Below are 144179 nucleotides of genomic sequence, written 5' to 3' on the forward strand. Positions count from 1 at the left end.
TAGCACTGCTGCCTCACAGCACCAAGGGCCCGGGTTCAATTCCTGTCTTGAGTCAGTGCCTATGCAGAGCCTTCACATTCTCCCTGTGTCTGCATGGGTTTCCGCCAGGTGTTCCACTTTCCTCCCACAGTCCAAAGAAGTGCAGGTTAGATTGATTAGCTATGCTAAATTACACCTTAGTGTCAGGGGAACTGACAGGGTAAATATGTGGGGTTACAGGAATAGAGGCTGGATGGGATTGTGGTTGGTGCAGACACAATAGGCTGAATGACCTCCCTTTGTACTGTAGGGAATCTATGGATTCTATCTACTGGAGACATTTTAATTCTCTTTTTCCCTCTACAGATGCTACCAGACCTATTCAGCTTTTCCAGCATTATTTTTATTTCAGATTTTTAGCATCCACAGTATTTTTCTCTATTAAGGTGATATTCACGGGAATTCTACTGCCTCACTGCCATGGAATTGGAGCAGACAGAGGGCGAACAATGGCAATGTCCATTGACCTTGGGCGGGAATTTCTGGTTTAGTTTGAGCGAGACCATAAAATCCCATCCATCAGATTAGCAAAACTTTGGTCAAAGGAGTAAGTTTTGAGAAATGTCTTAAAATAGGAACATGAGAAAGACTGGCAGAAAGCCATAGGGAGTGAAGTCCAGAGCTTGGCACTGGCTCATATTCAAGACTGTTGTCCCATATCCCAGGCTGCATGCTACATTCTACATGACTACTGCATACAAGTGCAGTATACATGCTAAACACACTCTAGTACTGGTATCCTCCTTACAGATTACACAGCAAACCCCCACCCATTACCCCACCTCACCTGAACAAATCCCCATAGCAAAATGTCATTTTGCTTTTGAGTACCCCGCCCCAAGAGTTTGTCACCCTGCTTGCCTAAGCAACTGAAGGCACGGCCACCAATTGTGGAACAGTTAAAAGCACGGATGCGCTGAACGAATTAGTATCCTAACCCCACAGGGCTTGCATGGGGAAATCACTGATTGACCACCCTGTAGGAATCGAACAGTATGAGCTCGCTGGTGATTGGCAGTTACCTTACCAGGTGGAGCTTGTATACCAAGCAGTTTATAAAGCAGGCCCATGAGTGGGTCCATTGTTGTACTATCCCAGATGGGACTTCTCTTCACTACAGGCTTATGGTTTTGCTTCACATTATTTTGTGCAATAAGGCACAGTTCCTTTACCTCTGACTCCTGGAGTTATTGTAATTATAATGTCAAAAGCTGAGACTATTTGATATATATTCAGCAAATTGTGCAAACTTCTGTTCTTAACAGATAAACCTTAGGGAAAACCCATAGTCTTGAAGTAAGCGATAAGACTATTCTTCCATACCATGATTATTAATAGCATTGTCCTTCACAATTTGAAATTGGAAACACAACAATCATTTAAAAAATCTAATTTCAGGCTGATTTTATTTGAAGGACTGATACAGCAGCGTAAACAGTATTTTTCATTCCTTTATTTTAGCTGTTAGTTTTATACACAACTATCTTATCATGCCCTATTGCAAATCAGTATAGTTTTGCCATGTAAAGGAGAAGAGGTATGAGAAATGCTTCTATGTATGTGGCAGATAAACACACAAAATAGAATGCATTTTTACACAATTCAAAACGGTACAGCAGTGATGAAACTAAGAATATATATATTGTAGATATACACATGATAAATGGTTCACAGAGATAGCAAGTAAATAATGTAATTGGTTTCTGGAATAACCAAATCTAGAGAAAAAGAGATCGTGACCACTATTGAGAATGTGACAAAACTATCCGACTCAACAGACAAAAAAAGATGTATGGACTTTACAAAGACATAAACTCCTAACTAAGAAATGGAACATTATTCCTCTTCCACATCTTCTCCAAAGTACACGGTGAGCTTTTGGTCCTTTGGGACATATTTTAAATTCTCAACTTCACCGCCATGATTACTTGGCTTCTGGAAATGGATCTCCAACTTGTCCTGTAATTCTTCCTCTTCCAGTACATCCTTGATGCCCGTTAGCAGCACAGTTCGCTTGCAAATTGCATTAAATGTCTGAAAGAAAGTTGGAAGAATGCAACGGATAACGCAGTTTATTACATTGGTTGTGGCTTTCCAGCTCTTTCCATTGGCGGGATCTTCTGGTCCCACCAATGATGATTTCCCGCCGCCCCACCCACCCCCCCCCACACACAATGGGTTACCTGGCGGCATGGCCAGCAAGCAATGCAAATAGCCACTGGCTTTGGCAGGATTGAAGGATCTTGCCAGTGGCCAATGACGAACCATCTCCACTGCTGGAAAATCAGTGTGGAGGTGGGGGTGGCATGGCAGGGACGGGAGATGGGGGCAAGGGGAGTAAGACATAAAATCCCAGTCATTAATTTATTTAAAAGTATTAGAAACTTTTAAGAAATGGCAATGTTGTTACAAATCAGAGCGTGAATCAATCCTGTATTTTCAGCTACCATTTTAGGTAAATGAAAGCCACACATTGTTCTTATAACACAATGGGTAAATGCAATGGCATAGTATAGAATGGTAGTGGCAAATTCCTATTTTTGATCCCAATTCCACATCTAGATAAGCTTCTAATCTCATAATCATGCCATCAATAAGAATGCCTCCTTCAATCTCTGTTACATCTCTATTCTCACCCTATCACTACTCATTCACTGCTAAAACCCTCATTCATGCTTGTGCCACCTTTAGTTTTGACAACTTCCCACTGGCCAGCCACATTCTACCCTCCTTCAGATTGTCCAAAGCTCTGCTGTCTTCTATTTAAATTGAAATCCTTGGTACAACACTTAGTTGAAACTAAAACTTCCCTTAACTCAGCCAGCTTTCACTCAAAAAGACCCATTCTCGTTTTCTTTTTAAACGTTCCAAACTGATGCTGTGGTATGTACGCTGTGCCTGAAGGCAGTTCCTTGGCATATTTTCTGCTGATGCATCATCCTGAGCTGTCTTCTTGACAGCTTTTTGTCAGCGCTGCTTTGTCATTGCCCTCCTCTCTCTGGGTCAGGTTGAGGTGGCAGGCCCAAGTCTACCTCAGCTGGAATGGAAATGTGCTACACTGAAGCACATTCCAGCCAACTGAGCTAACCACTGCCTCCCTCCCACTTCCTTCCTAAGATAGAATCAATCCCTACAGTGTGGAAGGAGGCCATTCGGCCCACCAAGTCTGCAGCGGCTCCCTGACAGAGTATCTTACCCAGGCTCTTTCCTCAACCCTATCCCATTAACCCCACACATTCCCTATGGCTAATCCAGCTAAACTCTACATTTTGGAACACTAAGGGGCAATTTAGCATGGCCAATTCACCTAACCCGCATATCTTTGGAACGTGGGAGAAAACCGGAGCACTTGGAGAAACCCCACACTGACACAAGGAGAATGCGCAAACTCCACACAATCACCCAAGGCCAGAATTGAACCCAGGTCCCTGGCGCTGAGAGGCAGCAATGCTAACCACTGTGCCACCTAAGCTGATAGTTACCCAATAATGCATAAGATATTAGATAAGTATTTTGATTTAAATTTGGACCCATACCCCAGCACTTGCCCAGATACTAGTGAATTGACATGTGATGTCAGAAGCTAAATTGAGTTTGAGAGATTAAAAAAGGGCTCAAAATGGGGTGCTGGGAGCATCCATATAGGTCCACACGTTGGCAAAGTTGAGAAAGTATTCAGACTAATTTGTCAGAGCAAACTAATATTATGGGAAGGAGAAATATATCTTAATAAGAATGGGGAATTTACATATACATCTTGCCACATTTACGGAGTCACAATAGACTTCTTAGAATCATAGAATCCTACAGTGCAGAAGGAGCCTATTCGGCCCATTGGGTCAGCACGGACTCTCTCACAGAGAATCTCACCCAGGCCCTATCCCCACAACTTCATGTATTTACCCCATTAATCCCTCTAAACTGCACTCCTTGGATCACTGAAGGGCAATTTTGCGTGGCCATTCCACCGAACCCGCGCATTTTTGGACTGTGGGAGGAAACCAGAGCACCTGGAGGAAACCTTGGGCTAATTCTTAGGTCCAATTGGCTGAAATTCAAAACTGTCCCCCATCAGTCCAAATTTCTTTTATTCCATTCACGTATTTACAAACCTCCTTTACTACTTTGAAAACTGACCTTAAGTAGAGAACAAATCTAATTTACAAAATAATGCAGGGACATTTAAAAATGTGAATTGGTTGTAAGTGTCGGAATGTTAAGACGTCTTAGACAATCATGACTGTTACATTTAAGATAACTTATAATTCCTTCCCTCAGAGCTGTGTTACAGTCATTAAATGTGGTCAGCTACTGAACTTGACTGCATTCCAATCTCACACTGACACTGAAGTAACTAGACTCCGAGCAAACTGTTTACGTAACGTTTTATCTTTGTAGCCTTAAATAGATCCAGCTTTACTTTAACGACGGCATAATATATTCTGCATCATGACAACCTGCATTTATATGGTGCCTTTAGTAGAATAAAATGTCCCACAGTGCATAATGGGTGTCTTATCAGATAATATTTGACACCAAATTGCATAAGATGATACTAGGGTAAATTCACAAGGTGGGAGGGTGTCCAAGACACTATTGGAATAATTGAGTTTGAAGATACCAAAAGTGTGAATGAGAGTTTCAACTGCAGATGAGTTGAGGCAGAAGGATAGGTGATGGTGAGGATAGAGAGCCTGAAACTCAGTCCAGGGTCCACTGGGACACCAACGTTGTGAAAAATGTGGTTCAGATAGTGGTAATGATATGATGTAGCATTCAAGGTGCAACACTCCTTCTAAAGCAGTGGTTCACCCAATTTGCAATGAACAACATCGCAGGATCATTGTAGAGCAAAGTATGACACCGAGCCATGTAAGGAGATATTAGGTCAGATGATTTAAATCCTGATCAAAGCAGATGGTTTTGAGGAGTGTTTTAAAACAGAAACAAGAGGCGGAAAGACATTGCGACGGAATTCCAAAACCTGGGGCTTAGGCAACTGAAGGCAGACCAAGTGGTGGAACAATGCACTAGAGAGGTCAACGTGTAGATAGCTCTATGAGGGGGTCGTGGGGCTGCAGGAATTACAGAGGTTGGGAGGCCATAAGATATGTGAAAACAAGGATTTTAAAATCATAGATTATAAAATCACTACAGTGCAGGAGGCCGCCATTTGGCCCATCAAGTCTGCACTGACCACAATCCCACAAAGGACCACAACCCTACCTCTATAACCCTATTTAATTGCCCTGCTAACTCCCTGGCACTAAGGAGCATATTACCACAGCCAATCAACCTAACCCACAGTGCTAACCACTGTACCAGACGGATGAATTTTAGTTGGAATTAAATCACAGCTTGAGATCCTGTACCAGAAAGCATGTATGTGGTGTCACTATGCACCAATGAACAGCCTACCATCCTGGGTTACTGGATCTTGTGCTTCCCTTGTATTATTTGATGGAGTTTGTGGGAATATGTTTGTTAATCAAACTAATCACCATCTTGCTGTACAAAAACAAGAGAGCCGAATCGTGTGCTCATGGGGAAATGCAAGTCAGCCCTGCGTCTGGAATAGGACTTGGATCAAGCATTAACATATCATGTATATTAAAGAGATTATTTTACAATGAATGTACAGTTCAACAGTTACGTATTATTAAACTGCCACGCAAAATTGGTAACCAGTGTAGTTCAGTGAGCATAGAGGTGAAGGGGGAATGGTATTTGTTGTAATTCTAGACAACGTACTGAGATGACGTAACATGCAGCATGCTCACCTGAAACTTCTTCACAGAATACTGCTTTACAGGTTCTACTGTCACCAAACAACTTGTTTCCTCCGTTAAGAGGATTTTGTATTTCTTCTGCTCTGCAACACGCTGAGCAACTAAAAGAAAGAAGATGAGAAATTCTTCATCAGTAACGTATGATACCAGTGTGACTGGAATCACGCAACCCTTCGTAACATACTGGCAACTGAAGGATCTCCTACAGCTTCCAACACTAAAGAAAAAGCCGATATTCAGTTTGAGCTCTCTTCCCATCGACAATAAATCCACGTGGATGGAGAAAAGAATTGACTGAGGTATTGAGAACAGCTGCGATTTTATGGGGTCATGCTTCATGGGACCAGAAATTTGAGACTATTTCTGGAAGTCCCATCAGGATTTTACATCCACCAAGCAATTAACTGCATAGCACTGCGGCTCCCTTCCCTTTAAACGGGTGAGAGGTCACTTCAAAGGGCTGCTAGCCAATCAGTGGGCTAGTAACTCTTCAGTTCTGACAGCGCCACTGGGAGTAATGGCCACTGCTGGGACTACACCCAGGATACAGCAGAACCAAGCTAAAATGGGGCCAAGTCACCAAGGCAAGTCAGACAGGCCCTGGTGAGGTGTGGGATGGGCAGTGGGGGGAGGGGGGAGATGGTTGGTGAGGACAGTGGGGAGTTGTTGCCGCAGGTTGAATCCTCCATGGGTCCCCATCTTCCCCCTCCCCCAATCAATGAGCTTTGCCCATTCTGATTGTTGGGGACTGGCACAATCAACAGCGGCTGAATGGCCTGCTCCCGTGATGTTTCTACAGTGCCCTCCAAAGATGCCCAACTATGGCCTTCTACCAATGACCTGGCCCCATTTTAGCTTGGTTCTGCTGCATCCTGGGTGTAGTCCCAGCAGTGGCCATTACTCCCAGTGGCGCTGTCAGAACTGAAGAGTTACTAGCCCACTGATTGGCTAGCAGACCTTCGAAGTGACCTCTCACCCGTTTAAAAGGGAAGGGAGCCGCAGTGCTATGCAGTTAATTGCTTGGCTGGCTGCCAAGCAAAAAAAAAGCATCTAAATGATGATAATGAATTCCTGCCTTAACTTCTGCAGGATTTTCTGGCCTCTGCCCTGACTGGGTTCTGCAGCTGCTCTGGCCTGCATCCATTCACTTCATTCCCTGAAAATATCAGCATCATTAACTCCAGTTACTTTCTCCACTTTTTGCTGCTGTTGTTACTTCAGGTATCCAATAGCTGCAATATCTTCCCTCACTTTGGTTCTGCTGCTTCCTGGGTGTGTTCCCAGCAGTGGCCATTACTCCCAGTGGCGCTGTTGGAACTAAGAGTTACTGGCCCACTGATTGGCTGGCAGCCCTTGGAAGTGACCTCTCACCCCCTTAAAGGGGAGAGAGCCGCAGTGCTGTGTAGTTAATTGCCTGATGGACGTAAAATCCGGATGGGAGGCTACCCACTTTTCTTGTTACCTCTGAGGGGTAAAACAATAGAAGACAAAAGAATGCGAGTTTAACTGGAGCATTATGCATATTTTTAGTTTGTTTGTTTGTGAAGAAGATTACTGTACAGAGTGTTAAATAATTGGTTCATTCCAGAACTATAGGAGCTTAGTAAAATGTGTTATAAACATCCGGAACAAACGCTTAGCAACGGTGGTGAAATAAAGATCGAGAAGTGGGATTTTCGAGCCCCTTCTGTCGATGGGGTCTTCCAGTCTTGCCAAAGTCGACCCCTTGTGGCGGGTTCCCCAGCAGCAAGGTGGGTGAGTCACCCGGCAGCTCATAGTTTGAATTCCTAATAATCATAAATTGTGCTGCTTTAGGTCCCTCCCTCTCCCTTTCATGCACTTAACTGACAGTTACAGCAAAGGGGAAAGTATTTCACTTACCCGCCTTCTCCACAAATGTGACCAGAGCAGTTCCAGAAGACCTATCATATTCAATGTGTTCCACTTCCCCTCCGCCTAAACTAGGCTTTGAAAAACTTATTTCCAACTTGTCTCTCATCTGTTCTTCCGGAAGACTGTCTGAAATTTGGTAAACCTTGACCGTCTTGCGGCAGATGTCAACATGCACCTGAAAAAGAGTTCATATAAAAACATTCCAACCTAAACTGCAAGAGTAGTGGTGGATACGTTAGTATAATTAGTCATAATGCATGACAAATCAATGCAAGTGTGTCAGACGTAATTGACTTTGTCCATTATATATGAGCCGGCCTTATACAAAGAGACTAGTTCAAGCTTTCAAATGTGACACAAAAGCCCTTAATGCCCAGAAACCTTCATTTCAATACATTCTGTAATGGTCTGATGCTGATTTCATGCATTTACCTCAAACTTCCTTGCTGAATCCAGTTTGACAGGCTGAACTTTCACGTCTATTTTCCCAGGATCCAGGTTTATGTGATGTTTGGGCACTTTTAGAATTGTATTCGCAACTTCAAGAAAAAGACAAGAAAAAAATTGGAGGGAGTTCAATAAGAAGGTATCATTTGGCAGCTGTAACAAGTAGTTCAGAGGTGAGGACTCAGCCGGGATCTGTGGCAGGAAGTAGATTTTCAGGCTGAGATATTTCCGTTCAGCATTCCTTTCCCACGCTGGAAGCAAACATGAGGGAATCGCACATCTGCACCTTGTGATTTCCTCACCATTCAAATTCAAAATTGGACACTGGAGTAGGGACTACCTAGTACTCCAAGCCAAAACGCATCCTGGTTCCCAGTTCGTCAGCCTCCAAGCTTGGAAGCTGTAATGCCCAGTAACACGAGACGAACCAGTATTCTTAAAGGCAAAAATGGAACTTTCTGGAAAAGAGGAACTGGTGGTGGCGTTTCCCGTCTGTATGACATACTGAATGTCCAAGTTGGAGCATCAAAGCCAGTCTCACACAAATAAAGTGCCTTCCCCATTAACCAACATGCCCTGATGAGGTGAGCACTGGTGGGCATTGAGCAGGCAGGATGCCAACATGACTGCTGGGATCATTTTGGGCCTTACACATTTTCATAGAATCCCCACAGTGCAGAAGGAGGCCATTCAGCCCATCAAGTCTACATTGGCTCTCCAACAGAGCACCTTATCCAGGTCCATCGCCCGCCCTTGTCCCCGAAACCCCACACATTTACTCCATTAATCCCCCTAACCTATCCATCTTGGAAACTCAAGGGGAATTTAGCATGGTCAATCAATCCAACCTGCACATCTTTGGACTGCGGAAGGAAACTGGAGCAGCTGGAGGAAACCCACACAGACACGGGGAGAACAGCCAGTAACCCAAAGCTGGAATTGAAGCCAGCGCCCAGGCGCTGTGAGACGGCAGTGCTAACCACTGTGGCTATATTCATAATGACAGAAGGTGGCCAAGGAAAAGAGCAAATACAGAAAGCAAAGCCATGTAAATAATTACAAATAAATTGTGCCAAATTATACCAAAAATGCAGGGGTCAGTTCTAATAGCAATTATACCTACAAAGAACTGTCACCATATCGCCACTGATCCTAGGGGACATACTGCAGCCAGTGGAGGTTTCCTCATTTGGATACCATTTCACGGTGCCCTTGACATTAAGGACAGAACTAGGCAACCCGGCCACTGAAGAGGCTAAAAAGGATAGTGGAGGATCAAAGGATTAGAACAGTGTAGTTCTCAATCCTATTCCCTGAATGAATGCTGGCATTGTCCCTTGGGTCTCTTTGCAGGAGAGGAAGTGCTCCAAATTTTTTAAAACTCTGTTTTGTCCTTGAGGGATCCAGGCCACAATCACACCATAGATCCCACAGTGTTTGCTGGTCAGCATTGTTAAGTCTCTGCTAACTACACAATAGATCACTCAGAAGGACCAGGGACATCATATCTGATAACATAGGAAGCTGTTGCCACAGATCTGCCCCGTCCTTCAAGGATGGTTGTACCTGGAGATATGCAAAGACTGTAGTCTCCAGAAGTCCAATGTTGGTTCCAATGCAAGACTGAAACTTGGCGCATCCAGGCCCAGTCCCAGATGCCACCCAATTCAGATGACTTCTGAAAGGTTGACACAGTAGGGATGCCAGAACAGCTGTGAATTTTCAGGCAAAAATATGTCAAGTGTGAATTTGGGGATCCCAACAGGGAATGGGCATAGTAACATAGTGGTTAGCAGTGATGCCTCACTAGGGACCTGATTTCAATCACTGTCTGTGCAGAGTCTGCACATTCTCCCCGTGTCTGCATGGGTTTCCCCCAGCTGCTCTGGATTCCTCACACAGTCCAAAACACATGCTGATTAGGTGCATTGACCATGCTAAATTCTCCCTCAGTGTACCCGAACAGGCACCAGAGTGTGGTGACTAAGGAGTTTTCACAATAACTTCATTGCAGTGTTAATATAAGCCTATTTGTGACACTAATAAAATAAACTAACCTTTTTCTTCAGGAGTGTGGTTACATTCTTCAACAGAATTTTTTTAATGTTTGTTTTAATTTTAAGTCAGCTTTTGAAAAAATTGGAAGAAATTAGAGGCTAGAATAGGGAAAATATATTAGAATGACACAAGCTCAAAAATGCCAATAAGCAGCAATTAGAAAACACCAAAGAAACACAGGAAGGTAAGTTTGTATCTGATCTTGCCACAAGGCTGTTGTAGAGGGTTGTTTTTCAAACTGGCGACCTGTGAACAGCGGTGTGCGGCAGGGATCGATACTGGGTCCACTGTTATTTGTCATTTATATTAATGATTTAGATGAGAATATAGGAGGCGTGGTTAGTAAGTTTGCAGATGACACCAAGATTGGTCGCACAGTGGGCAGTGAAGAAGGTTATCTCAGTTAGCAACGAATCTTGATCAATTGGGCCTGTGGGCTGACGAATGGCAGATGCAGTTTTATTTAGATAAATGCGAGGTGATGCGTTTTGGTAAATTGAACCGGGGCATGAATTACTCAGTTAATGGTAGGACATTGGGGAGAGTTATTGAACAAAGAGATCTAGGAGTACAGGTTCGTAGCTCCTTGAAAGTGGAGTCACAGATGGACAAGGTGGTGAAGACGGCATTCAGCATGCTTGGTTTCATTGATCAGAACACTGAATACAGGAGTTGATGTTGTACAAGACATTGGTAAGGCCAAAGTCGGAATACTGTGTACAGTTCTGCTCTCTCTATTATAGAAAGGATATTATTAAACTAGAAAGACTGCAGAAGAGATTGGGACTGGGATGCTACCAGGACTTGATGGTTTGAGTTATAAGGAGAGGCTGGATAAACTCGAACTTTTTTCTCTGGAGCGTAGGAGGCTGAGAGGTGACCTTATAGAGGTCTATAAAAAAAATGAGGGGTACAGATCAGCTAGATAGTCAATATCTTTTCCCAAAGGTAGTGGAGTCTAAAACTAGAGGGCATAGGTGAGAGGGGAGAGATACAAAAGGGCCCAGATGGGCAATTTTTTCACACAGAGGGCAGTAAGTGTCTGGAACAAGCTGGCAGAGGCAGTATTAGAGGCGGGTACAATTTCTTCCTTTAAAAAGCACTTACATGGGTATAGAGGGATATGGGCTAAATACGAGCAATTGGGACTAGCTTAGGGATTTAAAAGCAGAGCGGCATGGACAAGTTGGGCCAAAGGGCTTGTTTCCATTGCTGTTAACCTCTATGACTCTATAACTCTAATCCTAATACAAAATGATTCACACTTCCCCATACAAAATAGGGACCATGCCTTTTCAGAATGAGGTGACCTACCAGATTGGCAAACAGTATCTGTGCAACTGAAGATTTCCAGAGACTTCTGCCCTGTGGGGAGGCAGTGGCATAGTGGTAGTGTTGCTGGGCTAGTAATCCAGGAACCCAGGGTAGTACTCTAGGGATCTGGGTTCAAATCCCACCACCACAGATGGTGAAATTTGAATTCCATAAAAATCTGGATGACCATGAAACTATGGCCGATTGACACAAAACCTATCTGGTTCACTAATTTCCTTTAGGGAAGGAACTCTGCCACCCTTACCTGGTCTGGCCTACATGTGACTCTAGATCCACAGCAATGTAGTTGACCCTCAACTACCAATAGAGATGGACAGTAAATGCTGGCCTAACCAGCCATGTCCAAATCCCATGCACAAATAAAAAAAATTAAAAGTATTACCATGCTCATCTTCGAAAGTGATCAAAGCCTCTCCGTTCTGAAGAACAAATGGAACTTTGGGCAAGATTTGATAACAGCACTTTATCTTCAGGAACTCTTCGTCCTCCTGATCGTTCGGCACAATTCCTTCGAGTTTGATAAATTTAATATTCTTCTCAGGCATCACTGCCTTAACCTGTATGCGACAAAGACTATGTTGAAAAGCGAGAGTCTGAACCGAAAAGCTTCCAAGTTCAAATTGTTTCGTGATCATTAACAAACAGAAATATTTACATCTCCGGATATGTGCCAGTTATTTTACCCTTGCTCGTTAGATCCCGCCAGGGCCCAATGGAAAATGCCGTTCTGTGAGGTGGTAAAATTCCGGCCATGGGGGGCAGAAATTTGTACCCATTTAATGGACGTAAAATGGCCTCCAAAACAGCGCAATGGTGTCACAATTTCAAGGACAAACACTGGACCCCAAATTAGTTCCTGTTATCTTGTTGGTGGCTGCCCAAGCTGGGAACTAGGCCCTGTGCGTATGCCAATGAGGGCCCTAGTTTTGGGGCTTCTGCATTGACTGGAGCAGATGTGGGGCCTCAGGTGTACATGTGGCCACAAAAAGAAGATTTGTGACATTTTGTTTTTATTTACACAAATCTAGCAGGAGCAGGAATCACAATTACCAGTGGTGTGCACTTCAGTCAGGCAATAGAGGAGAGGAGAAGGAGGATGGGCAAGAATGAAGATGTTCCAGAGGTTCTCTCTTTATGAAAGCTCCTTTTTTCACCCCTGTTTCAACAGATTAGAAAAGGATTCTAACAGGGATAAGTAGGAAGCTTCACTGAAATGAAAAGTAACGAGGTTATGCTAAACTTGTACTAGACCATGGTCACACCACACTTGGGAGTACTGCATACAATTCTGGTCACCATATTATACAGAAATACAGGCAATATTTCTTTTCTCTTGAAAAAAAATGGCTGGGTGGTGACATAATAAAGGCTTTTAAAATTAAGAAAGGTGTTGATGGAATAGATAGAGTGAATTTTTACACATATAAAGAAAAGCAAAACTGGAAACCATGAGTTCCATATGGTCAATAAGGAACTAAATAAGGAACTCAGAAAAAAATGCTTTAGACCCAGAGATTAGTGAGTATGTAGAACTCAATATCATAGGGAATGGTTGAAATCAATGGTATGGGTAAGAAGACTTCAAACATATCTGGGTTATGTTGATTGGCCATACTAAATTGCCCCTTATTGGCAAGGGGATTGGCACCATATTATGTGGGGTTATCGGGATAGGGCCTGCATTGGGATTGTTGTCAGGACAGGCTCAGTGGGCTGAATGGCCTCCTTCTGCATTGTAGGGATTCTCTGATTCTAAGCACCTAAGCTGGAAGGGAATAGCAAGTTATACTAGATGGAAAAAACAGGAGATGGCTCAAATGGAGCATAAATGGAATGATTAGACTGAATGGCCTGTTTCTGTTTTGGATATCTTATGTAACCCTCGTAACTACGGGAGCCATAATCCCATCACTCTTAGACCACAAGGCACTGAATACCAGATGGCTAACTATAAGGTGCATTTAGATTTAACTAAACAGTGTTTATTAAAGAACAAGAATACGATTTGCCTCATTGCACAATAGTTACCTTGAATTTAGACCGCAGTCGGTCACAATCGTTTTGGTTACGTTGGAGCTCATGTTGAAGTTGAAGCAACTGTTCTTTTAGTTTTTCGCCTTCAGCCTGCTTATCAGACAGCCTTGCCTATTGAAAAAGAAAGGGCCTTAAGTAATTGTATATGAATTGCAAGTAAATCAAATACCTCAATAAAACAGTGAGAAGTTGCCGGCGTTTTCCTATCTTTCTCGGCAGCCTGGCAAGAGCAGAGAATCCAGTGGCAGTCGGAAAACTGCCATCGTAAAAGTGCTTCTAGGATTTTGCCGAAGGCAGTTTAACAGTGGGTCGATCATCCCACTGCCTAGTGGTGTGAACAGCCATTTGCACTTCTTACCATCTCATGAATGTTCATTGAAACGGCTACTCACTGGAACCTCATGTCTTCCAATCTTGCCTCACGCCAGCAGAAAATTATATCAGCCTGAAAGCTGTTTGAAAAGGAGTGGCGTGCGCTGTGTTTGAACCTCTGTTCACTCATGACTTCAAGGTGAGTGCCATGTCCATCGCCTACTTCCTTTGGCGCTGTGCCACTCTTGTTGCGCTGAAATTCACAATGCTGAACCGCTCTTCACAGATAATGTCCTGAAGTGGGTTCGCGAGCTGATGGTGATGCCGCCGAGTTTCTTAAGCTTTCTGTTCTTGGTGTGCGTGTAGGTGGCATAGTTTCATTGTCTTGACTGCTTGGCAGCGTCTTGCAGCTGGTCTGCTGTGTTCTGAGCACAAGTTGAGAATATGGACTCTATCTTGGACGCAGGTTGCAGCGTCAGCTGTAGAACTGGTGTATGAGGTGATTGAGGAGAATGAGAGAGGTGCGACGGCAAAGTCTCTCAGCATCGTCTGTATTGTAGGTCTCTCAAACTCACCTGATGAAGGAGCAGTGTTCCAAAAGCTCAAGATTCCAAATAAACCTGCTGGACTTTAACCTGGTGTTGCGAGACTTTTTCCATTGTCCAGAAGGACACCACTGTGCTGTGGCACTCACTCGGGTCTCCACTTTCAGACACTGAGCTGTAACTGCAGTCAGGGTTGAGAAATGCAAAGGTCTTCTGCTCCCAGTGGCTGACACCCGTTCCACTGTGCAGTGATACTCAAGCAGAATTCCACACTCAGAAGGGACCATTTTGACCAGGGCAGATTCCTATGCATAAAATCATAACACCTTCAGTTGATAAAAACATTCACAAAACCAGGAAATGTACTCACAAAAGTGCAATTTATGGAAGAGTGGTAGCACACCCATGACCCAAAGGTGAGTTCAAAATTTCTTAACTTTCTGAACCCTACCTTTACCCCACTGGTCAGTCCTGATATCCACAGCAGAGTGGAGGTAGCCTGCTGACTGCTGTATCCTGGCCATCCTCTGGTGGCCTGAGATCTGGAGGGCCTCAGACTGATAAGGGCCCCCTTTTCCAGTGGAGGTGTATGCTTGGTGGCCTGAGCCATTTGAGTCAATAAGGTTACAGGCAGAGGGGACTGTGAATGGCTGTACACCCTCGGAGTGTCCTGAGAGAACACCCCCGAGGCGTCCAGCTGACCATCCTACTCCCCATGAGTGCCCGAGGGCCCCTGCCCTGACTCTTTGAGGAGGTGGTGACTCATCCCCATATTTCCGCCATCTTAATGGTGCTTTCGAGACACAGCCACTGACAGAAAGCGAACGACTCCTCCATCTTTCGCTCTAGTTTTGCTGAGTGATTAACAGATCTCTGCCTGATGTTCCATCATGATGTGGATGTGTCGGCGTTGGACTGGGGTAAACACAGTAAAAAGTCTGACAACACCAGGTTTTAGTCCAACCGATTTATTTGATAGTAAACTCACAAGCTTTCGAGGGGACTCCCTCTTACTCTCCATTCACCTGACGAAGAGGGAGTCCCCTCGAAAGCTTGTGAGTTTACTATCAAATAAATCGGTTGGACTAAAACCTGGTGTTGTCAGACTTTTTACCGATGTTCCATCACCCATCGTTGCATCTCCAGCATTGAATTGGCAGCTGCTTCCAGAAGCTGATCTCCTGACTGGGTCTGAGTGGGTGGCTGTTCTCCAGCAGGCACCCCCCCACCGAGTGCCGGACAGCTAAGCTATCCCTGCCTCTGACTGCTGTGGTAACCTGTCGGTGAGGTGTTCTCCAGAAAGTGAGCTGGAGCCTAATCGGAAGCAAGCCCCACCCAGGTGTATGTCTCTGCATGGTGGAGGTTGAGCATTATGAATAGTCTTCCTGTGGTCTGGGGGCTTAGACTGACACTGGGCTACACTGTGGGTCTCAATCTGCTGCTGCCTGGAAAATGGAGAGAAGAGTTTCAGTTGATGAGGCTGAGGACTCAGTGCGATTGTCAGGACGTGAAGTTATGGAGTTGTCCTCCATCCCAGGTTGTTGGTTCAGACCCATCTCACGTTCCTTATAATCTCTGCCCTTCCCAGCCAGCTCAGCTGAAGTCTCCTCGAACACAAAGATGATATTGGTTGTCCCTCTCCCTAGTCTGAACTCTTTCCCCCTGTTGCGTGCCAGCTCCGCCTCACCGACAGGTTCCCGCAGCAGTCAGAGGCAGGGATAGCTTAGCTGTCCGGCACTCGGTGGGGGGGTGCCTGCTGGAGAACAGCCACCCACTCAGACCCAGTCAGGAGATCAGCTTCTGGAAGCAGCTGCCAATTCAATGCTGGAGATGCAACAACGGAACGTCAGGCAGAGATCTGTTAATCACTCAGCAGACTAGAGCGAAAGATGGAGGAGTCGTTCACATTCTGTCTGTGGCTGTGACTCGAGAGCACCGTTAAGATGGCGGAAACATGGGGGCAAGTGAAAATGAAGGAAAAGCTTGTGACGAGGTGGGATGGAGCAGAGACTGTGTCAGGTGAATGTCCCCCGTGTCTGGTGAGCCTTCCCCAGGAGGATCAGAGGATGCAGAATGTGCAACACTCTAGACAGGATGCTGGAGATGTGAAAGTTTCTGTGAGGCAATCATGGGTCCCCCTACTAATGATTGCCTGAAATCCCTGGAGAGAGAAGCCATTCAGCACATGATGCCATGACAGGAGTTTGACATTGGAGGGAGTTGAAGGATGACTTACCCTGGTGGAACAAGTGAGATCATTCACCCCTTTCCTGCACTGTATGGTGTTTGGACACGGTTGCCAGCTGCTCTTGTGCAATGGTCCACCAGGTTGACGAGGTGAGGCTGGTGTGCTTTTTGGAGACATTCCTGGAATACAGGACATCCCTGTGCACCCGCACTCCTTTGATCAAGAACTGAGGGAGCCTAGTGGATGAAAAGGGATGCTGCCTTTATCTTGAGGCTTATAGCTTTCTTTGTGTGGCTGGAAGACATCTGTAAAAGTTTCCTGGATGTGGAGATGCCGGCGTTGGATTGGGGTTAGCACAGTAAGAAGTCTCACGACACCAGGTTAAAGTCCAACAGGTTTATTTGGCACTGCAAACTGCCGGCTCCAAGTGGTAGTTAATGCTTTCTTGTACACCCACGGTGTTGCTCGGGAGGGAGTTTGTGTCTGGCATTTTCTGACCATTCACACCCCGCTGCCGCTGAAAGCAAGGACAGAAAATTTGGTGCTCAGCCAAATATCCTCTGTTCACTGCAGCAGTATGCTGGCACAATGGTTAGCACTGCTGCCTCACAGCGCCAGGGACCCAGGTTCGATTCCCAGATTGGATTACTGTCTGTGTGGAGTTTGCATGTTCTCCCCATGTCTGCATGAGTTTCCTCCAGATGCTCCAGTTTCCTCCCAAAGATGTGCGGGTTAGGTACACTGGCCAAACTAAATTGTCCATTAGTGTCAGGGGGCTTAGCAGAGTAAATATATGGGATTACAGGAATGAGGCCTGGATGGGATCGTTGTTGGTGCAAGATCGATGGGCCGAATGGCCTCCTTCTACATTGTAGGGATTCTATGATACCAGAAAATCCTGCTGCCATGAATGGCCAGAAAATTCCTCCCCAGGTCTTTGACCCAGTGACATCGAAGGAATGGTGACATTGGCCACAATTCTCTGATGTTGTTCGCCGTGCTGCCGCTGCCAGCCGGAACAAGGAATGTGGAGCTCAACCAAATCTCCATTCACAGCAACGGGACCGGAGAATCCCAGCCCCGCAGGTGAGATCAGAGAATCCCAGCCATAGTGTCAAGTCAGGATAATGTGCAGCTTGGAATGAAACTTGCAGGTTGTTCCCATGCCTTATCCTTCTAAGTGCCAGAGGTTGTGGGTTTGGAAGGTGCTGTCAGGGCAGTTGTGCCGCACTGCATTTTGTAGATGGCAAACACTGCTGCCACTGTGCGTCAGTGATGGAGGATGCGAATGTTGAATATGGTGTATGGGGTGCCAGTCAAGCGGGCTGCTTCTCTGATATTGAGCTTCTTGACTGTTGGTGGAGCTGCACTCATCCAGGCAGGTATAGAGTATTCCAACACACTCCTTGCAGATGGCGGACTTCTTGTACTGGCAGAGGCTGGTTTCTTTTCAATTTTGATCAACTGAATGCTCGACACGCACAGAAGGTCAGTAAGGTCATTTAATCAACTCTTACTGAGAGATCTACATACACAGCTTCTGCTGGTGCAATATAAACTGCATGTGCTCCTCCCCATTTTACACAGAAAGTCATCAGTGCTTCGACACAAATGATAAAAATTAAAGTTTAAGAATTTCAAAACATACAAGACAATGCCACTGGAGTTTAACCAAGTAATTGTGCATAGCCTACCAGCACAAAGCACTGTGGAGCCATGGACCAAGTGCTGGAAATCAGGAATAGAATAAATAGGTGCTTGAAAGTTGGCACAGACACAAAGCGCCGAAGGGTGTAAAAGTCTGTCGCACAGCACCAGGGACCCAGATTTGATTCTGGCCTTGGGACTGTCTGTGTGGAGTTTGCACGTTCTGCCCGTGTCTGCATGGGTTTCCTCCAGGTTTCCTCCCACACTCCAAAGATGTGTAAGCAAGGTGGATTGACCGTGCTAAATTGCCACTTAATGTCCATGCTTAGCCAAGGTAAATGTGTGGGTTTACAGAGACAGGATGAAGGGGAGGGCCCAAATGGGATGCTCTTTCGGAGAGCCAGTGCAGACTAAATGGGCCGAATGACCTCTTTCTACACTATAGGGATTCTATGATTCTATGACTCCATGAGGTGGTGATGAGCTGCCTTCTTGAACCACCTCAGTCCATGTGGTGTAGGTACATCTACAGTGCTGTTTGGGAGGGAGTTCCAGGAATTTGACCCAATTACTGCATCAGGCAATAAAAGGCAGCTATAGACTCGCTCTTGGTGATCCTGTGGGATTCCACCCTGCAGAACCAGTGACTCACAACCCAGGACAATGACTTAGGCATAGAAGGTTCCAGTCTCACTCTGAATTTCCTCTAGTGACTAATCCGTCCAAAAGACATTTCTGGCCTTGGTATGTGTATACGCTCTTTTGATGCAGACCCCAGATTAAACACACACAAATGCATAGTACAATGATTAAAATATGCATATGTGAAATTTAACAGATTCTTTTAGTTTTAATGTTGTGTTGAAGAAACAGTAAAAAGAGTCACTTTTACCTTGAAGGATTTCTCTGCCTTTTGAAACTCTATCTGCAAATGCTCCTGTTCCTTATTCAGCTGGGTAAGTTCTTGTAAAGCTTGCTTCTTCTTTTCATCCACATCCAGTTTTTCACAGATTAAATCTGATTTTTCCTTATCCAATTTGTCTAATTTACTCTGTTCAAAAACACAAGGCATGACTGTAACTCCTGGGCAACAGAGTAAAACTCCGACATTTTTTAAAAGTGCATCCTGAAACTATTTTTCAAAGAACTTCTACGATTAATTATCCACTAAATGATGGAAACTAACTTTTGTACCCAACCGTTTCCTAAAATTATTAACAGGAGAATATTTCCACTCATGTAGCCTGGATGAAGTGAGTGGATGCTTATTTTCATTGGGATCAATGTCCAAAGGGCTAATAACCAAGGTTTACAGAAGACAGCACAGTAGCACAATGGTTAACAATGCTGCCACACAGCGCCAGGGACCCGGGTTCAACTCCAGCCTCAGGTCAGTATCTGTATGGAGTCTGCACATTCTCCCCATGTCTTCATGGGTTTCCTCCAGATGCTCTGGTTTCCTCCACAGTTCAAAGATGTGCTGGTTAGGTTGACTGGCTATGCTAAGTTGGACCTAATTCAGGGGAATTTGCTAACCACTCTGCCACCATGCTGCCTTGTGTAAACTTAGTCTTTTATCCAACTGCTGTTACTAAAGTAATATGCATGCAAAATGTGCTGATTGTACGCAATTGGCCAGACTTTTACTGGCACGCCTGCCCAAGGCTCATAAGATGGTGCCCGAGGCCAACAGAGAATGCCACTCTGCGAGCCTCACCCACTCTGACTTCTTGGCGGACCTACCAGTAAAATCAGGGCCAGTGACTGAGAGTCGCGCCCTGTGTCTGTTCAAAGTGCTGCTATGGTTCAACCAGCATGCTCTGCAAGTTCTAGCTATGCAACAGAGTTACCCTATCTGGGGAGTTTTTTTTAATTGAATTATGAGATATGAACGTCACTGACTGGCCAACATTTACTGCCCGTCCCTAGTTGCTCTTGAGAAGGTGGTGGTGAGCTGCCTTCTTGAATTGCTGCAATTCCTGAGATATAGCTGCACCCACTTAGGGTGGGTTAGGGAGGGTGTTGCAGGATTTGTGATGACAAGATCACGACAAATGGTTAAAATCAGTTAAAGTTATTTAACCTTCATTCAAGAGAGCCCCAAAGCTATGAATTTGACTTCAAAACCCAATTTCCCCTTCCAGCTATGAATTTTGTGCCAATGGTTCATATAAATTCATTCTTGTGATTGCAGGGAGTTGATCTAAAACAACAGAAAGATAACGCCAGTTGGTAAAGTCACAGAGAGGATGCTGTCAGATATTTGTACCTGCCACAATTTTAGTTCTTCTTTTGCTGCTTCAAGATTTTCTGAAAGATTCATAGTGTTCTCACTGTTGTCTGGAATAACTTCAAAATCCTGGAAAAACAGCCAGAGAAAGATCAGTGAGATAAAAGCGAAATTCTGCAGATACTGGAAATCTGAAATAAACCACTGGACAGCATCTGACAGCATCTGTGGTGAAAAACAGTTAACATTTTGAACAAAGAACAGCACACGGACTAGCCCTTCAGCCCTCCAAGCCTGTGCAGATCACATTTACCTACCTCGATCAACCTCAATTTATATCCCTCTATTCCCTGTCTATTCATGTGTCTATCCAGATAAGTCTTAAATGTCGCTGACATATCTGTCTGAACCACCTCACTTGGCAGCGCATTCCAGGCCCCCGCCATTTTGGATCTAAATAATCATCCTACGGATTAGTGAGGAATAGTTTATAGGGCAGTACATTGGTTAGCACCGCTGCCTCACAGTGCCAGGAACCCAGGTTCAATTCCCAGGTTGGGTCACTGTCTGTGGAGTTTGCATGTTCTTCTGGTGTCTGCAGTTTTCTCCCACACCGGGTGCTCCAGTTTTCTCCCACATTCCAAAGATGTGCGAGTTAGATGAATTGGCCATGCTAAATTGCTCTTTAGTGTCAGGGGGACGAGCCAGGGTAAATGTGTGGGGTTACAGGAAAAGAGCCTGGGTGGGATTGTAGTCGATAGAGACTCAATGGGCCGAATGGCCTCCTTCTGCACTGTGGGGATTCTATGAAAAGAACTGTATTCAGTAATTTAGATTTTTTTGGTATTGATCGACCTATACTTTTTGGTTATGTTTTAAATATGAATGGAACCAATTATAACTGTAAGTAGGAAAAAATCCTTACTGAAACTTTAATGCCAATCATGACTGAACAGTTAGAGATAATTGTCCAAGTCTTTGAATGATTTCCAGTTGAAGGCTATGTTATGTGTAATGAGTTTCAGAACTCTCATTCATTCAGCAGTAATCTTTATCAAAGCTGTGATTGTTGGCCCACTTATACCAAAGGTGTGTCAATTCCACAATAGATATATGCAGTGTACTGTCAAGCTAATATTCTAACCACTGAGATGGAAATCTAAGTGGAATTTTACACAGCTTCTTCTTCCCCATCTGAAGCTACTTGCCAGGTTCATCACACAGATACCAGTAAATCCACCAACTCCATAAGTGGGCCTTCTTCGTGTATGAATTAACATTGAGTCAAAAACACACAAAAACATTTTCCCGCAAGACTTTGCTAACTAATGATCCATAGCAGGAATTGACACTAATTTCTTTGGCCCCAAAATACCAAGGTCCAAAGTGGCACATCACAGCATAGAAATGTCAATTACTAGGGGCATAGTGTGGAGATGCCAGCGTTGAATTGGGATGGGCACAGTGAGAAATCTCACAACACCAGGTTAAAGTCCAACAGGTTTATTTGGAATCATGAGCTTTTGGAGCACTGCTCCTTTATCGGGCAAGTGCCTCACCCGATGAAGGAGCACTCACCTGATGAAGGAGCAGTGCTCCGAAAGCTCATGATTCCAAATAAATCTGTTGGACTTTAACCTGATGTTGTGAGACTTCTTACTAAGGGACACAGGTTTAAGGTAAGAGGGGGAAGTTTAAAGGAGGCAAATTTATTTACACAGAGGGTGGTAAGTGCCTGGAATGCACTGCCTGAGGGGGTGGTAGAAGCAGATACAATAGCAACATTTAAGAGGCATGTTGAGAGATAGACAAATAGAGGAATATGGACCATGTAGAGCCAAAAGATCTTTTACTTTAGAAGAACATCATGTGTCGGCACAGGTTTAGTGGGCCAAAGGGCCTGTCCTGTGCTGTACTGTTCTTCGTTCTATCTGCTGCTCTATCTGCAAACTAACTCAGTATTAATCCAAAATAGGACCCAAGACCTTCTGGTCTATATGGCATTGTACTACATCGGCTGGTCTCTTTATTCCCTAGATCACCCAGTGAAGTCATACAGTGTTACAGAGGTTAGCACTGCTGCTTCACAGCTCCAGGGACCTGGGTTCAATTCCTGGCTCGGGTCACTGTCTGTGTGGAGTTTGCACATTCTCCTTGTGTCTGCGTGGGTTTCCTCTGGATACTCCGGTTTCCTCCCACAGTCCAAAGATGTGCAGGTTAGGTTGATTGGCCATGCTAAGAAATTGTCCCTTAGTGTCCAGGGATACATAGGTTAGAGGGATTAGTGGATATAATATGTAGGGATATGGGCGTAGGGCCTGGGTGGGATTGTATTCAGTGCAGACTCGATGGGCCGAAGGACCTCTTTCTGCACTGTAGGATTCTTTGATAATCTGGACTTAAAAGATAAAAGAAAGTGACATAGTTTTAAAATGTTTTAGACGGTAACACTGCTCCTGATCATTTAAAAAAAAAGAGACAGTGTTTTACTCAAATGTTTTGTGTTTAAAAAGGATAATTCTATCTTTGACCCCGTATCCAATTGTGTTCAATCAAAATACATTCTCAACTCTGAATTAGAAGATTGTCAATTCATGCCTCACTACACAACACATAATCTGGGCTGACACTTCAGTGTGGCACGGGGTGGCATAGTAGCACAGTTGTTAGCACTGCTGCCTCACAACACCAAGGACCCGAATTTGATTCCAACCTAAGGTGACTGTGTTGCGTTTGCACATTCTCTTCATGTCTACGTGGGTTTCCTCCGGGTGCTCTGGCTTCCTCCCACACTCCAAAGGTGAGCAGATCAGATTGATTGCCCATGCTAAATTGTTCCTTAATGTCCCAACTTATGTAGGTTTGGGGGAATAGCGGGGAAAATACATGGAGTTACATGGGGATAGGACCTGGGTAAGATGCTGTGTCAGAGAGTCGGTGCAGGCTTAATGGATCAAATGGCTGCACTGTAGGGATTCTATGAAGAATTGCTGCATTTTTGGAGGTTCTACCTACCCCTTAGGGCAGATTTTAAATCAAGGTTTTGTCTTTGTGTTCAGTGAGCAGTAAAGCTCCCAGATCATTGTGTGAAGCAGTGCAATGATTTTTTTCAATGTCATTTAGTGTTACAGGAAAATAGGCGAGTGTCAGTTAGCAATAAATATGGTAACCTACTCTCCAAACCAGGCAGCATCCTGGTAAATCTCCTCTGCACTTTCTCCATGCTTCCACATCCTTCTTATAGTGAGGTGACCAGAACTGAACACAATATTCCAAATGTGGTCTCACCAAGGGCCTGCATAGTTGCAGCATAATCCCACGGCTCTTAAACTCAAACCCCCTGTTAATAAATGCTAACACACTATAGGCCTTTCTTCTATCCACTTGAGTGGCAACCTTCTGACATCGGTGAATATGAACCCCAGGATCTCTCTGTTCCTCCACATTCCTCAGAACCCTGCTGTTGACCCTGTAATCTGCATTCAAATTTGTCCTACCAAAATGAATCATCTCGCACTTATCAGGGTTAAACTCCATCTGTCATTTTTCGGCCCAGCTCTGCATCCTATCAATGTCTCTTTGCAGCCTACAAGAGCCCTCCACCTCATCCACTACTCCACCAATCCTGGTGTCATCAGCAAATTTACTAACCCACCCTTCAGCCTCCTCTTCCAAGTCATTGATAAAAATCACAAATAGCAGAGGACCCAGCACTGATCCCCGTGGTATACCACTAGTAACTTGCCTCCAGTCTGAAAACTTTCCCTCCACCACCACCCTTTGTCTTCTGTGAGGTAGCCAGTCACCCATGATAACTACCCTGTGACCTCCACACCTAACCTTTGCCATTTCCTGCTCCACATCTCTATTACTATTTGGGGACCTATAGAAAACTCCTAACAATGTGACTGCTCCTTTCCTATTTCTAACTTCAGCCCATAATATCTCAGCAGGCAGATCACCCTCAAAATGCTTTCCAGCAGCCGTTAAGCTATCCTTGATTAACAATGCTACTCCTCCACCTCTTTTACCACCTTCCCTACTCTTACTGAAACATCTATACCCCAGAACTACCAACAACCATTCCTGTCCCTGTTCTAACCACGTCTCCGTAATGGCCACAACATCGTAGTCCCAAGTACGAATCCATGCTCCAAGTTTACCTACCTTATTCCGGATGCTCCTTGCATTGAAGTAGATACACTTCAACCCACCATCCTATCTGCTTGTACACTCCTGCAACCTTGATACCTTCCTCACTACCTCCAACACTGGCTTCTGGACTACAGCTCGTTTTCCCATCCCCCTGACAAATTAGTTTAAAGCCCCCTGAAGAGCCGTAGCAAATTTCCCTCCCAGGATATTGGTGCCCCTCTGGTTCAGGTGCAAACTGTCCTGTTGGTACAGGTCCCACCTTCCCCAGAATGTGCTCCAATTATCCACGTAAATGAAACCCTCTCTCCTGCATCATCCCTGCAGCCACATGTTTATTTGCACTCTCTCCCTGTTCCTCAACTCGCTAGCATGTAGCACCGGCAACAAACCAGAGATGACAACATGCTTTGTCCTGGCTCTCAATTTCCATCCTAGTTCCCTAAATTCCTGTTTTAAATCCCTGTCCCTCCACCTACCTATGTTGTTGGCATTGATGTGTACCACAACCTGCGACTGATCCCCCTCCCCCTTAAGGATTCTGAAAACACGGTCCGAGATGTCACGTACCCTGACACTCGGGAGGCAACATACCATCCGTGAGTCTCTTTTGCTGCCGCAGAATCTCCTATCTGTCCCTCTAATTTAGATTTGACACAACACATTTTTGGGTGACACACTTACAGAATGTGAGTTACCGTAATCTGCAGATAGAGACTTGGATTCGTCACGCTGATCCATACACCTATTCATCAAAGAAAAATATCAAAATTAATTTATATAAATATTCTAAATTTCATATATACAGCAAGTGTGGTGTGATGTGATATGACAAATATGCTCCCAAGTATGAAATCTGTTAATGGAATTAGTTAGACAATGAGCTTTGGCATTTTGAGTTCAAGTCTACTTGTCCTTGTGGAACTGGTTTGTACACCAACCGGTGATAATATTTGATCTCTGGTGGGATCAAAGTGAGAGTTAGGCCAGGACAGTACTTAGTTGTAAGGTCATAGAGTCACAGAGTAATACAGCATGGAAACAGAATTTTCGGTCCAACCGGTCCGTGTCGGCCTTGTTGCCCTTCCAACTAGTCTCAGTTGCCTGCATTTGGCCCATATCCCTCTGATCCTTTCCCATACATGTATTTATCCAAGTGCTTTTTAAGTGTTGCCATTATACCTGCTTCAACCACTTTCTCTGGCAGCTCATTCCACATAAGCACTGTGTGAAGAAGTTGCCCCCTCAGATCCCTTTTAAATCTTTCTCCTCTCACCTTAATGCTATACCCTTTAGTTTTCAATTCCCCTTCCCTGGGAAAAAGATTATGGCCCTGATTTTACCAGCACACCCGGCTCAGAATCAGGGCAGGCGAGACTCGCAGAACGGCATTCTCCGTTGGCCTCGGGTGCGATCTAACCAGGGGTCAGGTGGACACGCCAGTAAAGTTCTGCCCAATGTCCTATCTAGGCCCCTCACAATTTTATACATCTCAATAAGGTCACCCCTCCTTTGTTCCAAGGAATATTATTCTTGCCTGGCCACCCTCTTTCCATAACTCAGGCCCACTAGTCCTGGCAACATTCTAGTCAATCTTCTTTGCACCCCTTCAAGTTCATCAATGTCTTTCCTGAAGTCATCAAAGCTCACATATGCTAATAGCTACCTCAGCATGCCAAAGGTGGATTGGTAACACCGGGAAGGGTGAGAGCCCAAATCTTCTGCTTGTCAAGAGGGAGTGAAATATTTTAATACTTCTTAGGAGGTCGATCAAGCCTTTGACACAAGGAAACCACCCGCAACTGCCAAAATGCCGCCACATACAATGCCGAGAAACACTTTAAAACCGAAAGTAACTCAAGTTACGTTTTAAATAGGAAGTCAAGACTTCAAATTATCTTAAAATGTCAACACCGCAAAGACATGGCAATCTCATGCCACTCTGAATGCTGAGCGCTGTGTACACTGAGCCAACAAGCGCTGTCTGAATGAGGGGCTTTCATTACCTTTGTAATTCCCAGCGCTGTACGATTGGGACCGCTCTATAACCGAGCGGCCAAGGGCAATTCTGAGCAGACCTGTCTCCTGCCACTTCCGCTCGTTCCCCTGAACTCGCTCCGCTGTTTACTCGCGATTTTTACTTTCAGTTTCCAGAATGCCGCCTTACTGGAAATCATCTGACTTGACTGCATCCGTGTGTTTAGTTTCTTGTAAAACAAAAGGAAGCAGATATTTGCACAATTTCCCTGTCGAGTCCAAACTTTGACCGCACCCCGTCCAGTGACTTTATTTGTAAATGTATTTAAAGGTGAGATTAAATAATGAAGCTGTCGATTTCAGTTTGGCCGCAGCCCCAATAGTGTTTAAGTAATGATACTCAGGCATTTGTTCCCGCTGAGGTTTCACACAGCCTTTTTGGAAGGAATTGTGATCCGTGGATAGCAATCACAGGGTAAATCCGAAAGCAGTTTGTGGTGTTGGCAGCAGCTGCAGGTCAAACACGGAAATGCACAGGTCGCTCGCCAGACATAGCCCCTTACTCCTCCACACAGTGAGCTAGTACTGTCTGCACAGAGATCACCACACTGTCTTGGCTTGTTACTCAGTGGCTCGCTATTCTAACAATTGCAAGTTTGCCCAATCGAGTTTATGAACCATAGAACCCCACAGTGCAGAAACAGGCCCTTCGGCCCATCCAGTCTGCACTGCCAACAATCCCACCCAGGCCCTACCCCCATATCCCTACACATTTACCCACTAATCCCTCTAACCTACACATCCCAGGACACCAAGGGGCAATTTTAGCATGGCCAATCAACCTAACCTGCACATCTTTGGACTGTGGGAGGAAACCAGAGCACCCGGAGGAAACCCATGCAGACACGAGGAGAATGTGCAAACTCCACACAGACAGTGACCCAAGCTGGGAATGGAACCCAGGTCCCTGGAGCTGTAAAGCAGCAGTGCTAACCACTGTGCTACCGTGCTGCCCTATGTAGTGTAGTTAGTGACAATTAAGGCCGAACAACCTCTCTGGCCCGCACCGCTTATTTTAACAAGCATGTCTGGTGGGCCCAATCTTCTGATCGCCAGATCACCACTTGCAGTTTGGCGCAACTAATGGGTGGCACAGTGGCTAACACTGCTGCCTCACAGCGCCAAGGATCTGGGTTCAATTCCCAGCTCGCCTCACCGTCTGTGTGGAGTCTGTATGTTCTCCCCATATCTATGTGGGTTTCCTCCAGGTGCTCTGGTTTCCTCCCACATGCTGAAAGATGTACTGGTTAGGTGTGTTGGCCATGCTAAATTCTCCCTCAGTGTATCCAAACAGGCACCGGAATGTGGCAACTAGGGGATTTTCACAGAAATTTCATTGCAGTGTTAATGTAAGCCTACATGTGAAACTAATAAATAAGTGTTAAAACATTGTAAGGCATGGAAATATCCATTCACCTGCTCTACATTGGAAGGAGGTCTTGTTCCAGGAGGCTGCAGATGTCAGTAGTGATCTGTCATGAGAACTTGTTCTCTGCTTATCAGTTTCACTGTATTCATTCTACCTGATGTGCACAGTGAGCCTATGACAGACATAGCATGGAAGGTGTTTTTCTTGGTAAAGAAGAATGAAGGTTTAATAGCCATTAGGATGACCATAGCTAGGACTGATATGTTGAAGTATATTTGACATTTTGAAATGATAGAAGGTGATTGGTGCCTCAACTATTTATGTGTGCATTGTGATTGAAGATAGCAGGACAGGTTGAGAGAGTGATCAACAGTGTATAGAGCATCCTAGGCTTTATTAATAGAGATATAGAGTAAAGCAAGGAGATTATGTTAAACTTGATTGAAATACTGGTTCAGCCTCAACGAATGATCCTGAAGGGTCTTGACAAAGTGGATGTGAAGAGCGTGGGTGGGGTTATCTGACTCTGCCATTCTGAGAAATGCTGCAGGGGATAAGGTGGCCCAGCCAAAAAAGCATGGACTTTCAGCAGGACAGAACAATCCCGGCAGTGGATGGGGCCAGAAAATCCCGCCCAGTGTTTCCTTCTATGGAAGAATCTAGATGTAGGGTCACCATTTAAAAATAATGGGTCACCCATGTAGGATAGTGATGCAGAGTGGAACTCTACCTCCTTGCCCACCACAGAATTGGTGCGGGCGAGAGTCCGACAATGGAAATCTCAGTTGATCTTGGGCGGGAATTTCTGGTCTTGCTTGAGCGAGGCGTAAAATCCCACCCAAAGAGTTCTGTGCATTGGGATAGTGTACAACCTCAAAAGGATACAAACAAGTTGATGGAATGGGCAAAAAAGTGCAAATGAAATTAAATGTAGAAAAATGATTCATTTTGGTGTGAAGAACACAGAGCGATAAGAGAGAAGATAAGGCACAGTTCTATAGGGAATGCAGGAGTAGAGCGGAGGGACCTGTGTGTATCTGTGCATAATGTGGAGATGCCGGTGTTGGACTGGAATGGGCAGTCTAAGAAGTCTCACAACACCAAACAGCCCAACAGGTTTATCTAGAATGACAAGCTTTCACAGCACTGCTGCTTCATCAGGTGAGTTCACCTGATGAGGAGCAGTGCTCCAAAAGCTCATAATATCAAATAAACCTGTTGGACTTTAACCGGGTGTTGTGAGACTTCTTACTGTAACTATGCATAAGTCATTGAAGGTGACAAGACAGATTGAGAGACTGGTTAATAGAAAGATGTGAAGGCATTAGAGAGAATGCAAAATAGATGCATGAAAATAGTTCCAGTTGTGAGGAAGTTCAGTCAGATAGATTGGAGAAAAGAAGATTTGATATTCAAAATCGTGAGGGGTCTGAACAGATAGTTGGGGAAAAACTATTCCCACTTCTGGAGCAATTGAAAATGAAAGCTTTAAAATAGTTGGAAAAGAAACAATGAAGATATGAAACACTTTTACATAGTGAGTGAAGTTTTGATTCTTACATGGAACTTGGCTGTCACTGGCTGGTCTCTTTGACTGAGTGGCTTGCAAGGCCACTTAAGTGTCAAGCACATTGCTGTGGGCTCTGGAGGCATATGTAGACCAGAACAGTTTTTTTTCTGAAACTAATTAATGATAATTTCAAGGGTCACCCTGACTTCTAATTCCAGATTTCTATTTAATTCAAATTTAATTCATCTGCCATGGCAACTTACCAAGGCTTCTTTAACAGCATCATCTAAATGCTGAAACTCTACCGTCTCAAAAAACAAGGGCAGCAAATGCACGGGAACACCATCACCTACAAATTCCCCTTCAAACCGCAAACCATTCTGACTTGGAACGATATCACTTTTCCTTCATTGTTGTTGGGTCAAAATCCTGGTATTCGAACAACGCTGTGGGTGTACATCTGCATTATGGACTGAAGCAATTCAACTGGTTCATCATTACATTCTCAAGGGCAATTAGGGATGAGCAACCAATTCTGGCCTTGCCATTGATGCTCACCTCCTATAAGAATTGTTTTTTATTGTGCATGAGGTGAACTACAAAAGCAATTCATTTGTCACTGAAAACAAAATACAGGCTAATGGATCCAACTTGTGCAGCAAGTGGGTAAATGAACTAAGTGATCAGTGAAGGGCACATTATTGGGTCAGAGCAAATAATCTAATTTTAACCAAATCATAACTTCAATTACCTAAGGCACAATATGGACTGGAGATACTTAGTCTGCTGTGGATAAATCTGCTGAGTATTCAATGGTACGAATGTAGCACAAGGAAATGTGCAGGCTTGATGGACCGAATGGCATCCTTCTGCACTGTAGGAATTCTGTGACAATTGTTTTTGAACTTGTCTTGGGCCATAATTCTCTATTTAAATTAATTGTGTAATTTTGAGTAACACAACACATTTTGTCAGGAGGCCTGTTGTGAATTAGGATTCATGCTGATATCCAGAGATAGCAAGCTATGTTAATCAAGCTTATAAATGACTTTCTGCATATTCGTATTTAGAATTCTGATTATTGCTGAACAGAGAGACATGTTGCCGAAACTTTTCATCTTGCATCTGCTGTGGGGCTGCTGGTGTTCAGCTTGTTACAGACTTTGTTCCCTTCAAGTAACCAAACAAATAACTTCAGAGTTTAAAATCAGCTGTTTATTTATTAGCTATAGCAAGGGATCCAGGTGATGGTGCACTTCAGAGCTCTGGATATAGAATCACCCAAATGATATACTTCCAGATTCAATTACAAGTAATTAGCATATATTGAGTAGGCATTATTTATGTCCATTCACAACTATTGTTTAGGTTTACACCATGCATAAAATACAAATGTTATTAACCAATCACAATATAAGCATGTCTACTTGATTATAATATCCAATCAGTTTAAAGATTTGAATATGCAAGCTGATCTGATTTATTAACAGCTACAAGTTGCCCTTAACGTAACAAATATCTAGCTTGTGGATATCAATTTTCTTCCAAATCCAAGACTTCTGTTTTTAATGAGTGTTCTCAGGCTACGAAGGCTGTGATAACAAACCCTGTGCTCAAGCCATGAAGCATGTTGCCTCCCTGATCATTCTCTGGTGAGAGGGTGGGGAGAGAGGAGGAGGTGAGTCAGATGTACCTCTGGGGGAGGGGAGGAAGGCCAGATCATTCTCTGGTTTTGGGGGGGGGGAGGCGTGGGGAGAGGAGGGAGGCCAGATTGTTGTCTGGTTGGGGGGGGTTTAGGGAGGCAGGTAAGATGTATCTCTGGTGGGGGGTGGGGGGGGGGGGGGGGTGGAGTCCCGATCACTCACTGGTTGGGGGTGGGGGAGGCCAGATGGATCTCTGGTGGCTGGGGCATGGGGAGTCCACTGCCACTCTGTGGGCGATCAGTGAGGGGGAAGGAGGCAGGGGGTCACAATCGATCTGGGTAGCAGGTAGGTAGATATTGGGGACAGTGATGTCTGTGGGGGCCATCGCTGCTGCTTTTTGCTCCTGGGCCGCTTTCTGCGCGCTTTTTCAATTTTTTTCTAACTGCGCATGCGCAGTTCAGAGCTCTGATCATTTCAGGAGCACTAAGCCGTGCCTACAGCGTGATTCAGACCCGCAAGTTTTTTTCCAGGCTAATGGGTGCCGGGAAGCAGATTTCCAAATCGGATCTGAATTGCACCCAGATTCAGCAATCAGAATGAAAATGGTAAAATCAGGCCTTACAGTCTTTCAACTTTTAAAAACAATGTTCGGCAGTTAACTATCAGTTACTATCAACTGGAGCATTCTTCAAGGCACCAACTCTGCCAGTCAGTGAGTGCTCTCTTCTCATACACATTTGTTGACTTCTCTTACATTGTATTGACGTGACTGTTCTGATGATTACAAGATAAAAAGCTTCAACAAAAAATGTTTCTTTTTCTCAGCAATGCTCTTCTGCATGACTAAACAACTATAAGTGCAACTGGTTGAGTTAGGCCTATACTCTATGTATTACATAAAAACCAAAGAATATACTGTTTGATTGGACCATCCAATTATTCGGATATTTGGCCTTTGTATCCTGCATCACACTGGCTTTGAAATTCATTCACAGCGTTGTTAGGGGTGTCTATTGTTCACTTTTGCTTTCTCTATAGCAAATCTCAGCAAATCATGGTTAACTTGCCAACTAATCAGCACCCTTTTCTCCTGTATAAAAACTGTTGAGCCCAACTGAAGAAATTGAACGGAGGGGGTCATTGATACAGTTTACTTGGAAATACATTTTCACCGTTCAACTCCTCATTCTACATCCTAGATGACAATGCCTCATGGTTAAGAAGCAAGACACAGCTTTTGTGTCCTCTAAGGTTGTGCTGCTTCACCTCAGATTGGAAGTAGTGTCCATTGGCAGCCTATTGCTTGAAAACATTCCTGAGCAGATCATCAAAGATTGCAATGTGTAAGAATGCTAGAGTTATGCTGGGGAATATGAAAGAAATTTGAACAGGTTGCAACTGGGATAAAGCTGTTTCTGACTCAAGCAATCCTGGTTTTGAAGGTTATTAAATATTCTGGATAAGCTCCGTCATCACAAAAAATAACAAAAATAGAAGGCTTTGTTACATCATCCACTGCACAGTCACAAAGGTCAGCTGGATCAATCTGTGCATTTACTGGCTCCGGTTCCAGCATATCCTGTTGTCCTCCGCACTTCTTTGCAGTAATCACTCGTGCCTGATAGATGTATTTGCATCCATCAGCATCAGGGCTGGAATATATGCTATCACATGAGTACCAGGCATTCAAAGCAAAGTAAGTTCCTTTTCCATAGGCAGTGGCTGAAACATGTGAAAAATATATTAAATTATATTATCAGATGTTAGTTGAAGTTATTGCTTGACCTGGACCACTACTAAAATACTATGCAAATTCTCAGAGACACAATGAATAGAAAATACAAACTTCCGCATGACCTGAAAATTCTAGCTCAATTTTGGCCATTTTTCTGCTGATAGATTCAGTTTGAGTTTTGATTGGAGGATATCAACACTGGTGGGCCAGTTCTCAGTGGCTCCCTCAACAGCTATAGTTATTGAATTTTTCATGAGCACTGGAGCCTAGCTCTGGCATCGGGAAGTTGGGTTTAGCAATGTGAACAAGGGGAAGATGAAGAATGGAAGTCCATTGTCTAGAGTTGGGGTGGAGCATGATCAGGGTGTTCAACAAGTCTACTTTTAAATACATGTTGCAGTCTTTCTGATTCTGCTGTTGATTATTTTCAATCCAGAAGTAATTTTCCTGGGCAAGTTTATGCATGCAACATTAATCTACAATGGCATGGTGCATGTCGAAATCATGCAGAGTTTTTTAAAAATTCATTCATAGCATGTGGTGCCTGTCCCTAAATACCCTTGAACTGAGAGGCTTGCTAGGCCATTTCAGAGGGCATTTGATAGCCAACCACTCTGAATCTGGACATGTAGGCCTGACCAGGTAAGGATATTAGTGAACCAGTTGGGGCTTTCCGACAATCATTTCATGGTCATCATTGGACTTTCAATTCCAGACTTTCTTTTTATCTGCCCTAACAAGATTTAAATTTGGATCTCCTGAGCTCAGAGGGCATTACCTTGGATCTTCGGATCTCTAGTACATGACCACTAAGACATTGCCTTCCCTCATTCCAAACAGTATATCTCCGTCCATTGCAAATTTGAAATTCCTTTTTAAAGGGCACCCTGATCTCACATTCTGAGGGAGGTCCCACTCCCCCAATATTGGAATTGGCGACCACTCCACTGACAGGATGGGCACAATAACCTCTCAGCAAAAAGGGGCTCAGAAAAGGGGTGCACTACCCCCTGCACTGACACTCTGGCCTGGCATCTTGAATCTTGAAGGGAGGGACAAGTAAAGAAAAGAGGAATTGAAAGCACTTAGTGCTTTGAAGCTCCACAGCTATCAATCAGAACAGGAATGTTTATATTGTGGTTACGAACATTGGGGGGGTACTTCAGATGCATCTAACCATGAAGGACAAGATAGATAAACAAAGCTGACTGCATGCTGAGTAAAAATCATTAAGCTGTTAATCAAAGGCTAGTTAAAGGAATTGGACTGTGAAATTGAGTGAACACAAAATTTTTTCAAAAGATTTGAAAGGTTCACAAAGGATTTGAAGGGATTTGAAAGTCTTCGCATCTTCTAAGAAGACTCAAAGACTTGAAGTAAATACTGTGTTAAAAGAATGAGGCTGAGTGAGCAGCTGTAGAGAAGTGAATCTCCCCCTGGTGAAAGTGACTGACTTCTGTCAGTCAGAGTACTTGAAAGGGGTCTTAAAAGCCTGCAGCAGAGAGAAAGGGGAATTCCTGCTACAAAGTGGAATAAGAAGCCTGCTAGGTGGGCATGGTGGTGAAAGTGACCAGGCCACCTCAAAGTTTTCACAGTTGACAGACAGGGATGAAGATTTTGATTGGATAAGTGCCTGAAATCATGCCAACTGTTATCTTCAGGTTTTCCTGGGCTAGAAGGGGCAGTCCAGACACAAGTTTCCCATCCTGGGTGAGAATCCTGAGGTCAACCTGTTGACCTCACTCAACCCCCAGGGCCTTCTTGGGACCCTCCATCTGCAACCGGGTAATGGCAAATGGGCACAGGACACACCTTCTTGACCGTCTTTGGGTTCAAACACCAGGTCAATGCTGGTCATGACCAGCAGCAAAACCCATGCATTTCCCACTGGGATAGGTTTGGGGGGGGTGGGGGTAGTGCATTGCAGCAAGGGTTTCAATCGGGTTTTAAGCCTACTAATGAGATGTTAAATAAGGGCTTCGAATTTTACTTGGGTTCCCGCCTGCTGTGAAGGGGACCAGATTGGGGTCAGGAGGGCAAACCAGGTGAATCGGGGTGGGTTTGCCACTGGATGGAAATCCCGACTTTGACCGACACCCGATTAGTGGATTGTTGGGATTCCCACCAGAGATGAATGAAGTTGGTGATCCCTTCAAGTGTTTCACTATGTTTTATCACTTTATACCTCAGGTGGCAATACAATGGCTGTGAAGTTTCTGTTGCTATGCCACCAGAAATACAAAAGTAACCCTGTTTATGAGATTTCCTGCTGCCTTACCATTAAGCAGGGAGTCAGTTAGCTCAGTTGGCTGGAGAGCTGGTCTGTGATAGATGAGTGACACCAACAGCACAGGTTCAATTCTCGCACTGGCTGATGTTATTCATGAAGGCCTGCTTTCTCAATCTTACCCCTCACCTGAGGTGTGGTGATCCTCAGGTTAAATCACCACCAGTCAGCTCTCCCCCTCAAAGGGAAGAGCAGCCTATGGTCATCTGGGACTATGGCAACTTTATCATGAAGTTGGTACTTAATGAAAGAGGGCTGAAATCCACCTTCATTTGTGTTTTATTTTCCAAACAACTTCTTTAGTTTTAACACAGGATTTACCAGGCTGATTCTGGGAATGGCACGACTGATGTATGAGGAGAAATTGACTAGGCTAGGATTGTTTTCACTGGAGTTCAGGTGATTGAGGGGGGATCTCATAGAGACTTATAAAATTCTAACAGAACCAGACAGGGTAGATGCAGGGAGGGTGTTCCCAATGGTGGGGGAGTCCAGAAATAGAGGTCACAGTCTGAGGATTCGGGATAGACCATTTAGGAAGGAGGTAAGGAGATATTTCTTCACCCAAAAAGTAGTGAGCCTGTGGATTTCATTACCACAGGAAGTAGCTGATGCCAAAACATTGAATGTATTCAAGAGGCAACTAATATCGCACTTGGGGCCAATGGGATCAAAGATTATGGGGGGAAAAGCAGGATCAGGCTGTTGAGTTGAACGATCAGCCATGATCGTGATGAATGGTGGAGAAGGCTCGAAGGGCCGAAAGGCGTCCTTCTGCTCCGATCTTCTATGTTACCATCCTTGCACATTCATTCAGCTGGATATAATGGGCCTTCCTTGTATACAAATGATAAATGGTATTGACAAAGTAAACGTGGAGAGGATGTTTCCTCTTTTGGGGCAATCTAGAACAAGAGGTCATAGAATGAGGAGTAGCAGATTTAAAACAGAGACGAGAAGAAATTGCTTCTCTCAAAGGGTGGTGTCGTGGATGCTAAGAATTTGAATAAATTTGAGGAGATCAACGGATTTTTGATTAGTAAGGGTCTGAAGAGCTATGGTGAATGGGCAGGCAAATGAAATGGAAGCTGAGAGATGATTGTATTAAATGGCAGAGCAGGCTCGAGGGACTGAACTGCCTACTCCTGCTCCTCGTTCTTATGTTCTTTCTCTCTGTTGTAAAGGTCAGTGATGGGCCTGCCCACTATCCCTCTAGCTATTTAATGCTGGGGGACAGTGTTAATTACTTCAAGGTGAGACCTTTGCTTCTATGTCGGGCAGATGTCCTGCCTGAAGGGCAGTTGGCCAAATGGATGGTTGGGAGCACTGTCATCCCAGCAGTGCCAGGTAGGAGCGGTGGCCACTATTGGACCTTCAGGCTGTACTGACAAAGGAATGATGTGGAGATGCCGGCGTTGGACTGGGGTAAGCACAGTAAGAAGTCTCACAACACCAGGTTAAAGTCCAACAGGTTTATTTGGCAGCTTTGGTTTTCGGAGCCTCAAGCTCCTTCTCAAGTCCTCACTCCGAAACCTTGTCAAGAACTTGTCAAGCCCTCACTCACCTGAAGAAGGAGCTTGAGGCTCCGAAAGCTAGCGCTGCCAAATAAACCTGTTGGACTTTAACCTGGTGTTGTGAGATTTCTTACTGACTAAGGAATGCAGAGCCCAGAACTTTGGTCGAATTATTCTTGCACTTTCTCAGGTTCTTACCATTTCTCCCGCAAAAGCTTCGGTTGAAGCCAGTTTTGTTTACTTTGTCGGATATTTCCTTTGTTGTCCCGTGATAAAGGATCTGCTCCACATTTACTCCAGGATTCTTTCTTTCTGCAGTTTCTTTCCTGACAGAATAACTTTGCCAAAGTTTACGATTCTGAATCCTATCGATCTAGATGAGAAATTTATAAGTTGTCAGCTTTTAAAGTTAAAATAAAGAGATTGGCAGTCGTGACTTAAATTATTTCCACAAAATCCGGTTGAAGTATTACAGCATCGTACTGGATCTGGGAGGCAATGGTGGAAAGGGTAGGGGTAACAGCTATGACTGGGCTAAGGGTGAGGTTGGTAGTCCTCTGGGAGGTGGGGGAGAGAGGGGCACCATCAGTTTGCCCGATAACAGTCTAATATCAGATCAGTGAATGTAAAACCAGGGAACAAGTGGAAAAAATCGCTGTTCATTAAAATTCTTTCACTGGGTGTGGTCATCGCTGGCTGGGTCTTTTTCCCGATAACAGCTTAACAAACAGATCAGTGAATGTCAAACCAGGGGACAAGTGGAAAAAAGGGCTGTTTCTTAAAATTCTTTCATTGGGTGTGGCCATCGTTGGCTAGGTCTTTTTCCATTGCCCATCCCTATTTACCCATGGGAAGATGGTAGTTAGCTGATTTTTTGAACTGCTGAAGTCTGTGGGGTGTAGGTACACCAGCTGTGTTGGTTGAAAGAGAATTTGACCCAGAAACAGTGAAGGAAAGGCGACATAGTTCCACATCAGGGTGACATATGGCTTGTAGGGACAGTGGCAGGTAGTGGTCTTCCCATTTATCTGCTGCTCTTGTCCATCTAGTTGGTAGAGGCTGCAGGTTTGCAAGGTGCTGCAGTGCATTGTGTAGTTGGTTCATGCCACTGTGCGTCAATGATGGAGAGAGTGAAAGTTTGTGGATCCAGTGGGCTACTTTGTCCTGGATATTTCTTTGTTTTTTCAATGGGATGTGGATGTCAATGGCCAGCATTTAGCCCATTCCTAATTGCCCTTGAGCCGAAAAGCCTGGTAGGCCATTTCAGAGGGCACATAAGAATCAATCAGTTTAATGCAGATCTGGATTCACAGGTAGGCCAGACCAGGTAAGGGGCAGTTAAGGGATGAGGGTAGATGGTGATTGGAATGAGATGGCTAGGGATGTGGGGGTTTTCAGAGGTCTTATGGGGTGGGGAATTAGAGGTAGAATGAAAGGGTTGGGTGAGGGGATGCTTCCAATCATAGAGGAGTTGTCCATGTGGACATGGTGAATCCAGGAGGTAAGTGGAAAGGCACTAAACCCCTGGTCCAGACATCCCTTTCCTCAATTTAACCAGCAAGTTTCTTGAGACTCAAAGCTGAGGAATTGAACATATAAAACTTGAGATGCTTTTGTGTTACCATTGGTAGGAGGGTTTAAATACAGGAAATGCTTGCTGAGGTAAGATTTCTAAAATATACTACAAATAGGGAAACAAATGGGTATCAGATAAGTATTGTATCTGTTCCACAAACCTTATCAATCACCTTTAGTTTCATCTTCACATACATCATTAATTGAGATTGTAACAATCTACTGCACGGGATAATGTTAAATAAAAAGCAAAAACATACACAATCACATTTTATTGACCATGCGTACCTTGACTATGTCAACAATTATCTTCTCACAAGAGTTCCTGAACTTCTGTGCTACATCTTTGTATTCTGTGGTACTTGACTGAAGGGGAATTATTAAAACCTCCTGATTATTCATGTTCGTCCAATTTGTTGGAAGTTCAAACACAGCTGGAATGTAAAATAGAAGCAAACCCAGTAAGAAGGCACATTTCAACTCATGATCTATCTTTGCAAATCAGTTTAATTTAGATGCCTGCTTCACTCTCATCTTCAAACATTAACTAAAATGAAACTCTAGAAGTGATTCAGTCTGAACTCCGCTTGCTGCAATGAAAACATTTGGGACATTACTTATAAAGGAACATAGGATAAGAGCAAAAGTAAGCAATTCAGCCCTTCGAGCCTGCTCCACCATTCAATCAGATCATGGCTGATCTCTTCCTGGTCTCAAATTCACTTCCTTACCTGTTCCCCATATTACTTTAACTCATTTTTTTAATCAGTAATATATCTACTTCAATAGACATGTATGTATCTAAGCAAGCTGAAATTTCCTTTTGGCTACTGAAAATAATTGAAAAACTCCCAGATATCAGTCCGATGTCGCAGTCTATTATTGAAGCCTGACTGCTTGAATTCCACTGAGTTCAAAGCTCCTAACATGGCAGCACCACAGGGCTTTCTACCATTTCCCCATCAGTACAGAATCTCAGGCTTCTGTGCTGATCTTAAGTACATGGTTATGAAGTTAGTTTGGGATTCCAAGTAGGGTAGTGAAAGAGAAGAAAACACTGCTGTGTGGTTGAAGGGAAATACTTACAGGTGGCACAGTGGTTAGCACTGCTGCCTCACAGTGCCAGGAACCTGGGTTCCATTCCTGGCTTGGGTCACTGTCTGTGCGGAGTCTGCACATTCCCCCCATGTCTGTATGGGTTTCCTCCAAGTGCTCTGGTTTCCTCCCACAGTCCGAAAGACATACATGTTAGATGCATTGGCCATGCTAAATTTTCCCTCACAGGCACTGGAATGTGACAACTAGAGGATTTTCATAGTAACTTTATTGCAGAGTTGCTATAAGCCTACTTGTGATACTAAGAGGTGGTGGAGTGGGGTGGGGGGTTGGCGGTGGTAGGAAGGGTGCAACTTAGTCGGAAACGAGGATATTAATCTGGAAGAAGAAACTGAGAGTCAAATAACGAAATTCTAAGTGAGCTCAATGGCCGACATTGCTTTATCTTTTGTGTGAATCACAGCTTCTGAATATTGGTTTGACTATTTTGAGCTTATGCCCATTTCGCTGACTTTCATAACTAATCTTCAAATATTTTGTGGTGGATTTCTGTTTGCTATTCAGGTTCAGTATTTTATATCCCACTTCAGGATATCAAAGTTTATTTATTAGTTTCACAAGTAGACTTACATGAAGTTACTGTGAAAATCCCCTAGTTGCCACACTCCGGCACCTGTTCGGGTACATTGAGGGAGAATTTAGCACGGCCAAAGCTTCTAATTGGCACCATCTTTTGGACTATGGAAGGAAATTGGAGCACCTGGAGAAAACCCACTCAGACATGAGAAAAACGTACAGATTCTGCACAAACAGTGACCCAAGTAGGGAATCGAACCCGGATTCATGGTGCTGTGAGGCAGTGCTAACCACTGTGCCACCATGCCACCCTCTTGGATTTCCGGTTTCAAGCGACTAGATTTGTTCAAATCTATCCCATTTAGCAAGGTAAAAATGTCACACAATGCGATAGCGGGTATCCTCAATGTGATATGCACTGATCACTCCTGCCGATGCATCTGCCATGGGTAGATGTGTGAGGGCAAGGTCAGTAGGATTTTCCCTCATGTTGGTTCCCTCACCATCGGTTGCGGATGCAGTCTAGCAGCTATGTCCTTCAGGATTTGGCCAGTTTGGTCATTAGTTGTGCTATCGAGCCATACTTGGTGATAAGACATCACCAAGTACCTTTCCCCCCATCTCCCCCCCAAAGTAAATTTTCTGCCCCTGCTACCCTCAGCGCTTTCTCCAAGTGGTCCGCAATATGGAGGGTTACTGTTTCACCAGGTGAATCTTGAAAAATCAGCACAATCAGTTACCTGCACCCCCACCCCCCTCCTTGGTACCAATCCTCATCATACTTCTCTTAATTTGTTCCTTCTCTTACTAAGATGTTGACTGAAGCAAGGATACAATTCCACAAGGTCAAGCAGATCTCCATTACCTTCTCCTAATCTTCTTCAGTAAACTCAACTTACAGTGTATCTGCAAATCATTCAATACTATAGCCAAACCTAATCCAATCCACACCCAAAATTCAGTGTGTCATCACTTTCCATCGAGGATCACTTGACAGAGATCAGGGAAGACTCGCCAAACTAACCTCTGTTCTTATATGCAACTAACCCTGTCCTCAGAATTTGGATGGGTCTTTGTTGGAGAAAACTGTTGGCCCTATCACACTTACAGCAGTGCTGTTATTAATAAAATCCAAACCTTACCCTTGTTCAAAGAGAGCTAGGAAATTTCTATTATTCACAAAGCAATCCAGATGAAAATTAATGAAGAAGCTAAAATGATTGAAGAACCTTCAAAATGATATATGCACGGGTTCCTATAATATCTTCTTAAAAAGATAACTATTTGTTTTAACGTACATGCTTCAAGACGTCTTCTCTTGATTTCCACTACGTTTCCTGTTGAATCCATTTCTTGCAACTTGTCAAAGTCAAAAGTGCACAACTCCCCATTTTTTATGTAAGCTAAGGTTTTCTTTTTATCCTGGTAAGCTTTCTCAAGGGCGAAGTTTAAGGACTGGTCGTAAGACTGAGCTGTTTCGTCGTTCACAAACTCCCACTGGACAGATTTCATCAACTGAGTTTCTTCCTCTCTTCCTCTGGCGGCCTGGAGCATAGAATTCACTGCTACAATGGATTCCAGAATATCAGCATTATGCCCATCTATTGTTATTTTCGTTTCCTCAATTTCAACTTTCAATTGATGTTTGTTGCAGAGATCTTCGATTTGTTGTCTTTCATCGTCTGAGAGGTAGGCTGCATATTCACTGCTTATTACCGTGCTTCCACAGTTCTCTTTAATTAATTCTTCAATATCCTTCTGCGTCTCACCAATGGCATTCTTTGTTATGCCATATATCTCAACTACTCCAATCAAATGCTTTGCTGCTCTCAGAATGATTGGATAAACAGGCAGGATTGCATGAACAGGTTTCAGTGGAAGAACTGTTTGTGCTGAAAAAAAAACAAAATTTATATTACATTCATAAAGGTATATCTAAAATAACATAGGTGCGCACTTCCTGGCAAATTCTTCCATTGTGGAATAAGGAATCCATACTGGAAATAAGAAATAAGAACATAAGAAATAGGAGCAGGAGTAGGCCATCTAGCCCCTCGAGCCTGCCCCGCCATTCAATAAGATCATGGCTGATCTGTCGTGGCTCAGTTCCACATTCCCACCCTCTCCCCATAACCCTTAATCCCCTTGCTTATCAAAAACCCATCAACCCACATCTTAAAAATATTGAGCGAGGCAGCCTCCACCACTTCAACGGGCAGAGAATTCCAGAGATTCACCACCCTTTGAGTGAAGAAGTTCCTCCTCAACTCCGTTCTAAACCGCCCCCCCCTTTATCCTGAGGCTGTGCCCTCTAGTCCTACTGTCCTTTCTGAGCGGGAAGAGCCTCTCCACCTCTATCCTATCCATCCCATTCAACATCTTATACGTCTCAATGAGATCTCCCCTCATTCTTCTAAACTCTAACGAGTACAAGCCTAGTTTATTCAGCCTCTCCTCATAGCTCAACCCCCTCAACTCCGGAATCAGCCTAGTAAACCTCCTCTGCACTCCCTCCAAGGCCAAAATGTCCTTGCGTAAGTGCGGCGGCCAAAACTGCACACAGTACTCCAGCTGCGGCCTCACCAGTGCCCTATACAGCTGCAGCAAGACCTCCCTACTTTTATATTCAATCCCCCTCGCTATGAAGGCCAGATTTAAAAAAGTTAACAAAAATATCTGGAAATATGGAAAATATTGGCCTGAATTCTCCCCCAAAAATTCAATCTGGGAATAATTTTATACTAAGGGCACCCTGCTCCCTAATTCCTCATATCAAGTATTGCTACTTTATCTAGCCTCCTGGGAATGCTGAATTTCCACATTGACTGTCCCTGTCGAATACCAAAATCTTGGCACAAGGGTTACAGAAACTCTGGGAAAAATAACCCAAATCTCATTTGCAACATCTTTCTGCCATCTCAGTGGCTCTTCAGTTGAAGCTTCGGCCAATGAGTGGGAGTGGCAGTGTTGAAGTTCACCAGCTAAGAGCTCCAGTTAAGCAATGATTCTAAAACTCTTAACCTTGTTTTCAAATCTGTCCCTGACCTCTCTCTTTCCTACCTCTGTAATCTCCTTCAGCCCTGCAACCATACAATTCTGACCTCTTGGGCACCCGAGATTTTAATTGCTCTATCATTGGCTGCCTTTCCAAGGTCTCTTCTGCTTCCCCACCTCTTTCCTTAACTCCACAAAATCTACTTCCCTGAGTAAGCCTTTCATCATTTGCCCTAATATCTCTCTCTGTGGCTCAGTGTCAAATTTTGCTTGATAATGCTCCAGTGAAGTATCTTAGAATGTTTTACAATGTTCAAAGTGCTATATAAATAGAAGTCATTCTTGTGGTAACAAGACTGGTCAATTGAGCAAATCAGCATTTCACACAGGTCCCATCATTGCTCCTCTGAGATTATGGCCCCCGATGGGAGTTGGAGTGGATGAAGCTGACTTGGAACAGCTTGATGCCAACAGTGCAAAGTAAGGGTAATTACTGAACTGGGTTTCACGATTATAGATGACACTTGCAGGAGTATTGTGCTGAAATAGTTCCTTACCCGCAGGTTGTGCAGTTCTGAAGCGCTGCTCCATACATTGATGAAATGGATCCATCAACATCGGATTGAACAAAATAATCCGAATCACAGAAAGTGAGGGTCGTTGAAAGTCAACCACGTAATCACTTATTGCATCCAGTAGCGCATTCGCAACATCAATAGGATTCAGTTTTCCTTCTCCTAAACAGAAAGATTTGTGCAGTTAGAGGGTAATGAGAAAGTTCAATGAAAGAAAGGCTGTAAGATAAGAAAACTAACACTATCATCAACTGCTTTGCTATTAATTATTTATGTTACATTTTTATTTTCAATTCTTCCTTTAATTATTCCTTTCAGTTTAAAATATTGCCTCTTTACTGGGGTATAATTCCACTGACAGTAGTTAACCTGAGGTTGTTTTGCTCAAGTGACCATTCATTGCAGGAAAGAGAGTGAGCAATTTGATCATGATTGGATGGGATTTGGGAGACTGCTATCACATAGGGCCGTGGCTCAGTTAGTCACATACTTGCCTCTAAGTCGGTGCAAATCTTACTCGAGGACTTGAACACAAAAATTAAGACAAGCATTCAAATGCTATGTCAAAATGTGCTACCCTAATAGGGGCACCATCTCTCAAATGGGATGTTATACCAACGTGACACTATTGTGATGAAGATTAGGGGAAATATCCCCAGAGTCTAGCTTATAGTATTCCTTTGATCGACATCCTAAAACAAGTTATTTAGTCCTTATCACATAGTAAGAGATTGCTGTAAGAAAACTGGCTACACCTTACAAGTTCTTCATTGGTTGTAAAGCACTTTGGGACATAATATGGTTGTGCAGTGAACTACACAAATACAAGTTGTTCTTAACGTGCCAGACATCAAACTTAAAGAAACTTTACACAGGTCTTATTATGTCTATTTCCAGATATTGGACCATGTGACCATGGGGGTGGGGTGGAAGGAAAGAGGGGGATTTGCTGGAGGGCATGAGTGTCCACCAGGGGAATTGGTACTATAGGAAAGGGGAGGGGGTGGGGGCTGGAGATCGGGATAGTCCAGGCCAGGGGTGGGGGGGGCAGCGATCGGACCTTGGAGGCGTTGGGAGGCAACACTTCGGGGGTCCCAGGCTGGCCAGCAGTTGAGCTGGCCAGCAAACTGGAAACTAACAGTCTGGGGCTACTGCACAAGCACAGAGGCCTGCTGATTTCCGCCTGCCAAGAGGGAATAAGCTCCATCCCCTGACATCTAAGGGATCTTCACGCCGGTGGCCTCTGCATTGCACAGAGCGTGGGAGATTCTAGTATGAAGTCCAACTGAAAAAATTAGTGTGAATTACTCTAGTTTTCCAGCGGATTCAACACTTAGAATTTTTGGGGGTGAATTCAGCCCAATATTTTCCATATTTCCAGATATTTTTGTTAACTTTTTTAAAAAGTAGAAGGGAAAATCTTTGGGTCCCACCTGCTACAAGAATCTTGCTGGTGGGGTGGGAGGGTAGGGAATCTGATGGACCATTTGGGTGGATGTGATTGCAGGGTTATGTTATAAATGACTTTTGGAATTTGCAGCTGAGGAAAACAAACTCAGAATCAATAAGAATCTTGAATGTATTTATCAGCAAAAATTGTCATTCAAACTTGTATTTTGCCGGGGTATGTAACAATCTGACTCTATAGTTGTTGGACCTTCTTATACTATGGCCATAACTTTCTGGCTGTTCATGCCAGCAGGGTCTTCTGGTCCCGCCAATGGTACACCCCTGCTAAAGGTTTTCCAGCACTGAGAAACGTGCCATGGGGAGGCCAGTGAGCCTCCCCTATATGTTTCTTATAATACATAAGATACTCAATATACCACATACATATTTACTAAATTTTACCTGTTCCTAGTGCCGGGAAAGAAACTGAACTTATTCTTAGCTTTTCACATTCCTTCAGAACTTTGCCAACAGATCCCTTTGTGTTTTTCGTTTTCATCCAGCCAGCCAAATGTAGAATGTATTTTACTTTAAGACTTCCTGCTTTTGTGCTTGTAACACTATCACTGCTTTGGACTCCTGTGGTAAAATAAAGGGAAGTCTGTGTGAAATGATCTGTTTATTCATACTCGCTGCTTTTTAACCTGTCAATCAATTCTCAATCAATACTGGTGTATTTTCCCCAATCCCATGTCCTCCAATTTTATTTACTAACCTCCTGCTGAAAATCCAAGTACGCTACATCCACTGATTCTGCTTTATCAATGTTGCAAGTAATAGCCTCAAAAAAACTTCATCAAGTTAGTCAAACATGATTTCCCTTTCATGAACCCATGTTGATTCTGCCCAATTTTACCATTCTTTTCCAAATGCCCAGTTATTACATTTTTTGTAATAGATTCCAACAATTCCCTACTACTTACATCAAACTAACAGATTTGTAATTCTACATTCCCCTTCCTAATTAATGGGGTCACATTTGCTACATTCTAGTCCATGAAACCCCTTCCAGAATCAATGGATTTTCAAGAGAAGCATTATATTTCTGTCCACTTTCTTCAACACTCTGAGATGAAGCTCATTTGATCCAGGGGATTTATTAACCCTCAATCCAGTTAACTTTTCAAGTATTGCCCCTTTACTGATGCTAATTTCTTTTAGTTCCTCTGTTCCACAAGTTCTTTGGTTACCTTGTATTTCTGGGAGATTTTCTGTACTCCTTCTCCGAAGGTAAGTGCGAAGTAACTGTTTCTCTACTATTTTCCTGTTCTCCACTATAAATTCTCTTATTCCCACCTGTAATGAGCTCTTTTTTGTCCTAGCTAACCTTTTCCTTTTCATATACGTAAAGAAGCTTTTACAATCTGCCTTTATGTTCTTCCTTAGTCTCCATGTGTCTTGTCTTTTCCCTTAATCTGTTTCTTGCTAATCATTTAGAACATAGAACATAGCACACTACAGCACAAACAGGCCCTTCGGCCCACGAGCTGCGCCGATCTACACCAATTGTGCATTGGTCACACATGTTCAGCAGAGAAACCCCAAGATTCTGGGATCTCTTGCACATGCATCCTTAGATATTTCACCATAATTAATGGAGCACATGCCTTGTCGTTTTTCCCTCCCACGTGTGATAATGTTCATCAAATGTCATCCATCATTGTTTGGTCCATATAAAAATTTCAAATGGAAAATGCTCCATTAAAGCAAACAAAAAAATTACACAGGAAAGATGTCCGTCACTGTTCCTGCTTCAGAATAGCTTTAGCTGCTGTTATTAAACTTACTAACTTTCATTTCAAATAATGTTTGAAGTACCAACCTATATTACATCAATACTTTTAATTTTACCCAAGCTTTCTGTATTTGAAGGAACAATTATTATGTTGATTACAGCTCATCTTAAAATAATTTAAGAATATCTTCCTGTACTTTCTAAACTTTGAGCTGGTTATAATTTAACTTTGCATCCATTATCTTCTGACAAGTGACGACCACAGCTATTGTTGTTTCGCAAAGCTTGTATTCTGAGCTTGCATTTGTCCACATGTAGGGTTACTCACCCAGTTGATTGCACTCATCCACAACTGACTGGCCAGCAGCTTTCAGAATAGCGCCAGAAACCCCTGCAAAGTAGAGAAGTTAGTTACTGATATGGAAAGGCAACTCCCAATTTTACAAAGAACTGAATATTTGGACTGAAGATCTGTAAATTTCAGCAGCTCCTTAAGACTGGATAATGTACCTGAATACTGCCAAGCTGTTTTATCACGTCAGTTATGCTGTGTTGATATAACGGGCAGAATTTTCCCATCCTGCCCGTCACAGGAATGGTGGTGGGCGGGACACAGACCATACAAAAGGTTTCTTGATCTGGGCCATGAGTTTCCCGTCTTGGAGCGAGTGTGGCTGGAAAATCCCAGCGAGCATTTTTTAAAATCTCATGGCACATCAGTTTCAAATGAGGGCATGCATCCAGTTGTTTTGCTGGAATACCTGCTAGATGTGTGCTTGTGAGAACATCGGGTGAGGACAGCTGCGAAGCCTTCATGGTGTAATAGCTTGCCAACAATCGTGAAAGTTCAGCCATCATCTTGCTGAATGGTGGAGAAAACTGGAAAGACTCCAGATCCACTGCTATTCCTAATTGTTACTATATCCTGTGAAGTACTTTGGGATGATTTAAGGGTTATTAACAATGCAAGTAGTTGTTAGAGAATTAATGAGTAAACAAACATTAGCACTCACCCATGTCTCGGTTAAGGTTGGTGTTTGTGAGGTTTACAATTGCGTCAGTCTGTTCATCTGTGATGTCACCTTGCACAGCTATCACCTTTACTTTGCCAATCTTTAATTCTATGGAGTTCACTAGCTGAAAATAAAGATAGAACATAGAACACTACAGCACAAACAGGACCTTCGGCCCACAAGTTGCGCCAATCACATCTATACCTACCAAGCCATAGAACTATCTGTAACTCCTAATGCCATTAGATCCCATATACTCATCCACAAGCCTTTTAAAAGATCCCAGCGAGTTCGCCTCTACCACCACCGACGGCAGCCGATTCCACTCACTCACCACCCTCTGAGTGAAAAACTTTCCCCTAACATCTCCTCTGTACTTGCTTCCCAGCACCTTAAACCTGTGGTAACCATTTCAGCCCTGGGTGAAGATGTTGAGCATTAAGAATTTTAGGATTCTTTTCTTTCCACATGCACTTTGTTCTGGCCAAGGGACTAAGCACTCAGTCTATTCCTGGGTTTCCACTCATAGAAGCACACAACTCAATTTTAACTCACTGATAGCAAAGTGAACAACTGTTCCATCAGGAAGTGGTGGATCTAATTGGCTAGGCCTCATTAACCTTCTGACTTCCTGACCAATATCAGGTGGTATGATGCTGTCACTGAGGGCCCCAGGGGAACTATTGCTGTCACAAGGAATCTCCACTTTGAAAGGAAACAAGGGGAGAATCAAAGTTTCCTTGTAACCCAGAGAAACACTTATGATTCTCTTAACCTATGAAGGAATTGAAAAATCTGTTAAAAATATATCTTCCTAGAAAAATATTTTTCTGACCCTGGCTCCTATTCCCAGATGCTTTGGCGTGATAAATGAAGCCATTGAATAACCACTGAAGCCTGACCTTAAAATAGAAGGTTGGGTCCAAATGACCCATCTAGGCTGGGGCAGATAGTCTTGCCAATTAAGGGGCAGGAAAGGAATATGTAAGTTTCCCAAACTTCATTTTAAATGGCCCTCTGCCCGGTTCCATTATAGTGCTGTGAAATGGTGTGGCCCCTCCTACCTGTTGTGATTTTCGTTGGAAGACATCAAGAAAAACATTGTACACTTTGCATTCAAAGACAACAATGTAAATGTGTCTAATAACCGATGGTTTGTTTTGTGATAAATGATTTCCGAATCCAGTCAACATGCTTTCAATGGCGTCCTGTGGTTTCATTCCTCCCACACCTGCAAAAGAAAATGAAACCAGGAGAGGATCTAATTCACTGTTAGAAATAGCTTTGCTCAAATTATTGACCTTTATTGCTGGTATCACATTCAATGGAATACCAATTTGTAGGCTCATTTGTCCATTTATTATTATGATTTGCAAACAGTTGCATTTGATTTCTTAACCGTAACTTACTGCGGTCATTATTTACTGATTGAATCTATATATAAGCCTGAGGTCATTTGTCAAACTGTGATTTGTACTATATGGATTTGTGTGAGATGTGCAGCTCTGCTAACAAGTTAAGGTGGGATCTTTTGGTCAGACTTCATTGCTCGAGGATTCAGGAGCTGATGAGGTTGCTGTCTCCAGAAAAAAAATGAGGTTGCGATTTGAAATTTGCGATCTTCTCCAGAGTTCAAAACCTCTGTTGAAAGTTCCTACTGCTGCAAAGTTAGTTGCTGGGGCGGGGAGGCGGGAACAGGGGACAGGGGGGCAATGGGGATGGGGGGTGGGGGGCGATGGGGATGGGGGGAGTGGGGGTGGGGTGGGGTGGGAAGGGTGAGGGGAGGGAGGGGGGAAGAGAGAGGATGGGGGTGGGGGGAAGAGGATGGGGAGGGAAGGGTGCCTTTGCCACTGGGAGCAAGCAGACAGCTCCTGTTTCCTGGAATCATTTGATATTGAGCTTGCATCTTGTCAAAATAGAGCATTCAGAATTATGAACAGCTTTGCATGAGTGATGCAACAGTAGAACAGGAGCAGCACCTGGTATTTATCTGGGTGTTGGGTTCCCTAACCTACTTTGAAAATCTGGCCCTATAAACCAATAGTTGTGGAAGTCAAATCCACGTGATCTCACAGTGTCACATTCAATGAACCAGTAATTTGGAACATTTTCTAACCATTCATTAATGAGCATTGAGTTGTGAATACTAGGCAAGGAGCTTATAACATGCGTTGTGTTAACATTCTGCACTTTATATAATGTGGTAAAATAAATAGGTTCTAGCTTAAGATAATGAGGATTTTTGATTCTGATTTGTTTTAATATTGTCACATGTATTGACATACAGTGAAAAGTATTGTTTTTTGCGTGCTATACAGCCAAAGCATACCATTCATAGAGAAGGAAACAAGAGAGTGCAGAATATAGTGTTACAGTCATAGCTAGGGTGTAGAGAAAGATCAACTTAACGTAAGGTAAGTCCATTCAAAAGTCTAACAGCAGTAGGGAAGAAGTTGTTCTTGAGTCGGTTGGTACGTGACCTCAAACATCTGTATCTTTTTCCCGGAGAAAGAAGGTGGAAGAGAGAATGTCCGGGATGCCTGGTGTCCTTAATTATGCTGGTTGTTTTGCCGAGGCAGTGGGAAGTGTAGACAGAGTCAATGGATAGGAGGTTGGTTTGCATGATGGATTGGGCTACATTCAGGACCTTTTGTAGTTCCGTGCATTCTTGGGCAGAGCAGGAGCCATACCAAGTTGTGATACAACCAGAAAGAGTGCCTTTTATGGTGCATCTATGGTGTATTAGAAGCTATCTTAGGTAATCAGACTCTAACAAGGATTGTGCCACATAGACGTGCTGGCCTCCACGTTCATTTCTTGTCTCTGTTCAGTTAGTTAATCAATTGAGGATGTGAAAATTGGTCTGCTCTTGAGTTCTCTTTTTGCATAACTTTTGGTAATTTTACTGTAACCAAAAAATCCAATTCAAATTGAATCCAATTCATGGTCCCCTCACGAGAAACAATCAAGCTCCAAGCTGACAGGATGAGGCATTGCACCCCATCCTGGGCTTGATCCAATGCTTCATCTTGGCCACAAGGCTGAGATGGTTTTGAAAAATGGCATCAGATAAAGTCTTGATTTAACTTTGTTGGCTATTCTGATCTTTTACTCTACCCTAGCCTGGGCAATCCACTATCACAGGTGCCAGCACACCCCAAGTGCAATAGGCAAGCCTTGTCACCTGCCTGATCATGGTTTCACCTCAGCGTGGTGAAAATATGTCCTAGTTTTTGACACATAATCGGTATTTACAACAGATGCTGTAAGTGCGCATGTGTTGGACAAGAAACAAATTGGCTAGAATTTTGCTGTCCTGCCACCATGGGAATTGGAACAGGCAGGGGGTGAACCATGGAAATATCCATTGACCATTGATCCATTGATTTTACAGTTTCGGAATGAGTGAGGTTGTAAAATCCCACTCATTATATCTGACCAGATGATTATTTTAACTCATTCTTGGGATATGGATGTTGCTGACTAGGCCAGCATTTATTGCCTATCCACAATTGCTCTTGAGAAGGTGGTGGCGAGCTGCCATCTCATTCCACTGCAGGGTCCATGTGGTGGAGATACACCCACTGTGCTGTTAGGGAAGAAGTTCCAGGATTTTGACCTAGTGACAGTGAAGGAACGATGATATACTTCCATGTCAGGATGCTGTGTGATTTGGAGGGGAACTTCAGATGGGTGTATTCCCTGTGGAACCACGGTCCAAAGAAACTCCTTTTGTGAGGCAAAATTCTACAACTCTATGAGATAAAGTCCTGCTACTCCGACAGCAGTTACCTGTTCCTAAGGCAGGGAATGATACTGTGGTAATCTGATTTTTTTCACATTCCTGCAGTGTTTTTTCTACCGAGGCTGTTAACAGAGCAGGATTATTTTGACCGACCATATGAATGATGTAATTGCAGGAGAGGTTCCCACTTCCGGTAACTACAACACCATCACTAGGCTGAGAACCTAAAGAGATCAGAGATACAAAGTTAAATAAAAGTTATATTTACCTTCTCTCCCTATGAAAGTTTAATAATATAAATGCATTTAAACATCTTTTACAATTGCAAGCTCGGAAAATAATTATTATACACTTAGCTTTGCTTCAAGTATGTAAAAATAAATGAAGTCACCAAACAGATCCAAATGCTAGGTTCAATTACGTTCTATATGGTGACACCATTGTATATGGAGTTCACGCTGCTGTAAAAAACTGGGATTATTTGATACAAATTATTTGCATGAAACTATCCCCCACTTACTGCATTTTTCTGAATAAATCAATCTGCCTTTATCCAGTTCATGATGTGGATATGCTGGCGTTGGACTGGAGTAAACACAGTAAAAAGTCTGACAACACCAGGTTTTAGTCCAACCGGTTTATTTGATAGTAAACTCACAAGCTTTCGGGTTAGCCCCTTCGTCAGGTGAATGGAGGGTTCTGGCCTCAGGCAGAGCATATAAAGCACAGACAGTTTAGAGATTACTGATTAGAATGCGAATCCTTACACCTAACCTGCTGTTCAAGACCTGAAGTGGCTGACAATGTGAGTGGAAGGAGCACTGATCACAGGTTAAAGAGATGCGTATTGTCTCCAGACAGTACAGTAAGTGAGGTTTTGCAAACCCAGGCAAGTCACGGGAGTTACAGATAGTGCGACATGAACCCAAGATCCCTGTTGAGACCGTCCTCATGTGTGTGGAACTTAGCTATCAGTCTCTGTTCAGCGACTCTGCGCTGTCGTGTGTCGTGAAGGCCGCCTTGGAGAATGCTTACCCAAAGGTCAGAGGCTGAGTGCCCGTGACCACTGAAGTGTTCGCCAACAGGAAGGGAACAGTCTTGCCTGATGATTGTCGAGTGATGTTCATTCATCCGTTGTCGTAGCGTCTGCATGGTCTCCCCGATGTACCATGCTACCTTCCACACACATTGTCAGCCACTTCAGGACTTGAACAGCAGGTTAGGTGTAAAGATTCACATTCTAATCAGTAATCTCTAAACTGTCTGTGCTTTATATGCTCTGTCTGAGGCCAGAACTCTCCATTCACCTGACGAAGGGGCTAACCCGAAAGCTTGTGAGTTTACTATCAAATAAATCGGTTGGACTAAAACCTGGTGTTGTCAGACTTTTTACCGTGTTTATCCAGTTCAGTCATGAATTATGGGCATTAGAAACAAGACCTGCATTTACACAGCACTTTTTATAGTTCAGGATGTCACAAAAGCAGTATTCTCATTTCTACATTTATAACATGCTATGGTCCCTGACAGACCACATGATCAGGCTGGAACCTATGGAATGGCAGCACGGGAAGCTGGACCAATCGGGAGTGAAGGTGCATGTCTTGGATGCCAACAAGAGCAGACCTGTGTGATATTTCTGTCAGATCCTTACATTGTACATAACTATTCCTTGTGAATAAACCCCCTGTTGGAGTCACATTGAGTCGCCTGCAGTTATTGAACATGCCAAATAGTGACAAATTTGGTCCATGGACAAAAGTGATTTCGTAGATCAGAATTTCTACTTGATTCCAGAGAGTCTTGGCAAGATCATGAAACCGCTTGGAAAAAACCCTCCCCTTCTCACAAAGGCTGTTTTGAAAGACCTGCAAAAGAAATTGCATTTAAAGGATGACATCTCATCTCCCTGGTTTTCAATTTATACGCTTTCGTTTTGATTCAAAGCTGCTCTTCGCGTGAATGAATAAATAAATCTCAACAATATGGGCGGTACAATGGTAAGCACTGCTGTGTCACAGCGGCATGGACCCGGGTTCAATTCCAGGCTTGGGTACTGTCTGTGTGGAGTATGTACATCCTCCCCCGTATCTGCGTGGGTTTCCTCTGGGTACTCCGGTTTCCTCCCACAGTCCAAAGACATGTTGGTTAGGCGCATTGGCCATGCTAAATTCTCCCTCAGTGTACCCAAACAGGTGCTGGAGTGTGGCGACAAGGGGTTTTTCACAGTAACTTCAGTAACATGATAAGTGCATACTTTTAATTTAGGGAGGCGTCGTGATCAGCACAGGCTTGGACGGCCGAAGGGCCTGTTCTTGGGCTGTATTATTCTTTGTTCAATGCAGTGTTAATGTAAGCCTACTCGTGACACTGATAGATTATGATAGACACTGTATTATACTTTGTTCAATGCAATGTTAATGTAAGCTTTATGTGTGACTAACAAATAAACTTTAACTCTGGTTGTGGGCTAACCAGCATTTTATACAGTTCCATCATTACATCCCTGCTTTTGTATTCAATACCTCAACCATGCTTTCTTGACCACCCTATTCAACCATCTTACCACCTTCAAGGACCTGTGGGCATGCAGTCCAAGGTCTCTCACTTCCTCAGCCTGTTTCAATATCTTCCCACTTATTGAGAGTTCCCTTGTTTGCATCCTCAGAACCAAATTTTTTGTGATTGAATTCCATTTGTCACTTTCCCACGCACTCAACGAAACCAATGATGTCATTCTGGAAGCAACATCTATTTTCAACTGCACGGCCAGTTTTTGTGCCATCTGTAAATTTCCCAATCATAGCTCCAACATTTAAGTCTAAATCATTAATATAAACAACAAACAGCAAAAGCCCCATTACCGAGCCATGCGGAACACTAGTGGAAATTGTTTTCCAATCACAAAAACAGCCATCATGACACTGAGCCAATTTTGGATCAAAGCTGCCACCTTTCTTTGTATCTCATTGGATCTCACTTTTCTGACCAATCTGCCATTTTAGACCCGGTTACGTGCCTTACTGAAATCCATGTAGACACTATTCACTGTACTACCTTCATCAATCCTCCTTGTTATTCAAAAAAAATGCTTCAACTAGCAAGACTTAATGAATGGGATTTTATGGCCTCATTTGTCCCGAAAATGGGACATCCTGCCCAAGGTCAACAGACTGTCCCCTTGATCACTCTTCACCCTCTCTGATTCCCATGGCAGGTGGAGCAGTAAAATTCCAACCAGAATTCCCCTAACACAATCATTCCTGATCACTCCATGCCTTTCTAATTGACAATTCGTCCTACCTTTCAGAATTGTTTCCAATAATCTTCCCACCACCAAAGTAGACTAACTGATCTATAATTTTCTGCCTATTTCTCCCACCTTTTTAAAATAATAATACAATATTTGCAGCCCTCCAATCCCTTGAGTCCTTCCCTCTTATCTAGTGAAGATTGGAAAATGATCCTCAGAGCATCCAGTATTTCCTCCCTGACACTGGTTCACAGTGTGAGATACAATCCATCTAGCCCTGGTGATTTTTTCCATCTTAAAGGATGGCAGTTCCTCCAGTATTTCCTCTCCTCATGCTTATGGTATCCAATATTTCATACTTCTTTGAAACTCGAATGTCTGAATTATCCCTCTTCCTGGTGAAGACAGAAAAGTATTAACTGAAAATCCTGTCCACATCTTCTGCAGCAACCCACAAGTTACTATGTACATCACTTGATAGACCCTATCTTTTCCTGAGTTATGCTTTTGCCCTTAATGTGCTGATAAAATATCCTAGGATTTTCTTTGATTTTACCTGCCAATTTTTTTTACATTCTCTCTTTGCTTTCCTAATGCCTTTTTTACTTCACCCTGTACTTTCTATACTCCTCTAGATTTCTACAGTATCAAATCTTCCTGTTTCTGCTTTATCTTGGCCTGTATGCTTCTAGATAGCCAGGCGGCTGTAGTTTTGGCAGTACCACTTTTTCTCTTTGTGGGGACACACCTACATTGTGCCTGTAGAATCACACCTTTGAATAACAAGATTTGCTGGGAATGGATTCTTTTCCTTAGCTCTGACAATAGCTGCCACCAGCTAGTTACTTTTAAGTACGCTGTTACTTAACTTTTAGGACAGATATAAACTTGTTATGTAGCAATCTATCTGTCACACTACACAACTGAGTGAGAACCAAGACATTAGCCTTGAAATCCCAGTGGAAGTTCTGCCCTCAGTGATTATGCCATAATGTCATTAATCTTGTCCCAAAGCCAGGGGCATTTGAATATCTGAAGTGGGCATTTGTGTTTGCAGTTGTGTTTCAGGGACACTTGCCCTTATGGATCCAGCATAATCTCAGGGCTGTCCTCCACAGTAGGGGACCAAGACAAATACAAAGATGCCAAATTTTCAAGTAAATGCTCTCTGGTGATGTGACGGCGCTTGGCCTGAGGGCACTCAATGTCATCAACTATCCAAACTCAGCAGACCTGGGTACCACTTGGTTAATCTGAGGGGGACAATAGCCCAGGATGACAACCCATTACTCAGGCAGTATCCCAAACTGCTGGCAGGATGTTGGGGTAGAAATAGCCACCCAACTTCTCCCTTCCCATCTGTTCAGTGCCATTCTACTGAATGAGCTTCAGTGTTAAACACCTTCACTTTGACAGTAACTAATATAAAGTTTTGATATTTGTCCAGTAATATAGATCCAACAAATTGGTACGTGCTTCAGCAATTCTCTCACTTCCTTCAAAGGTTTCTGATGAACTGATCGTTTCGACTTTAAGCTGCCCCTTTAATCTTTCTTGCCCCTTTTAGGTGACTCCCCCCTCCCCTCCCCCCGCCTCGATTGTTATGTACCATGAGACTGGCTGTTAGAGAATTGGAGTTACTTTCTCAAACATACTTTCTAGAAAAACACAACTCTGATTGAGAGTTACCAGTACCTAGGGCCTTGCACTCATCCTTCACAGAACTGCCAGCAGCCTTTAGTATGGCACCAGATACACCTACAGGTAAAATAAAACAAAAACAAATCAGATGTTAAGGGGGGAAAAAAAATCTTTGTTATATGATGAGAGATTCATAAATTATAGACCGATTCTTTTTGTGAAATTTGGGGACAATGTTAACATTGGGATGTAAAACAGTCAGTGGTGAATTAACAGTCTATCACTGATTAACTTTCCATGGGGGCTTGTGATGAGGTGGTTAAGCCGAGGCCTGAATGTTAATTGTGGCTTTCAGATGAACATCACTGCTTCTGCTTCCTCACAAGTGAAGTCAGCAAAGAGGTGCACACCTTAGATTCATGGGGGTTCCTGTGGCCCCAGTTGCCTTGTGTGACAGCCTCACACACAAAAGCTTCCTCATTCAGGCCAATGGTTAAAATAACACTTGGGCCTTGATGATACCATAGATGCCCAATTTAGTTATTGAGGAAGGAGGATCCCGCCAGTTCCTGATACATGTCCTGTTCAGTAGAACAGGTCAAAATGGCCCACCCAGTTTCTGCTAAGGCTAAGTGTCTCCCATGTAGTGGACAGTTTATCTTTTAGCTTGCTATTAACATTTAGGTCTATTCTCTCCTATACTTACCAGAAGTTAAGTCCAACGTGACGTTGGTAGAATTTACTATGGCCCCTGTGATTTCTTGGGTGATATCACCTTTTTTCAGTTTTATTGTTACACCACCTATTAGTATCGTTGGGTCTGTTGATGCTGGTTTTGACACTGCAGAGAGAGACCAAAGTTACTCTGAATAAAAATAATATACGGTTCACGTTATATAGTTAAATTTGGGAGACAAAAGCTAAGTGATGGTAGTCAATTATATTTTATCCATGACATGCATAATTGTTTAAAAATTACATTGTTTCATAAATGCCACCCTCATCAAGGGCTGGATTTCATGTGCCCCCATTGACTGTGTTTTCAGTGGTGGTAGACAGGGGGGAGAGGAGACATGGGAACATTAAGAATTAGGAGCAGAAGTAAGCAAATTCTGCCCTTCAATCAGATCATGGCTGATCTCTATCTGATCTCAAAGCCAGCTCCCCATCTGTTCCCCATATCCATGTAAAATAGGGCAAGTGCCAACTCCACCACCTTTCTGAGCTCACTCCCATAACATGGTGTGTGGGCACCAAAATCAGCAGCCCGTCTGCTATATTTAAATTAAAAAAAAACAAGGGCCAATTGAGCTTGTCAACAGGACAATTTTTTAACAATTCATTTCATGGGATGGGCATCATAGGCTAAACCAGCATTTACTGCCCTTCCCCAATTGCCCTCAAAGGTGGTAGTGAGCCACCTTTTTGAACTGCTGCAGTCACTGAGGTATTGGTACACCCACAGTGCTGTTTAGGGAGGGAATTCCAGGATTTAACCCAGCAACATTGAAGGAATGGTGATATATTTCTAAGTCAGGACGGTGAGTGGCTTGGAGGGGAGCCTCCAGGTGGTGGTGTTCCCATGTATCTGTTGCTCTTTACTATTGGAATGGTAGTGGTCATGGGTTTGGAATTTGTTGCCTAAGGAACTTTGGTAAGTTCCTGCAGTGCATCTTCTAGATGGTGCATATGGCTGACACCATAGGAGACTTAGTTTGTGTAGGCAATCAGGTGGGAGTGTGCATGCTGTCCTCAAAAATTTTTAAAGGGCAGGAACAAATGAGGTATAATCTTTGGGGATCCTCTCTACACATAAGGGCAGCTCCCCCCAACCACAATGGAATCCTTTCTTCCTACCCATCTGTTTGTTACTACCCACAACGCCCCCCCCCCCCCAACCAACCCACAACCCTCTCTAAATTGACTGTACCTTCCCCACCCAATACCACCGACTTGGCTTGCTCTGGGATCCACTGGGCCACCAACATGCAGTCCTGACAAAATCTGCCAAAGCTCTCTTGGCACTGCCTGGATTGCTGGAGCTGTTGGTCATTTGGATTAGCAATCATCACCCAAGAATGGCAGTTAGTCCTCAGTGAGAGCTGAAGTCCTACTGGCAGGGACTTCAGCTCACCCACAGCACCTTATGGCTTGGGTTGGCGTGTTGAGGTGTTTCCTAGTAGAGCGAGCCATCACCCAGCCTTCCTTTCTGACCCAGAGTTGCATCTGTATCTCTACCAATTTACTAGGGCTCGGTTATGTTCACTTCAAAGAAGCCAGTTACAAAGGACACAGGCAGATGTTAGTTATACACTCCTGAAGGTTGCGCAATATATTTTAACCAAGTAAGGGAAGAGTAAAAAGGATGATGGGTGGAATTTTCCATTCTCTGTGCAGAGTGCTGGCTGAGGCTGAGAAAACCAGCGTGGTGCTCACAAGCTGCACAGCTGCTTTCTCTGTGCAGATAATCCAGCACTTTGTGCAGAACAGAAATGGAGGCGTGGACCCACTGTCAAGCTGGATGGTGAAACAGCAGGGAATCCCGAGATTGGGCAATCTCTGGTAGAAACAGTAGAAGCCCCCACCCTGCCACATGCACACGGAGACCCCTCCACCCCCACACTCCTCACGGACACAAGAAACCCTCCATTAAACAGACAAGGGGAACCCTCCCTCCCCTGCAACCAATAAGGAGAACTGCTGCCAGTGGAGTGCCAGAGTGCTGGGGGCAGTGCCAGGGTACTGCCCAGGCATGTCCCTTTCCATCCAGAGGTTATACTTGCCTGTGAACATAAGAACATAAGAAATAGGAGCAGGAGTAGGCCATCTAGCCCTTCGAGCCTGCCCCCCCATTCAATAAGATCATGGCTGATCTGAAGTGGATCAGTTCCACTTTCCCGCTTTCTCCCCATAACCCTTAATTCCCCTGTGCACCCTTGGTGGATTCTCTTCATCTGGTTCTAGTGGGTTCCCCACTGCCCTCCCCCGCAAGCATCAGGTGCACATCCCTCCCTGTATCCGGTTTCCTTCCGACTCATGAGTCATTCGGACTTCCTGATACTGCATCTGCCCAAAGCCAAAGGATTGTCCTGGGGCTTGTAATCTCTGACCCCAGCTCACCAACTCAATGTTCTGGGACCTGGCTCTCAAAATGTTCAGGCCTTCAGGATAATGGCTAATCGGTCAACACATTCTAGCCACCAAGCAAATGATGCCAACTTGCCAGTGGATAGGAGGAATGATGCCCTGTGGTCTCCCTCTGTGTTAAGAAAACTGAAACACAAATCATACAATTACACACCAGATGGACCTTTGCACACACTGCACAAAGGGTTCTTAGGATAATTAGTACAATGAGTCAGGTACCTAGAATTTGCAAAATAATTATTTCAATCAGGCTGTGGCAAAGATTGGCTTGGGCTCATAAAACATCATTAGAATTACATCAGCAGACGCATGCTTTTTAGAAACCACAGTTGTGCCCTGTGTACTTTGTTTAATTTGTCAATTCTACCGTCCCATTTTAAAATTGTACTCATATTCTCTTACCTTGAGATGACCTGGAGACTTGTTGTCTAATAACCTAAGCAGCAAAAGAAAATTGTTCAGAAGCAGACAGATCTGAATCTTGTATGAACAATGCTTTATTTCTGCTTTAGGGTACCAGAGCAGAAACCTCAAAGTATGTTAAGAAATCCAACTAGACCCCAACAGTTTTTTTTCCTATTTAAGCATTAGTGTGAGAGTAATGTATTTCACTTCAGGTGTGATTCTGTTGACATACTAGGGAGCTTTTATCAAAGCAAGCTTTATTTAACAATACAGTTTAACTATAACAAAAGAATCAGCTTAACTTATACCAATTGAAAGACTTAAATAAAAAAAACACTTAAACGCTAACCTATCTCTATTAGTTCCAATTCAAGCAATATTCCTCTTACAGACTGAAACTCCTCTTCAAAATCAGTAAGCACCACACAGGCTGGTACATGGGCTGCCAGTCCTCAAGTACCTTTTGAGAGAGAGATCTATTTTTACAAGCAGGTCCCAAGCAGGTCCAGAGAGAGAGAGATAGAGACACCTCTTGCTTCTCTCAGAGCCAGGCAAAAACAGCTTGTTTTTCCTTGTAAGCTTTGCTCCTCCCATTAGCATGTGACTCTGTCTCTTGTCAAGCAACCTAACCAAACCCTACTCTGAAACCCCAGGAAAAAACCTGAATAAACAAAAATGCATGAACTCAGATCAAAACAAACACTCCAATATCTAAAACCAATTATTCTCCTGCATTCTCAGCGTGGCGTTGACTGGTTTGCAGACAAATTGGCACCGTATGGACCACAGCTGAATTTTAAACATACCCCACACAAGAAACATGATATAAGTACATTTCTTAAAAGCATAGTATCGGTTTAATTGTATTATTAAATAAAGCTCTGTTCTGATAAAATCCTCCTAACGTGTCAATAGAATCACACTTGGAGTGAAGCACTAATGCCAGCATCATAGGTGCCAATTATCAGCCAATTTGATTAATTTCACTGTAACGGTGATGCATCATGTGCAACGTGAACTACTTCTCTTTAATTTCATTGGTTGGACTTCTTTAAGAGGACTTTTCATGAGTAAAGGCACTGATTTTAAAATGGCTACAGGAGTCACCTGACCTACCAAATGAAAGCACTGCTGCCTCACAGCGCCAAGGATTCCCGGCTTAGATCACTATCCATGTGGAGTTTGCACGTTCTCCCTGTGACTGTGTGGGTTTCCTCCAGGTGCTCCGGTTTTCTCCCACAGTCCGAAAAACATGCTGGTTAGGTGGATTGGCTACGCTAAATCTTTCCTCGGTGTACTCGAACAGTGCTGGAGTGTGGTGACTGGGGATTTTCACAGTAACTTCATTGCAGTGTTAATGTAAACCTACTTGTGACTAATAAATTAAACTTCAAAAGAACTTTAAACTTTAATTCTGGAAGCTTCTGAACATGGAGTTGCCAGGATGCATGGCTATAGGAGTTCACCTGATGGATTTCATGACTGCCATTTTCGGAACTCTCTACAAATCTAAGGACAATGAGTCATTGGACTTTCTATCTATAGAAACCACCAAGAACAGGGGTAAATTTTAGGAATAACTTAATTTAAGGACTAATTTCAAGTTAAATCTGAAGTCCAGTTTGCTCTTTAATTTAGTAATTAACTAAATGTTGCTCTTTTGATTGGGCGAAGTTTAATTGCAGCTTTAAAACAGGAGTTTAGCAGCTCTCAGCTGAAGCTAGTTAATCCCCCCCACCACCCCTAACCCCTGGTCCCCAACCCCGTTGGTTTAATCCAATTTCAGAAGCATTGAATAAGGGGCCTCATGAGGAGGACACCTTTTGTGCTGATTTCTTGCATTAGAGTGCAGTTGGAGCTTGGTAAAACAGGGAATTTGATGAAAGAGGGAGGAGGTTATCCGTCCCTCAAGAGCTCAAAGCTCTGGACCTTATTTCAAGGGAGTTGGAGTATAAGAGTTAGGGAAGTCTTGCTGTAACTGTACAAGGCACTTGTGAGGCCACGTGTGGACAGTATTGGTCCATGTAATTAAGGAGATACATTGGAGGCAGTTCAGAGAAGGTTCACTGGGATGATCCTGGGTATGGAGAGATTGTCTTATGAGCAAATGTTAAATAGCTTGGGACTCTAATCATTGGAATTTAGATGAATGAGAGATGTGGAGAGTCTGCAGAAAGATCTAGATAGGCTGGGCGAATGGACCAGGAAATGGCAAATGGAATTTAATGTTGGCAAGTGTGAGGTGGTCCACTTTGGTAGGAAGAATGGTAGGAAGGACTATTACTTACGGGACGAAAAACTGCAGCAGGCGACGGTGCAGAGGGACCTCGGGGTCCTTGTGCATGAGTCGCAAAAACCCAGCTTGCAGGTGCAGCAGGTGGTCAGGAAGGCGAATGGGATGCTGGCCTTCATAGCGAGGGGGATTGAATATAAAAGTAGGGAGGTCTTGCTGCAGCTGTATAGGGCATTGGTGAGGCCGCAGCTGGAGTACTGTGTGCAGTTTTGGGCGCCGCACCTGCGCAAAGATATTTTGGCCTTGGAGGGAGTGCAGAGGAGGTTTACTAGGCTGATACCGGAGTTGAGGGGGTTGAGCTATGAGGAGAGGCTGAATAAACTAGGCTTGTACTCGTTAGAGTTTAGAAGAATGAGGGGAGATCTCATTGAGACGTATAAGATGATGAATGGGATGGATAGGATAGAGGTGGAGAGACTCTTCCCGCTCAAAAAAGACAGTAGGACTAGGGGGCACAGCCTCAAGACAAAGGGGGGGCGGTTTAGAACGGAGTTGAGGAGGAACTTCTTCACTCAAAGGGTGGTGAATCTCTGGAATTCTCTGCCCGTTGAAATGGTGGAGGCTGCCTCGCTAAATATTTTTAAGACGCGGGTTGATGGGTTTTTGATAAGAGAGGGGATTAAGGGTTATGGGGAGAGGGCGGGAAAGTGGAACTGAGCCACGACAGATCAGCCATGATCTTATTGAATAGCGGGGCAGGCTCGAAGGGCTAGATGGCCTACTCCTGCTCCTATTTCTTATATTCTTATGTTCTTATGAAACATATAGGCTTCTTAAGGGGCTTGACAGGGTAAATGCTGAGAAGATGTTCTCCCTCATGGGAGAATCTAGAACCAGAGGGCATTGCCTCAGAATAAAGGGGCACCATGTTAAGACTCTGATGAGGAGGAGTTTTTTCTCTCAGAGGGTTGTGAATCTTTGGAACTCTTTGCCACAGAGAGCTGTGGAAGGATAGTCCTTGTGTATATTTAAGGCTGAGGGAGATAGATTCTTGATCAATGAGGGAATCAAAGGTTATAGGAAAAGGGCAGAGAAGTGAAAATGAAGAACATTGGATTAACCATGATCCTATGAATGATGGTGCATGTCCAAGGGGCTGAATGGCCTACTCCATTCCTATTTCTTATGGTCTTAATTTGAAGGTTCTGCCTCCCTTGTCTACACCACCCCTTGATCATCTACACTTGAGGGAATACAAATCAGGTCCGCATGCTGAAAACAAAACATGCTGGGAATACTGAGCCAGGTAGCACTGATGGAGCAAGATGCTTCCTCACCTGCTGAGTATTTCCACATTCTTCAGGCTTTGTTTCAGATTTCCAGTAGCTGCTGTATTTTGATTTCTGGCTAGTCTGTGCCTCCTGTACTCATAATTTAACCCTTTTATCCCCAAGGGTTATTCTGGCGAATGTGGGCTACCAGCCTCTTCGGTCAATATGTCCTGAGGAGTGGTGCCCATGCACTATCGCATGGTTAGCATGGGCTAATGGGAATGCAGCATTTACACTACACTCACACATACCTACTGATTACAAAGGGGTTGATCTTATTGGCTCATCACACCAGTCTATTGGCATGGCGGAAAGATTGCAAAAGACGCAAAATCTAGTTTCTTGCCTGGTTTCGCCCCTCTTGTAATTAATACTGGGATTAGATTGCTGGCTTGATCAGCCTCATGCCCAGGAAGGGTGTGACACAGATTTAAATATTTAAATCTTAATTTTAATATTATTAGCCCAGGATGGAATCGTCTGGGCTCAATTGCCTTAATGGACTTGGGGCAGTGATTGGCCAGAGGTGGGTGAACGAGGAAGTGAATGAGAGACATGGGGGAGGGGGGAGGCATGAAAGAGGGCCATGATCAGCAGGGGCAGGATGAATGGAAATGGCAATTCGCTGAGGTGGCGTGAATGGCGGCTGCAGTCGGCTAGGGGGTTCGACTAAACAAGTGCAATGATCGGCTGGGGAGGGGATGGGGGTTGGGGGGGTGGGTGCGGTGGCCACAGTCAGGGAGGGGGTGGGCAGTGTCAAATTTCCAGTGAACTAACTATACATTTACAGTACCCTCTAGCAGTCAGCAGCTAGCTTCCCAGCGTGAATAGACTCTGTTCACTCCCCCTACTGGTGCGAATCACACTTTGCCTCTTAGAGAAAAGATGAGGCATAAGATTTGAATTTTCCTCTCACTGATAAAATGGGCGTGATTCTCTCCCATTTTCATGTTTGTTTGGCACTTAGAATTTTTTTGGTAAATTCAGCCCCAAAGCTGTAGTGGCATTAATAAATTAGCAGGACTTACCGAATAAAACACAGGTACTAGGCAGAAGATGAGGATGATGCCAGCGACTACATAGTCCACTACAAAGCAGGTAACAGCCATAATCAATGTGATAAACACACCAACAAGTTTCCCAACCCTGGAAGGAAATAAAGAACCATTCACACTTCAATGAGCAAAAAGACATAGTAAGAGTGATAATCCAGTGAACTTGATCCAGGGTCGCCTTAGATATTACAATCCAAGACTTACCTGCCCTGGGAGTATTTGATGAGAACAGAGTAGAGGCAGCTCTACTCTATATCTAACCCCTGCTGCAATTGTCCTAGAAATGTTGATGGCGTCAGTGTAAAGGGAACATTACCCTGGATCTAATCCTGTGACTTCCTTGCCCTGGGAGCGTTTGGTTTGATGAGACAGTCTAAAAGAAGCTTTACTCTTTATCTACCTGCCTTCAAAGTCTTTGTTGAGCACATTAAGTTTTGTAGCGCAGAGAAAGGCCATTCAGCTATCTGGCCAATGCCGCTATTTATACTGCATAGGAGCCCCTTCCCAGCCTCACCTCATCCGACCAGTATATCCTACTATCCTTGCCCCTGATCATTTACCTGCCCAGGATTCTGATGAATTCACAAGGCTCATATGATAAACCTAGGTTACTTACATTCCATTGGTGAATTGGTTGATTAACAGTCTGAGGCTAGTGAGTCTCGGGATTAGAGCAAAGGGACGCTGTAAACAGAAAGAGAAGTGTTATTGGAACAGAAATGGTCACCTGTGATTGTGTTATTGTTTTCAGTGAATGGGGGGAGGGGCAATCTTACCAGAATTTGGTGAAGTATCAGTGGTGGTGAGAAAACTGGTGTGAAACTCTCCAGCTTCACTGCTCTGTTTTCTCTCCAGGTCTTGTCATTTTAATGTCTGAAAAGACATTGAGCGGATGTTGCACTGTCACTCTTGCAGGGCAGCAAGTCTTAGAGCCAGGAAGATCTAAAGATGTCCCAATCACAAATGAATAAATCACAAGGAGTTGGTTTGCAGGTGCAGCAGGTAATTAAGAAGGTAAATAGAATTTTGTCCTTCATTGCTAGAGTGATGGAGTTTAAAAACAGCGAGGTTATGTTGCAGTTGTATAAGGTGCTGGTGAGGCCACATCTGGAGTACTGTGTACAGTTTTGCTCTCCTTATTTGAGAAAGGATATACTGGCACTGGAGGGGGTGCAGAGGAGATTCACTAGGTTGATTCCGGCGTTGAGAGTGTTGGCTTATGAGGAGAGACTGAGTAGACAAGGGCTATACTCATTGAAATTCAGAAGAATGAGGGGAGATCTTATATAAACATATAAGATTGTGAAGGGAATAGCTAAGATAGAAGCAGGGAAGTTGTTTCCACTGGCAGATGAAACTAGAACTAGGGGGCATGGCCTCAAAATAAGGGGGAACAGATTTAGGACTGAGTTGAGGAGAAACTTCTTCACACGAAGGGCTGTGAATCTGTGGAATTCCCTGCCCAGTGAAGCAGTTGAGGCGACCTCATTGAATGTTTTTAAGGCAAGGATAGATAAATTTTTGATCAGTGAAGGAATTAAGGGTTATGGTGAACGGGCGAGTAAATGGAGCTGAGTCCATGAAAAGATCAGCCATGATTTTATTGAATGGCAGAGCAGACTCAAAGGGCGAGATGGCCGACTCCTGCTCCTGGTTCTTATGTTCTTATCTTTTCATATGTTTTGCAGATAGTTATAGATAGGTTGAATGAGTGGATAAAATACTGACAGATGGAGTATAATATGAGCAAATGTGAAGGTGTTCACTTTGGCAGGAAGAATAAAAAAGCAGAATCTTAGTGAAACTGGAAATGACTGCAGAATTCTGAGGTGCAGAGTGACCTGGGTGTCCTAGTGCATGAGCTCCACAAAACATTTGCATGCAGGTGCAGAAGTAATTAGGGTAATAAAATGCTACCCTTCATTACGAAAGGAATTAAACACAAAAGGTTATAATGATTTTACGCACGGTGAGACCACATCTTGAATGCAGTGTGCAGTTTTCATCTCCATATTTAAGGAAGGATGCAAATGTGTTGGAGGCAGTTCAGAGGAGGTTTTCTAGATTGATACCTGGGATGAGCGAGTTGTCTTATGAGGATAAAGAACAGCCCTACAAGGCCACGCCACCCATTTTAACACTCAGTGAGTGCCTCATTCCAATCCTTCTTCTACCTACAACTTTTGTCTACATCTCATGGACTCCACAATAAAGGGGTGCAAATTTAGAGAATTACATGAGAAGATAGATTGAAGAGACTGGGCTTGTTTTCACTGGAGCTTCGATGAGTGAGGAGTGACTTGACTGAGATATGTAAGATCCTCAACAGTCTCAAAGAGGAGGCTGTTGAAAGGATTTGGGTGAATACAGAGAAAGGTAGCCTGATTTGAAAATTGGGGCCGCTCTTTTAAATCAAATGAGAAACATTCTTTTACATCTGCTGGTTCTTCTTTGGAACTCTCCGCTTCAAAAGGAGGCAGAAGCAAGCTCACTGAATATTTTTAAAGCTGAGATAGGTACATTCTTGTTAGGCAAGGGAATCAAAAGGTCAACTGCGGTAAATGGGAATGTGGAATTTAAAACATAAATGGATCAGGCACAATCTTATTGAATGGCAGAATAGGTTGGAGGAGCTGAATGGCTTAATTCTGTTCGTAGTTCAAACATTTGTATTTGTTCGGACCTCTATCTCACTGAACTCATTCCTCAGTTAATCGCAACCAATATAAAAGAGCTCTACAACCTCCCCATTTCCCCTGGTAATAACTCCTTCACACCAATATCGCAGACTCAGCTGAGATGGGGACACACAGGCACCTTCATCCTGGGCCTGCCTACAGTCCCCGCAATGGCAGCACCCACCACTGAACTATTGCAGAGACTGCGTGAGCTGAAAACTAATCAGATTGACCCATATTGCCATGTGCACCATGTTATTGCTGTGGAGTGGACTTTTTCCTATGACAAGTCGGTTTCCAACTAATATTTTAGTCAGCAAAGTGAGCAGTAGGCTCACCACATCTTTCTCTTTTCTCCTGCACCTGCCCCACCCCAGTGAAATCCAGCCCCATTAAGAGCTATCAATATTCTTCAGTAATTTTAAACCTCACTTTTAGACTTGCACTTTTCCAACACCCCTATAAATTGCCGGGCCTTGGTGTCTAAGCCGACCCAGTTATATGCGTGTAGAGAAAGCTCATCTGATATTTACTCTTGGGTAATAGCTAACCAGATTGATAAGTTAAAGCCAATTGATTATTTGGCCAGAATTTTACCAACACGCCCAATCCGATTCCAGGGGCGGGCAAGACTCGGAGAACAACATTTTCCGCTGGCTTTGGGCAGGATCGTATGAACCTCGGGCAGATATGCCAGTAAAATCCTGCAGTTTGTGTGCACTTACGGGTTTTGGGAGGTTTGGTGAACCCTGGTCATCCTCCTTGGTTTTAATTAACACCATACACCCATGTCCTTTAGCCTTGACCTCCAAGGTGTCTTTGTGCTTCGACAGAGCTGTAGCCTCTCCTGGTTTGTTGTAAGTGTAGGTTACTGACTGAATCCTTGATAACTTATCTTCAATAGCAGAAACTGCCTCCTTCATATGCTCTGCTGCACCAGATACTTTTAAACCTGTTGGATCTGTCTTGATATATGATATGATGACTTCTTTGTTCTGGATTTCAGGCTGTTCTGTGAGGCTTGTGGAACTTTCCATATAGTCCACCTGCATCAGTGTGGCAGGAATGAGTTGTGTGATCACTGTCTTATTGTCCAGATAATTAGTTATTATTTTTGCAGCATCAGAAACAATGTCTGAATATCCTATGATTATTATGGCAGCTTGATTTTTCTCCTCTATGACTCTGCAGCCCGCCTCTTTCGACTTCAAGCCAAATTTCAAATCATCAAGGAACCTTTTCCATTTGTCACCTTCAGTGACTTTGGTTTGCTCCGGAGTGAAGTTAATCCTTACTTCCTGGAGAAGTTGCTTTATTTTATCTTCTCCTTTCTTCACATCGGCCTTGAGAGCCACGAGCTCAACAGACTGTCTCTGCACCAATGTGGCCTTGATGCCCTTTACAACAAAGTGAGTTTGCACAAATTTCTTCAATTCTAGCGATTTGATAAAGTCTATTAGATGTGGCGACTGATTGAGAGGTTTCCTTTCTAATTGGGACTGAAACTGGCCAATGATCTTGTGGACTTGGTCAACTTCCTCCTTTAATCCTTTCAGTTTAAAGGCTGGGGGAGCTGTGCTGGTGGATATTTGCACAGAGGAAACAGTGACATTGACATTGCGATGTATGAACTGCAATTCCTCAAGACTTCCCACTAAAATTTGCTCTTCAACTGTATTCCTTTCAACTTCCAATTCTCTTCCTGCCTTTTCCAATATTTCTTGTAGCCTTCTGGAAGGGTCCAAAACTTTACTTTCTTCTCCAACAATGATGATCTTATTTTCTGTAGAACAATAAAGAACATCAAAGCCAGGTGCTTTCAGTCCCCTGCTTTTGTTCTCCACTTTTGCCCACAAATCTTTATCGGCTGGGAAATCTTTAACGTCAAATTTCCCAATGAATTTCCAGATTGCCTCTTCAGCATGCTTCTTCCAATCCTTAGCAATTTTATAGCATAACAATATATCCATGTCAAAAGTGGGCTTCAGAATAATTCGCTTTGGATTTGGAGAGTCCGTGAAGGTAATGTTACAATAAACATCCTTTGCAATTTCGTCTAACTCTTTTCTATAGAGATGAGTCTTCTGGATATAGTTTTGAAGTGTGGAATTGATGCTAATATCAAACTGTTCAGGCTGCTTGATTTCTGGACAATTATTTCCATAAAAAGATAATTTCAGATCGTGGTAATAACGACTAACAGTCAGCTGAAGACCATTTAAGTAATGTTCCCTTTCAGTGACTCTTCTGACCACTGCAAACACACAATTGGAAGAGACCGGTTAAGTGAATAAAAATAAATATGTCCATTATCTATCTACCTTGTGTCAACTTGTGACCTGCTCCAATCCTGAAAATGGGTCATATTTAACTCAAAACATTAACTAGGGACTGGATTCTCTTCTTCTCCCGCGCTCCTCTGGTCCTGCCGATAATGGTGTAGTCTGTGGCTTGCACCCTGTGCTACTGGGGATGTTGCCACAGGGGAAGAGTATCACCATTGGCGTGACAGGGAGATCCTACTGGCGGGAAGGGCCGGAAAAATTCGGCCAATGTTTCTCTCTCTGCAGATACTGCCAGACTTACTGAGTATTTCCAGCATTTTCATTTTTTATTTCAGATTTCCGGTATCCGTGATATTTTATTTTTAATTCCCACCATGTTAATCAGCTTGTGAAGGCAATTCCATTGCGTTTCAGCAATGATTTTGCCACTGGTTTGGAGACTGATTCGATTGCAGGATTAATAGTGCGATGGAAAGGTGACAGTAACTCAATTTTCCTTAACCACTCACCTGCCACATTCTGATAGCCATGATGTGGAATTGGCGTTGGACTGGAGTAGGCACAGTAAGTAGTCTCACAGCACCAAATTAAATTTCAACAGGTTTATTGGGTAGCACGAGCTTTCAGAGCATTGCCCCTTCAGCAGGTGATAAAGGGGCAATGCTCTGAAAGCCTGTGCTACCCAATAAACCTGTTGGATTTTAACCTGGTGTTTTGAGACTATTACTGTACATCCTGATGGGCGAGTTGAGTTCAAAGCAGGGTCATGGATAGTTATTATGAAGCTTAAGCTTAGAAATAAAATGCTGGAAATGACAGCCAGCAGGAGATAACTTAAATTTGAATGTCTGAACTCTTGAAATACAATAATATTATTGGAGAACAAATGAAATGCTATACCCTCATGATCTTGAAAACGAACAATTGCTGTCAATACATCGACGTTTAAAATGATTTCTGTGATTTGCCCACCACCGCTGCGTTTGGTGTTCGAAAAGTATAATTCCAGAAAGTCATCACTGAAACTGGGGTGAATTCCCTCTATCAGCACTGAATTTGTCTTAGCAAGATATTGGGCAGTGATGGGACGGTTTTCAAATGACTTCTGACAACAATTCTGCAGAAAGGATTTGGCGTCTAAAAAAACAAAATCATGAAAAATTCTATATTACTGCCCATTAATCATAATCTTCAAGACAAGCTTCAATGAAACCATTCCCACATTTCAATCATCATTGCAACAATCCCAAACATGCAAATGAAATAATTACTATTACCTCATGGAAAATTAGGAAAGAATAAATTGTAATACCAACCAATATCAGTTTCAAAAGTGACTACCACTGATTCACCATCTCGCAGGGGTTCGATATGATGCTTTGTGCTATTGCTGAGGCTGTCAACGTACAGTGAAATATGCCCTAATCTCGACTGAACATCAAAACCCCTCAGGAGAAATGTTCGAGGCTCGTACTTTTCATCTTCTTTATCTTTATCATATATTTGCACTTGCAGAGTTTTGCCACCCAGCTTGTGCTGCTTTTGTGAAATTATTTTGTCCAGGCCTGGAAACATAAACCAGAAAGGCAACAAAATCAGTCAGTCAAATTTATCTTTGTATCAACTTTGCATCTTTTTGTTTCTAATGACAACCAAAGCGCTCTTCAGAAATGGTACAAGTCCAACTGCTTTGCCCTAATAACTCACTCTGCAACCTGAAGTCACAGGCAATACGGAATAAATTGTCTTGAAAAAGCTCGCACAGGAATCTTACACAAACTCATCAATACTCAGTGTCAATAGTGAACTAAGGAAAGTTTCCTCATAAACTGTCAATCTCACTCATCAAGTTCCTGAAAGTTAAGTCTTTTTTCTTCTTATTCATTCTTGAGATGTTGGCATTGCTGCCTAGGCTAGCATTGATTACCCATGTCCAACTGCTCTTAAGAAGGTGGTGGTGTTCCTCCTTCTGGAACTGCTGCAGGCCATGGCCAGACTTTCCCTCTATCGGGCCCCACACATTCAGTGGGTGCGAAATGTGCTTCCAGCTGTGATCAGCCCGAGAACATGGTTTCACATCCACTGCCCAATTAACAGGCAGCCAGCATGAAATGCATGCTGGGAAAGGCTCAGTGCTGCCATGGAGGGCAAGATGAGTGTGGGCACTGAGAAATGGAGGGAACGCATTGGTACTTCTAATATGTTCCCTCAAGGGGTGCTGCTGATGCGTAGATGTCTCAGGAAGCGACAGACCTATAAAAAAAATCAATAAATTGTGATGGAAAAATGCTGCAGTGTGTGGACAGCTCATTCAAACATAAACCGCAGTCTCTGGACACCTTTTCTAAAATTTTATTTCAGCCCTGGCTTTTCATCCTATCCTGGATCGAGGTTACAGCTAAAACATAAAGGTCAGCTAGCCAATCGGTCCAACTGCCAACCTGTAAGGCAAAGGGGCCACATAAATATACATTCAATTTGCCCCTTCAGGGGTTAAATTGCCCACATAATTGTTGTCAGGTACGTATCCATTAATCAAAATATTGCATGGGTGTGTGATGACGTTGAGACAAGCGCCTGATGTCTTCTTGCGCTACCTGAAATACAGTGCAGCCCCGTTGTAATATGATGGTTGGTGTACATAAAATGATATTGTAAATGTTATCGGGGTCACACTAAATCAGAATTGCGCTAAATCACTAAACCGGAAGGAGCAAAAAAAAGCACCACGCGTCATATCCAAGTTCGCGCTAAATCGGGGCGTGTAAAATCGGGTTTCCACTGTTGAACAAAGAACAAAGAAAATTACAGCACAGGAACAAGCCCTTTGGTCCTCCAAGCCTGCACTGACTATGTTCACCGACTGAATTAAAACCCCCTACCCCTCCAAGGGCCATATCCCGCTATTCCAATTTATTCATGTATTTGTCAAGACGCCCCTTAAAAGTCACTATCGTATCTACTTCCACTATGCCCCCCGGCGGTGAGTTCTAGGCACCCACCACACTTTGTGTAAAAAAACTTGTCTGGCACATCTCCTTTAAATCTTGTCCCTCACACCTTGAACCTATGCCCCCTAGTAATTGACGCTTCAACCCTGGGAGAAAGCTTCTGACTATCCATTCTCTCCGTGCCCTTCATAATCTTGTAGACTTCTATCAGATTGCCCCTCAACCTTCGTCATTCCAGTAAGAACAAACTAAGTTTCTCCAACCTCTCCTCATAGCTAATGCCTTCCATACCAGGCAACATCCTGGTAAATCTTTTCTGTACCCTCTTCAAAGCCTCCACATCCTTCTGGTAGTGTGACAACCAGAATTGAACACTATATTCCAAATGTGGCCGAACTAAGATTCTACACAGCTGCAACGTCAATTTTTAAACTCAGTGCCCTGGCCAATGAAGGCAAGCATGCCAAATGCCTTCTTGACTACCTTCTCCACCTGTGCTGCCACTTTCAGTGACCTGTGTACCTGTATCCCTCTGCCTATCAATACTCTTGAGGGTTCTGCCATTTACTGTGTAGTTCCTATCTGTATCAGACCTTCCAAAATGCATTACTTCACATTTTTCTGGATTAAACCCCATCTGCCATCTCTCTGCCAAAGTCTCCAACTGATCCTGCTGTATCCTCTGATGGTCTTCATCACTATTCACAAATCCACCAACTTTCTGTCGTCCGCAAATTTACCAATCAAACCAGTTACATTTTCCTCCAAATCATTTCTACAAATTACAAACAGCAAAGGTCCCAGCACTGATCCTTGAGGAATACCACTTGTCACAGCCCTCCATTCAGAAACACTGCTACCATCTGTCTTCTATGACCAAGTTCTGTATCCACCTTGCCAGCTCACCTCTGATCCCTTGCAACTTCACCTTCTGCACCAGTCTGCCATGAGGGACCTTGTCAAAGGCTTTACTGAAGTCCATGTAGACAACATCCACCGCCCTACCCTCATCAATCATCTTCATCACTTCCTCAAAAAACTCAATCAAGTTAGTCAGACATGACCTACCCTTCACAAAACCATGTTGCCTCTTGGTAATACGTCCACTTATTCCCAAGTGGGAGTAAATCTTGTCTTAAAGAATCTTCTCCAATAATTTCATAAGGCTCACCAGCCTGTAATTATCCGGATTATTCTTGCTACCCTTCTTAAACAAAGGAACAACATTGGCTATTCTCCAATCCTCTGAGACCTCCCCTGTAGTAGTAAGGATACAAAGATTTTTCTCAAGGCCCCAGCAATTTCTTCCCTTGTCTCTCTCAGTATTCTGGTGTATATTCCATCAGGCCCTGGGAATTTGTCTGCCCTAATGTTTCTCAAGAACCCCAAAATCATCTTTTTGATCTCAACATGACTCAAACAATCTACACACCCTTTCCCAGACTCACCATCCACCAAGTCCTTCTCTTTGATGAACACTGATGCAAAGTATTCATTTAATACCTCGCCCACTTCCTCTGGCTCCACGCATAGATTTTCTCCCCTGCCCTTGTCTCTCCCTGATAATTCCAGTTGCACACATGCACACCTCGGCAATGTAAATTTTTTGCCCCTGTGTTGGAGGAATAGCCATGAAGGGAAGTCCAGGATTTTGACATAGCAGTAATGGAGGAGCGTGTAAACGCAAAATGAAAGAAACTGCATTGGTAAGGTCAAAGCAGAAAATGCTGGAAGACGTCAGCAGATCTGACAGTATCTGGGGACAGAGAATAGAGCCAACATTTCGAGTCTGGATGGCTCTTTGTCAGAGCCTGCACTCTGCTGAGATTTTCCAGCATTTTCTGTTATTGTTCCAGATTCCAACATCCGCAGTAATTTTCTTTTACATTATGCATTGATAAGGTCATTTGCCACAAAGCCTTTCGTACAAAGGAAATACTGCTTTCTTCCTGATCTGCTGTTAAAAATGAACTGAGAATGTTTGGTCTGATGCAGAGTGTCTGAAGGGGAAAATGATCCATTGCACATAGCCACACCTTGATGCTATAGTAATGGCAAGTTTTAACTGTTCCTACTGGATAAAAGGAAATTACTGTGGATGCTGGAATCTGAAACCAAAAGAGAAAATGCTGGAAAATCTCAGCAGGTCTGGCAGCATCTGTAAGGAGAGAAAAGAGCTGATGGTTTGAGTCCAGATGATTCTTTGTCAACGTGCAAAGGCATAGAAAGTGGGTGATACTTCATATTTTATTTTATATCTCCCGCTTTCTATGCCTTTTAGCTTTGATAAAGGGTCACCTGGACTCGAAATGTCAGCTCTTTTCTCTCCCTACAGATGCTGCCAGACCTGCTGAGATTTTCCAGCATTTTCTCTTTTGGTTTAATTCTTCCTACTCCTGTTGTCTGAATAATATCATTGTGTCTAATCTAAGCTTATGGAAAACATTATAATGTTTTATGATTTTTTTTTGAACAAAAAGCATTTGGAGACTGAATGATGTTTAATCATTGTGCTTTAAAAGAAAATGATTTGGCAAAAAATTAAAAAGAAATGGCCAAAGGCAACAGATGTTGAATAACATATCCCAACTCACCTTCTACCTGAAACTGACACATTAAGGATCTTTTGTCTCACCTGAGACCAGTTATGACCAGGGATATTAAGTCATTCATGGTTTTATCTCACAAGTGGTAGAACCAAATACACATTGAAATGACACCCAAATCCAGAAATAGTCCATGCCTCCCAACATCAGGTGCCATTGCAATAATTGCAGGTGGAAGTCAAAGATATCTCCCCTTTCCATCCCACATCGCCCAACTTCAATAATGAAAAAATCAGGTAATATTTACACACCTAGGTTACATTATCGCAGAAGTAGATATTAGATTGCACAGGCACATTCTCCATTGCAAGCTGTTCACAAAACTGAGTGACCAAGACTACAGTTTGTGTGAGACTCAAGACTAGAAATAGACGTGATCAATGGCAGTGATTCGGGAGATAATGCTGCAGCTGTATAAGACCCTGGTCAGACCCCACTGTGCTCAGTTCCAGTTGCTTCATTACAGGAAGGATGTGGAAGCCATTGAAAGGGTGCAGAGGAGATTTACAATGATGTTGCCTGGATTGGGTGGCATGCCTTATGAGGATAGGTTGAGACAGCTCGGTCTTTTCACCTTAGAGAGATGAAGGATTAGAGGTGACCTGATAGAGGTGTATAAGATGTTGAGAGATGTTGATCAAGTGGATTCTCAGAGGCTTTTTCCCAGGGCTGAAATGGCTGCCACAACAGGACACAGGTTTAAGGTGCTGGGGAGTAGGTACAGAGGAGCTGTCAGGGGTAAGTTTTTCACTCAGAGGGTGCTGGATGCATGGAATCGGCTGCCGGCAGTGGTGGCATTGATTTGATAGGACCTTTTAAGAGACTTTTGGATGAGTACATGGGACTTAGTAAGATAGAGGGTTATAGGTAAGCCTAGTAGGTAGGGATATGTTCGGCACAACTTGTGGGCCGAAGGGTCTGTTTGTGCTGTAGTTTTTCTATGTTCTATGTTCTAACATAGCTCACAATCCACTGAATTGTTAGAAATCAGGAAAAGTAAGATCAATCCAAGCTTCTGAAAATGTGTGAATTCTTATTGAAGCAGAGAGTGCGATGGGTGGCATTTCCTCAATCCTTTATTTCTCTGGCCAGCATTTTCTGGTCCCCTTGGGGCGGGATAGCCAAAACTTATTGATGTGCGATGGGATTGGACAATTCCAGCTGCAGGCAAAATTGGTAAATTCCAACCAGTGACTCTCACTGCATGTTTCTCTCTCTGGCTACCTCTTTTAAATTAGGAGTACATTAGCATCCAGCACTGTGAATACATAGTCCTTTTGCTAGAAAGGGGTATGTGTTGTATCATGCTCAGAGCATTAATACTTTTACTTGAAACATCTGAAAGTTTGCCTCATTTGTGTCACCGAAGTTAAAGTCTAAGAATTCACATGTGTAACACTAACACACCTTAGCTCAACAAAGTAATGGTACATGAGGTGGTTGGTGTGGAGTGCAGTCACTTCTCGACTGGTAATGTTTAAATTCATGTCACGTATGCTCATTCCTTCCCCCAAAGGCTACAGTTAATAATGTAAACATTTACGGTCACTGCTTGGACAGCACACAAACCAAGAGGTTTCTACATCTGATACAAATCTTTCAAGGTACATTGCAACAACATCTCTATCAATGGGATCATCGCTGCTAACCAGCAGCTGGCTGGCATGGCTTTCCTTTTTTTTGGAGAACTCCAAAGTGCAGGTGAAAGATATTTATTTCCTCAGGTAATGATTGTGACACATCATGATGACTGTGGCAGGATGCACTTTGCTCTGCAGAAACAAAATCTATACCTGACTCTTCCACTGGATCTGGGGATTCTTGATTTTCAAATTCCTTTGCTGGATTCTGTAGTGGAAAAGCACAAAAAGAGTACTGTACACAAAAAGATGATAAATTGCTCTGGGCAAAATAGTGGCACATTAGATGTATAGTAAATGAGAACAAAGAATATAAATGAAATCAAATAATAGTCAACTTGAATAAAAATCTAAGTTATAGAAAATTAGAAAGCAATTTATGTGGGTGTCGCTGGCTAGGCATTGCCCATCCCTAGATGCTCTTGAGAAGGTGGTGGTGAGCTGCCTTCTTGAATACATGGCTTTTGTGCTTTGCTCATTCTGCCTGTCAAGTGCATGCCATGGGTGACCTGTCATAATTCATGGTACACCAACGTGAATGGATGTTCCAATGGGGACATTATCAGGAGTAAAGGCCTGATAATTAGATGTAAATTTATTTTAATGGGGACCCCAATGTTGAACATCAAGATTCCCATTAAATCACGGCAGGGGGACGGCAGAATTGCCTCACGCCTTATGTCAGTGTACAACACAATTTGGGTCTTGTGAGGATTTTCTATTTCCCTTGCCGATCTCAATGTAAACAGAAACAGAAAATAAACCCCCACCCCGCCCAGCAACCCCCTGGGAAAGAGACAGAGGACAGGGAGAAGAGACATGAAGTTGGAAAAACGGACCATTAAAGAGAGAAAGAGAAATGGAGAAAGAAATCAAGAGGGAAAGAGAGAGACTGAGGGAAAGGAATAGAGAGAAATAAAGATGGAGATGAACAGATAGTGACAGAGCTTGAAATAGAAATTGAATGACTTGATAGCCTCAGCTGCATTTTCCCATACCAAACTCTTGACGTGTGTTGTTGTTTTAAGATTATTAAAATATCTTGGCTGTGACAGGGATTATATTCAATCATGTGTTCAAATTCCATGTCATCATTTCCTGGTCAGGTGGACAATTAAAATTCCTGAAATCAGTTTTACTTCCAGTCCTGTATTTACATCTTTAAATATCCATCAACAAAATGGGCCACAATTGCCTGTGTGCCGTTTAAAACTAGCTCACTTTGTAAAACTAATGTAATGGAAAGCAGCACAGCAGAAACAATAAATAACAGGAATGTGTGTTTACGTCAGTATTGACTTACGTGGTCATATTTATTGTGTTTTTGGGAACTGGTCAACAATTGATTTTGTTCAATTGCTGGTTCTTTGTTAGAGTTTACTGTCATTCTAATGGGACTCACAGAACTTCCTTCATTACTGCCCCACTCGTAGATTGTAACCCGAAGCTGGACTGGCTCTGAGCGCAATAGCTGCACTGTGTGGAACTCCTTCTTCACCACGTTTTTCTGCACTGATAACACAGAACAAAAAGAATTATCTTCCTTCGGAAATTGGTAGGAATAACTCGTCTTTATCCTTTAACAATTGGCTTATTACTTTGAGTGGCAATCATCAAGATTAAGGTTTACAGCTTTTTAGTTACATTTATTCATCAAAATCTGCATAATTTCCAAATAAAATTTACACAATTTCAGCCAAGTTACTTTACGATGTAAATCTTACCAGGCTTGAGACAACAAGTGCAAATAAGATTTGTGCCTTGTATGTGCCAAGCAAGGGCCATTGCAAACATGAAAATGCCCAGCTTGCTTCCCTTAAACCTCACCAATAACACCATAACCAATCCCTCCAAAGTCAATGTCTCTGATGTCCCAATAATGAGAAGCTTAACTAAACTACTGTGGTTGTAGCTAAAAGAGCAGGACAATGAACCTAGTGTCAAAGCACCAATTTGGTGGATTACTTTTTCCTGGATGGTGCTGAATTACATTGCAACTTCATTGTGAAAGGAGTGGTGAGAATTTTATTCAACTCCTCACTTGAGCTTTTAAAATAGTGGAGAGATGTTGAGGGATCAAGAGGATAGAGTTTATTGCGCAGTCTTGGCCAGATTGTGCTCCAAACTAATGGTGAGACTGACAGAAATCACTGTTGTTTATTTGCAATCTAAACAACAACTTCTAGTAACTGCAATCTGAAAGTTGCTGTCTAAAATGCTTTAATCCTCCAAAGCCTTCACAAAAATGCCATTCATGGTCCAAAGTATTTGAGGTAGACAATATCTTGTCGTTGTACTCACCTCACACATGTGGACTAAACTCACCAAAAAAAACTTAGGGTATGCCCATGTCTAACTTCTAGCAATAGTGACACAATAGCATAACACAATAGCGTCATGAAATATCCCGAGGTGTTTCACCGTAGCATTATGTAATAAAGAATCTCACTGAGCTTTAAATAGAGATAATGGCCAGGATTTTACAACCTCGCTCAGGTGAGGCTTCTAAAATGCCATTCCATGCCAATGGAAAATTCCATTCTCCGAGCCTCACCCACCCCGATTTTGGAGTGGGCATGCCAGTAAAATTCTGGCTACTAGGTTTGATGACCAAAAGTTTATACGGCATGTCTTAAAGGAGGAAAGTGAGATGGAGAGATGTAGCAAGATATTCCAGAACTTGAAGTCTATAGACGACTGATTGCACAGCCGCCAAAGATGGAGTAATTATAAACCAGGATGCACTAGAGGCCAGATATAGAGGAATGCAGATATCTCAGAGGATTGGGAGAATGGTGGAGATCACAGAAATAGGGAGGAATGGGATCATAGAGTGATTTGGAAATAAGGGAATTAAGACATTGAACTGAAGTTAATGGAGTTTTATGCAGGTCAGTGAGCACAGGGGAAATAGAGGAACAGGACTGGTATGAGTTCACCTTGAATTGTCACAGTCCTTCTATTTCTGGCAGGAAAACAGTAGGAAGTGGGAAAGCTGAGGTTTTGAGGAATTCAATCCAAGGCAGAACAGTGTGTGACTTGGTTGGAAAATTGGAGGTGATGGTGGTCCAACTGCTGCTTCTTATAAAGTTTGAGGGGTTGAGAGATGCTGTTGAAAGAGGTTTGGTGAGGCGCGGTGTAATGTGTAGATATGTCATAGTACACTGGTGCTGAAGGGAATGGATACTGGGCCACATTTCGCTCGGAGCAGAGACGGACAAATAGTGCAATTACTGACCGACCTTCTAAGAGCGTTTGTATGTTTTTGTCAGCCACCCAACAAAACACAGCCTTGACAAGGTATCTGAGAGCTGTGGGAGTGGGCCAAGAAAGAACCTGTGTTTTTAACCAATCAAATTGTATTGAAAGAAAGTTTTGCCCAAAAGGTTACTTGCAGCAAATGTGTTCCAGAAACAATAAAAAAAAATTGCATTTTTATCCAAATACTTTCAATCTCCTCCTATCGTGGTATTTATATATTTATATTTTGAGGGGTAGTTTTTCAACTTGTTGTTTGGCAGGAACATTGGTGTTATGCATGAGTGCTTGTTGGTGAATTTGATCAAAACATGAACCAAGTTCTGAAACAGGTTAGCGATTGGCAATATCCCATTTTACAGTCAAAGGGCAAAGTAAAAATCTGCCTTTGACAGGGGACACCTGTAGCAGCCTTGACTTACCAACTCCAAGAAACACACTCTCGCTCTTGTGCTTTCTGCCAATGGCCAAAAAGGAGCCAGGTGTTTTGATTGAATTCATTAACAATTTATAACAAGATGTAGCTGAACCTTAGGATACTTCACAGTTGATATAAATAGTAGCAAGGGCAGCAGGGTGGCACTGATTCGCATTGCTGCCTCACAGCACCAGGGACCCGGGTTCAACTCTGGCCTCGGATGACAGTCTGTGTGGTGTTTGCACATTTCCCCCCATCTGCATAGATTTCCTTCGGGTTTCCTCCAGTTTCCTCCCACAGTCCAAAGATTTGTGGGTTAGGTTAATTGGCCATAACAAATTGCCCCTTAGTGTCAGGAAGACTAACAGGGTAAATATGTGGGGACACGGGAATAGACCTGGGTGGGATTATTGTCGGTGCAGGCTCAATGGGTCGAATGGCCTCCTTCTGCACTGTAGGCATTCTATCATAAAGAATCAGTTCTCCTTCTATGATCGTAACAGTGGTACAGTGGTTAGCACTACTGCCTCACAGCACCAGGAACTTGGGTTCAATTCCAGCCTCGGGGGACTGTCTGTGTGGAGTTGCACATTCTCCCCGTGTCTGCGTGGATTTCCTCCAGGTGCACCGGTTTCCTCCTACAGTCCAAAGATCTGCGGGTTAGCTTAATTGGCCATGCTAAATTGCCCTTTGTGTCAGAGGGACTAACAGAGTAAATATGTGGGGGTATGGGGATAGGCCTGGGTGGGATTGTTGTCAGGCAGGCTTGATGGGGTGAATGGCCTCCTTCTGCATTGTATGATTCTTCTATGATAATCCATACATATCCCACAGAGGGAAAAGGAAAGGATTCCACTGAGAGGAACATAAAAAAAATCAGATGAGTTAAAAGGATGAACAGAAAGAAATCCAGAAACAGGCAGAGTAGCAGAGGCAAATCATAATAAGTTACAACACAGTCTGGACATTAAAGGGACAACGATAGGCTCTTCAGCTTATTCAGGCTGTTCCACCATTCAGTCAGATTTTGGCTGATCTGAATATCAGCCCCCTTTGCGCATCTATGCTCCTTACATCTAACTTAAACACCCAGACTTAACAAAAATTTAGCAATCTCAGTCTTGAAAGCTTCAACTCACTTGAAGTGAGTTGAAGCTCACGTCAAGTGAGCTTGAAGTGTGCACACCTCACAGACTTTAACATAGAACATAGAACATTACAACGCGGAACAGGCCCTTCGGCCCACAATGTTGCGCCGACCAGTCTTATTTTTTAAAAAAAAATTGACCACTAATCTAAACCAATCCCTTTTCGTTCATAAACCTATCCACCAATCTCTTAAACGCCCCCAAACTAGGCGCATTTACAACTGCAGCAGGCAGGGCATTCCAGTCCCTCACCACCCTCTGGGTAAAGAACCTGCCCCTGACATCCGTCCTATAACTACCCCCCCTTAATTTAAAGCCATGCCCCCTCGTGCTAGCTTTCTCCATCCGAGGAAACAGGCTATCACCATCCACCCTATCTAAACCTCTAATCATCTTATATGTTTCTATAAGATCCCCTCTTAGCCGCCTTCTTTCCAGTGAAAACAACCCCAAATCCCTCAGTCTCTCCTCATAGGACCTCCCCTGCATACCAGGCAACATCCTGGTAAACCTCCTCTGCACCCTCTCCAAAGCCTCCACATCCTTCCTGTAATGTGGGGACCAGAACTGCACACAGTGCGGCCGCACCAGAGTTGTGTACAGTTGCAACATGACGCTGCGACTCCTAAATTCAATCCCCCTACCAATAAACGCCAAGACACCGTACGCCTTCTTAACAACCTTATCTACTTGATTCCCAACTTTCAGGGATCTATGTACACATACACCTAGATCCCTCTGCTCCTCCACTCTATTCAAAGTCCTCCCGTTAGCCCTATACTCAACACATCTGTTATTCCTACCGAAATGGATTACCTCACACTTCTCCGCATTAAACTCCATCCGCCACCTCGCGGCCCAGCTCTGCAACCTGTCCAAGTCACCCTGCAAACTTCGACACCCTTCCTCACAATCTACCACACCTCCGACTTTGGTGTCATCAGCAAACTTACTAATCCACCCAACTATACCCTCATCCAGATCATTAATAAAGATTACAAACAGCAGTGGCCCCAAAACAGATCCCTGAGGCACACCACTCGTAACCGAACTCCATGATGAATAATTACCATCAACCACCACCCTCTGTCTCCTATTTGCTAACCAATTCCTGATCCAAGTACCTAAATTACCACCAATCCCATACATCTGCATTTTCTGCAGAAGCATACCATGGTGAACCTTATCAAACGCCTTACTAAAATCCATATATACCACGTCTACTGCCTTACCCCTATCCACCTCTTTGGTCACCTTCTCAAAGAACTCAATAAGGTTAGTAAGGCACGACCTTCCCGCTACAAAACCATGCTGACTATCTCTAATCAATTCAGATTCAGTTCCAGATTTTTTTTTACTACATATTGTGTGAAGAAGCCCTTCCCAATTTCAGTCCTGAATGGTTAGACTCCAATTGAAAGGATATGCCCTCTTGCGCATTCCCCACAATTTGTATTCAGAGTAGACAGGTTTTGCTTGCCCTGCTTTCCAAGTGCACATTCGCAGCAGCAGTCTGGAATGAATGAATGTAATCTCCTTATATGTAAATGAATGGCTCAAATTAAATATCTCAAGACATGGTGATGACTGGTTTTGATAGAAGTCAGACTATGGTTTCAAAAGATAAACTCCCTGAATATACTCTCTGACTGGAGAATTGGACTCGAAAGGAAACACAATACTGATTCACTGGGTGTAAGATTGGCAGACTTGTCCTCAGAAACCCCATCGATGTTGCAATTGTCTAACTGAACTGCAGAAATAATAATTGCACGCCCCAGGTACTAAAAAGTTGCCCTAACACTACATCCCAGAATAGTAGCAGCAAAGTGCAACATTCTCAACGGAACTTTTAACACAATGAAGAGTTTATCAGTGGAAAATAGTACCGTATGTTCGACAGCAGTACAACCCGGATGCGAGTCTAAATTCATTTAGCATGATAAATCCTTACCTTCTTCATTTTTAAAACACACCAGCAGCTTTCCCTGATCAGGGTGTGCTCTGATCTCACATTCCCCTCCACCCGATTTCTTCTCACTTTGAAAATAAATGGCTAGTTTGCTTTTGACGGAGTCCAATCCAACAGGCAGTCCTTCCACTAACACGGGGAATCCAGCCATCCCTGGGCTCTCTACCCTCAAAACTTTCAACTTTTCACTCCTATCGATCTTTGGAAGGAGCTCAACTTGTTTTTGGAGAAGTGAGAGTTCGACTGGGTGAAATCCACCTCGATCCAAAGTTCAAGGTTTTGCTGCGAAATATTAGCAACTTCATGAGTTGCTATCTAATATCGAAAGTGAAAGATTACTGTGACAGCCTGACCCGATGGATTCTCAAGATGGGAAGCATATTCTGGGAAAGGAGGCCCTGCAGTTAGAGCCTGGGAGGGAAATTGCACAATCACTGACATGTATATAATTTATTCACTGTTGGCGATAAAACCTTTGTTTATTAATGTCATATTACTTGATCCTCCATCTATTGCAATTACAAACGCAACCCTGACTTGGGAACATAAAGGTGTGCGAGTTAACTGGATCAGCCATGTTAAATTGCCCCTTTGTGTCAGGTGGACTCCCTAGGGTAAATGCATGGGGATAGGGTGTGGGTAGGTGCCTACTTGATGGACTGAATGGCCTCCTTTCTGCACTGTAGGGATTCTATAAGATTAAACAAACATTCCAATTATTGATTCACTTAAAAATAATTTCTGCTCAGCTTCCACTTCATCAGAGCTGCTCCTAATTCTTGTGTTTTTGTGATCATCCTTTTGTAGAAAATTGGAGCAGGAGTAGGCCATTCGGCCTTTTGAGCTTGCTCCACCATTCATTATGATCACGGCTGATCATCCACCCGAATAGCCTGATTCTGCCTTCCCCTCATATCGTTTAATCCCCTTCCCCTGACTCCATCATGAAAATGTACAGGGTGGAATTTTCTCAAACAAATTCTAAGTGTAAAACAGGTGAGAAAAGAGGAGGCAGTAGTGGGAGGGGTGAAATTTCAGCCCTAGCTGATTGCCTCACACCTCCCCGGTTGTCGCATGGCCAATCAATCGCACCCCCCCCCCCACCCCACTCCCCCTCCGAACCCCGTATGGAGTTCCTCACGCCTCCCCCATCATGACCCAAGCCCCCCATCAGGCCCCACCTCGTTAAAGCCTACTCATCCATGTGGGTAGCATGGTGGCACAGTAGTTAGCACTACTGCCTCACAGCACCAGGGCCTTGAGTTCGATTCCAACCTCGGATCACTGTCTGTGTGGAGTTTGCACACTCTCCCTGTGTCTGTGTGTATTTCCTCCAGGTGCTCCAGTTTCCTCCCATACTCCAAAGATATGCAGGTTACGCTGATTGGTCATATTGAATTGCCTCTTAATGCCCCAAATGTATAGGTTAGGATCAATGGTATAAAGACACGGAGTTAAGAGGATACAGCCTACTGGAGAGTTGATGAAGACCAAATGGGCTGAATGGCCTCCTTATGCACTGTAGGGATTCTATGATTGAATTCTATGATGCCCACCCCCATTAGGCCTGCTCCGTCTGGACATGCCCCCCATCGGCCTCTCTCAGACTCCAGTCCCTTGACATTGTCAGTGCCTGATGGACAGTGCCAGGTTGGCAATGCCAGGGAACTAGGCTGGCACTCCCTATGCTCACTGCCCAGCCCTGCTTCCAACCACCTAAAGGTTTTAATAGCTTCTGGTCCCATTGGCGAGACCATCATGTGTGGTCCCCCATTGGTGGGGAACATCTGTCATCCTCACTGGTGTGGGCACTGAGATAAGTGATCCCAGACTATTATATTCCAGGCTCATTATTTAAAGATAGAGCACGAGGCTGCTTGCGCCATCAGAATAGGGCCGCCAAGATCGCAAGAGGTGAGAAATTGGGTGCAAATCCCGATTTTCCGCCTCTCGCCCTATCTTTCCGTTGTGATCCAGCCTCAGCCGCTTTCTGTGGCAGAGAATTCCATAGGCTTACCACTTTCTCTTAGAGCGATAGAGGTATACAGCACAAAAAAAGGCCCTTCAGTCCATCTTATCTGTCCTGATGAAAGGCAAGCCACCTATCTATTCTAATTCTGAGCAAGTCTCTCCGGGTGAAGAAATTTCTCCTCTGCTCAGTCCTAAAATGTTAACCCCATATCCTTTGACTATGGCTCCTGGTTCTGGGCACCCCCACCATCAGCAACATACCCTGTCAAACCTGTTTGACTGTTATAGGTTTCTAAGAGATCCAGCCTCATTCTTCTGAACTCCCACCTCCTAACCAACTCAATCTCTCCTCATATATTAGTCCTGCCATTCCACGAATCAGTTTGGTAATAGCCAGGATCCTAGCACTGACACCTGTGACACCCACTAGTCACTGCCTGTCATTCAAAAAAAGACCCATTCATACTCTTTGTTTTCTGTCTGCCAACCAGTTTTCTATCCATCTTAATGCCACGCGTTTTAATTTTACACACTAATCTCTTATTTGGGATTTTGTCGAAAGTCTTCTGAAAGTCAAAATAAACCACATCTAGTGGCTTCCCCTCTTCAACCCTACCAGTTACATCCTTTCAGAATTCCAGTAGATTTGCCAAACCAGATTTCCCTTTTTATAAATCTATGCTGACTCTGTCCAGTCCTGCCACTGTTTTCCAAGTGCTCTGCTATTAAACCTTTGATAATGGACTCTAGAACTTTCCTGACTACCAACATCAGGCTGACTAGTCTATAACTCCCTGTTTACTCTCTACCTCCCTTTTTAAATAGTGGGGTTACATAAGCTACCCTCCAATCTGTAGGAACTGTTCCGGAGTCTATAGAATCTTGGAAGGTGACCATCAATGGATCAATTATTTCTCAGACCACTTCCTAAAGTACTCCGGGATGTAGATTATCAGGCTCAGGAGATTTATCGGCCTTCAATTCCATCAATTTTTCCAACATCATTTCCTAATGAATATTGACTTCCTTCAATTTCTCTCGCTCACTAAACCCTATATTCCCCAACATTTCTGATATCTTGTTTGTGCCCTCCTTTGTGAAGACAGAACCAAAGTATGTATTTTGTTGTTAGCCATTCTTTGTTCCCCATTATAAATTTCCATGTTTCTGACTGTAAGGGACTCACATTTGTCTTCACCATTTTTTTCTCTTCACATACCTATAAAAACTTTTACAGTCAGTTTTTATATTCTCTATAAGCGTACTCTCATATCTATTTTCCATTTCTTAATCAGTCACTTGGTCCTCCTTTGCTGAACTCTAAACTGCTCCCAATCCTCAGATCTGTCGTTTTACCTAATAAGTTTGCATGCCTCTCCCTTGTATCTAATAATGTCTCCAACTTCCCTTATAAGACATGGTTTGGCTAACTTTCCTGTCTGATTTTTGCACCAGCCAGGAATAAACAATTATTACAGTTCACTCATGGGTTCTTTGAATGTTTGCCATTGCCTAGTTACCGTCATCTCCTTAAGTAACCTTTCCCAATCTATCATAGCTAACTCACGTTGCATACCATCATAGCCTCCTTTATTAAGATTCAAAACCCTCCTCTCAGAATCAACTATGTCACTCTCTATTTTGATGAAAATTTCAATCATATGATGGTCAGTCATCCTCAAAGGGTCTCGCACAACTAGATTGCCAATTATTCATTTTTCATTATATAATACCCAATCTGGGATTGCCTGTTCTCTCATTGATTCTTCAACATATTGGATCGGAAAATCATCCCGTATACACTCCAGGAATTCCTCCTCTATGGTACTGTAACTAATTTGATTTGCTCAATCTGTAGGCAGATTAAAGTCACCGATAATTGCTGATATTGCATTATCACATGTGTCACTTATTTCCTGTTTAATGCCATTCCCATTATCAACTCTACAATTCAGGGATCTATATGTAATCCCCACTAACATATTTTGCTCCTAAGTGTTTCTTAGCTCTACCCATATAGATTCCATATCATCAAAGTTAATACCTTTCCACGCTGTTATGTTAATTTCCTATTTGACCAGCAATACAACTCCACCGCCTTTTCCTTTTTGTCTGTTCCTCCAAAATACTGAATACCCCTGGCTCATCAATTCTCATCCCTGGTCACCCTGCAGCCATGTCTCCATAACTATACCATACCCATTTACACCTTTTGCACAACTAATACATCCACCTTATTGCAAGTGCTCCACGCATTAAGGCACAAAACTTTAAGGCTTTTCTTTTTAACATTACTTGTCCCATTTGCACTATTTTTCACTATGGACCTGTTTGATTCTGGCCCTTGATTTCTCCCTCCTCTGATTCCTTGCATAGATTCTCATTACTCATTTAGTTTAAACTCTCCCCAATCCCTTTAGTAAATGCTCCCACTGGGACATCAGTCCTGGTCCGTTCCAGGTATAACCCATCCAGTTTGTAGAGGTCCCACCTCCCCCAGAACTGGTCCCAATGTCCCGGGAATCTGAAACCCTCCTCCTCACACCCTCTCTTCAGCCACATATTCAGGTGATATATCCTGCTATTTCTACTCTGACTAGCATGTGGCACTGGTAGTAACCCTGAGATCACTACCCTTGAGGTACTACTTTTCAGTTTACTTCCTAACTCCATGTATTCTGTTTAAGACTTCATCACATTTTACATTTGTCGTTTGTACCAGTGTGTACCCTGACCACTGGCTGTTCACCCTCTGCCTGCAAAATGTCCTGTGACCACTCTGAGACATCCTTGACCCCACCAGGGCAGCAACATACCATCCTCATTTGCGGCCACAGAAACACCTATCTATTCCACATATTTCCCTTGCCGTGCCTTACTGTAAAAGGACTAAATCTGATTGCCTGGCATACAAAATTTAATTTCTTTTTCCGCATCTGTCCAATACTTTTAGATCTATGGCAACCACATCATTAAAGAAATGAGCCATAGAAGGCTGACAATGGGACATGGTGGTTTTTTCTAATATCTTTTACATATCTCACATGTTGCACAAACTTTCCCGGTCTGTGGAACTATCTTCCCCAGAGAACAGTGGATAAAGGAATATTGAATATTTCTAAGACTGAACTAGATCAATTCTTGACTGACAGGGAGTCAAAGTGTACACGGGGTGAGGTAAACAGGGAAGCAGAGTCTGCAACCAGTTCAGCAATGATCCAATCATCCAAGCAGAGCCAGGCTTGAGGGGGCATATGTTCTACTCTTGCCCCTAATTCATACGTATATTCCAGAACATTTTTAGGTAAAACTAGAAACATGCGTGCACAGGGAAGAACAACATGAGGAGACCATCTGGTCACTTGGGACTTCTTTTCCAAGTGACCAGAGAAGTTTTTGTAACTGGTCACCGATTTCCACAGACCAGAATAACCCCACATCCCTTAACATCTTTATCATCCTGAAACGTATTGAAGTAGCTCTGAAGTCGACTCAATGACAGTGCCTCAACTACACAATGGAGTGTTGAGAATCAATCACTCACAGCCCTCCAATTTCAGAGAACCTTACAAATCTCAGTCCTCGATCGTCTTTGTATTCTGAACATGCTAGCCGTGTCAAACATTTTTCCTGCATGGACCATGCAGTGCCCTGTAAGAGTTCTTGATGCTCACATAGGTAACCTCTCACACCTCTGCATGGTTCAGCACACAGGCCCTCATGAGATAATATCCCAATCCTTAATGTCCAGTGCACTTTGGTTGCAATCCCTTTCTGCAAGATCTGCTCCTACCCATGATAAAGAAACGAACAGACCAGATCATTTTTCCATGTGAGGTCTCAAAATGGTTTCAGTCAGATGAATACACACTCCTTAATCCTACATTCAATCCCTCTTACGGTCAAGGCCAACTTGCCTCTGAAGCTGCAATTTTCATCTGAATGTTACTCAATATTACAACTGACAAAGGACCGCCAGGAACAACTGAATGTGCACACCTCACCATTCTCCTAACATCTAAGTAAGCCTTGGGTTTTCTATTCGTCAGACTACAGTGGCGAGCTTTACTCTTTTAATCCTCAAACTGCACCTAGTGTTTCTTGCACTCACATAACCTGTTTAATTCACCTTGGTGACTCCTTGCATTAACCTCACATCTCATGAGACAGCAACAACAGCAGGGGGTACAATAACCTCACTGAACACTCTGTGTAGACATCATTCTCAGAGCTCAGAACATAGTGAGCCACAAGTAATACAAGTAATGGATTACATGATGCATGGCCAGGCTGTGCAGTTACAAATGATAGCCAGTGCTTAAGCATCATCCTGTCTGGATATGCAGTAATCACAATATGGGGAAGTGGCTTAATGGAAGGATGTTAGTTGACTCTGATGGGAGACCGAGTTCTGTGTCCTTGAATGCCCACAATCTTTGAAGCAATTAGCAATAAGGTGAGAATTCAGACCATTTCCGAACAGTGCAAGTGAAGATACATTTACAAGAAACTAAATGTGGTGGTTATACATCTGTGCCACCTACGTGCCTCCAAAATGTCTTAATCTTTCACTGCCTACCACTACGTTCTTCTTCAACTGAGAAGCTCTCAGATATCTGGAATACAGCCACTTGTCTGCTGCACATTTTTCTTCTGCAGACAGACAGAAGGATTGCTTGTCATCCCAAATGGTGCATGAGCAATTTAGGAGCCTCATGATGTCTATAGCGGCTCCTAAACTGCCCCAGTAAGTGATTGGTAAGCAGGATGTTCTACAACTGATAGGACGTTGAGTGCAGCAAATGGCTGCCACATATTCAGTTCACGGATGAGATTTTACAGCCTTTCTTGAGCAAGTCTGGAAGTTCCCGCTTGAAGTCAATGGATCTTTTCATTGTCCAACCCTCACCCCAGGTTAGGCAAGGTGGTAAAATTCCAACCATTGCGTATATTTAAAACAGTGCTAGATGGGTTATTGATTGGTAAGGGGATCAAAGGTTATGGGAAAAGGGGGGAAAATGGGGTTGAGAAACTTACCAACCACAATTGAATAGTGGAGCAGACTCAATGGGTCAAATGGCCTAATTCTGCCTTTATATCTTATGACCTTATGGGTTCTTCAATATAAAAACAGGTGAGATTTGTGTTAAAAACAAAAGACCACGGATGCTGGAATCTGAAACAAAAACAGAAAATGCTGTAAAATCTCAGCAGGTCTGACAGCAGCTGTGGAGAGAGAATAGAATCAATGTTTGGAGTCTGGATGAAAGGCCATTTAGACTCGAAACGTTGGCTCAATTCTCTCCCCATAGATACTGTCAGACCTGCTGAGATCTTCCAGCATTTTCTGCTTTTAAATCAAGGGACGATGTGGTTTTTGACTTGTGTGACTATATTAAAGGTATTGAACAATTTATTCATAGTTAATCACAATGTACTTGCTGTATTCATCACAGACCAGCAACTATAAGGCCACAGAATACTGCATTATAGAGCCATTATAGATGCTCTGGCTTAATCACATTTCGTAACTCTTGGTGACCCTTTTCCCCAATGTAGTTAACCTGCAGCCAAAATTCCTCTAATAGGTGAACTGCAGCCGGAGCAGACTGAAGGTCAGGGGGGATTATTTTGAAATAAACCCATAATAAGTGTGTTTCTTAGCGTTTTGATTCTGAGCGAAAGATTATCTTTGTTATCTTTCACTTTCACTTTCGATAGCAGCACACACGGAAGTATATTCGCAGCAAAACCTTGAGCTTTCGATAAAGGTGGACTTCACAAGACCGAACTCCCAGTCGAAGTCCCACATTCCCAAAAAACAGGCTGAGCCCCTTCCGAAGATCGGTAGGAGTGGGAAGCTGGAACTTTAGCCCTGAGAGTGGGGGAGAGCCCAGGGATGGCTGGATTCCCTGTGTTAGTGGAAGGACTGCCTGTTGAATTGGACTCCGTCAAAAGCAAACTAGCCATTTATTTTCAAAGTAGGAAGAAATCGGGTGGAGGGGAATGTGAGATCAGAGCACACCCTGATCAGGGAAAGCTGCTGGTGTATTTTAAAAATGAAGAAGGTAAGGATTTGTCTTGCTAAATGAATTTAAAGCCGCATCCGGTTTGCATTGCAGTAGAAAATGTGGACATACGCTACTATTTTCCAATGATAAACTCTTCATTAGGATAAAGTTTTGTTGAGAATGTTGCACTTTGCTGCTACTGTTCTGGGACATAGCGTTAAGGGGTAACTTTTTAATACCTGGGCTGTGCAGTTACATTCTGCACTTCAGTTAGACAATTGCAACATCGATGGGGTTTCTGAGGACAAGTGTGCCGATCTTACACCCGGTGAATCAGTACTGTGTTTTCCTTCGTCCAATTCTCCAGTTAGAGGGTATATTCAGGGAGTTTATCTTTTGAACTTTCCACTCACCTGACGAAGGAACAGCCTCCCCAAAGCCTTTACTACCAAATAAACCTGTTGGAGTTTAACCTGGTGTTGTGAGTCTTCTTACTGTGTTTACCACAGTCCAACCCCGGCATTGCCACAATCATGACTTCTGTGGAAACCTGTCATCACCATCTTTTGAGATATTTAATTTGAGCCCTAAGATGAAAACAAATCACTGTCAATGCTGAAATCTGAAAATAAAACAGAAAATGCTTTTTTCCAGCTGAATTCTCTGGCTGTTCACGTCCAGCAACCGCGGGCAGCAAGTATGGAGAATTCGAGGCTCAGCCTCGCTGCAGCTGGACCGGAGAATCCCAGCTGCAGGTGAGGTCGGAGAATCCGGCCTCAGCGAGAGAAGACAGAGCTACCTTCGCTCAATTCTCTCTCCACAGATTATCCACTTTGAGGTTATCCACCTTGGTAGAAATAATAGTAGGAGGGATTATTATTTAAAAGGCAAAAAGCTGCAGCATGCTACGATGCAGAGGGACCTGGGGGTCCTTGTGCATGAGTCGCAAAAACCCAGTCTGCAGGTGCAGCAGGTGATCAGGTAGGCGAATGGAATGTTGTCCTTTATAACGAGGGGGATAGAATATAAAAGCAGGGAGGTCTTGCTGCAACTGTACAGGGTACTGGTGAGGCCGCAGCTGGAATACTGTGTGCAGTTTTGGTCGCTGCACTTGCGTAAGGATATATTGGCTTTGGAGGGAGTGCAGAGGAGGTTCGCTAGGCTGATACCAGAGTTGAGGGGGTTAGCCTGTGAAGAGAGACTAAATTGACTAGGTCTGTACTCGTTGGAGTTTAGAAGGATGAGGGGGTATCTTATAGAGATGTATAAGATAATGAAGGGGATGGATAGGGTAGAGGTAAAGAAATTCTTCCTGCTTAGGAAGGATAGCAGGACTAGAGGGCACAGCCTCAAGATAAGGGGAGGGCAGTTTAGATCAGAGTTGAGGAGGAACTTCTTCACTCAAAGGGTGGTGAATCTCTGGAATTCTCTGCCCGTTGAAGTGGTGGAGGCTACCTCGCTAAATATATTTAAGTCACGGGTAGATAGGTTTTTGATAGACAGGGGAATTAAGGGTTATGGGGAGAAAGCAGGAAAGTGGAACTGATCCATTTCAGATCAGCCATGATCTTATTGAATGGTGGGGCAGGCTCGAAGGGCTAGATGGCCTACTCCTGCTCCTATTTCTTATGTTCTTAGATGCTGCCAAACCAGGGAAGATTTTCCAGCATTTTCTTTGTTTTTTTTGTTTAATATAGCTATAAGGAGATGACATTTACTAATTGCAGACTGCTGCTGGAAAGCAAAGCAAAACCTGATAACTCTGAATGCGAATTGTAGGGAATGCAAAACAAGAGGGTGTAATCTTACAATTGGAGCCAAACCCATTCAGGACTGAAATGGGGAGAGGCTTCTTCACACAAATATAGTAAAAAAAATCTGGAACTCTTTCCCGTAACATCTATGAGTGCTAGGTCAGTTGACACTTTCGAGGCTGAGATTGCTAGATTTTTAAGTCTGGATATATAAGTTAGATGTAAGGAGCATAGATGTGCAAAGGGGGCTGAGGTACAGATCAGCCATGATCTGACCGAATGGTGGAGCAGCCTCAATGAACTGAAGAGCCTATACCTATTCTTGTTAATGGACAGATTGGATTGTAACTTATTATGATTTGCTTCTGCTACTCTGCCTGTTTCTGGATGTCTCTCCATTCACCCTTTTAACTCAGATCTGAATTTTCTTGTATTTCTCTCAGTGAATTCTTTTCCTTTTCCCTCTATAGGATATGTAGGGATTACTCCTCCTTATATCAGCAGTGAAATATTCCAAGGTTGTGCTATATGTATATGTTGTGATAAATTTACTCCTTTCTGGCCATTGGCAGAAAGCACAAAAGAAAGGGCGCATTTCTTGGAGGTGGTAAGTAAAGGCTGGTTATAGGCGCTCCCTACCACAAGGCAGATGTTTAATTTTCTTTTTGAGTGTAAAATGGGATATTGTCAATCTCTAACCTGGTTGCGTTGCAGTCGGGAGAATAGTAGACTGTGGTGTTCCTCAAGGATCACAGCCAGAACCGCTGTTCCTGTTTTTTAATAGTAGATGAATGAGCTAGATATTGGAATACAAAGTAAAATTTCAGTTTGTCAGCGATACCAAACTTGGAGCACTCTCACAAACATTGAACATAAGAACATAAGAACATAAGAAATAGGAGCAGGAGTAGGCCATCTAGCCCTTCAAGCCTGCCCCGCCATTCAATAAGATCATGGCTGATCTGTTGTGGCTCAGTTCCACTTTCCCGCCCTCTCCCCATAACCCTTAATCCCCTCTCTTATCAAGAACCCATCAACCCGCTTCTTAAAAATATTTAGTGAGGCAGCCTCCACTACTTCAACGGGCAGAGAATTCCAGAGATTCACCACCCTTTGAGTGAAGAAGTTCCTCCTCAACTCTGTTCTAAACCGCCTCCCCTTTATCTTGAGGCTGTGCCCCCTAGTCCTACTGTCTTTTTTGAGCGGGAAGAGTCTCTCCACCTCTATCCTATCCATCCCATTCATCATCTTATACGTCTCAATGAGATCTCCCCTCATTCTTCTAAACTCTAACGAGTACAAGCCTAGTTTATTCAGCCTCTCCTCATAGCTCGATTGAAACAGGACATAGACATTCTAGCTGAATGAGCTGAGAATTGGCAGATGGAGTTTAATTAGGAAAGTTTGAGGTAATGTATCTAATGGAAGAGCTTGGGAGAGACAAGATAGACATAATAGTTAAAAAGAACATGCAGCGACAAAAGAACCTGAGGATTCAAGTGCATATGTCTTTGAAGGTGATGGGACAAAGGCTGGAACCAAGAAGGAAAGTATTTACAATGTTGCAAAATTTCCCCAGTGAATTCCCCTAGTTGCACAGTGCCTTGATTACTGAGATGCATATCATTCTAAGCACTGCCTTCCAAAGGTATCTGACTATATTGCTATTTTGCTATCACATTCATGCTTGGATATGGAACAGTTGTAACTATAGATGCAGGTTGTTGCACAATCCATTTATATGTGTATTAGTAAAGCAAATAAGCAGAATCGCTTTCTGCTGATGGGTGGATTGATAACCAGTGATACAGGTTTGGGAAAAAAAAATCCAGTAGGGAAATATGCAGAATTGGTTTTACACAGTGGGTAGTTACAATTTGGAGTGACTTTCCAAAGGGAAATATCAATTCTCCTAATGCCTTTCTCCCTTGAGGCTTGTTAATTGAGAATCAGTTGTAATATTTTACCTCTGTGCTATTGTATTCATACCTTAAAGGCCATAAAAGTATGCATGGACATTAACAGAATGCAGCTGCATCATCCATTTTCTGCCACCACCAAATCCTAGTCTGAGGGGAGGTGATGGCCTAGCGGTATTATCACTAGACAATAATCCAGAAATGTTCTGGGGATCCGGGTTCAAGGCCCGCCATGGCGGATGGAGAAATTTGATTCCAATAAAAAAAATCTGAATTATGAATTTACTGATGAATGTGAAACCATTGTCGATTGTTGGGGGGGATAAAAACATCTGGTTCATTAATGCCCTTCAGGGGAAGGAAACTTTCCATCCTTACCTGGTCCAGTGCACATGTGACTCCAGAGCCACAGCAATGTAGTTGACTCTCAAAAGCTCTCCAAGGGCAACTAGGAATGGGCAATAAATGCTGGCCAGCCGACAGCGCTAGTTGACAGCGATAGTCCCACAAATGAATAAACAAAAAAGGGTGCAACGGAGATTTACAAGGATGTTGCCTGGATTGGGTGGCATGCCTTATGAGGATAAGCTCAGTCTTTTCTCCTCAGAGAGATGAAGGATGAGAGGTGACCTGACAGAAGTGTATAAGATGTTGAGAGGTATATATCAGGTGGATTCTCAGAGGCTTTTTCCCAGGGCTGGAATGGTTGCTATGAGAGGATACAAGTTTAAGGTGCTGGGGAGTAGGTACAGAGGAGATATCAGGGGTAAGTTTTTCACTTAGAGGGTAGTGGGTGAGTGGAATCGGCTGCCGTCAGTGGTGGTGGAGGCAAATTCTATAGGGTCTTTTAAGAGACTTCTGGATGAGTACATGGGATTTAATAGAATTGAGGGTTATAGGTAGGCCTAGTAGATAGGGATATCATTGGCGCAGCTTGTGGGCTGAAGGGCCTGTTTGTGCTGTAGTTTTTCTATGTTCTATGTTCTAAAAAGGATAATCTGGCATTGGAAAATACATCTGGAGCTAATAGATAAATTGATGCATGTTGTGATAACTGGGAGCTCTTAATCATACCCACCCTATTAGTACAACACTGTCCTATCAGTGCATGAGGCAGCAAGTATCTGCCTATTTCTTTTAATATTTACTTGAGGACGGAGATAGAACTGGCATACGGGTAGGGATAGCCAGCTCCCAGCCCTGAAATGGGCAGATAGAATAATCCCTGATCATTTTTTCTGATGCTAGTCAACAAATTAACATGGACTGATGGTTGAATAGTTATTCTAAGAAGGAAGTGATGGGTCTTCTTAACAACAACTTGCCTTTATATAGTGTCTTTAACATAATGAAAGGTCCCAAGGAATTCTTCATTCCAATTTATGCTTGCTGGTCCAGGTGCAAAGATTCCTCAATTTGATTGGTTAAGGACACACACAGTTGGTTGCCCTACTCCCACACCCCTCAGGTACCTTGTAGAGGGTGCTCTGCTTGGCTGAGTGGCTGACAGAAACATACTGTACAAAAGACCATAGAAGGGCAGTCAGTAATTGCACTATTCGTCCACTGCTCAGAGCAAAATCTGGCCCAGTATCTATTCCCTCCAGCACCAGTGTACTGTGACATATCTACACATTGCACTGCACCTCACCAAACATCTTTCGACAGCATTTCCCAACCCCTCAGACTTTACAAGAAGCAGCAATTGGACCACTATCACTTTCAATTTTCCAACCAAGTTACACACCATTCTGCTTTGGATTGAATTCCTCAAATCCTGAGCTTTCCAACTTCAGAAACAGAAGGATTGTGACAATTCAAGGGGAATTCACATTGAGCCCCGTTCCCCTATCCTGTGCTCACTGGCCTCCATTAACCTCCATTAACTCCAGTTCAATGTCTTAAATGCCTTCTTTCCTAATCCCTCCGTGATCCCAACCCTCCCTATTTCTATGATTGCCACCATTCTCCCAATCCTCTGAGATATCTGCGCTCCTCTAATTCTGGTCCCCAGTGCATCCCAGTTTATAATTGCTCCAACTTTAGCAACTGCCCTTCAGTTATCTATAGGCTGCAAGCTCTGGAATACCCTCCCTATATCTCTCCACCTCACCACCTCAGTTTCCTCCTTTAAGACACTCCTTAAACCAAGCTTGACAAAGGTTTTTCCATCGGATCTATTGTCTCCATTTAAAGCTCAGTGACATACTTTGCCACGTAATGCTACCGTGAAACAACTTGTGACATTTCATTATGCTGTTGTATTAATATAAGTTGCTCGTGTCACTCTGCTGTTAAATGTGTATTTAGACAGATGTGGGCAAGCTCTACATTATTTTGGGTGAGTGTAATTCACATTTATGAACAAAGAAAATTACAGCACAGGAATAGTAATTGAGGTAAGTACAGTATCGTGAAGTGTCCAATGTATCTGAGTCAGACAACGTGATGGCATTTTTGAGAAGCTTTTGGAGAAATATAGCATTTTGGATGGCAACTTTCAGATTAGAAATTGCTGTTTAAATTGCAAATAAACAACAGTGAATACTGTCGGCCTCACCATTAGTCTGTAGTGCAATCTGGCCCAAAGCTGTGCAATAATCTCTGTCCTCTTGATCCGTCAAAGTCTCTCCACCTTTTTAAGATTTAAGTGAGGATAGAATTCGCACTACTCTTTTGACATTAAAGCTGCAATGTGATTCGGTGCCATCCAGGAAAAAGCAATCCACTAAATTGGTACTTTGACACTAGACTCATTGTTCTGCTCTCACAGATACCATATCACTGGTTCAGTTAAGGGATAGCGTGGACATTGACATTGGAGGGATTGGTGATGGTGCTATTGGTGAGGTTTGAGGAAAGCAAGCTGGGCATTTTCATGTTTGAGATAGCCCTTGCTTGCCACCTACAAGGCACAAGTCTTATTTGCACTTGCTATTTCAAGTCTCCATAGAAGGCTGGTGACGTAAGTAATTTTATTATGCTCCTGTGACACACCTGGGACATTCCATTATGTCACAAGTGCTGTATAAATATCAATTGCTGTTGGCACTATGCTGTTAAAAGGGTATTTCAGCAGATATGGGCAAATTCTAACTTTTTTTGCTTAGTTTAGTCCACGTGTATGAGGTAAGTGCAGCAATGTGATGCTTCCAATGTATTTGAGTCAGACAATAACTGATGTTACTTGGCTGAAAATGGTACAAATTTTGGTTGGAAAATGCAAACAGATTTTGATGAATAAATGTAATGAAAATGCTAAAAATCTTACTCTTGATGATTGTCACTGGAAGCAGTAAGCCAATTGTTTAAGGCTAATGCGAAAATATCCTAGCCAGATCCTGAGAGGAAATGATTCCTGTTTGTTCTGTGTTATCAGTGCAGAAAAACGTGGCGAAGGAGGAGTTCCACACAGTGCAGCTATTGCACCCAGAGCCAGTCCAGCTTCGGGTTACAATCTATGAGTGGGGCAGTAATGAAGGAAGTTCTGTGAGTCCCATTAGAATGACAGTAAACTCTAACAAAGAGCCAGCAGTTGAACAAAATCAATTGTTGACCAGTTCCCAAAAACACAATAAATATGACCGGGTAAGTCAGCACTAATGTAAATACACATTCCTGCTATTTATTGTTTCTTCTGTGCTGCTTTCCATTATATTAGTTTTACAAAGTGAGCTGCTTTTAAACAGCACACAGGCAAATGTGTCCCATTTTGTTGATGAATATTTAAAGATGTAAAGATTGGAAGTAAAGCTGATGTCAGGCATTTTAACTGTCCATCCGCCCTGGAAATGATGACTTAGAATTTAAGTATGTATTATCACATAAATCGTGTCACAGACAAGATACATTGACATGTTGGTCGGAATTTTACCGGCATGCCTGCCCCGATTCTGGGGGCGGGTGAGGCTTGGAGAATGCCATTCTCCGTTGGCTTCGGGCGGGATCATACAAAACCTCAGGCGGACGTGCCGGCAAAATTTCACCCGTTACCTCACTGCTTTAAAATACTTATTGTATGGATTTTTTGGGGCTTAGAAATCTGATTTGGTCGCGTATATATAGTTATTGTATGGTGCAGGAAAATGCAGTTGGGTTGCTGACAAACCATTCGATTTTGTTCTCTACACTAACTCTGTTTCTATCTGCTCATCTACTTCATTCCTCTCTGTTCCTGTCTCTCAGTCTTTCTCTCTCCTTCTCAATCTCTTTCTCCACCTTGCTCTATCTGTCTGCATCTCTCTCTTTCTCTTTGTTAGTCCATTTTTTCCAATTTATCCCTCTCTCTCGGTGGAGGGGTTTTATGCTCCCGTTTTCATCGTACAGGATTGACGAGGGGAGCGGAAAATCCCACGAGAGGCATTTTATGCTGACATAAAGGTGTGATGCGATCCTTCCTGCACACCCCCCCCCCCCCCTGCTGCTACCCCACCCGCACCCCCAACAGTGATGTAATGGGAATCCTGATGTTCAACATCAGAATCCCCGTTAGAATACATTTCAATCCATTATCAGCCTCTATGCCTGATACTCCCCCCCATTACAGTATCCATTCATGTCATCTTTCCGTAAATGATGGCAAATATCCCATATTGTCACCTGGTGGGCAGAACAGCAGAACATAGGGGAGGGGGTCATGTCTGGACAGTATCCTTGAACTGCCCCCAGGCACTGCCCTCAGTGCCAAGAGCAATATCAGGGCAATGCCAGGGAGCAGTGCCCGGAGAGTGCTCGGATGCAGTGCCCATGGGACAGGGATATGCCACACAGATTGCAATGATTCAACCACCCCACCACATTCTCATTAGCAATTAGGGATGGGCAATAAATGCTGGCTGAGCCAGCAACGCCCATGTGAATGAATACAAAATTATTAAAGAGAATTAGGAGAAAAATAGAAAGCAAATTGACGATTTATTGTTTTAGTTGTGTTCTTTGCTCTCATGTACCATCCATCTAATGCATCATTACTTTTTCCAGAACAATTTAACTGTTTTTTGTATGCAATACTTTTTTTTCCTTTTCTACAATAGAGTCCAGCAAAGGAATCTCCAGATCCAATGGGAGCATCAGGTACAGATTTTGTTTCTTGTAATGTTGCAACTGTGTCAGGGATTGTGGGTTTTGGACAAAAAGAAAATATTGTTTTTTTTTCCACACGTAGATTCAAAATAACAACAGATTTATTGCAGGAGCTTTTTTGTCTGCACAGAGAGAAATTGAAACTAAAATAGATGTCTGTGAAACACGCCAATGTATTATCATCAAATCATGTGATTGGCTCTTAAAGTAATCGTGCAACCATTTAAATATATAACATCCCTTTCTCTTTACTTCTGTGGTCATGACAGCAAATTACTACATTGGTTGACAGGATGCAGATTTTATATGCTGAATACCATTTACTTTGAGATAATCCTCAAACTCTTATGAAGTAAACTGTGAACCATATTGCCAACAATTGGGATTTTGGCTTATCAGATCTTGCAAAAAGATTGTCAAGTTTTTCAATGGGTTTTTTTTCGTTGCAGTAGATTGCATGATAACAACTTCTGGCCACTTTGAGTGTGCATCCATTGTGACTAAGAACATGTAACCCTCAAATGGGGCAGCAGAATCAACATGTGACCATTGCCATGGCATTTTAGGTTACTCACATAGCTGTAAATGAGACAGTGCTGAAGTATTTCTTATTTGTGCACAGGATTGACACTGCCCCACATTATCTTCAATCTGAGTACCCAGGCACAGCCCCCAAAACCACTTAAATATACAACATTTCCGCAGAACAAAGTGTACCCTGCATGGTCATCTTTATGTGTGACAATTATTACCTGAGGAAACAAACGTCCTTCACCTGTACATTGTTCTCTTTCAGTTTTGGAGCCCTCCAAGAAAAAGGATAGCCATGTCAGCCAGCTGTTTGTTACCAGTGATGGTCCTGTTGACACAGATGCTGTTGCAATGTACTTTGAAAAATTTGTATCAGATGTGGCAATCTCTGTAAATGATGAAAGCTCTTGCTTTGTGACCTGTCCAAGCAGTGATGGTAAGTGTTTATATTATTAACTGCAACCTCTGAGGGGAAAAAATGAGAATATGTGGCATGAATTTAAACATTACCAGTCCAGAAATGATTGCATTCCGCACCAGCCACTTCACCAACCATTACTTTGTTGAGCTAAGGTGTGTTAGTGTTGCAGATGTGTGAATAGATATTAGCTTCTATGACACAAATGAGGCAAACTTTCAGATGTTTCGGTAAAAGTATTGATTCTCTGCACATTATACAACACATACTCTATCTAGCAAAAAGCCCATGTATTGTCAGTTCCCAATTCTAATGCATTCTGAATTTTAAGCTCCTGATTTAAAAGAGAAAGCCAGGGAGAGTAAAATACAGAGAGAGGCCTGGGCTGGGACTTACCAGTTCCACCCGCTGTCAGGGTCATCCAGCTCCGCCGCACGTCAGTGGACTGTTCATTGGCCCACTGCATCCCCCCAAGTCAGCTCCCACCACAGGGGGGCTGAAGAATGCAGACCAGAGAAATTAAGGATTGAGGAAGTGCCATCCATCGTACTCTCCACTTCCAATCAATCAGAGTTCACACATTTTCAGAAGCTTAGGTTGATCTCACTTCCCCAACCCAGTGGATTGTGAACTATGTTGATCATCTCTGTCTCCAATCTTAAGCTTCACATGTACTGTAGTCCTGGTCACCTAGTATTGTGAGCATCTTGCATTGGGGAACGTGTCTGTACTGCCCAGTATCTAATTATATGATAACGTAAGCTAGGGGTGTAAATATTATCTAAATATTTAATTATTGGGGTAGGGAGGTGTGGGAGGGAGAGGGGAGATCTATTTGCCTTCATTGCAATTATTGCAATACAGCTGATGTTGGGAGACCTGGACTATTTCTGGATTTGGGTGTCATTTCAATGTAAATTTGTTCCAACACTTGTGAGATGAAACCACGAATGGTTTAATGTGGGGATGGATAGGATAGAGGTGGAGAGACTCTTCCCGCTCAAAAAAGACAGTAGGACTAGGGGGCACAGCCTCAAGATAAAGGGGGGGCGGTTTAGAACGGAGTTGAGGAGGAACTTCTTCACTCAAAGGATGGTGAATCTCTGGAATTCTCTGCCCGTTGAAGTGGTGGAGGCTGCCTCGCTAAATATTTTTAAGACGCGGGTTGATGGGTTTTTGATAAGAGAGGGGATTAAGGGTTATGGGGAGAGGGCGGGAATGTGGAACTGAGCCACGACAGATCAGCCATGATCTTATTGAATGGCGGGGCAGGCTCGAAGGGCTAGATGGCCTACTCCTGCTCCTATTTCCTATGTTCTTATGTTCCTGGTCATAACTGCCCTTGGGTGAAACAAAAGTTGGGGGGTGGGTGATTCTCCCAGAAGTGCTGAATTGGCGGGAAAACTGTTCTAAATCCCGACTGTCCTGTCAGGTCAGCTTCTCACCTAAATCTCTGCACTCGGTGCATTGAAGAAATCCCAGTCATGAATGTCATAAAAAACCCAGGGGGGCAGGACGTATTTGCACCTGAGTTTGACAGTTCTGGAGCTCTATGCATGCGCAGCGGCCCCAAACTGTCAACCTCCCGTTTGCTGGCCAGCTCGATCACTGGCCAGCCTGGGACCTCCGCAGTGCTGCCCTTCAGCCACCACCCCCTCTCCCCACCTCATCCCCACAGCCCGATTGAGGCCCTCATAGCAATTCCTGGGCCAGGCTTGACCCCCCCGCCCCCCATCCCGACGTCCAGGCCCCACCCCACCTTCCAGCAGTGGCGATCCCCCAACCCCCTCAGCCCGGCAGATCTCTCCTCCGCTAATCCCCCCACCCAGGATGAGACTCCCCCAGAGCAGGCCCCCCGACCCAGCAGACCATCTCCCCCCCCCCCACCACCCCCCCCCCCCCCCCCACCCAGCCCACCCTAGTCGCTACCCTCTCTCCATCCCAGACCAATCCTGTCTGCAGAGGGGCAGCAGATCCCCCCCACCCACACCAATAGCCCCTAGACCCCCGGTCCACAATAGGCCCTGCCCCCTTGGTACTGCCGATGATCGATGGGCAATGCCCAGGCACCTCCTGGGCTTGGGCACGCTGCCCCTTGGGCAGTGTCAGGGACACAGGCTGGCACTGCCAGGGTGCCCATGCCCTGGGTGCTCCACCTCCACCGCCCGACCCCCTGGGGGGCCCCGATTGCCCCTCCTTCATTCCAGCGGGGTCTCCCGCTAGTTCCTCGAACATGGGGAGCTAGTCTGAACCCTGCTGGAATGAAGTACTCCTGACGGCGTGGGAGATTCAATCAGGACCTGAAAGGTCTCAATAATTAACAAATATACATATTTAAAATACATGCAGAATAGATTAAAATGATTTACCCGTCTTCCCATCAGTTTTCAGTGTGGTCCGACTGGCGACTGTTCACCGGCTCTGGGAGATGCGCATGCATTCCTAGTGCATACACAAATCCCTATTCAAGGCCACAGACACGCATTTCCCACTGCAACCCGATAGAAAAGTTGCGGGTTGCAATGGGAGAATCGCGGACAAGATCTTTAATGTATCAGTTTCAGAAAGAAGGTGCATTGGGACATTTTGTCACCTGGTTCATCTGGATTTAATACATGTTATTCAATATCTGTTGCCTTTGGCCATTTCTTTTTAATTTTTTGCCAAATCATTTTCTTCTAAAGCACAATGATGAAACATCATTCAGTCTCCAAATGCTTTTTGTCCAAGAAAAATCACAAAACAAAATAATATTTTCCATAAGCTGTTTGGTTAGACACAATGCTATTATTCCGACAACAGGAGTAGGAACAATTAAAACTTGCCATTACTATAGCATCAAGGTGTGGATATATGCGATGGATCATTTTCCCCTTCACACACTCTACATTAGGCCAAACATTCTCAGCTCGTTTTTAACAGCAGACCAGGAAGAAAGCAGTATTTCCTTTGTACGTAAGGTTTTGTAGTAAACGACCTTACTGATGCATAATATAAAAGCAAATTACTGCAGATGCTGGAATCTGGAACAGAAACAGAAAATGCTGGAAAATCTCAGTAGAGCACAGGCTCTGACAGAGTCATCCAGACTCAAAATATTGGCTGTATTCTCTCTCTCCAGATGCTATCAGACCTGCTGAGATTTTCAAGCATTTTCTGTCTTTGACATTATCAATACAGTTTCTTTCATTCTGCATTGGAATGAAGTTCCTTCATTACTGCTGGGTCAAAATCCTGGAATTCCTTCCACAACTATTCCGGCAACACAGGGGCCAAAATTTTATGTTGTTGAGATGTGCATGTGTGCAATCGGAAGCATCTAAAATAGCGCAAGAAGACATCAGGCGCACGTCACAATGTCATCATGCGCTCATTTTGGTTAATGGATACATACCCGACAATAATCAGGTGGACAATTTAACCCCTTCAGGGGCAAATTGAATGTAAATTTACGTGGCCCGTCTGCCTTACAGGTTGGTAGGTGGGCTGATTGGCTTGCTGACCTTTATGTTTTAGCTGTAACTCGATCCAGGATGGGATTAGGGCTGAAATAAAATTTTCAACAGGGTATCTGGGGACTGAGGTTTGTGTTTGAATGAGCCGTCCACAGTGTTTTTCCATGACAATTTATTGTTAGCAGGTCTGAAATTCTCTGAGACAGCTCTGGATCCATTGTCATCTTGAGGCAGCATATTGGGAGCACCAACCCGCACCTTCCATTTTCTTGGTGCCCGCCCTCTTCCTGCCCTCCATGGGACATATTCAGGGCATGGGGTTGCCGCAGTCCAAGAAGGCAGCTCACCACCACCTCCTCAAGGGACATTAGACATAAGCAGTAAATGTTGGCCTACCTGGCAATACCCATCAAGAATGAATAAAACAAAATGAAATTTCAGGAAAGTGAGATTGACAGTTTATGAGTGAACTTTCCTTAAGTTCACCATTTGCACTGAATATCGATGAGTTTGTGTAAGATTCCTGTGCGAACTTTTTCATGACAATTTATTCCGTATTGCCTGTGACTTCAGGTTGCAGAGTGAGTTATTTGGTCAAAGCAGTTGGACTTGTACCATTTCTGAAGAGCGCTTTGGTTGTCATTAGAAATAAAAAGATGCAAAGTTGATACAAAGATAAATTTGACTGACTGATTTTGTTGCCTTCCTGCTTTCTGTTTACAGGCCTGGACAAAATACTTTCACAAAAGCAGCACAAGCTGGGTGGCAAAACTCTGCAAGTGCAAATATATGATAAAGACAAAGAAGATGAAAAGTACGAGCCTCGAACATTTCTCCTGAGGGGTTTTGATGTTCACTCGAGATTAGGGCATATTTCACTGTACGTTGACAGCCTCAGCAATAGCACAAAGCATCATATTGAACCCCTGCGAGATGGCGAAACAGTGGCGGTCACTTTTGAAACTGATCTAGGTTGGTGTTCTTACATTTTATTTTCTTATTTGTTTGAGGTAGCAGCAGTTCTTTTATTTGCATGTTTGGGGTTGTGGCCAGGATGACTGAAACGTGAGAACGGATGAAATGGTTTCACTGAAGCCTGTCTTGAAGATTATGATTAATGTGTGCAGTAATGTAGAATTCCTTTTTTTTTAGATGCCAAAGCTTTTCTGCAGAATTGTCGTCAGAAGCCATTTGAAAACCGTCTCATCACTGCCCAACGTTTGGCAAAGGCAAATTCAGTGCTGGTCGAGGGAATTCATCCCAGTTTCAGCAGTGACCTGGTGGACATGTACTTTTCAAACACTAAACGCAGCGGTGGTGGGGAAATCAGAGAAATTGTTTTTAATGGAGTTGCAATGACAGCTATTATTCATTTTCAAGATCATGAGGGTATAGTATTTCATCTGTCTTCTGAAAATATGCTATTTCAAGAGTTCAAAATTAAAATTTAGGCTATCTTCCATTGGCAATCATTTAAGCATTCTCCCTGCTGCCATCAGACTTTTGAATGAACCTGCCTTATATTAAGCTGACCTTTCTCTACACCCTAGCTGTGACTGTAATACTATAGTCTGCACCCTCTATCTTCCTTCTCCCCTGTGTACTCTATGAACTGTATGTTTTAAGTGCGCAAGAAACAATGCATTTCATTGAATCCCAACACATGTAACAATAATAAATCAAATCAGCACATCATTTGTAAGATTAAGCTTCATAATAACTATCTATGACTCTGCTTTTAACTCAACTTGCCCATCAGAATGTGGCAGGTGATTTGTGAAGAAAAATTGAGTTGCTGTCACCTTTCCATAGCAATATTACTCCTGGAATTGAAGCAGACTTCTCCAACCCAATGGCAACCTCAATGTTGAAGGGTAATGGAATTGTCTTCATCAACTGACTAACATGTCAAAAATTAAAAATACAATACTATGGATGCCGGAAGTCTGAAATAAAAGCAGAAAGTGCTTGGTAGGTCTGACAGCCTCTGCAGAAAGAGAAAAAGAGCCAAAATTTTCTGGCCCTTACTGCTGGTGGGATCTTCAGGTCCCGCTGATGGCGACACACTGGCACAGTGGTTAGCACTGCTGCCTCACAGCATCCCAGAAACCCAGTTCGATTCCTGGCTTGGGTCACTGTCTGTGTGGAGTCTGCATGTTCTCCCTGTGTCTGCGTGTTTTCCTCCCACAGTCTAAAAGACAAGCACTGGCCATGCTAAATTCCCACCCACTGTAGCTGAACAGGTGCTGGAGTGTGGCAACAAGAGGATTTCGTGGTGGCACAATGGATTCGATTTCTGGCTTGGGTGACTGTCCGCGTGGAGTTTGCACATTCTCCCTGTGTCTGTGTGGGTTTCCTTCAGGTGCTCCGGTTTCCTCTCACAGTCCAAAAGTCATGCTAGTTAGGTGCATTGACCCGAACAGGTGCTGAAATGTGGCAACTAGGGGAATTTCACAGTAACTTCATTGCAGTGTTAATGTAAACCTTATCTGTGACTAGTAAATGAACTTTTAACTTCATTGCTGTATTAACTTAAGCCTACTTGTAACATTAATAAATAAACTTTAAACCTGCCCCAGTCAGCAGAGGGTGGGAGCCACAGAAAATGACGTTGATATCAATGGGACCAGAAGAGCCCATAATTACCATTTTGAGCCTTTTTGACCCTTCGTTATGACTGGAGCATGTCACAAGTTGACACAAGCTAGATAAATAATAAAAGATAGATAATAAACTTAATTATTTCTATTCACTTAACTGGTTACTTCTAATTGTGTTTTTGCAGTGGTAAGGAGAATCACTGGAAGGAAACATTCACTAAAGGATGTTCAGCTGACTGTTAGTCGTTATTACCATGATCTGCAATTATCTTTGTATGGAAATAATGGTCCAGAAATCAAGCAACCTGAACAGTTTGATATTAACATCAACCCCACACTTCTAAACTATATCCAGAAGACTCATCTCTATAGAAAAGAGTTAGACGAAATTGCAAAGGATGTTTATTGTAACATTACCTTCACGGACTCTCCAAATCCAAAGCGAATTATTCTGAAGCCCACTTTTGACATTGATATATTGTTATGCTATAAAATTGCTAAGGATTGGAAGAAGCATGCTGAAGAGGCAATCTGGAAATTCATCGGGAAATTTGACGTTAAAGATTTCCCAGCAGATAAAGATTTGTGGGCAAAAGTGGAGAACAAAAGCAGGGGACTGAAAGCACCTGGCTTTGATGTTCTTCATTGTTCTACAGAAAATAAGATCATCATTGTTGGAGAAGAAAGTAAAGTTTTGGACCCTTCCAGAAGGCTACAAGAAATATTGGAAAAGGCAGGAAGAGAATTGGAAGTTGAAAGGAATACAGTCAAAGAGCAAATTTTAGTGGGAAGTCTTGAGGAGTTGGAGTTCATACATCGCAATGTCAATGTCACTGTTTCCTCTGTGCAAATATCCACCAGCACAACTCCCCCAGCCTTTAAACTGAAAGGATTAAAGAAGGAAGTTGACCAAGTCCACAAGATCATTGGCCAGTTTCAGTCCCAGTTAGAAAGGAAACCTCTCAATCAGTCGCCACATCTAATAGACTTTATCAAATCGCTAGAACTCAAGAAATTTGTGCAAACTCACTTTGTTGAAAAGGGCATCAAGGCCACATTGGTGCAGAGACAGTCTGTTGAGCTCGTGGCTCTCAAGGCCGATGTGAAGAAAGGAGAAGATAAAATAAAGCAACTTTTCCAGGAAGTAAGGATTAACTTCACTCCGGAGCAAACCAAAGTCGCTGAAGGTGACAAATGGAAAAGGTTCCTTGATGATTTGAAATTTGACTTGAAGTCGAAAGAGGCGGGCTGCAGAGTCATAGAGGAGAAAAATCAAGCTGCCATAATAATCATAGGATATTCAGACATTGTTTCTGATGCTGTAAAAATAATAACTAATTATCTGGACAATAAGACAGTGATCACACAACTCATTCCTGCCACACTGATGCAGGTGGACTATATGGAAAGTTTCTCGAGCCTCACAGAACAGCCTGAAATCCAGAACAAAGAAGTCATCATATCATATATCAGGACAGATCCAACAGGTTTAAAAATATCTGGTGCAGCAGAGCATATGAAGGAGGCAGTTTCTGCTATTGAAGAAAGGTTAAAAAGGATTGAGTCAGTAACCCACACTTACAACAAACCAGGAGAGGCTACAGCTCTGTCCAAGCACAAGGACATCCTGGAAGTCAAAGCTAAAGGACGTGGGTGTTTGTTGTTAATTAAAACCAAGGAAGAAGATCAGGGTTCATCAAGGCTCCCAAAAACTGTAAGTGCACACAAACAATCAATTGGCTACAACATATCAACCTGGCTAGCTATTACACTGGACTGAAAGTCAGATGAGCTTTTGTTACGTGTATATAAGTGAGTAGGCTTAGACACTCAGGTCCCAACATTTATAGGGGTGTTGGAAAGGTGCAAGTGATGCCTAAAATGGCTGCAAAATACCAACAGGTCTACATAGGTGGGGTGGTAGCAGTAGGAGATACGGTAAGTGTATTGTTCACCCTTTCCCCAGCAATAATCCCTTCCCACCAATATCGCTCATTCAGCTGAGACCGGGATACACAGGCACCCTCGTCCTGGGCCTGCCGATGTCCCGGCAATGGCAACACCCACTACTGAACTTTACTGTTGCAGAGACTGCATGAGCTGCTGGCTAAACAGATTGAGCTATATTGCAACATGGAGTATGCAATTGCTGCGGGGTGGACTTTTTCTTTTAATTAGTCTGTTTCTGACCGATATTTCAATCAGTGGGATGAGCAATACACTCAGCAACACCCCCTCCCCACCACCTCCCCGAACTTCCAACAACCCCTCCAGGCCCTTGTAAAATCTAGCCCCATTCAGGAAGGCTGTAAATGTTGGAGAGGAGGCTTACTAGATTGATACCTGGAATCAGCAGGTTGTCTTCTGAGGAAAGGTTGTACAGACAGGGCTTATTTCCACTGGAGTTTAGAAAAGTGAGGGGTGACTTGACTGAAGTATATAAGATCTTGAGCAATCTCAGTGAGGTGAGTCCAGAATGAAGGGGCTTTGATTTAAAATTAGGGATCGCCCCTTTGCATAAGAGATGAGGAAAGTTCTTTTCTCTCAGGGAATTCTTCAACTTTGGAACTCAGAAGGCAGTAGAGGCAGGGTCATTGAATATTTTAAAGGCGGAGGTAGTTAGATTCTAGTTAGGCAAGGGAATTCAAAGGTTATCAGGGTAAATGGGAATAAATATGGAATTTGAAATACAAACAACTCAGGAATGATCTTATTGAATGACAATCTGGTGAGATTATTACTGGGGGAAGTGGGGAAGGGGATGGAGGAGTAGCTCTTTTGTAGTGGTTGCAATTGGCGAAGGAATGGGTTCAGAGACATAGGTGTCTCAACAAATATAATTGTACAGAGATTAAAATTAGGAGCAGAACTAAGCCATTTAGCCCCTTCAGGTTTCTCCAATTTAAAGAAATTGGGCGATCTAACTTAAAGAAAACAATTTGCTCTCATAGTGTCAAAGTTAAGATGCCATTGAAACAGATGGAGGTTCAATGATTAGATTGATGCACATTAGGGAAAGTGGGTACGAGGGGTTGGCCAGCTCTGTGAGGTAGTTGGCAAAGGAACCAGAGGGAGAAATGAGATTTATGAAAATAGGGGCGGCACAATGGCACAGTGGTTAGCACTGCTGCCTCACAGCATCAGGGACCCAGGTTCAATTCTGCTTCGGTCACTGTCTGTGTGAAGTTTGCATGTTTTCCCTGTGTCTGCATGGGTTTCCTCCAGGTGCTTTGATTTCTGTGAGGAAGGGTTAGGTTGATTGGCCATGCTAACTTGACCCTAGTGTGTGGGGGGTTGGCACGTTAAATGTATGTTGTTAAGGGAACAGGGCTTGGGCGCAATTGTGGTTGGTTCAGGCTCGATAGGCTGAATGGCCTCCTGTACTGTGGAGATTCTATGATTAGCATCTTTTTGTCACAATGAGATTCATTAGTATTTCATTGATCCTGATGGTTTCTGTAGTTGAAACTCCAGTGATCCACTATCCTTATGGTTTATAGAAAGTGCAGACAAAGGCAGTCATGAAATCCCAGTAAGAAGTCCCTGAACACCAAGTTAAAGTCCAACAGGTTTATTTGGTAGCACAAGCCACAAGCTTTTGGAACACTGCCCCTTCATCGGGTGAGTGGGAGTTCTGTTCACAAACAGGCCACAACCAAGCTTGTGGCTTGTGCTACCAAATACCTGTTTGTGAACAGAACTCCCACTCACCTGATGAAGGGGCAGTGCTCCGAAAGCTTGTGGCTTGTGCTAACAAATAAACCCATTGGATTTAACCTGGTGTTGTGAGATTTCTTACTATGCTTACCCCAGTCCAATGCTGGCATCTCCATATTATGGAAGTCATGAAATCCATCAGGGGAACTCCTATAGCCATGTGTTCTGGCACCTCCACGTTCAGAAGCTTCCAAACTTGGTCAGTTTGTAGGTCAGGTGACTTCTGCCACCATTTTAAAGTCAATGGGCGTGATCCTACTGCCTGTTCATGCCACGTTCCCATTACAATGAAGATGGAGGTTTTGGCAACAAGCCAACGGGAATGGGAAAATCCTATTGGTGTGAATGGTTGGAAAATTCCTGCCAGTGTCTTTGCTTGAGAAAAGTCCTCTTCAAGAGGTTCAGCCAATAAAATTAAAGAGTAATCGTCTGCACAACACATTATCAGGACAGTGGAATTAAACAAACTGGCGGAGAATGGCATCTGTGATGCTGGGGGCTGCACCTATTCAACAAGCTGCAGGAATAAAGCATTGTTCGTAAAATATTCAAACCTGTCTGCTCCTGAACAATTTCTTTTTTGCTGCTCAGGTTTTAAGACAACTGAAACAAGCTCCCAGGTCACCAATACCTTTGCCTCGAGGTAAGACAATACGAGTACAATTTTAAAATGGTATGTTAGAATGAACTAATTGAACAAAATGCACAGGGAACAACTGCAGTGTCTAAAAAACATGGGTCTGTTGACATAATTCTCAGAATAAAAGCAAATTACTATGGGTGCTGGAACCTGAAACCAAAAGAGAAAACGCTGGAAAATCTCAGCAGGTCTGGCAGCATCTGTAAGGAGGGAAAAGAGCTGACATTTTGAACCCAGACAACTCTTTGTCAAATAAGTGCCTCTGGCACTCCACTGATGGTGGTTCCCCTTATCAATTGGGTGCGGGTGGGGAAGGGTTTCCCTTGTGAGTTTAGTGGGGGGTTTCCTATGTGCATGGGAGACGGTGGTGGTCTCTGTTTGCATGTGGCAGGCTGGGGGCTCCTGTTTTTTCTATCAGAGATTCCCCAATCTCAGAATTCCCTGCTGGCTTTCTCCGGCCTCGCCTTGCCAGCACAATCAGAGTGCTCGATTATTTGGACAGAAAAAGCGACTGTACAGCCTGTGGGCTCCATGTCGATTTCTTCACCTCAGCCAACACTCTGTGCAGAGAATGGAAAACGGTCTTTTATTCCTTCTTAACCTCCCCTTACTTAGCTGAAATATATTGTGTTGCCATGAGAGTGTGACTTGGAAACTTATCGCCATTCTTTTACTGACACTGGGTCAAGATCCCGTAACTTCCTCCTGTACCTACACCTCAGGGACTGCAGAGGTTCAAGAAGGCAGCTCACCACCAACTTCTGATGGGCAACTAGAGATGGACAATAAATGCTGCCCATGCCAGCAATGCCCACATCCCGTGAAATGAATTTTAAAAAAGAACAGCGTGTTCACAAACACAATTGGCCCCTATTTTGTTTAAATACTGTGTTATGAAAGTGATCTCGGGGTGGACAGGAAGGTGGTATAGTTGGCACATGTCCTATTTTACATGTCTCCTGCCCAAGTTGAAAACACAGCCAATGGGAGCTCATAAAATCCAGACTTAGATGAGGGCGGCACCTATGAGACATGTTAATTTTTTTAAAAAATGATGTCTATCCTAGATAAAATATAATTGACTGTCATTCAGATTTCATATCCAAAGTTTAACCACATAACATGAACTATATATCATTTTGATTCAGAGTAACTTTGATCTCTCTGCAGTGTTGAAATCAGCACCAACAGACCCAATGATACTAATAGGTGGTGTAACAATTAAACTAAAGAAAGGTGATATCACCCAAGAAATCACAGATGCCATAGTAAATTCTACCAACATCACATTGGACTTGACTTCTGGTAAGTTTAAGAGAGAATGGGGGTGATTTTCCAATGTCATTGTGCTTGTTGCAGATTGTGCCAAGAGTAATGTGTGGGTCTAAAAATCGGTTTCATGCCCAGCGCGAAACAGTTTGCAATTGTCCCATTCCCTTACTATTGGCATGAACCGGATCACATCCAGAAAGGACACGAGGCCAATTAGCATATTTAAAGTAGTATTTAAATATTCACAGCTCGTTTGATGCCAGATTCTTCCAGCTCCCAGGATCTTCCGACTTCGGGCAAGGTGACCGGCCAGAATCACGACTGGTCTCCACTGGCAGAAACCAAGCACAATGGCCATGGCGAAGGGTCGGGGGCTTAGAAACCATTGAAACACCCTGGTGGTCAAGGACATGGCTGGCCAGTGCCCATCTCGAAGTGTCCACCTGACAGTGCCCACCTGGCATTCTGTGTAATTTTAACCAACGGTCTGAAATAGAATCATAGAACCCCAATAGTACTGAATGAGGCCATTTGGCATTTTGAGCTTGCACTGATAACAATCCCACCCAGGCCTTATGCCCATAATCCCACATATTTACCCTGCTAGTCCCCCTGACGGTAAGGGGCAATTTAACAAAACCAGCCAACCTATCCCACACATCTTTGGACTGTTGATGGAAACAGCAGCACCTGGAAGAAACCCATGCAGACACGGGGAGAACATGCAAACTCCACACAGACTCTGACCCAAGCTGGGATTCTTACCGAGGTCCCTGGCGCTGTGAGGCAGCAATGCTAACCATTGTGCCACCTTACCACCCTTAAAAGAGGAAGCTTTTGTGTGTGAGGCTGTCACATGAGGATGAGGTTACATTCGGGGCCAGAAGAACCCCCATGAAATTAAGGTGTATTACTGTTTGCTGACTTCACTTGTAAGGCAGCAGAAGCAGTGATGTTCATCTGAGATCCACAAATAACATTCAGGCCTCAGCTTAGCCACCTCATCACAAGCCCCCATGATAAGTTAATCAGTGATGGACTGTTAATACACCACTGACCATTTTACATCCCAATGTTAACGTTGACCCAAATTTCACAAAAAGAATCAATGTATGATTTATGAATCTGTCTCAGCATACAACAAAGGTCTTGTTTTTCTCCCTGAATATCTGTTTGTTATTTTACCTGTAGGTGTATCCGGTGCCATACTAAAGGCTGCTGGCAGTTCTGTGAAGGATGAGTGCAAGGCCCTAGGTACTGGTAACTCTCAGTCAGACTTGTGTTTTTCTAGAAAGTATGTTTGAAAAAGTAATTACAATTGTCTAACAGCAAGTCTCACGGTACATAACGATCGGGGAGGGGAGGGTGGGAGTCACCGAAGAGGGTCAAGAGAGATTAAAGGGGCAGCTTGAAGTCGAAAAGATCAGTTCACCAGAAAACTTTGAAGGAAATGAGAGAAGTGGTGAAGCACGTACCAATCTGTTGGATCTATATTACTGGACAAATATCAAAACCTTATATTAGTTACTGTTAAAGTGAAGGTGATTAACACCGAAGCTCGTTCAGAAGAATGACACTGAATAGGTGGGAGGGGAAAAGTTGGGAGGCTATTTCTTCCCCAACATCCTGGCAGTAGTTTGGGATACTGCCTGAGTAATGAGTTGTCATCCTGGGCTATTGTCCCCCTCAGATTAACCAAGTGGTACCCAGGTCTGCTGAGTTTGGATTGGCCAGAGTTAATGACAGTGAGTGTCCTCGGGTCAAGGGGCTTCACATCACCGGAGAGCATTTACTTGAAAATTTGGTATCTTTGTACTTGCCTCAGTCCCCTAGCTGCGGAGGATAGCTTTGAGATTATGCTGGATCTACAAGGGCAAGTGTCCCTGGAACACCACTGCAAACACAAATGCCCACTTCAATTATTCAAATGCCCCTGGCTTTGGGACAAGATTAATGATATTCTGGCATAACCACTGAGGGCAGAACTTCCACTGGGATTTCAAGGCTAATGTTTTGGTTCTCTCTCAGTTGTGTAGCGTGACAGATGGAATGCTGTAGAACAAGTTTATATCAGATTCTGCCTGTCCTAAAAGTTAAGTACTTAAAAATAACTCGCTGGTGGCAGCTACTATCAGAGCTAAAGAAAAAACATCTGTTCCAGGCAAATCTTGTTATTCAAAGGCGTGATTCTACGGGCACAGTGTAGATGTGTCCCCACAAAGAAAAAAGTGGTCTTGTCATAACTACAGCCCCCTGGCTATCCAGAAGCATACAGGCCAAGATAAAGCAGACACAGGAAGCTTGTCACAGTCACAAAAGATTTGATACTGAAGGAATTAGGAAGACAAAGAATGTGAAAAAATATTGGCAGGTAAAATCAAAGAAAATCCGAAGATATTTTACCAGCAAATTAAGAGCAAGAGAATAACTAAGGAAAAGATAGTGTCTATAAAGAGATGTACATGGTAATTTATAAGTTGATGCAGAAGATGTCAGAAGTGTTCTCAATGAGTTCTTTGTCTCTGTCTTCACCGAGGAGAGGGATAATTCAGACACTCCAGTTAAAGAGGAAGAGTGAGAAATATTAGATACAATAAAGCATGGTGGGAGAGGAAGTACTAAAGGAACAGACATCCTTAAAGATGGATACATTACCAGGGTCGGATAGATTATATCCCACACTGTGAAAGGAAGCCAAGGAGGAAATAAGGAATGCTCTGGGGATAATTTTCAAATCCTCACTGGATACAGGTACCAGAAAATTGGAGGTCTGCGAACGTTGTGCCATTATTTATAAAGAGCATGGGAGATAGGCCAGAAACCTAAAGGCTGGTCAGTCTGACTTTGGTGGCGGGCAAATTATTGGACACAATTCTGAGAAACAGGATAAACTGTCACTTAGAAAGACATGAGGCGATCGGGGATAGTCAGCATGGTTTTATTAGGGGAAGATGAGACCTTAATAACTTAAGCAAATCTTTTGAGGAAGTAGCAAGGAGGATTGATAAGGATGGTGCAATGGATAATGTCTATATGGATTTCGGTAAGATATTTGACAAAGTCTAGTTGAGCTTGAGCAGGAATTTCTGGTCTTGGGGCTGGAAAATCCCATCCAATGTGTTGTATCTGCTACTTTGGGATGTGAGCAAATAATAAGTGTATTTTCGGCAATGCTGCAGTTCCAGGTTAATGAGGATGAATTTCTTTCCTAGGTCAACAGCCAACTGATGGTGTCGTGGTCACCAGTGGTGGCCAGCTTCAGTGTAAATATATAGTGCAGATGGTTGGACCCACAACAGCAGCTGGTATCACAGCATCAGTATACAAGGTCCTTGAGGAATGTGAAAAGCGGAATATCACTACTGTTGCAATCCCAGCCATTGGGACAGGTACCTCTCCCCAAAATGAGCACTCGGTCAATTTATTCTTGGATTTGTTTTTACCTTGCTTTGATTTTTCCGAGATTTACCAATGTGTTTTTGGATTTTATTCAGGTAAAGGCGGAATCAGTTGCACAACTGCCATCAATGCAGTCTTCAGCGGAATGGAGAATTATTTCTCGGCTATCACATCGTCCAACATGAAAGCCATTTCCATTGTTGCATTTGAGACATTTGTTTATGACAGTTTTGCTGATGCTTTTAATGCAAAGAAGTTGAATTCCAGTGCTAGCACAATGGTAATCTTTGCATCCTGGAGGGATTTCATTTTCACTAGCTCTGTTTTAGAAGAACATATTACAATGTAGAAACTAATAACCTAACATTCCAGCTGTGTGATATGGTTATTTCAGGAACATAGAAACAGGAGTAATCCATTCAGTCCATTGAGCCTGTCCCATATGGTGAGATCTTGGCTCACCTGTAGTCCAACTCCATCCACCCATCTTAACTCTATCTCTCTTAACATTCTTTGCTAGCAAATATCTGTTGACTTCAGGTTCAAAATTACTAACTGAGTCGCATCCAACACTTGACGTGGGAGAGAGTTCTGCATTTCTACAATCAGTCACATGAAGACATCTTTCCTAGCATTTCTCTTGAATTGTCTGGTTCTGATAGAAATTTCATGTCCTCTTGTTCTAGATTCTTGGACCAGCAGGGAGATTTTTTTACTCTCTGTCCTAGCAATTCCTTTTAATATCCTAAATGTTTCAGTCAAACAGTTTATCTTTTTGATTTGATTTTGATTTATTATTGTGATGTGTAGTGGGATACAGTGAAAAGTATTTTCTTTTGCATGCTACACAGACAAAACATACTGTTTATAGAGTACATAGGGGAGAGGAAAAGAAAGTCATAGTGTCATAGAGTCATAGAGATATACAGTATGGAAACAAGCCCTTCGGCCCATCTTGTCCATGCCGCCCATTTTTAACCCGTAAGCTCGTCCCAATTGCCTGCATTTGGCCTATATTCCTCTATACCCATCTTACCCATGTGACTGTTTAAATGCTTTTTAAAAGACAAGATTGTACTCACCTCTGCTACTACCTCTGGCAGCTCTTTCCAGACACTCACCACCCTCTGTGTGAAAAAATTGCCCCTCTGGACCCTTTTGTATCTCTTCCCTCTCACCATAAACCTTTGCCCTCTAGTTTTAGACTCCCCTACCTTTGGGAAAAGATATTGATTACCTAGCCGATCTATTCCCCTCATTATTTTATAGACCTCAATAAGATCACCCCTAAGCCTCCTACACTCCAGAGAAAAAGTTCCAGTCTATCCAGTCTCTCCTTATAACTTAAACTATCAAGTCCCGGTAGCATCCTAATAAATCTTTTCTGCACTCTTTCTAGTTTAATAGTATCCTTTCTGTAATACGGAAACCTGAACTGCACACAGTATTGTAAGTGTGGCCTTACCACTGTCTTGTACAACTTTGACAAGGCATCCCTACTCCTATATTCAATGTTCTGACCAATGAAACCAAACATGCTGAATGCCCTCTTCACCATTCTGTCCACCTGTGACTCCAGAGACGGTGCAGAATATGATGTTGCAGTGATAGCTAAGATGTGGAGAAAGATCAGCTTAATGTATGTTAGATCCACTCAAAAGTCTGATGGCAGCAGGGAAGAAACTGTTCTTGAGTCAGTTGGTACGTGTTCTTAGAGCTTTATATCTTTTTCCCCATGAAAGAAGGTGGAAGAGAGTATATCGGAGTGCATTGGGGTCCTTGATTATGCTGGCTGCTTTTCTGAGGCAGCAGGAAGTGTAGATGGAGTCAGTGGGTGGTAGGCTGATTTACATGATGGACTGGGCTACATTCACAATCCTTTGTAGTTTCTTGTAGTCTTGGTCAGAGCAGGAGCCAGAGCAGAATGTGACATTCTGGTAAATCTGTGCTGCACTTCTTCGAAGACCAACATATTCTTCTTAAAATGCAGTGTTTGTAACGAGACACTATAATTCAGATGTGGTTACACCTCTTTGAAGAATTGTTTATTCCAGTATGACTGGGTTTAAGAGAAAAATCCTACCTAAATCATGAGAAGGATTGCTTTTCCTCCTTACATTCGGGCACTATTCAGTGCACTAAAGTGCACTCAAGTTAATGTGACTTGAACCAACCTAGATTTCTGAACTTAGTTAAGTAAGATTCAAAGCAGCCCCAAACCTTGTTAGTGCCCTTCACCTGGAAACAAGGGGTACTCCTGCAGCAAAAGCTCTAATAAGCACCTGCTAGAAACAGCAGACAAAGGCCTCTGGAGATGTCCAGTAGCATAAATCAAGAGTACTTACCCTCTGCCATGCTCGTTCTTCTTGCCCTTTATCCCTTAGGTTGCTAGGCACAGGTCTATTTGAGCATTCCTTTGGAGTTGAGAGAAGAAATTAGGCTGACATAGCCCATCCCACCTCACTAACATATCTGAGGACATAAGAAATAGGAGCAGGAGCAGAGTATATTGTCCAGCAAATTCACTATATCATTCAATAAGATCATCCTAACATCTGGAAAATGATTAATTTATTTGTGCTGTTTATTTTCTGTCCATTAACCAATCCTGAAACAATGCTAACATGTTATCCCAAAACCCACGAGCACTAATGTTTTGAGACAACCTCCAGTGTGACATTTTATTGAATGCTTTGTGAAAATCCAGCTGTACAATATCCACTAGATACTCCTTATCCACTCTGCTAACGGGTGGCACGGTAGCACAGTGGTTAGCACTGCTGCTTCACAGCTCCAGGGTCCTGGGTTCGATTCCTGGCTCAAGTTACTGTCTGTGTGGAGTTTGCATGTTCTCTTCGTGTCTGTGTGGGTTCCTCCGGTTTCCTCCCACAATCCAAAGATGTGCGGATTAGGTTGATTGGCCATTCCATTAAATTGCCCCTTAGTGCCTAGGGATGTGTAGGTTAGAGGGATTAGTGAGCATAATATGTAGGGATATGGGGGTAGGCCTGGGTGGGATTGTGTTCGGTGCAGACTCGATGGGCCGAAGGGCCTCTTTCTGTACTGTAGGGTTCTATGATTCTAACTGCACCCTCAAAAAATTCCAGTGGAAATTCCAGATATGATTTCCCTTTCATGAGCCCTGTTGAGTCTGCTTTCTCATGTTATGGTTCCCCAAGTGCCCTGTCACCATTTGCTTAACAATACATTCTCACACTTTCCCTCCTATTGATGTTGGACTAATTGGATGGGATTTTATGGCTTCACTCAGGTAAGACCGGAAATTCCTGCCTAAGATCAACAGAGATTTCCATCGTCGGACCCTCGCCCACTCCAATTCCGTGGTGGGTGAGGTGGCCATTGTATTTTCCCTTCCTTTCTTGAACACTTGGTTTACATTTGCTATCTTCCAATCCACAGAATGTAGGAAATGCTGGAATATCAAAACCTATACCTTCATTATCTCCGCAGCCACCTCTTTTATAAGAAGCCCCATCAGATCTGGTACATTTGTCACCTTTTCACCTCATTAATTTTCCCTAATAATTTTTCTTTAATAATATTAATTACTTTAAGTTCCTCATTTTCATTAGACCCTTTGCTCGTTGCTTGCAGTATATTTGCACCTTCTCATATACACAATACTTGTTTAATTTCTCTTCCATTCCTTCTCCCCATTGTAATTTCTCTGTCTCTCCCTTGAAGGGACTCGTGTCTTCTTCTTTGTCATTTACTTGTAGAAGCTTTTATTACCCTCTTTTATATTTTTTGCCAGTTTAATCTCAAAATCTTTATAAATTTCTTTGTCATCTTTGCTGATTTTTAAATCCCACTCAGTCTCTCTCCTCTTTTTGGCAACTTTATGTGCTTCTCTGAATCTATATTTAATTTCTGTAGCTAGTTGCAGCTTTGCAACTTTCTCAGTTGTTTTTTATTCTTCAGGGGAATGGAAATGGATTGAGAATTTTGAATGATTTGTTGCTATATTTCTTCACTGCCACATCATTATACCCACCTCATCAAACTCATCCCACACAAATCAGGGCGGGATTTTCAAGCCCCATCCAGATTGCCCAGTCCAGCCATTGGATTTCTGGTTCAGGCGCTGAATCTCCTGTAGCAGATCCTGCCGAAATCCTGGCCCTACCTTCTGACTTAACCACTTATCATGCTGTCAAAAGTTCCCCAGTAGATTCTTTGCTCGAACAGTATCAATTAACCCTATCTCATTACACAATTCTAGCTCTAAAATACCTGTTCTCCGGATATTATTCTAGGAACTATCTCAAAGCAGCCTATGATCTTGGTCCCAAAGCTACTGTTGACAGTTGATTTGCCCAGTCAATATGAAGGTGGAAATCCTCCAATATTACTGAATTACTCTTCTTCCTTGCTTTTCTATATTGATGTATGTTCTTTCCAGCATTATTATGGGGCCTATAAGCTATTCTGCAGGCTCGAGCAGACCTTGGTCCTCAGGAAAAGTGCCCACAATTTCCTAGAATCAAAGACTCCTGCAGTGGAGAAGGAGGCCATTCAGCCCATCAAGTCTGCACCAACCATCATCCCACCCAGGCCCTATCCCCATAACCCCATGTATTTACACTTGCTAGTCCCCCTCACACTAAGGGGCAGTTTAGCATGGCCAATCCATTGAAGATGCAAATCTTTGAACTGTAGCAAGAAACCAGAGCACCTGGAGGAAACCCATGCAGACATGGGGAGAATGTGCAGATTCTGCACAGTGACCCAAGCTGGTATCGAACCCTGGTTTCTGGTGCTGTGTGGCAGCAATGCTAACCACTGTGCCTCCCTGGATAAATGTAGAGTTTGGAGAACCATGTACCTCCCCTCCCTTTTCCCTTTTCCTTCCCCTGACACTTGTTCTTAAAACTGTAAATGTGTGTAGTGCAGATTCCTGTGCTAAATATGCAAAGGTCCACCCTGGCTCTGAAATCATGTAAAGAGATTGCCCTTTTGCCGGCTTAGGTCTCTACTCAGCATTGAAGTTGCATTTACACCATAAATGTTATGTCAGTGCACAGCCGTCTCCTAGAAGCGCTGCAGATGTTATGCACCCTGGCATTCTTCATTTCAGTTACCATCAAATGTCACAGCCTGAAACATGAATTAAGCATCAGGCCAATCTGGCAAATAGTCTGAATCATGAGTGGAGTGATAAATATTCTCAGAATAGCATGCCAAACCTAATAATTTCCACCCTACTTACTAGGAATATGAATTTTGTTTAAGGTACCAGGTAAGGTGCTGATTACTTAAAGAGCAAGATCAAAGCAAAGAATATTTGGACAATGGAAAGCACCAATTCTAATTTAGTGTGTAATGCTTTTGATTTCATACTGACGTGAAATAATTCAAAGGTTGGATAAAATGAACATTTGTCACAGTGAGGTAATGAGAGTACAAATCTGTTCCAATCACATTTTTATCTCAAGAAATTGTTTGCTAATTGCAGATTTCAATCACTCTGAAACCATTACATTTTGGAATTATTGATGTCTCAAAGCTTAGTTATTGAAATGCTGAATTCACTTAATACAGTAGAGCAGAGTGAGTTAAAGATTTCTACTTTATTAATTCATCCAAGAAATTAACTTAAATTAGCTCTTTCTTCTCTTCCAATTTGAACATTTTAGGGAGCGGCACAGACGACACAACAGAGTTACACTCAAACAGGTAATGGTCACTTCCACTCTTCCCTGTAAAATTCTTCACTCTCACAATTCATCTGTACCTGGATCCTGAGGTAATTTTGTAAAGTGGTCAAACATAAACTTCATATTTAATTTTATATTTTCCTAACCACACTGTTGGTGTACCTGTACCACATGGACTGCAGCGATTGAAGAAGGTGACTTATTATCACCTTCTCAAGGGCAATTAGGGTCAGTCAATGATGCCCATGACCCATGAAAGGATAAAAAGGCATATTTCATGAATTGTATAAACACATATACGCTCACTGAAAATTTCCAATGTATATTTCTGTTACTGAATGTCCTCCTTCAAAAATGGACATGCACTAATCAATAAAATAAGGATGCTGCAGTCCCTGCTACGTCCGGGGTTCTCCAATCTTGTTCGCCCTGCCACCACTTGAAGTGAGAATGGAGAATCTGGTGCTCAGCCAAAACTCCATTCACTGTAGCAGGACTGGAGAATCCCAGCAGCAGGTAAGGTCCAGCCTTCATTTTTAACAAGAGTGCTATAAATTGTATTCACTTAAATAAGTAACTAAAGTACACGAGTACAATAAAAGCACAGTCCTAGTAATCTGTAATGCTGGGTAATTTTGCTGAATGTCTCACCTCAATAACGGACATGCACTACCCAACAGAACAGGAACACCGCAGACCACCCTACATTTTTCACAACACTATAAATTGTATTCGCTTTAGTCAGTAACTGAAGTAGGTAATAATTCTCAACCCAAATTCTGCACCCTAAGAGTTACACAGTGCTGGTAATCTTTAAACTCTATTTTGGATTGAATAACCAGTCAAATTGACTTCTTGAAAATCTAATTGTCACCCTGTTCTACTGCATGGCACTACTTTGAAAGAGATTTTAGCATTTGATGGACTGAGGGTGATAATATGTTTAGCACTTCCTGATACGAACTGACAGTATTTATGATGCTAAGTGAGAGCAAATCTCTGTGTTCCTCTCCAGCTCTAAAGGGAGGATGGTTGCCTACACAACTGAGAATCCATGAAGTTCTTGTGGAGGTGAAACAAGGAGACATAACCTTGGAAAGTGTGAAAGGAATAGTGAATTCCACAAATACAACACTGGATCTTAATTCCGGTAAGTTACCTTTTGATTGAATTTAACCAATTAGTCCTTCAAATTTCAATGGGTAAAATCTTTGAAAATTTGAATAACACATTCAGTCCTGTATTGAAATCAATTTGGTGAATTTTGGCAGTTAAGGAATATCCAAACACATATGGAACTTAACACTTCCATTAAGCAAAATGGGATCTGAAGGAGTTTTTTTAAAAAAAGCAAAGGAAAATTGGCAAACTGGTATTTCAACTTTGAAAGTTGCCTATGGGGTAATGTTCTAATTTGAATCTATAAGAGCTGTTTCTTTTTATACTCCTGATATTGAAATATTTGAAACCTTGACTTGACATTGATCACAAGGAGGCAGAGTGTATAAAGGTGTATTGTGGGGCATTGTACCCGAGCAATGGAAGAATTAGGAATAAAGTTAGAGAGATCTTCTCATAAACATCAAAATGCTTCTTGTTAACAAGAAATGAATAGGTCATAATAATAACAATTGCCAGATATCCTCTTGTCTACATTCAATAAGAAAAATATTATGTGGCTGTCAGTATGAAACTGTTAGTAATGGTTGCATTTGGACTTTAAGTTAAGATGGATGGCCCTTTCCTGGAATGTTAACAGAGTTATTTTAGCAATTACTGCAGCTGCACTTATGAAATTATCAAGATTTAGAAATTAAATAGAGAGGAAGGTTGGAGTGATGGAACAGTTTACTTAAGTAGAACAAAAATATAGAGATTTCTGATCAGAATTTTGGCTAATATGGAGTTGATGAAAGGTTCTTTCCAGCTATTTGTTACATTTACCTTTGCTCTTAAGGTTTATCTCTATTGTTCTTTTTACAACATTTTTCATCGTGATTTCAGGATTTTTAAAATTATTTCATGGGATGTTGGCATAGCTGGCAAGGCCAGCATTTGTTGCTCATCCCTAATTGAAAGTCTCACTTGAACATTTCAGAGTCAACCACATTGCTGAGGGTCTGGAGTCAGCCATGATCTTACTGAATGGCGAGGCAGGCTCGAAGGGCTAGATGGCCTACTCCTGCCCCTATTTCTTATGTTCTTATGGAGTCACATGTAGGCCAGACTGGGTAAGGATGGCAGATTTCCTTCCCTGAAGGACATTTGTGAACCAGATGGGTTTCTATAAAAATCAATGGCAGTTTCATGGCCACCATTTGTGCAACTAGCTTTCAATTTCAGATTTTATTATTTGATTTTGGTGGGGTTTGAACCCATGTCCCCAGAGCATTAGCCTCAGCCTCTGGATTACTAGTCCAGTGATCTTGCCACTTCACCACTGTCTTACTATATGGCATATCCATTGTGGCTGAGATGATACCACCATGAGCTGGATGATAGCACATTCTTATGTATCCTGGAGATGACTCCTTCAATTTTCTATTGCACTTTTTGGAAAAGTTCCTATGTTTTGGGGAGACACCCCACCTTTGCTCAGGCTAAAATTGGAAACTCAATGGAACTTCCAGGTTAAATCATTCCAGTTTCTTACTTTTATTTATTTGCAGCAACAACACATTCAATAAACGTGAAAGTGAAAAGCTGCATGTTGTGAGATTTGATGCTGGATATCAAGCAAAACACTTGTCTAAAGTTACTTGTTATAATTAGAAATGAACTTTTGTTGTGTGATTGTTTTTTAGGTGTCTCTGGGGCAATATTTGCAGCAGCTGGCAGCACTGTCACAGATGAGTGCAAGAAGTTGGGTAAGTTACAGATATAGATGTGCATTATATTAAAAAAAAACTCCAGGGGATTGGAAAATTGAGTAGTTTTGAGACATATTAATTTATATCAACAATCTCTAATGATTACAAGTTACAAATCTAATTGAAGGCAGGGTGAGCCGGGTTTTATCCTTTGGCATTAGTCCTGAGGACCTTGTGATGGTTGGAGTGCTCCAACTAGATTGAATTAGTTACAATCTTTGTCAGGAGCTAAGATTCACACTTGGATCACTGAAACCAATTATTGAGCAATTTAGGCAGTATCTACAGAGAATGAAATTAAAGTTCATGATTCAGAATCTGAATGCTAACCGTCTCTGCACAAAAGCTGCCTGACCAGCTCACTGTTTTGGGAATTCTGTTTTCATTTGCTACCATGCATTTAATTCCAGTCAAAGCAGATTGAGAATAATCCATGAAGATGCGGGACTTTATCAGGAATGGCCACTGTTCCCATTGCTGTCTTCTGGCCGCCCCCAGATATCACAATATACTCTGATACCCTATCACAATAAAGGCTTTTTCATTACCAATTAAAGTAATCAGCTTTCATCGTTAAGTTTTAGATTCTCATGAACTGAAGCAACATCTAATGCACAAGTTAAACTGGGATAGCACGGTTCAACAGAACAAGGAGCTCATTTCTTGCTTCTGGGTGATTTGCACTGTGCGCTCATCATTTCAAATGATGGTTAACTTCAGTCCTATCATCTCCTTTCATAGGACATTAAACTACCAGGCAATTGCACCATAGGTCGAGTCATTTACAGTGATAACATTTTAACAGTTCAGAGATGTGCAGGTTAGGTGGATTGGCCAGGCTAAATTGCCCACTGGTTCCTAAGATGTGTAGGTTAGATGGATTAGCCATGATAAATGTGTGTGGGGTTACGAGGATGGGGTGGGGGAAAGACCCTGGTTAGATGGACAGATTCTCTGTCAGGGAGTTGGTGCAGATTCGATGGGCTGAATGGCCTCCTGCTGAATTGTAGGGGTTCTGTGAATTTTTGAGATTTATTATTCATTCATATAGAAGAGCAGCTTTGAACCTGAAATGAAAGTGATAAATAGAAAACCAGTGAGATGTATTCCATTGAAAGCATTTTTGCAGGCATGTCTTTCAAAACAACTTTTGTGGGAAGGTAAATGGGCGGGGGGTGGGGGGGAGGTTTCTTAATCCTGCCCAGTCTTGCTGGAATTAAATAGGAATTCTGACCAATGAAATCACTTGTGGCTCTTGCTTGTGGACCAGATTTGACATGTTACAAATGTAGATATGAAAATACTGCCTCTGGGACATCCTGGACTATTAAAACTGTGATGTAAATGCGAGTCTTGTTTCTCATGCCCATAATTCATGACTGAACCTAGATAAAAGATTTATTCAGCAATATGCAGTAAGTAGGGGATAGTTTCATGCAAATAATGTGCGTCAAATTAATCCCAATCATTTATACCAGTGTGGGCTTCATATACAGTGGTATCACCATATACACCCTGAATTAAACCTGGCATTTGGATCTGTTTGGTGACTTCATTTGTTTATAATCAGCTGTGTTTTTATATACTTAAAGTAAAGCTAAAAGTATAATAATTATTTTCCAAGCATGCAGTTGTAGAAGATGTTTAACAAAATGCATTTATATTATTAAAATTTCATAGGGAGAGAAAATAATTATAACTTTTATTTAACCGTATGTCTCTCATCTCTTTAGGTTCTCAGCCTAGTGATGGTGTTGTAGTTACCGGAAGTGGGAACCTCTCCTGCGATTACATCATTCATATGGTCGGTCAGACTAATCCTGCTCTGTTAACAGCCTCAGTAGAAAAAGTATTGCAGGAATGTGAAAAAAATCACATTACCTCAGTATCTTTCCCTGCCTTAGGAACAGGTAACTACTGTCGGAGTAGCAGGATTTTCATCTCATAGAGTTGTAGGCTGTAGTTTTCCGGTGTGTGGTACGCCCGGTGTGGATCGCGTTAGGGTAGTATGGAGTCGGAGAATCGTAGATGAGAGGTTTGCTGTGTTCAACCCTGGCATAAAACCCCATTGGAATTCTCCTAACCACTGCACCCAGACACCATCTGGTTCCTGCCCAGTGAGGCAGAAACCATATTAGCATTTTTCTATCAGTGTTTAAATATGCCAAGCCTGTTTGAGAACATAAGAACATAAGAAATAGGAGCAGGAGTAGGCCATCTAGCCCTTCGAGCCTGCCCCGTCATTCCATAAGATCATGGCTAATCTGAAGTGGATCAGTTCCACTTTCCCGCTTTCTCCCCATAACACTTAATTCCCTTAATCTGTCTACCCGTAACTTAAATATATTCAGTGAGGTAGCCTCCACCACTTCAAGGGGCAGAGAATTCTTGTCTATCAGAAATCTAGACCAGATTCTCCCTGCCCCTGCGTCGCTCATGCAAAACTATTTGTCAATGTAAATGCCCTAACTTGGCAAGAAGCAAGCTCAGCACTGAGGATTCCAGGAAAAGGGAGCTGCTTGCATGCTCCCAGTTGCAAAGGCAGACATCCGTCATATTAGATCCTGCGACTAATTTACAGAAGAGAATAAGCAGCATGTCAGAAGACCGCAGCAGATAAATGATTGGTAATGAGGGCAACAGGGACAGATAAGTCCCATATCAGCACAGATTACCCAAAGGCTCAATAATTTTCACTGACACTAGAGGCACTTGCCTTTGGGCTTTGGGTGAAGCTGACACCTGTTAACTTACAGAAATCAGATTGTTCGAGTTTGCCAAAATCACACTCCAGAATGCTCCAGCCCTTTAACAAGCTTCAAAAGGAACTTAATGAACCATTAATTGGTGGCAGGCTGGTTCCCTGAACCCATCCCCATTCCTGCCAGCAATTTCTAACTGTATCAGAGGATTCAGAATCCAGAGAAGACTGCAATTTTGAAATCGCACCCTCATGAGCTCCTGACCCCTTGCGCATTTGTAATCCCACAAGTAGACTCTACCTTGACTTGTGTAATCAGTCTGCAGAGGCTGAAGTCCCTTCACCAAAATCCCTTTATTCACAATTCCAACAGTAGTACACAGAGTGCTATCCATCAGCAGTCTGCCTTCACAAGTGCCAGAGGAACTGACACTCCTGGTTAAATACAAGGAATAGACTCCCTGATTGGCCTATCAATTGACCCTTTAACCAGGGACATCTTTTGTTAGACTCCTTAATTGGGGAATTCGTACTCCAAAGGCCAACCTCAATGGCCTGATTGAAGTCATTACAACTTGTTAGCAGAACTGCATATCCCACACAAAGTCATAAATATAAGTATCATCAGGTCACAGTTTGACAAGTGATCCCAGATTTATATATAGATTAAATCAGTAACTAATGACTACGGTTAGTTATGGTTAAAAAGTCAAATGCAACAGTTTGCAAATCACAATAATAAATGAACAAATAAGCTTCCAATTTAGTATCTGATTGAATGTGATACTGGCAATACAAGTTAATGGCTGGAATTTTACCACCCCACCCAATATGAGAATCGGAGCGGGCAAGGGGTGGGCAATTGGAAGGTCTGTTGACCTCAGGTGGGATTTTATGTTTTCAGGCCGAGTGAGGCCGTAAAATCCTGCTCAGTAATTTGAGCAAAGAAATTTCTAACAGTGAACTAGATCCTCACCTGGTTTCATTTTAATCTCCTTTTGCAGGTGTGGGTGGAATGAAACCACAGGACACCATTGAAAGCATGTTGACTGGATTTGGAAATCATTTATCACAAAACAAACCATCAGTTATTGGACACATTTACATTGTTGCATTTGAACGCAAAGCGTACGATGTTTTTCTTGATGTCTTCCAACGAAAATCACAACAGGTAGGAGGGGCCACACCATTTTACAGCACTATAATGGAACCAGGCAGAGAGCCATTTTAAAATGAAGTTTGGGAAACTTACACATTCCTTTCCTGCCCCTTAATTGGCAAGACTATCTGCCCCAACCCAGATGGGTCATTTAGTCACAGCCTCCTATTTCAAGCTCGGGCTTGAATGGAAAAGAACTGATGGCTTCTTCATCAGCATCAGCCAAAGCATCTGGGAACAGGAGCCCAGGCCAGAAAGAGCGCTAGCAACTTATATTTTTAACAGATTTTCCAATTCTATCATAGGTGAAGAGAATCAGAAGTGTTTCTTTAAGTCTTAAAGTAAACTTTGATTCTCCCCATCCTTATTTCCTTTCATAGTGGTTATTCCTTGTGACAGCAATAGTTCCCTTGGGACCCTCAGTGACAACATCATGCCATGTGATATTGGTCGGGAAGTTAATGAGGCCTAGCCATTTAGATCCACCACCTCCTGATGGAGCAGTTGTTCACTTTGTTATCAGTGAGTTAAAATTGAGTTGTGTGCTTCTATTAGTGGAAACCCAGGAACAGACTGAATGCTTAGTCCCTTGGCCAGAACAAAGTGCATATGGAAAGAGAGAAAAGAATCCTAAAATTCTTAATGCTCAACATCTTTATTTTCAGCTAGCGAACTCCATAGAAATAAAGATTGGCAAAGTAAAGGTGATAGCTGTGCAAGGTGACATCACAGAAGAACAGACGGACGCGATTGTAAACCTCACAAACACCAACCTTAACCGAGGCAAGGGTGAGTGCTAATGTTTGTCTACTCATTAGTTCTCAACTACTACTTGCATTATTAATGATCCTTAAAACATCCTAAGGTACTTCACAGGAGTATTATAACAACATGACAACTAGGAATAACAGTGGGTCTGGGGCCCCTCTGGCTTTCTCCACATTCAGTAAGATCATGGCTGAAATTTCACTTCAGCTGCACGGTACAGCATAGACCTTTTGCAGGTCTGGGAGGAATGAAACCACAGGACGCTATTGAAAGCATATTGCTGTAAAGGAGCGTGTAAGAGTAATGCAATAACCAGTGGGGAATTTAATCCTCATAAAATGTGGAGAAACAAAATTGACAAGAGTAGCTTAGAGGGTGTATTTAGAAAATACATTCAAGACAATTTTCTAGAATAAAATATCTAGGAGCCAACAGGAAAACAGGCTATTTTATTTTTTTTTAAATGACACTGTCATCTGGCAATAAAGGATCAACTGGAGAAGATTGGTGATACTATGATTAGTTTAAGAATGATGTAGTTATATCTGCTACTAGGGTTTTAAACTTAAACATAGTGCAGGATTTGCTTGAGCGAGACCAAAAAATTCCACCCGAGATCAATGGATATTTCCATTGTCTGCCCCTCACCCACTCCAATTCCATGGCAGACGGGTGGTAAACTTCCAGCGAAAGTCAATGGTAGAAGTGTGGGGAATGAATAAGCTGAGATAGATAATTGATGACCGCAGAAATACAATAGGAAACACTTAAATAATTAGATCAAAATTCCGAAAGTATATGGTTTTGTTTGAGGAATTAAAGCTCGGCTGAAAAAGTGCCAAAGCTAGCAGTTAAAGAAGGGGATAACTGAAAATTAGGACAGAGGCATTTAGTGAGTATATGGAGAGCAGAGAAGAGAAGAAACAAAGAGATTAGGAAAGAAGTAAAAAGAACATGAGGAAGGCAAAGAGAAATTATGATGTTAAATTGTCAAAAAACCAAAACACTATATAAAATACTTTACAAGCACATCAAAAAAAGGAAGGCTGGGATAGCAATGGCATGTTAAGGGATAGACATTATAGTAACACAAATGGTAAGAGTAGATAGCAGTATTAAATCATTATGTGCTTTGGTATTTACCAGAGAGGAAGTTATATATGATATTGAATGATGTGATATGAACATATGTGCATGTGAATTTACAAATTAGGAGTAGACCACTCAGCCCCTCAAGTCTGTTCCATCATTTAATGAGATCACCATTGATCTGGTTATAACCTCAACCCTATATTCCTGTCTACCCTCGCTAACCTTTCACCCCCTTGTTAATCAGGAATCCATCAAGGTCTGCCTGTAAAATATTCAAAGATTCTGCTTCCACTGCCTTTTGAAGAAGGAAGTCCCAGAGATTCGCCATCCTCTGAGAACAAAAATTCTTCTCTATCTTAAATGAGCGATCTCTTAATTTTAAACAGTGACCCCTAGTTCCAGATTCTCTGAAAAGAGGAAACATCCTCTCTTGAGCCATCCTGACAACACGCCTCAGGATCTTAAAGATTTTAATCAAGTTGCATCTTACTTTGCTCAACTCAGTGGATACAAGCCTAGCTTCTCTAACCTTTCCTCATAAGACAACTTGCTCAGTCCTGGTATTCATCTAATAAGTCGTCTCTGAACTGCTTCTACTGCAATTACATCTTTCCTTAAAAACGAGGCCAATACTGTACACAATACTCCAGATGTGATCTCACCAAAGTCTTGTACACTGAAACATAACCTCCTTACTTTTGTAATCAATTCCCACTACAATATGTATATTTAAAAGAAGCAAGGGTACATATTGAATAAACAAAGAAGCTCAAAAAGAATGAAGTCCCAGTTTGGGTGAATCACACACATATTTTGGAAGAGACAGGGAGAGTGGTGGTACTGGAGGTGATAGAATAAAGAACAAAGAATAGTACAGCACATGAAAAGGCCCTTTGGCCCTCCAAGCCTGCGCTGGTCATGATGTCTGCCTAAACTAAGACCCTTAGCATTTACAAAGCCCATATCCTTCCATTCCCATCCTTTTCATGGTTTTGTCTAGTTGTCCCTTAAATGATCATACGTACTCCCATCACTTCCCCAGGCAGCATGTTCTAGACCTTCATCACTCTCTGTGCACATCTCCTCTAAACTTCTCATAGGGATAGGGAGGAGTGAGGCCATGGAGGAATTGGAAAAGCAGTGTACACAGCAGGATGAGGTCACTTTTTACCCTTCTTGTCTTTTTACCCTCTGAACCCACCGAAAACATCCCTCATTCATTGCAGAGAGTATAGAACCCTCTAGGTCCGATGAGATTGCTGCCAACTGATTTATCCTGACAAATGATCATGTGCAATAATGTCTGAAAGGATTTGTTTCCAGAAACCCACTTAAGACAGAATCTTAAAATGTGTTTTCAACTGCGAAGACATTGAATGATGTAGCTAATTGATTTCATAGATGGTCAACCGTATTTTTCTTTATGAATTTTCTCCCCTCCTCAAGTGTCCCCTTCTGGCATGTGTCTTTGCTGGGTTGCAGTTCCAAGCGAACCTCCCGTTTAGTCCAAAGCAAGCTTTATTGCTCGTGATCTTTGACAGCGAGTATTGACAAGCTGTTATATCATGAGGGCTTCGCAGCTCTCTTCACCCGATGTCCTCACATGCACACTTCCAGCAGGTATTCCAGCAAAACAACTGGATGCATGTCCTCATTGGAAATTTAAAGAGATTTTTAGAAATGGTAGGTGGGATTTTCTGGCCCGAAGACCTGAAAATCCCACCCTAGGTCAACAGACCTTTTGCATGGTCCATGTCCCACCTGCTACCATTCCTATGGCAGGTGGGATGAGAAAATTCTGCCCATTATATCAACATAATATAACTGACGCCGTAAAACAGCTTGGCAGAATTCAGGTATATTATCCAGCCTTAAGGACCTGCTGAAATTTACAGATCTTCAGTACAAACATTCAGTTCTTTGTTAAATTGGGAGTTGCCTTTCCATATCAGTAACTAATTTATCTACTTTGCAGGGGTCTCTGGCGCTATTCTGAAAGCTGCTGGCCAGTCAGTTGTGGATGAGTGCAATCAACTGGGTGAGTCACCCTACATGTGGTCAAATACAAACTCAGAATAACATTTTGTGGAACAATAATAGCTGTGGCTGTCACTTGTGAAAAGATAATGGATGCAAAGTTAAATTATAACCAGCTCAAAATTCAGAAAATATTCTTAAATTATTTTGAGATGAGCTGTAATCAACACAATAATTGTTCCTTCAAACACAGAAAACTTGGGTAAAATTAAGTTTTGGTGTAATATATATTGGTATTTCAAACATTAATTGAAATGAAAGTTATTACATTTCATAACAGCAGCTAAAGCTATTCTGAATCAGAAACAGTGACTGACGTCTTTCCAGTGTAATTTTTTTGTTTGCTTAATGGAGCATTTTCCGTTTGAAATTTTTATATGGACCAAACAATGATGGATGACATTTGATGAACATTATCACACGTGGGAGGGAAAAGCGACAAGCCATGTGCTCCATTAATAATGTTGAACATAGCTGAGGATGCAGGTGAAAGAGATCCCAGAATCTTAGGGTTTCTGTGCTGAACACATGTGACCAATGCACAATTAGACAAATCAGCAGTGTGTAAGTCAGAGGAAGCTCTGATCAAACCATACACTACTCTGATCAGACAGCACCCCGACAGCAGCTCTGGCTAATGCACAGGGTTGTGCTCAAGAGTTGGAGATAGTTCAGAGAGAAGGCACAAGGCTAATTTCACTGGTTTTGCACTGAGCTGTGGCACCTCAAATGAGGGATTTGAGTGATGTCAGTGGGAATAATGAAGTTAAATGGAAATAGCAATTCTGGAATATAACTCAAAGTAAACATACAAGAATAAGTTACGAGAGGCAGATTCAAACTGTTAAGAGGTCATTAAGGACTTAAATCAGAAAATGCTCCTTCACACAAAGAAGATGGAATTTAATGTTGTGTTTGGTGGTGGGGAGGGGATTCAATCAAAATTTGCAGGTGGAGATCCCATCGCTTTCCCAATTCCATCTCGATTAAGTCCATGACAGGGACTTCCCACCTCACTGTCGGTTGAAGCATTTAAGTGGACAGTTAATGGCCATTTACATGCTTCATCTCACCGCTGCTGGTATTAATGTGACATCAGATGAGGTACTCCTCAGGGGGGAGAACATGACAAGGAAACCACTAGGGAGTCGCTTTCAGCTTCCCAGAGGGTCAGGGTCAACCATTCAAAGGGTGTGCAGTCCTGATCAAGGGACCTGGCATCAGAGAATCAGAAAGTGGAGGGGAGGGGGATTGCTGACCCCTGTCCTGTTGCAACTCTCTCCTGGTGGTGTTGCATTCTGTCCGTGAAACATACTCTCTCAGGGAAGACATGCCACTATCCAGTTAAGTGTCTGACTGGTGCTCAAAATGTGGCACACTGGAGCTCTTGACAGCTTTCCATCAGCAGGTATGGCCTCCATTGTCCTCAATGTGTGGAACAGATTGCCAGATGAAGGTGAATGTGAAGACAGTCAAATTATTTCAGAAAGAGTTGGATGCTGAACTCAGGAGTCGTTGATGTTATTCTGGATAGGTGAATTTAGAGGGTTGAATGGCCTGTCTCATCCATTGTTATATGGTGTTGGTGACAGAATGTGTCTGTTAACTAAGTCTCCACCGTCTTCTGTATGTTAATAGAAAATCTTTGTAACTACGTGTACAGTATACAAGCAAGGAACTATCTCTATCTAGATCTTAACACATCTCTATTCAACATTGACCCTAGGTCAATGTGCTCTCTTAGTAACTGTATGCAGTCCTACATTAATCCTGTTTATACCAGACTCTCAGTATGCATCCTCCAACCATCACCAAGTCTCAATCCCATGATGATAGTTCCATTAGTTGAGTTCAAGTTACGCATTTACCTAATTTTACTGTCTTAATGCTATTCCAACATTATTGTTATTACAGTATCGGCATTAATATCATTATCACCACCCTAGCTAAATCCTGTCAAGACCTTGAAGTTAGAGGTGGAGGTCTTATAACCCTTTCATGTCTCATTCACCGTTCTGTCAGGAGATTGCAGCCTGTGTTGGTTAGCAAGTCTTTTTTAACTACTTGTAGCTAAACACACAGAGTACAGGCAAGGATATTTCTCGAGTTCTAGGTCTTAACAAGTCAAAGATCAAAGGAGGTGGTTTATAAAGATGCAAAAAGAGTCGTAAATCTGAGGATTTGGAGCAATTTAGAACCCAGCAAATGATTCGTAAGAAACAGATGAAGGGAAAAGATAAGATGCATGGAGACTAAGGAAGAACATAAAGGCGGACTGTAAAAGCTTCTTTAGGTATATGAAAAGGAAAAGGTTAGCTGGGACAAATAAGGGCTCATTACAGAAGGGAGTAAGACCATTTATAGTGGAGAACAGGGAAATGGTAGAGAAACAGTTACTTTGCACCTATCTTCACAGTAGGAGATACAGAAAATCTTCCAGAAATACAAGACAACCAAAGAACTTGTGAAACAGAGGAATTAAAAGAAAGTAGCATCAGTAAAGGGGCAGTACTTGAAAAGTTAACTGGATTGAAGATTAATAAATCCCCTGGAACAAATGAGCTTCATCCCAAAGAATTAAAGGAGGTGGATAGACATATAATGGGTGCATTGGTGCCTTTTCTTAAAAATCCATAGATTCTGGAAGGGGTCACATGGATGAGAATGTAGCAAATGCAACCCCATTAATTAGGAAGGCAGAAAGAGGGAGAATGTAGAATTACAAACCTGTTAGTTTGATGGAAGTCGTAGGGAATTGTTGGAATCTATAATAAAGCATGTAATAACTGGGCAATTGGAAAAGAATGGTAAAATTGGGCAGAATCAACATGGGTTCATGAAAGGGAAATCATGTTTGACAAACTTGATGGAGTTTCTTTTGAGGTTATTACTTGCAGCATTGATAAAGCAGAATCAGTGGATGTAGCGTACTTGGATTTTCAGCAGGAGGTTAGTATATACAATTACAGTGCATGGGATTGGGGAAAATATGCCAGTATTGATTGAGAATTGATTGACAGGTTAAAAAGCAGTGAGTATGAATAAACAGATCACTTCACACAGACTTCCCTTTATTTACTTCCCTATAGTTTCTTCCCTCTAATTTCTCTAACTCTAACCTCAGACTTCCCTCTAATTTCTGATAGACAAGGGAATTGAGGGTTATGGGGAGAAAGCAGTACAGTGGAACTGATCCACTTCAGATCAGCCATGATCTTATTGAATGACGGAGCCGGCTCAAAGGGCTAGATGGCCTTCTCCTGCTCTTATTTCTTATGTTCTTATGTTTTATGACAGGAGTCCAAAGCAGTGATAGTGTTACAAGCACAAAAGCAGGAAATCTTCAAGTAAAATACATTCTACATTTGGCTGGCTGGATGAAAATGAAAAATACGAAAGGATCTGTTGGCAAAGTTTTGAAGGAATGTGAAAAGCTAAAAATAAGTTCAGTTTCTTTCCCGGCACTAGGAACAGGTAAGTTTTAGTACAATATGTATGTGGTATATTGAGTACCTTATATATTATAGGAAACATACAGGGGAGATTCTCTGACCTTCCCGTGGCGTGTTCCTCGGTGCTGGAAAACCTGTGGTGGGGGTGTACTGTTGGCAGGACCAGAAGACCCTACTGGCGTGAACAGCCAGTAAGTTATGGCCATAGTATAAGAAGGTTCAATAACTATAGGGTCAGTTTGTTACATACTCCAGCAAAACACAAGTTTGAATGACAATTTGCTGATAAATACATTCAAGATTGCTATTGATTGTCAGTTTGTTTCTCTCAGCTGCAAATTCCAGAAGTCATTTATAACGTAACCCTGCAATCACATCCACCCAAATGATCCATCAAATTTCCCTCCCCATCTCCACCAGCAATGATTCTTGTAGCAGGCGAGACTCAAAGATTTACCCTTCTATTTTTTAAAAAAGATAACAAAAATATCTGGAAATATGGAAAGTATTGGATGGAATTCTCCCCAAAAAATTCTAAGTGTTGAATTTGCAGGAAAACTGAAGTAATTCACACTCGATTTTTCAGTAGGAGTTCACACTAGAATTCTTACACTCTATGCAATGCAGAGGCCACCAGTGTGAATATCATTTGGTGTCAGGGGACGGGATTTATTCCCACCTGGCAGGCTGAAAGCAATATGCGTCTGTGCTTGCGCAGTGGCCCCAAACTGTCAGCCTGCAGTTTGCTGGCCAGCTTGATCGCTGACACTCATGCCTCCCAGCAGGTCCTTCTCCCCCCATCACCTCCCCCCTTTGGTCACATGGTCCAATAACTGTAAATAAACATAATAACACCTGTGTAAAGTGTCTTTAAGTTTGATGTCTGGCATGTTAAGAACAACCTGTATTTGTGTACTGCACTCCACAACCATATTATGTCCCAAAGTGCTTTACCACCAATGAAGAACTTGTAAAGTGTTCATACAGCAATCTCATCCGATGTGACAAGAATCAGATAACTGGTTTTAGGATGTTAGTCAAAGGAACAATATAAGCCAGAACTCCAGGGATACTTCCCCGATCTTCATCACAATAGTATCACGTTGCTGTAACATCCCATTTGAGAAATGGCACCTCAATCAGGGTAGCACACCTTTGATCTAGCATTCAAATGCTAGTCTTAATTTTTGTGTTCAAGTCCTCGAGTAAGATTTGAACCTAAAACCTTCTGAATTAGAGGCAAGTACGTGACTAACTAAGCTACGGCCCTATGTGATGGCAGTCTCCCAAATCACATCCAATCATGATCACATTGCTCACTCTCTTTCATGCAATGAATGGTCACTTGAGCAAAACAACCTCAGGTTAACTACTGTCAGTGGAATTATACCCCAGTAAAGAGGCAATATTTTAAACTGAGAGGAATAATTAAAGGAAGAATTGAAAATAAAAATGTAACATAAATAATTAATAGCAAAACAGTTGAAGATGGTATTAGTTTTCTTATCTTACAGCCTTTCTTTCATTGAACTTTCTCATTACACTCTAACTGCACAAATCTTTCTGTTTAGGAGAAGGAAAACTGAATCCTATCGATGTTGCGAATGCGCTTCTGGATGCAATAAGTGATTACGTGGTTGACTTTCTACAACCCTCACTTTCTGTGATTCGGATTATTTTGTTCAATCCGATGTTGATGGATCCATTTCATCAATGTATGGAGCAGCGCTTCAGAACTTCACAACCTGCGGGTAAGGAACTATTTCAGCACGATACTCCTCCAAGTGTCGTCTATAATCGTGAAACCCAGTTCAGTAATTACCCTTACTTTGCACTGTTGGCATCAAGCTGTTCCAAGTCAGCTTCATCCACTCTAACTCCCATCGGGGGCCATAATCTCAGAGGAGCAATGATGGGACCTGTGAGAAATGCTGATTTGCTCAATTGACCAGTCTTGTTACCACAAGAATGACTTCTATTTATATAGCACTTTGAACATTCAACATTCCAAGGTACTTCACTGGAGCATTATCAAGCAAAATTTGACATGAGCCACAGAGAGAGATATTAGGGCAAATGATGAAAGGCTTAGTCAGGGAAGTAGATTTTGTGGAGTTAAGGAAAGAGGTGGGGAAGCAGAAGAGACCTTGGAAAGGCAGCCAATGATAGAGCAATTAAAATCTGGGATGCCCAAGAGGTCAGAATTGTATGGTTGTAGGGCTGAAGGAGATTACAGAGGTAGGAAAGAGAGAGGCCAGGGAGAGATTTGAAAACAAGGTTGAGAGTTTTAGAATCATTGCTTAACAGGAGCTCTTAGCTGGTGAATTTCAACACTGCCTCTCCCACTCATTGGCCAAAGCCTCAACTGAAGAGCCACTGAGATGGCAGAAAGATGTTGCAAATGAGATTTGGGTTATTTTTCCCAGAGTTTCTGTAACCCTTGTGCCAAGATTTTGGTATTTGACAGGGAGAGCCAATGTAGAAATTCAGCATTCCCAGGAGGCTAGATAAAGTAGCAAGACTTGATATGAGGGATTAGGGAGCAGGGTGCCCTTAGTATAAAATTATACGTTCTATCCTTATTCTTAAATTTCCAGTATGGATTCCTTATTCCATAATGGAAGAATTTGCCAGGAAGTGTGCACCTAAAGCTATTTTAGATATACCTTTGTGAATGTAACATAAATTTTGTTTCTTTTTCAGCACAAACAGTTCTTCCGCTGAAACCTGTTTATGCAATCCTGCCTGTTTATCCAATCATTCTGAGAGCAGCAAAGCATTTGATTGGAGTAGTTGAGATATATGGCATATCAAAGAATGCCATTGGTGAGACTCAGAAGGATATTGAAGAATTAATTAAACAGAACTGTGGAAGCAAGGTATTAAGCAGTGAATATGCAGCCTACCTCTCAGACGATGAAAGACAACAAATCGAAGATCTCTGCGACAAACATCAATTGAAAGTTGAAATTGAGGAAACGAAAATAACAATAGATGGGCATAATGCTGATATTCTGGAATCCATTGTAGCAGTGAATTCTATGCTCCAGGCCGCCAGAGGAAGAGAGGAAGAAACTCAGTTGATGAAATCTGTCCAGTGGGAGTTTGTGAACGACGAAACAGCTCAGTCTTACGACCAGTCCTTAAACTTCGCCCTTGAGAAAGCTTACCAGGATAAAAAGAAAACCTTAGCTTACATAAAAAATGGGGAGTTGTGCACTTTTGACTTTGACAAGTTGCAAGAAATGGATTCAACAGGAAACATAGTGGAAATCAAGAGAAGACGTCTTGAAGCATGTACGTTAAAACAAATAGTTATCTTTTTAAGAAGATATTATAGGAACCTGTGCATATATCATTTTGAGGGTTCTTCAATCATTTTAGCTTCTTCATTAATTTTCATCTGAATTGCTTTATGAATAATAGAAATTTCCTAGCTCTCTTTGAACAAGAGTGAGGTTAGAAGTCTAGAAATCATTTTATTAATAACAGCACTGCTGGAAGTGTGGTAGGGCCAACAGTCTTCCCCAACAAAGACCCATCCAAATTCTGAGGACAGGGTTAGTTGCATAAAAGAACAGAGGTTAGTTTGGTGAGTCCTCCCTGATCTCTGTCAAGTGATCCTCGATGGAAAGTGATGACACATTGAATTTTGGGTGTGGACTGGATTAGGTTTGACCAGAGTATTGAATGATTTGCAGATATACTGTAATTTGAGTTTACTGAAGAAGATTAGGAGAAGGTAATGGAGATCTGCTTGACCTTGTGGAACTGTATCCTGGCTTCAGTCAACATCTTAGTAAGAGAAGGAACAAATTAAGAGAAGTATGATGAGGATTGGGAGCCGGGGGGGAGGGCGCGGAGCCGGGGAAGAATAACTGATTGTGCTGATTTTTCAAGATTCACCTGGTGAAACAGTACCCCTCCATATTGCGGACCACTTGGAGAAAGCGCTGAGGGTAGCAGGGGCAGAAAATTTACTCTGGGGGGGAGGGGGGGGCGCGAAAGGTACTTGGTGATGTCTTATCACCAAGTATGGCTCGATAGCACCACTAATGACCAAACTGGCCAAATCCTGAAGGACATAGCTGCTAGACTGCATCCGCGACAGATGGTGAGGGAACCAACATGAGGGAAAATCCTACTGACCTTGCCCTCACACATCTACCCATGGCAGATGCATCGGCAGGAGTGATCAGTGCATATCACATTGAGGATACCCGCTATCGCATTGTGTGACATTTCTACCTTGCTAACTGGGATAGATTTGAACAAATTTAGTCACTTGAAACCGGAAATCCAAGAGGGTGGCATGGTGGCACAGTGGTTAGCACTGCCTCACAGCACCATGAATCCGGGTTCGATTCCCTACTTGGGTCACTGTTTGTGCAGAATCTGTATGTTTTTCTCATGTCTGAGTGGGTTTTCTCCAGGTGCTCCAATTTCCTTCCATAGACCAAAAGATGGTGCCAATTAGAAGCATTGGCCGTGCTAAATTCTCCCTCAATGTACCCAAACAGGCGTCGGAGAGTGGCGACTAGGGAATTTTCACAGTAACTTCATGTAAGTCTACTTGTGAAACTAATAAATAAACTTTGATATCCTGAAGAGGGATATAAAATACTGAACCTGAATAGCAAACAGAAATCCACCACAAAATATTTGAAGATTAGTTACGAAAGTCGGCGAAATGGGCATAAGCTCAAAATAGTCAAACCAATATTCAGAAGCTGTGATTCACACAAAAGATAAAGCAATGTCGGCCATTGAGCTCACTTAGAATTTCGTTATTTGACTCTCAGTTTCTTCTTCCAGATTAATATCCTCGCTTCCGACTAAGTTGCACCCTTCCTACCACTGCAAACCCCCACCCCACTCCACCACCTCTTAGTATCACAAGTAGGCTTATAGCAACACTGCAATAAAGTTACTGTGAAAATCCCCTAGTTGTCACATTCCAGTGCCTGTGAGGGAGAATTTAGCATGGCCAATGCATCTAACATGTACGTCTTTCGGACTGTGGGAGGAAACCAGAGCACCTGGAGGAAACCCACGCAGACATGGGGAGAATGTGCAGACTCTGCACAGACAGTGATCCAAGCCAGGAATAGAACCCAGGTTCCTGGCACTGTGAGGCAGCAGTGCTAACCACTGTGTCACTTGTAAGTATTTCCCTTCAACCACACAGCAGTGTTTTCTCTTTCACTACCCTACTTGGAATCCCAAACTAACTTTATAACCATGTACTTACGATCAGCACAGAAGGCCTGAGATTCTGTACTGATGGGGAAATGGTAGAAAGCCCTGCGGTGCTGCCATGTTAGGAGCTTTGAACACAGTGGAATGCAAGCAGTCAGGCTTCAATAATAGACTGCGACATCAGACTGATATCTGGGAGTTTTCGTTCAATTATTTTCAGTAGCCGAAAGGAAATTTCAGCTTGCTTAGATACATACATGTCTATTGAAGTAGATATATTACTGTTAAAAAAATGAGTTAAAGTAATACGGGGAACAGGTAAGGAAGTGAATTTGAGACCAGGAAGAGATCAGCCATGATCTGATTGAATGGTGGAGCAGGCTCGAAGGGCTGAATTGCTTACTTTTGCTCTTACTCCTATGTTCCTTTATAAGTAATGTCCCAAATGTTTTCATTGCAGCAAGCGGAGTTCAGACTGAATCACTTCTAGAGTTTCATTTTAGTTAATGTTTGAAGACGAGAGTGAAGCAGGCATCTAAATTAAACTGATTTGCAAAGATAGATCATGAGTTGAAATGTGCCTTCTTACTGGGTTTGCTTCTATTTTACATTCCAGCGGTGTTTGAACTTCCAACAAATTGGACGAACATGAATAATCAGGAGGTTTTAATAATTCCCCTTCAGTCAAGTACCACAGAATACAAAGATGTAGCACAGAAGTTCAGGAAATCTTGTGACAAGATAATTGTTGACATAGTCAAGGTACGCATGGTCAATAAAATGCAATTGTCTATGTTTTTGCTTTTTATTTAACATTATCCCGTGCAGTAGATTGTTACAATCTCAATTAATGTTGTAACGTATGTGAAGATTAAACTAAAGGTGATAGATAAGGTTTGTGGAACAGATATAATACTTATCTGATACCCATTTGTTTCCCTATTTGTAGTATATTTTAGAAATCTTACCTCAGCAAGCATTTCCTGTATTTAAACCCTCCTACCAATGGTAACACAAAAGCATCTCAAGTTTTATATGTTCAATTCCTCAGCTTTGAGTCTCGAGAAACTTGCTGGTTAAATTGAGGAGAGGGATGTCTGGACCAGGGGTTTAGTACCTTTCCACTTACTTCCTGGATTCACCATGTCCACATGGACAACTCCTCTATGATTGGAAGCTTCCCCTCACCCAACCCTTTCATTCTACCTCTAATTCCCCACCCCATAAGGCCTCTGAACACCCCCACATCCCTAGCCATCTCATTCCAATCACCATCTACCCTCATCCTTTAACTGCCCCTTACCTGGTCTGGCCTACCTGTGAATCCAGATCTGAATTAAACTGATTGATTCTTATGTGCCCTCTGAAATGGCCTACCAGGCTTTTCAGCTCAAGGGCAATTAGGGATGGGCTAAATGCTGGCCATTGACATCCACATCCCATTGAAAAAATAAAGAAATATCCAGGACAAAGTAGCCCACTGCATCCACAAACTTTCACTCTCTCCATCATTGATGCACAGTGGCATGAACCAACTACACAATGCACTGCAGCACCTTGCAAACCTGCAACCTCTACCAACTAGATGGACAAGAGCAGCAGATAAATGGGAAGACCACTACCTGCAACTGTCCCTCCAAGCCATATGTCATCCTGATGTGGAACTATGTCGCCTTTCCTTCACTGTTTCTGGGTCAAATTCTCTTTCAAACAACACAGCTGGTGTACCTACACCCCACAGACTTCAGCAGTTCAAGAAATCAGCTAACTACCATCTTCCCATGGGTAAATAGGGATGGGCAATGGAAAAAGACCTAGCCAACGATGGCCACACCCAATGAAAGAACTTTAATAAACAGCCCTTTTGTCCCCTGGTTTTACATTCACTGATCTGTTTGTTAAGCTGTTATCGGGAAAAAGACCCAGCCAGCAATGACCACACCCAGTGAAAGAATTTTAATAAACAGCCCTTTTTTCCACCTGTCCCCTGGTTTTACATTCACTGATCTGTTTGTTAAGCTGTTATCGGGGAAAAGACCCAGCCAGCGATGACCACACCCAGTGAAAGGATTTTAATGAACAGCGATTTTTTCCACTTGTTCCCTGGTTTTACATTCACTGATCTGATATTAGACTGTTATCAGGCAAACTGATGGTGCCCCTCTCTCCCCCACCTCCCAGAGGACTACCAACCTCACCCTTAGCCCAGTCATAGCTGTTACCCCTGCCCTTTCCACCATTGCCTCCCAGATCCAGTACGATGCTGTAATACTTCAACCGGATTTTGTGGAAATAATTTAAGTCACGACTGCCAATCTCTTTATTTTAACTTTAAAAGCTGACAACTTATAAATTTCTCATCTAGATCGATAGGATTCAGAATCGTAAACTTTGGCAAAGTTATTCTGTCAGGAAAGAAGCTACAGAAAGAAAGAATCCTGGGCTAAATGTGGAGCAGATCCTTTATCACGGGACGACAAAGGAAATATCCGACAAAGTGAACAAAATTGGCTTCAACCGAAGCTTTTGTGGGAGAAATGGTAAGAATCTGAGAAAGTACAAGGGCTGTCTTATGAGGAAAGATTGAACGAACTTGGGCTGTTTTCCCTTGAGAGACGTTGGCTGAGGGGGGATCTAATAGAGGTTTATAAGATTATGAAGGGGATAGATAGAGTAAATGGTGGTAAGCTTTTTCCGCTATTAGAAATGGATAGAACGAGGGGTCACGGGCTTAGGGTGAGGGGGGCTAGGTATAAGACAAATATTAGAGGGCAGTTTTTCACGCAAAGGGTAGTGGGGGTGTGGAATGCACTGCCGAGTAAGGTGGTGGAAGCAGGCACGCTAGGGTTGTTTAAGAGTCACTTAGACAGCCACATGAGCGGTCTACATATAGGGGGATATAGCAGGCCTTACTAAACATTGTAGGCTTGGGATTCCGTTTTTGCCTCAGG

The 144179-nt window shown here is 42.9% G+C and overlaps 3 protein-coding genes across 3 annotated transcripts in view; 1 reads left to right on the forward strand and 2 right to left on the reverse strand.

Annotated features, from left to right (window-relative positions):
* Window positions 1-1477: 1477 nt before the first annotated feature.
* Window positions 1478-26857, reverse strand: nmi (N-myc (and STAT) interactor). The gene is made up of 10 exons (XM_080199407.1): window positions 26676-26857; window positions 25354-25414; window positions 20557-20646; window positions 19180-19338; window positions 13590-13706; window positions 11944-12118; window positions 8154-8260; window positions 7710-7896; window positions 5820-5929; window positions 1478-2073 (listed from the first exon to the last, which is right to left on the reverse strand). Exons 2-10 carry the CDS (start codon window positions 25408-25410, stop codon window positions 1876-1878), a joined length of 1200 nt encoding a protein of 399 aa, XP_080055533.1. The 5' UTR covers window positions 25411-25414; window positions 26676-26857; the 3' UTR covers window positions 1478-1875.
* A 4619-nt stretch (window positions 26858-31476) lies between these two features.
* On the reverse strand, window positions 31477-83730 carry LOC145350215 (protein mono-ADP-ribosyltransferase PARP14-like). The gene is made up of 21 exons (XM_080199276.1): window positions 83486-83730; window positions 78011-78219; window positions 76861-76915; window positions 70827-71075; window positions 70411-70647; window positions 67951-69479; window positions 65164-65231; window positions 64521-64638; window positions 59926-59959; window positions 57083-57217; window positions 56431-56493; window positions 51530-51706; window positions 48802-48968; window positions 47738-47861; window positions 47053-47115; window positions 45392-45568; window positions 43523-43702; window positions 41270-41863; window positions 38628-38773; window positions 36963-37137; window positions 31477-32950 (listed from the first exon to the last, which is right to left on the reverse strand). Exons 1-21 carry the CDS (start codon window positions 83652-83654, stop codon window positions 32649-32651), a joined length of 4971 nt encoding a protein of 1656 aa, XP_080055402.1. The 5' UTR covers window positions 83655-83730; the 3' UTR covers window positions 31477-32648.
* Window positions 83731-91227: 7497 nt separating this feature from the next.
* The window catches only part of parp14rs3 (poly(ADP-ribose) polymerase family member 14-related sequence 3), a 58506-nt gene continuing 5554 nt past the window's right edge, over window positions 91228-144179 (forward strand). The window contains exons 1-24 of the mRNA XM_080199408.1: window positions 91228-91542; window positions 98538-98746; window positions 100192-100231; window positions 101037-101207; window positions 105368-105616; window positions 105797-106033; window positions 107430-108958; window positions 111553-111604; window positions 112772-112906; window positions 114065-114127; window positions 116086-116262; window positions 116368-116552; window positions 121930-121969; window positions 122966-123100; window positions 124755-124817; window positions 126554-126730; window positions 128526-128692; window positions 129346-129469; window positions 132516-132578; window positions 135875-136051; window positions 137601-137780; window positions 138733-139326; window positions 141845-141990; window positions 143594-143768. Coding sequence (XP_080055534.1) covers window positions 91374-91542; window positions 98538-98746; window positions 100192-100231; window positions 101037-101207; window positions 105368-105616; window positions 105797-106033; window positions 107430-108958; window positions 111553-111604; window positions 112772-112906; window positions 114065-114127; window positions 116086-116262; window positions 116368-116552; window positions 121930-121969; window positions 122966-123100; window positions 124755-124817; window positions 126554-126730; window positions 128526-128692; window positions 129346-129469; window positions 132516-132578; window positions 135875-136051; window positions 137601-137780; window positions 138733-139326; window positions 141845-141990; window positions 143594-143768 — 5257 coding nt within the window. The 5' untranslated portion in view covers window positions 91228-91373. The remainder of the gene's footprint in view (window positions 91543-98537; window positions 98747-100191; window positions 100232-101036; window positions 101208-105367; window positions 105617-105796; window positions 106034-107429; window positions 108959-111552; window positions 111605-112771; window positions 112907-114064; window positions 114128-116085; window positions 116263-116367; window positions 116553-121929; window positions 121970-122965; window positions 123101-124754; window positions 124818-126553; window positions 126731-128525; window positions 128693-129345; window positions 129470-132515; window positions 132579-135874; window positions 136052-137600; window positions 137781-138732; window positions 139327-141844; window positions 141991-143593; window positions 143769-144179) is intronic.

This window comes from Carcharhinus amblyrhynchos, chromosome 11 (genome assembly GCF_965287045.1).
Source record: "Carcharhinus amblyrhynchos chromosome 11, sCarAmb.v2.hapA, whole genome shotgun sequence".
NCBI lineage: Eukaryota > Metazoa > Chordata > Chondrichthyes > Carcharhiniformes > Carcharhinidae > Carcharhinus > Carcharhinus amblyrhynchos.

Bases quoted from the DNA above. Each gene is read 5' to 3' on its own strand.
- nmi (XM_080199407.1), bottom strand. From the start codon at position 25,410: ATGGATCAGCGTGACGAATCCAAGTCTCTATCTGCAGATTACGGTAAC. The intron at 19,339-20,556 runs GTACAAATATCT...GTTTTTGAACAG, and splicing joins AAGAACTAAAATTGTGGCAG to AGTAAATTAGACAAATTGGA. The intron at 8,261-11,943 runs GTAATACTTTTA...TTTTTCTTGAAG, and splicing joins CACTTTCGAAGATGAGCATG to TTGCGAATACAATTCTAAAA.
- LOC145350215 (XM_080199276.1), bottom strand. From the start codon at position 83,654: ATGGCTGGATTCCCCGTGTTAGTGGAAGGACTGCCTGTTGGATTGGAC. The intron at 56,494-57,082 runs GTAAGTATAGGA...TTTTACCTGTAG, and splicing joins CACGTTGGACTTAACTTCTG to GTGTATCTGGTGCCATACTA. The intron at 37,138-38,627 runs GTACGCATGGTC...TTTCTCATCTAG, and splicing joins TAATTGTTGACATAGTCAAG to ATCGATAGGATTCAGAATCG.